The sequence below is a fragment of the Protomyctophum bolini genome (genome assembly GCF_963924005.1).
Source record: "Protomyctophum bolini genome assembly, chromosome: 2".
Taxonomy (NCBI): domain Eukaryota; kingdom Metazoa; phylum Chordata; class Actinopteri; order Myctophiformes; family Myctophidae; genus Protomyctophum; species Protomyctophum bolini.
Window position 1 is genome coordinate 16,692,614 of NC_137863.1, and position 121,896 is coordinate 16,814,509.

Genomic DNA, 121,896 nt, shown 5'->3' on the forward strand with positions numbered 1-121,896 from the left:
GTTGCTATGCAAATCAACCACCTTGAGGCTATAAAGTAGGCTGAGACAGAGAGGGAGAGAGACAGCAACATAAACAGACACTTGATGCACAACATGCACATACAGAGAAACAGATAGTTGAGTGTCATCCTCACAGACAGACAGACAGGGTGGGGGGTGAGTCATCCTCTATTCCAGGCCCAACGGTGACCCGACTAGACCATGTGTAAACAGACCAAGACGCAATAAGGCCATTTCACGCTTAAGCCTGATTTACACCTTGTTGTTTTTGTATGCTTGTAGATCGACTATGTTGGGGTGTGATGAAGTAATATGATGCAGTCTAATATAGAAGCTTCTAGCGTGGCCTGAATTATAGCATACACAGAAATAGGGAAAGCTCTGAATCCTTAAGGACAGACGGCATAATAATGTTGTCTGTCTGCCTGTCTGTCTGTCTGTCCGTACTCTCTTGAAAAACATCATAATTACGTGCCATACAGCAGTGTGTGTGTGTGTGTGTGTGTTTGTGTGTGTGGGGTATGTGGACGGGTTGGTCGGTTGGGTGGGCAAACGTTCCTGAAGCATAGCCCCACCCCTCACAACGATCTGCATCTGTTCTGCCTGTGTCGACATGTGTTCACTGTTCAGCTGTGCCTTTGTGTATGTGTGTGCATGTGTGTGTGTGCGTGTGTGTGTGTGTGCATGCGTATGCGTATGCGAGCTCAGCTGTGAATGTGTCATTGTGTGTAGGAGTAAGAAGAAATAGTGGGTTGCAGTGTTTTTGTCCATGTGGGAGCATGTGTTGTTTGACTGTGTGTGTGTGTATATGTGTGTGTGTGTGTGTGTGTGTGTGTGTGTGTGTGTGTGTGCATGCGTGCGTGTTTGTGACTGTGTGTGCGTGTGCATGCGCGCGCAGGGTACTGGTTCAGACTCCAGTCAGTCAGCTGTCCACTGGACCACATCCAGAATACATACATAGCTCTGATGGGCCTGGCATGGACCTGTGTCTGTGTACTCTGTGACCCAAAGGCTGTGTGTATCTGTGTGTGTGCATTCAACTCCTCTGTGTTCATTTAAAGGTCAGCTGTGTATAACCTTTAGTAAAATCTTATATATAAATATTTGAGCCGTAATAATTTCCCTCTATCAGCCACCCTGCAGAAACTTTGTTTTGACTGAGAGATGACTTGATTGGTTGGGCTATGAAAGTGTCAAACTCCGTCTCTAATCAATTAATGGATCACAGCCAGCCACCTGTTTGATGTCTCTCAGAGACGGAAGGGGGGTAGGGAGTGGGGGGAGGGAGTGTGCTTAACAACACGCCTCACAGACCATAAAGCACAGCTCAAGACCTACTTCTACACTCTTGCTTTCAGTTGATCTTTTAAATTCCTTGTTATTCATATCCTCACTGTATTGCATTACTGCTATTATTGTAATGTTTTATGCCTTGCTTTTCTTTCTTTTTTTTTCTCCATTTCTCTGAGCTGCATTTCACGTCATGAAATTATTATTATTATAAATCTTGCATAGTCGAGCATTAACCTGTGTGTGTGCCCTTGTTGTCACAATCCCACATCAATAGTGCCCAATTAATGTGTGACAATGTTGTAGTAGCCTAAGACATAACATATAACATCTCTGTCAGGTGGAAATGTCCAACACTCGTTACTTTTCAGGATTCAAATTCAAAACAGCAAAAGTAGCTTATCTACAAGCGCAAAACACAGTGCTCGCGTTTCGAGGTTGCATATTTGCTACTTGATGATGCTTTTATGTGTGATGCTGTAATATGATCAAGTAGGTCGTTAACGGAAAGAAAAGAAAAAACACACGACAAGAGGTTTCTGCCAACAATGAACCATGCCAGTCTGGCGGAACTGTAGGAGTGAGTGTGTGAGAGCAGCGTGGAGAAGGACCTGCGTCAGAGGACTGAGTCATTGTTCAGGCTTGGAGCTCCACCAGAAGACGCATTCTGCTTTGTGTATCACGATCACGACTGCACACACACACACACACAGCCGTCCGTCCGTGAGGGGGTGCGTCAGCGTTCACTTTTTAGCCCATCAGGTACAAGGTGTAACCTCTGTCCTCTGCCAGTGTTGTTGTGCCCTGAAAATGCCAAGCTTGTTAAAGCGTAGGAAGATGAAGAAGTGAACAGAACTTGGCTCACCTTGCTGTGAGACATCAGTCAAGCCGATTGCACTGCTCTGAGAGCGTAATGGTTTTAAGATGTCCTTGGTCTACCGAACACACACACAGCTCAGGTCATTGCACATAGCAGGGCAATTTGTTCACAAACATATTTTTTTTACTGCTAAAGTTTGAGCTCCAACTGTAATGGAGTGGACCACCTCACCCATGAATGGGGAGAGATGGGGCGTTCTGACAAAAAGGTCTCCTTGAGCCTTGGTGAAGACTGGCGAAGACCAACGTCTGACAGTACCGATTTACCGATTCCGCACACTGTACGAGACCTAGCCTGTCGAGTGTCAAAACGGATGTACAGGAATTGTACCACCCAAACTGGGACGGAAGTTAAGTTACCAGGATTTTTTCCACAGAGATGAGAAAAACCTATTGGGAACGAGGCTACGGATTCCGGTGTGTCAAACCAGACACACCCATTCATCGTGATCTCAACTACACACCTGTAAAATGTAGTCACTTATACCACGGTTGTGACGCTTTCGCATTGACTAGATCTGCCCGCAGACATATCATAAAACACCACACAGACTCACAAGGTGAAAGCAATACCAGGACAAATGAGGGCAAACTCATTGTCAAGAGACGTGTGTGTGTGTGTGTGTGTGTGTGTGTGTGTGTGTGTGTGTGCATGTGTGTGAGAGAGTCAGACAGACAGACAAATAGAGACATGAGAGATAGATCCTCTATGAGCCAAGGTCTACCCACATGGTTGGCGAGTGCCGACGAGAAATCTCTCACCTCCCCCCGCCACCACACACTTGAAATCCCTGAAGCTCCATATGGCCGACAGGCTTAAACTCTAAACCTTTCTCACAGAGGACAGGAGAGGAGAGGAGAGCCGTTAGTCCATGTGTTTGATATAGGGAATATATGTCAGTGTGCCAAGGTTAGCCCATGGGGTACATAAGTTGATTGGTATGTACAGTAAGTGACTTTAAAATGGGACTGACTGATAATCTAATCTTGGAGGCGGGCGACAGGGACAGTAAAAAGATAGATTAAAAGCACATGTAAAGACAATATTTATAACAAAGTGCAGTGGTTTAAACCTAGGATAAGTGGATGTGGGTGTAGCTTCCACTTAATGACAATAGCTTAATTTTCTCCTTTACATACCAGCTTAAGTCTATTGCTTTCTTGTTCGGTCTTTTCATGTGGAAGCTCAACAGGACCATTACATAAGACAAACCTTTCAAAGAACAAAATGTGCCTCAGGTTTAGCTGACATGTTCTCATTGCACAATCACATCTTTATCATCCTCTGTATACCAGGTGGATTGAGAATACCTGAAGTAGGGTAAGTGAAACTCGCTTCTGCCAAATGACGCCACCTAACCGGTTTAGAAGTGTGTCTGTAAATTCCTCCCCTCAGGGCATGGGCCTTCTGTGTGTTCCATGAGTCACCACATGTTCGTCAGTCTACTGTCATCAGAACTGTCCATGCCATCTCCTTCCACCCACTCTCATCTCCAGTCAGAGGTCTGTTTGCGAACAGACAGCCATCAGACCAGGAAGGCAGCTTGGAGAAGACAGCGTAACAGAGGCGACTTATGAGAAGACAGGAGAGGTGGGAAAGCATGCATAATTTGTTAGTGGAAAACAAGATAAAACTGCCTAACCAAACGCACATGCACTACATTAGGCATTAAATCTCAGGGACACACTTGATTGCATTTTAAACACAAGAAGTATAACAATTATGCACTAGAAAACAAACATTGCCCAGTGTATGGGAGACCGGGCGCAGGTCATTAAATGTTTATGATGGCGTATTGGGCAAATGTGATGGAAAGCGGATCCCTTAGTAATCATGACGACGCCAAGGGACTAGACCAGTCACGAGTGGTAGAGCACCCATCTGATCATCAAAATCAGCTGGGAGTCTGAGGAAGTTCTCTTCCGCCTCCAGTCGTGACTCATTTCTGAATAGTGTTTTCAAGAGCGGCTATCCCTTTATACTTCTGCTCTGAATGTGGTTGGGCCCGACTCAGTTTCAACGGCAGGCATTTGAGTCTCCGGCCACAGGGCAAGGCCAGAAAATAAAAGATCAAACAAAGAACAATAGAAGCTCTTTAGCCCTGTGCTTTGCCAGAAACAGGAAAATACCCGAGTGGGTAGAGATGGTGTCTGGAAATGAGTCTTCAGTTGGACCCTCAATTCACCCAGTTTGTCTAGTCATAGAAGACAAAAAAATGATTTTAGTTTTTGTCGCATTCGCAAGCCAATAATTAAATGACCTGGCAGTGCTCAGTAAGACACTAGGACTCCTTCTGGATAGAGTCCAACGGTCAACAAATGTTGGTCGTAGTAATGCAACAAAACAAAACAATCTCCAAGAATTCATGGCTTCATGGGGTGTGTAATCGATGGAAAATAAAGTCATCTTTTGGCTAAACTACTCAAAAAACAGCTCCACCCCATGTGCTCATCGGAGCAATTCAACCAGCTGTAAAAGCCATTTCATCCCACGGACCAAAAAATACAGCCTTTTGCTAAAGAATCACCCACTACCCCCATGCCACAAGACAGTCATCAGCATGGTGTACCAGAAATGACTCGGGAAACCGAAAATGTCAAGTTAAAATTTGTCTTTTTATTTTTCTTTAGAAAAAAGAAACTATCACAAGTTCGTTTGGTTAATGTACAGTTTCTCTTCTCATAGTCACTTTAGTCTGTAGAACAGTTTGTAATTCTCATGCTGGAACATCAAACAACCCTCCCTCCTAACTTCACACACACCACTAATACAACATGACGGTATACAACTGGATTATCTTCTTTTTTTTCTTTTCTTTTTTTCTGTTTCGCATCTGAGTATACATCATCATCTCAACTTCCAGAGCAAAAACAGTGAAATCACTTCTATTAAAATAAAATAAAATAAAAAAGGGGTCAAGAAGAGTAGAAATCCCTGACAGCTTCACTGAGAGAACAGGAGAAATAGACGGAGAGAGAGAGAGAGAGAGGGGGGTTGCATGAGGTTTTACCCTGAACTCTTTGAGTGGTCTGGTCCGTACGACATGCACCTCCTATAGTGAGTGTTTCGTGTGTGTGTGTACATTTGTGGGGTTTTTTGGACAGCACCATAATTCACAATGTATATATAAGTTAAAGACATTCCCTGCCCTTCGAAGCCCGATTCATACTTTAGCCATACCACGATGTCGCCGTGATTAAACATAATGTACCAAGCTCACAACTGTGAGATTGTACATCGGCTGTTTCCGGCATTCGACACGGTCGTGTGACAACGGCGCATGAATTAGGCGAGGAAAACGTGAGAGAGAAAGCACAAAGTGGGATGGCGGTGAGGAGGAGAGAATCTGGGTCAGGATGCAGTCAGCAGACCCTCCACACGCATACTGTATAGCATTGTCGGGCAGAAACCTATCGTCTACTAATTTAAACTGTTTGTTTACGACTTTACGTAAAATGAATGCCCTACGTGATCAGACTAGAGTGTCACACAGAAGCATCAGGAAGTTTGCCCACTCCATCCTGCAGTGTCTGGTTCGAAACGACACGTTTCGAACTGGTCGCTACTTTTGAATTTGAAATCCTAAAAAAAAACGTAACAAATTTGGACATACAAGGTTTCCACCCGACAGCGGTGATGATATGTATATGCTTTCTCTCTCTCTCTGTTCCTCTCAAAGGGCAGAACTGCATGCATGCTCCTTCGCAGTCCAAGAGAGCAGATTATAAGGGATGTGTCAAGTAAGTCTCCCTGAGAAAGACCTCTTTCTTCTCCTCTGTACCATCAATTTAAAAAAAAAGCAACCAACGTTCTGTGACACCAGCGGCCGGCTCCTGCCTGCTCCCATAACTCCTTCCCCCAATCCTCCTCCTGGCTTAATATATACTGCCAAATGCCCTTCAGAAATATCACACGCCACAAACCTTCCAGCACTACTTCTTGCACTTATCCTCCCAATGGCTTTTAGTTTAGAACTGTTGCTGGGGGGGAGGGGGCGCGCATAAATTATATATATTTTTTTCCACTTCTCACTTTCCAACAACTTTCCTGGTTAAATCAGCCTACAAGTGTGTGTGTGTGTGTGTGTGTGTGCGCGCATAATATACCGTGTGAATCTATACGTGTGTGTGAGTGTGCGTGTCTATCCCAGCCAGTCCTACACAAGCTTCATGCAAAGTAACTACCTTGAAAAGTACAGCGAGTAATCACAGTCACACACCTGCGTGAAAAGGTTAAGAGTGGAGTGAGTCCTCCCACCCCCTCCCTTCACACTCCCTTCAGACTGAAATAGAGTCCCACACCTTCTCTATGACTCGCACACTAGTGTCACATACTAGAAACACACACACACACACACACACACACACACACATCCAATGCCATATTCTGGAGCAGGCATGCACCAGGCACCAGGGATCAATTTTCTTTTTTTAAGGCGAGGGGTAGGATTCACGATTACTTCCTAATCATCCAACCGTGCCAACTCAACGCATTGCTTTAAGGATGGCGTGGTGATTGCCATTTGTGTCTGTGTGTGTTCAGGGCCTAAAACTACAGCATGATTGACTATGAAATCAAGGGATGATCAATATTAATTTTGCTACCCGATCAGCTTTTTTTGTAGCCCTTTTTTCAAGTTTCTGACAAAATGAATTAAATTGCCACTGTAAGCAGGGCAGTGGGATAACATTAGTGTAACATGATGGGTGAGGCAAGTGTCAGTGCAGATGTGCTCCGAGTGTGTGCAACCCATAGACGCTCACATGAGAACACGCGCACACACGCTCTCACACACACACAGATAGAACATTCACATAAAACATCCACTCATGTACAGAGCTGTCCACTCATTTTCTTTCTTTTCTTATAAAGTCTAAAATCAAACCTTATCAAAGGCTGTCAGAGAGAAAAATCACACAGCCACTCGAGGAAACTGCTGTAAAAAAACAAACAAAAAAAACGTTTGTATCATCATTGTTCCGTCTCCTCTCTGACGTCGGCTAATATTAAAAATCACAACTGGAGGTGTCGACACCGCCTCGTATAAAACAAATAAAAGAACAACCAAAAGGAGATTAAAACCTAAACTCTGCCCCGGTCGGCCGTTCTCCTACCCCTCCTGAGGAGTGGAGAGGGGGATGAAGTGGCAGGGAGAGAGGAGGTATAAAATCTCTCTCTCTCTTTCTCAGTTTCTAGGAGACCAGTTTTGGCAGGACCGTGCGGAGAGGTATAGTCTCCCCTGAGTCTCCCATCATGTTGCTCCTCAGTTTGTTTGTGGCTGTAGTGGCGCCCAGGGAGGGCCCTCCTTTAGCCAAGATGGATGGGAAGGAGGTGCTGTGGTGCTCGGGCAGCCGCTTCACCGTCGGGGCCCCCGGGCTCTTGTCTGCCCCGGGCAGGGGTTTGGGCAGGCGGCGGTACAACCAGGGGTGCCTGAGCGCTTGGCTGGGCGTGAGGCGCGTCGAGGGATCCCAGTCCAGACACTTCTTTATGAAGTCAGTAAATGTGGGGTCCTCACAGCCCTTGAGCGCAGCGCTCCACTCCTTGCTCCCCGGGGGACCCCTCATCTTGCCTCGGCGGGAGCGGGACCCCGTGAGCACGGTGGCCCCCGTGGGCAGCGTGTTGGCGCCACAGTAGCGCGGGTGGCCCTTCGAGTTGATGAAGTTCTTTGCCCGCTTGGCCTGCTCCAGGACCTTCTGTGGAGGCATGCCCAGCAGCTCCATGACACAGGCCAGCTGGTCGCCCTCATCCTCGCCGGGGAACATGGGATAGCCCGTCAGCAGCTCGGCCAGGATGCAGCCAAAGCTCCACATGTCGATGGGCAGGCCGTAGCGCGAGCCCAGGATCACCTCGGGGGCACGGTAGAAACGAGACTGGATGTAGGTGTAGACCCGCTGGTGTTCAAAACAGCTGGAGCCGAAATCGATCACCTGGTAAGAGAAAATGGCCAGAATGGAAAACAGCGGTTATCATGGGTATATGCTATATGGTGTAGTTAAGGCTTGTACATAATAGCACAAAAAAAAAAGACAACGATAATGACGCAAGCATCCACTGATGAACAATAACGGTCTGTAAACATTGTCGAATGCGAGTGATCAACTGTGTTCAACTCGACATTCTGTAAATTCGGCTGAATTTAGATTGTCAGTGTTTCTATCGTTCATTAAAATTATTTTTTAAAGTGACCAGAACGACATCATTCAACCACTGTTGTTTGCGTCTTAGTTGTGGTGTGGACTCTGCCATTCACTTGGACCTTTAATGCACCTTCATTTCATCCGTCGGGTGGAAACATAATATGTTGAAAAACTGTTACATTTCAGGATTCAAATTCAAACGTAGCAGATCGACAAGCTCAAAACGCGTCGCTTCGCACCCCATTTCATGCTTGTGGATTTGCTGCTTTTGATACTTTTGTGTGACGCTGTAGCGTGATAAAACACAGAAAGTTAGCATATGGAGAATATAAGATGTTTCTGCCCGACAGCGACGATGTGTAAATCTCCCGATCACATCATCGTCTTACCTTGATGCCGCTGCGTCCCTGCTGCTTGAGCAGGATGTTCTCGGGCTTGAGGTCACAGTGGATGATCCGGTGTCTGCTCAGCGCCTCCAGACACTGCAGGATGGAGTGGGCAAACTTCCTCACCAGCGGCAGGCTGAAGCCCTGGAACTTGTTGCGCTTGATGAGCTCGTACAGGTTCATGCTCAGCAGCTCGAATGTCATGCATATGTGGTTGCGGAACGTGAAGTTCTCCAGCATGTGCACCACGTTCATGGTGCCGTTGCGGTCCTGCTTGCGCAGGTGCTCTAAGATGCGGATCTCCTCCTGTGCCTGCCGGTGGAAGCGCTTCTCGTTGCGCACCATCTTCAGGGCCAGGTGCTGCTGCAGCTTGTGGTCGTACACCTTGGCCACCTGACCGAAGCTGCCCTTACCGATCACCTGGAAAGGCACGGAGAGAGAGAGAGAGAGAGAGAAAGGTGTTATTGGCATTCGAATACGAGAACAACAAGCCGAAACTCGTTTCCATTGTGGTCCACCCCCCAAAAAACACTCAATACAGAGAAAACCTGTATGGTAGGTTTATTCCTCAGAAAAAGAAATTCACTGAAGGAGATTTTCCTTCTCCCTCATTTAGTATTCCATATCCTATGAATTATGCATGTTTAATACTCCAGAATGTGCGTAATCCAAGAATATACGCACACCAAACCCACTACGTGACAAGACCAAACCATGGGGAGGGGAAAATGAGAAAACATTTGGAGGTGAGTGGGTCTTAATGTTAGGAACCAGATGGACCCTTTACAGGTCTGTAACTCTGATGGTTGGTCCATTTGCACACTCTCAAGATGGGGTTCCATGGCCCAATGCCTTACCAAATTGGGAATCTATGAAATACAAAGCTAGGTCAGAACCACTGACTCCAGCTGTACTGGAAACTGAAAAATGCGTTATGTCCGTACCTTGAGGAATTCATAGCAGTAAGCCAGGGGATCGTGTGTGTTATGTCCGTACCTTGAGGAATTCATAGTGGTAAGCCAGGTGATCGTGTGTGTTTTATGTCCATACCTTGAGGAACTCATAGCGGTAAGCCAGGTGATCGTGTGGGACGTGGATGTAGCCTCCCTGCTCGTCATCGTAGCCACAGTTGTTGTTTCCGCCGGCCACGGCGGGCCTCTTCTTGGCGTTGGGTCCCAGGAAGTAGATCTCTGCGAAGCTGTGGACCTCCGTCTGCTCCAGGGTGGTCATCTGGGAGCGGTACTGCCTCAGAGCCTGCTCAGGGGTCAGGGGGCCGCACAGCTTGGCGCTCGCCGACGTACCGGAGCTGCTGTTGCCTCCGCTCCCAGTCCCCGGGGTGCCAGACGAGTCGCTGGAGCCCTTACTGGAGCCCGTGCTGCAGCAGGCAACAAAACAAAAAGTAGGGTTATACGGTTATAAAGGGATATTCTTGCGTTTGCATTGATTATACATATATTATGCAATGTTGAACTTTGGTAGAGCCTTGTGTTGTATACTGTAGCTAGCTACCTGTGGATGGTAAAATCGATGTGAGCGAGAGATAGCTTTGCGTTTGTTCATGTGCTAAAAGTGTGATTTTTGAACGGAATCTCTACTTTCTCGCTCACCTAGCACAGAAGCAACCAATAAAGATAAGACAATATTTGGCCTTCTATCACGGTTAAGTACCTAGACCCATGATTGCCGTATTGCCAAACATGTAGCTGGAAAACGGCTAGTGGTATGGTTTCTCTCCTCACCTGTCTACACTGCGCTCCTTGGACAGGCTAGTGGACACAGGGGTGGGTTTTCCCGGCGCCTGGCCGGTGGTCCCGTTCTGGGCAGTTGCCGTGGTAACAGCATTGACCTTGCGGTTGTAAGTGGAGTCTTCATATAGGTACTTGACCTTCAGCTGACCACCGCGCACCGCCACCTGATCCCGCATGACGCCCTTGTTACTCACCACCTGCGTGACAGAAGGAGAGGAGAGAGAGATAGACATGTTACAGTTCATATACACTCTGGCCTCAAACTTGTGCAGGAGCTATGATTGGGTGTAATTATTGACTGTAGTTCATTTGCAGAGAGAAAACATGTTAATTCATTGTGTTGGTGTGAATGTGTTCGATAGAGCGTGGAGAGGACCACTGTGTCAATGGAACGGAGAGAGGGGACCACCGTGTGTGTGTGTGTGTTGTGTGTGTCTGTCTCTGGCAGTTCCAGGTCAGGCTACATGCCACACTGAAACACTGTGCAGAACACCACACACTTAAAAAGCCTGGGAAAAAACACTTTCCTGTGGGTCTGAGTTACATGAAATAAAATCCATGGTGCCATAAAACTACAGAGTCAACATGCCATAATCATGCCATTTTGCAGAAACGGAGATGATGAGTAATGACAGCCATGTAAATGTTTGACACAGAAAACAGACAAGTTGCATTAGCTGGCTTTCACCCTCGACAACCAGGGCCCGGGACGAAACTATTGGAGTGTCCCAGCAACGGTGATCGATAGCAGTTGAGTGGTTAGAGCAGATTGATCACTTAAGCTGAAAGAAGAACCAGGGCAGGATTTGGAGAACTCTAAAGCCGTTTGTACGGCAGGCTAGCTACTGCAGCTGATGCCGTCCGTCATGTAAACACGGGGAGGGCAGGAAACCAACTTTCTGGCTCACAAGCTAGGGTGGCAACTATATCCCCCAAAAGATCCAACCAACCAGCCCTCACTGTTTTTCCAACACAGGCTAGGATGCTTGGAATACCACACAACACAGATAAAAGCAGTTTACTGGTAGACATAATTAACCAGGTTCTGGCAGCCTGTGGCTGGCATTCATTTCACACCCTGTACAGTCATGTACACCTTAGTTAACAGCTGTTGCTCTCAAGAGTCAGGACGACTATTGACTAATGAGCCACCAGCAGTGCTGAAGCCTGGTGTGGCTGAACCAGACGAACAGGATCTTGTTCCTGCTGACGAGAGAGAGGCCTGAGGGTTGACAGTAAAGGGCTTGATATTCTTCTCGCACTGCAACGTGCTGTGAGCCTATAGATCTGCTATTTCGGTGCACTGTGCACCAAGCATAAATCAGGCGTAATGCACTCATATGCACACACACACACACACACACACACCAGTGTCTCCCCCAACCACCAGTGTATGTATCCCACTACAACCATGCTTGTCTGCTTGCTGTCTATCTGATCTGCTAGCCAGTTGTTTTGTCCAAATTCCAGCCAACTCCAGGTCTGGACTGAAAGAGCTGCAGTTCTGTTTAAACTGGGCCATCCCCAGCTTGGACATAAGAGAGAGCAGGCCAACAAATCTCTCACACACACACACACCGCGACTACAGCCTTGCTCCAGGGCCTGCCAATAAACAGCTCCGTTTCTGCCCGACCCAGGAATTCATTCTTTGTCTCTCACCAGAGGCAAGATCCCTCCGCATGATTATGGAGCAGAAGGGAAATGACAGTAATTAAAGTTGAGATGATACTCTTCTTGCGCTCCAGAAGCAGCGTCGCTTGCTAATGCGACACGACGCCATAACACTCCGGCTTCTGTTACACACGAACCAGAAGCATGAAACCATCCTTTGCATCAACACATTGTTCAAGTGGTGAGGTGGTTTTGGTTGAAAATAGTAAATACATGGATTTAAGCTAAATAAAATCTCACGCCTCACAAATCCTAATCGTCGAGCCCCCCACACACTAGCGTTGTGTTTCATAAAAGACTATCAAATAATTATGATGTTTTGGTAGCCATACAGCCAACCAGTTGAAGAAAGTAAGTAAGAGTCTTTAACCTTTACAAAATATCAGCGTTTCTGGAAGACTGAACATGTATTCTATTGCTAGTTTGACCACCTAAAATGCTCTTGAATCTTCAAATAACACAAAAACCTAAAATAGCTGACATACAAGCTCACAGTGAGTCAATACTCGTGCCAAATGACTGAAATCAGTCGTGGCAGCTGAAGTAGTAAAATGTAGCCGTAGACAATATACATAAGCAGTTGCTATTGTTTTTTGCCTCTACTGCTAGGAGTGGATATAGCAGCTCCTCTGACTCCGGTTTTGACGTAGAAAACATTGCCAAGCAGGTCAGGGGCAGAATCCAGGTCAGTTGATAAAAGAAAACTCAACAAGGAAACATTCTCCTGAAGCAGGTGTTGATCTGATCCAATGACAGACACACACACACACAAACACACACGTTCCTAAAATAGATGAGGCATTTGGGACGAAATTTCCATTCATGCAAGCATTTAGTCTCTTAGCACACATGACAGAAGACCCATTACAGACCCTAGGTCCCACGCAAACGTTGAGCCTGTCGTACTGTGTAGAATGGTATGGCATTGATGTAACCTGTTTACCCTTCATAAATAACTGAGGTTTAAAAACAGTGAAAAATCTCAGAGATTCCAAGAAGAGGAGGTATAATGATGCCGTATATTGACTGGCTAAGCAGGGGTGTAATTAGAACAGCACACAAGAGGGAGGGGGGTGTAAATCTGGATTTCCAATACCGAGTACTGAGTCCTGCTGAATGACACTGACAGGGGTTGAGTTGACATAGTAACCAATAACATATATTCCATAGATTCTATGGCATAGAACAGTATACATTCTCTTTTCAGCTCTCAACCTTGTGTGCCTTGCATTTTTATTTGGATTTTAAACTCTGAGTCACTATCAAATGAAGGGGTCTTAAAAGATACTACAGGGGCTTCCCGAATGTGATTTAGTTTTTTACATTAACCATTTGAACCTTAGCAGCCTTATCCTGAGGGGAACATTAGGTGAAAATAGCAGATCTACAAGTTCACAATGCCCGTTGTGAGCTTGTAGATGGGCCATTTTCAGCAAAGAGAAAAAAAGCAAACCAAGAACAGCGTAAAAGGTGAAGATTGCTAAGTTTTGATTATGGTTAAATCTAACTTAAATGTCTGAAAATAGACATCATCATGAATCCAACATACTGATGACAGTGCTGTCAAACAAGTCTATGACGCATCTATGAAAAAGTTTAATTAGTCCGAAAAAGTTATTTCTACAAAATGTAGTGGGCGGCCCCTGCTTTGCCTCTTTCTTACCCCTACCACAGAACACATATAGAACATATATTCTGTGACCGAGTGAGCAAGCTCAGAGAGCAGCGTTGGATTTCCACCAGGTGGAAAATGTACAGCGTTGAACATATGGTGGGGGAAACACCGCTAATCTCTCCATGGTCACGAGACTCACCTAAGCACGCGTTTCTCCCTCGACCAAAACACACACACATACACCTCGCATGTGTGGGCCTCGGCTCAAAGTATATACATTACACAAAAAACACACCGTTTCAGAACAGTATGATGGTGCATTTGTGGCCCCCTCTCTCAAAAACAAACCACGGGTGTGATGACAGAGTTCACATAAATGCCAAAGAGCAAAAGGCAATTCTGTGTGTACTATGTACACAAAGAAACACAGGACTGGCCAGTGGGCTACCGGCAGTCACGTTCAGCACAGGGCATGTGAGTGAGTGGGTGAGTGAGAGAGTGAGAGAGAGTGAGTGAGTGAGCGAGCTAGAGAGAGAGAGAGCGAGAGAGAGCGAGAGAGAGAGAAACAAAGCGATACAGAGAGGGAGAGTAAACATGAAGGCAGAAGAATGGGACTAGAATAGAAAAGTAGGCCTAAGCTCTATGCATGGCCCACACTGCTGGAGGATTACATTAGCCAGGTCGAGATGAGGAGGACGAGGATTGTGGGTAATGATGAGTGGCAATTTGTTTGTGGGTCAGATTTTCAAACCCAATAAATCTTTACAATGCACGAGACCGGCCCTCATTTTCCATGCTGGCACCAGCGGCATGTGAGGTTGTGTGTGTGTGACGTGTGTGTACGTGTTGCTGTCCCGAGTTCAGCGCACATGCATTTCTATTATGAAAAGGGCCAAAGCTGATCTATTAAAAACAATAAAATAAAACATTTGCATGTGAAAATGAACATGCAAATGCTCTGTTGGTCACTTGGTCTATTATTTTCTTTAAACTGAACTCACTGCATAATTTGCATATATGCTTTAATTTGATAGTGACTCAGTGAGTTTAAGATCCAAATAAAAATGCAAGGCACGCAAGGTGAAAAGCTGAAAAGAGAATATATACTCAGTCAGCATTCTGGCAAGAGTTTGGAACCCAGTCCCAGATTGTGGATAGCAATTATAACTCTTTGAGCAGTCTTAAAAAAAAGAAAGAAAAAAAGAGCAACATGAGGGGAGGCACATCTCGAAAACATGCACCAAAATTAGTTTGAACAGATGTCCAAACGAGTAACTCCATCCAAACTGCTAGGTCTCAAATCCTACTTTACACCAGCTTGCTATCTGCAGCACAACAAGAGGCTTGCATGAAGAAGCCGACTACAGCCTGAAAGTTGGTTGATTTCTGACAAACATTTAATTTTAAATATATATTTGAGCATAGCAGAACGTGTGTGCACGCACGCACACGCTTTTTTTTCCCAATGTTGCACTACTGTGTGAGACTGTGAGTGCAACGGTATAATATTGAAAATCCAGTGGCATCTACAGCGCTAGGTACCTAGCAATCGGTCAACATGCCTGTATATCATTTCATTAAAGACTACAAAATCCATATTTCCAGTGACTCCTTCCTGGTCTATTGATTTTATCATCAATTACCATGAATGGGGGCGGAGCCAACAGGTCATGAAGGGCTGTGTGATGATGAGGTCTTCAGTCAGATAATTTGTTAGAGCAAGACATTATTCATTCACAAGCTTCACAGCTTCCGTGATGTATGAAGTTGTGCACTTCTGAACTATAATAAACTAAATATAAAATCTCCAAGGGTTTGCCATTTTTGTTGAATACTTTGTGTGTGTTCTCTCCGGTGGACACAGAGGTCACTCAAGACTCGACAGTGGCTCCACTGGTTCTGACGCAACACAAATATTCTAGCGTACCCTCTGGCCGGCACATTTCACACCTTAATGAATGACGTGACAAATGATTTAGTCAAGGAGAAGATGAAACACGTGGTGTCTTGGGGATTGAGGAAGTTAAGGACAGGGGGGGGGGGGGGGGGGGGCTAAAGAATGGACTGGGGGCCTTGAGCAGAGAATACCCCACTTAGGAACAGGATGTCTGGAGATTCGACATGTTTCAGTACAGGATATAAGGACTGTATGTGTGTGTGTAACTGTGTATTGTGTGTGTGTGTCCGTGCATGTACACACCGTGTGTTTAGGCATGGGAGGTAGGCCAGACGGACTGTTTGTATCCGCGTCTTCTTTGAGGATGTGGTCTGTTCTCATGTACGAGTCATACAGACCATCCCCGTGGCGAGGAGCTGTGGGAAGCAAACAGATGTGCATGTTAGAATCTGAGAAAATGGACAGTCAAACCTATAGAAGAAAAGTACTGAATGCAACTGCAAGTGGCGGCTTTAGACAACTGATTTCTCAAGGACACACAATCCTTGCAGAGAGAAGCACTCTGAGTCAGAGGCCAATTGATTATTTCTCCAATCAATCAACATCGATTACAATTTTAGCTCCCTGAAGACCAAACGACGTAGCTCGGTGTGATCCCATCTCTCTCCAGGGGTAACATAAGCAAGCTAGCCCAAATCTATATACGCCTATATACCCATAATCCAATGACGTAAAGACTACCACAGTGTGGGCCAAATCAGCTGGTTGCAAAAACCCAATGAGAGGATATGTAGTACCAGCCAAAGGTCCAGGTCGCAGACATGACTGGACCAGCTTAGACAGGGGCTTAGGGTCCTACAGAGCTAGCGCTGCAAGTGGTATTATTGGCCTAATGGGGGTAACAGATGCCCCAGTGACGACGGCATCTTTCCGTCTGCCCATCTGTCCATTCAGGCCTCGTTGTGCCCTGGACACACACCAGGTGTGTTCAGACAGAAATAGAGCCCATTATATGGAACGATGATGGTGCATGCCACTGAATAATGCCACATGCAAGCACCTCAGCGACAGTCAGCGAAAACCCTATAATGCAGGATGACAAAGTAATCAGGTGGTGAAATGAGCATTTGATGACAGTGGGCGGAACCCAGAGTTAGTCAAATGCCAAAGCCAGTCCACCACCTGCTCATCTCAACCATCAGTTAGCACATCTGCTACATGTTGGTTCTGGTCGGTAGGAAATTAGCAATAAACGACAGACAGTTTCTAATGAGCAACTTAGCCCATGCATTGAGCCGTTAGGATTGGGTTTGCTCGTTCCAAAAGCCCAAATAGGGAAGAGCCATACTTATGGGGTTAGCCATACATAGTAGGCTGGCCCTAGAGAGTGCTGTAACTAGGTTCAGGTGCGTCAGAGCCTGGGTCCCAAGTGCTATTGCGCTTGTCAACAGACAGGAGCGACTAATCCTGCTGCCTGGATACAGAGGCATTAGACCTGCACAAAGCAAACAAGCACATTAATGCTCGGCACACATTCAATGCTCAGCGAGCAGAGCACACAACTCCATTAACCCTCTGCAAACTCACTCGGTGCTCAGCAGTTTCCCCTCACAGCACATCATCTAACTCCACGTTCTGAACAAGCATGCCAAGAATGTTGGCAAGAACAGACCCCAAACCTGTACCGTGTACACACACAGCCAAAACATCTACTCATCTAGTCCCCCAAACATTGTTTGGCTGCCTGTCACTCACACTCTTACACACACAAGCCAACAGAATCCTCCTGATAGGGAGACAGCAGAGCAGAGGGTAAAAGGAACAAGGTTCATGCAAACATACAGCAGATCATGTCATTAAACAGGACGGGGGAGGGGGGGGCATCGAGCAGCACCGAGAGTTGAGAGCTTCCTGTCGTCCTGTTCCCAGTATTCTTGAACAGAATGTCCCCTCAGACAGAACCAGTCCTGCAGCAGTTTCATAAGGCAAATTATTTGACATTGTGGGAAGTTCTACTTATAACCAAACTGGTGACGATACACCCCAACACAAAAGACAACTGTAATTTTAAGTTAGCCTAAAGTTAGTTATCAATTAATTACATTGTAGATTGTATCCTTAGTAGTGAACCCTAGCTGATTAAGCGTGTGAGGGCTATTCTAAAGTCAGGGCAACGGATTAGCATATACTACAGTACAGACAGAACAGTGTTTGGTCTGTGTTCCAAATGTTTTCCAACGTTGTGTATCCCACAAATCTGTTCCACAGAACGACATGGAAGAAACTGACATTCAACTCGGACAGCACAGCAACCAAAAAAACACAAGTCATCGCAGTTTAATAAGAATCCACTACATTGCACAAGATATTTCTGTAAATGTCAGAGTTGCCTGGGGCGAAATAAAACGCCTTGGGGCTTGGTTGCCATTGCAGCTAATGCTTATGTCATCAGCACACAGTAGTTAATAAAGAACTGTAATCAACAATTCGAGGCCCAGGCAGCAACAGCTTGGTCAACAACAAAAAGCCAACAAAGTAACAACAATGGCCATAATAACACTTCAAAGTTTACCTGTTGCAATTGGGCCCTCCGGTTTTCTGCTTATTATCATCATGATTGCCGTTTAAATGTGATGCCAGCATCCGAAGTGTGAAAACAGAACAAAATCCCCACAGCAAAACAATGTAGTAGAAAAGAAGGGGGGAAAAACTAAACTAGCTTAGCCAAGTTGGCTAGCAGCATTCACACCTCTGCTGCTGCAAAGCGACACCACCACGACACTTCTCAAATCGACTTTTATCTCCCGTTTCGTGTTTGTTTTCTTGCCACGTCGTTCGGTGCATATTACTATGCTTCTAACCCCCACTCTCCAGAAAACAAAAACACGTTCGCCCCACCTGGCTGGCTAGCTCACATTAGCCACCATAGCAACAGCTGCTGCTGCAGTAGTCTGTAAAAAAAGAAAAAGAAAAGAAAAACTAAAAAAACAAAAGTTTTTGGGGGGTCGTTTCCATCAGCTGGCCTAACTCGGTCAACAGTAAACACAATGTTTATAAAAGAAAAGTCAAAACGGGGCTCGAGGAGTCCAAATATGAGTGTTCCGCCGCGTGCGGCCGCCCCTAGCCTCCGGTCTCCGTCGTCTCGGTCTGGGAGCAGTGGCTCTCCACACAACCATCCCCGGGTGCTGCTTCTAGTCCTGGTTAATTGGGGACAGCTAGCTTGTCGCTCGTTGTTGATGTGGCTCCTGGTCCTTCGGGGAGGGCGAGTGGCTGGCTGCGCCTCCGTCTGATAACGGCTTAATGTCCCCGACCACCAAGGGAGGTGTCCGCCGTCTAGTCTGTGGGACAGTGAGGAGGAGGACAGGAACAGCTTGTTGGACCTCCCAAAAAAAAGCGCAAGGCGCTCCGCTCGCTAGCTGCACGACGACGAGGTCTCCGCGGGGCGATACGCCATAATCACACGCACGAGCATCGGCCGAGAACCGTCCGGAGGAAAACAACCTGACGTATTGTTAGTGCCGTCGTGCCCGTGTAATAAACAGTGTGCTGTCAGTGAATTAATCCGTCTTCTGTTGCGTTCTGTTCCGTTCTGACTGTACTGTTCTCAATCTCAACGGCTCCTCTAATGTATTGTTGCTAAGGAAGGAAGGGCGTCTTCTTCGCTGAGCTGCTGCTGCTGCTCCGTGTACAACAGAGGGTGGAGATTCGAACAACGTCGTCATCAGGGCGGGGCGAAAATATCCGATCTACAAGCCGCCAACGGCGTGGCGAAGCGACGCGCCGAGAGCTTGTAGGTTGGCTGTTTTCGCGCAGCGCGCGCAACTCAAAAACAAAAAATAAAAGCTACCATCTTGGCTCAAGTGAAAGGGTGTCCCCCAGTAGGCTAAACAGTGTTCTGCTGCTCAACCACTGGTGGCTCGCTGGGCAATAGGCTTACATACATGATGCAACTGTGCACACACAGCACAGGCAGTCAGTCACTGTAGCTTTATTTGCTAGTTTACATTTTAAAATGTATTAAGATAATGTAAGCCACACACCCACACATTCCCTAAGGCCTGTAATATATGACTTAATACAGAATGTCACATAATCAAGTCCCATCAAGTGCATATGTCCATACATACATACTCTGAGTGGTTGGTCATTATTTTAGTTAAGTTTATTGCAAATATAGCTTCACCCTTTGGTGGTAAACTCAAGCTAGGATTGAAACAGGAGAAGGCATGGCGAGATATACAGCAGGGCTAGATATAGTAAGGACCGGAGCAGGGCAGGCAGGGAAGAGGGCAGGCAGGCAGTGAGACAGGGCCAGGCTGCTGAGATGGAGTGACACAGGGCTAAATTCAGACGGTGATATGTGGCTTGGAGAGGATGATGCTAAAGTTAGCTCTTTCTCAGAGGCGAGAAGAGGGGTCTGTCTATATTTGCTGCCATAAATAAATACACTGACACACTTTGAATCTGACCTCTGGGCACAAGCCAGGCAGGCCCTAAGGCCAGCTTGCTTGGCCAGGGCTGATTATTCTTGGATGGTGGCGTAAAGAGAGAGTAGGGTGACAATACTTTACAAATTGATCTCTGCTTATTGCGGCCTTCCTTCCATAGCAGTTCCAAGGCTTATAAGCCAAGAGAAAGTATTCACCGCCCCATGAATTTACAGACACACCCGGGAGATCATGGGACCTGCAGGTGCAAAAAAGTGGTCCTCCTTGTGGGGATTGGGCTCAGTCTCAGGGCAAAGCTGTATTTGGTCTCAGACCCTGTGTGACAGACATTGCTATCCGTTTGTTCTTTAGGCTAGAGCTTGAGTTTGGAGGAGGCACTTTAAAATCTCAATTTTTATCACTGTGAGTGAGGTTCATGTTGCAGCTCTCCACACACACACACACACACACACACACACACACACACACACACACACACACACACACACACACACACACACACACAATGTCTAACTCTAACCTCATGTCATGTATACTGTTCTGTTGGATTATTAGAAAACAGTAAATGCTATAAATTACAAATGCTTATGCGCTGCATCTAGTATGTATGTTGTAATACCTCCCAATTGCCCCATTGACAGCTCATTCATGAAAAAGAGTGAGTCCTGGGACGAAGAATGCCTGCCACCTGCTGGTTACTTGACAACAGCACACATATGGGCAGCTGGTGAATAATACTTGAAGTGAAGACACTTGACTTGGTTTATACGTATTACTATTATATGCCCTATTAGAGCCATTATCAGACATCGTCACAATGATTGATAAGAACCAGTATTCTCGCGCACTGCAGGCCAGCACCAAAATAACCGGACCGGAAAATTAAGTGCACTCACGTGTAATTGTAAAAGTGATGCATCCGCATCCCATCAAACTTTCATTCAGTTGAGGTTTTCGTCCCAGTGTGGAGGAACAACTTGGACTAATTAAGCTTTAGGAATTGGTGTTTGCAGTTATCTCTTGCTCTTGATACAGTATAATCCTTGCTTTCTGTTGTGTGAGAACAATAATTGGGAAATTTGGGATTATCAAAGCACTTCTCCAAGTTATCCCCCAAACAAACCCCTCCTGTCACATACTGCAGCCAATCAAATCTAATTTATGCTCTCCGTTGCGCGAAGGCGTTAACTGAAACCAGCCTACCAGCGCTCCCAAAAACAGGTTAGTCAGTGTTAGGGTGACCAGAACCAGATCCAAACTGCTCATTTGAGGGACAGAAGTATTGCTTATGTTATGTGGGCCCACACAAGCGATACTGGAGTACCGGGTTAGCAACTTACTATACTTGAGTTGCTATTAAATGCCTTGATGTCATATTCGACCATAGGCCTATATGGTTATAGTGGTACATAACGATTCATAATCAACAGGTCCTCAGGATCAGCCTTCAGCCTATTAAGACTTTACAGGTACTAATGCATTGCTTGTTTTTTGTGTGATCTGGATGTTGTTGGGTATGTTCTGCTTTATATTTAGCTACTGTGCAGCAGGGATACTCAAATAGATTTACCTGTGGGCCACATTACAAAAATGGCAAGGGGCCAGGGGGCAGTAGATAAAATTACGACATTAATGATACTTGATAACTTCTCTCTTTCAATTGCTTTATTTTCGCAAAATGTATCAAAGTACAATGTGCATGCACACAATATGTAAATAAATAAATGTGTTACATTTTCTTGCATAAACACAAAGAGCTGTTTCCATAACTGCACAAATTATTGCACATAACATGAGTAGCTGTTATAATAACATAACATGAGTAGCTCTTTGCCTGCCTGCCTGCCTGTCTGTCTGTCTGTCCATGAGTAGTTATTTGTCTGTCTGTCAATGAGTAGCTGTCTGCCTGCCTGTCTATGAGTAGCTGTCTCTCTGCCTGCCTGCCTGTCCAATTGTCCATGAGTAGCTGTCTGTCTGCCTGTCTGAGTAGCTGTCTGCCTGCCTGCCTAATTGTCCATGAGTAGCTGTCTGTCTGCCTGTCTATGAGTAGCTGTCTGCCTGCCTGCCTAATTGTCCATGAGTAGCTGTCTGTCTGCCTGTCTATGAGTAGCTGTCTGCCTTCCTGCCTGTCCAATTGTCCATGAGTAGCTGTCTGTCTGTCCCCCTGTGAGTAGCTGTCTGCCTTCCTGCCTGCCCAATTGTCCATGAGTAGCTGTCTGCCTGCCTGTCTATGAGTAGCTGTCTGACTGCCTGCCTGTCCAATTCTCCATGAGTAGCTGTCTGTCTGTCTGCCTGTCTATGAGTAGCTGTCTGCCTGCCTGCCAGCCAGCAAGTTGGTTAACAGAAAATAAATTGTTATGGCTGAGTAAAATAAAATACAATAAACACAATTTGCCTGAAAATAGATTACCCAGCTATGACCTTTTTCATGAAAAAAATGAGTAGTGATATGGCTGACTGAGTAAAATAAAACAATCTACCTGAAAATAGATAGCTATAACTGAAGAGCAATTACCATTTCCGCAATTTCCGCAATTTCCATTTCCAACTATTAATGGCAGCTGGGTTTCATCATTCAAATAAAATAGAATTCTGTCCGTTTAGCTATAAAATTATGTCAGGGAATAGGGATACACAGTATATGTCTTTCATTTGCATTGCATCTCCCCCCCCCCCCCCAAGCTTTTATTTTCGTTCGAGTAATAGTACAACTCTAATAGTATTACTTATAATAATGTAATTAAAGATAACTTCATTCAGGTTTATTTATTTTTATTTCATTTTCCAGATTTGTTTTTCTTCTTTTTTTTAGATTTTCATTGGTGGGCCAGTCATAATGGTCCCGCGGGCCTGATGTGGCCCGCGGGCCTGAGGTTGAGTATCACTGCTGTGCAGGATATGCTGTTTAAGGTCATGCATGACCTCTGAGAGGAACACTGCATTCATTAATTTAGGTTAATACGCATTTTAAAATGCCATTTACAAAAACTCTACAAGAAATGGAAGCAACAAAGAAAAAACACCAGATTACGTTATTAAGGGGATGACCTTTTTATTTCATTCAGATTCTCTGTACAGTTCCATTGTTCATTTTTTTACACACAGAACTACAAAGAAAACAAAATAAGTTGTGAAAAAGCAATAAACATTCACCTCCTTGATATCTTCCCATACTGTGTGGGGTTGAACCACAAAATAAATAGCACACACACACACACACACACACACACACACACACACACACACACACACACACACACACAAGCCATGCCTGCATACATAAACAGGCATACAAAGAGGTACATGGAACAAAAAGGCACTGGCAACAGGAACAGCATGGACACAGAATGTTGTGTAACAGTATAGGGACACAGAATGTCGTGTAACAGTATAATGGACACAGAATGTTGCAGGGATACAGATCTTAAGGGCTGAGTTCAGGAAGATGCTGATGGTCATGTGCTTATGAACAATAAAGGGCCTCATTCACCAGCAGCATTTCCTCGTGTAGATTGATTATTAAAGTACACTGCAAAATCTGGGGTGTCAATTAAACTATTAAGAGAGTAGAATTGGATCCTTGCGTGTCAATTTGTCAGAGTTGAATTAACACAGATGTGTGAAATGTCCTGGTAAAGTGAATTGAATGCATGAAACATGCATTTCAAACGCTTTCCAAGACTTGTGACCATGTTTTTGATTACATAACTACGGGTTTCTTGTGCATCTTTCTTTCATGATAAGTGAGGCCCAATGATAAAACAGATATGCATTATCCAACATTATTTACATAGCCTCACCACAGTCACCTGTCAGGATGAGCACACACAAACCCATGTGTAATAATGGTACAAAAACAATAAGGATATCTATTTTAATCGTAATACCAAAGTTAATCTTTCACACTATTTTTCCATATCTCTACATATATATATAGTATTATATACATATGCATCACAAACACAGATTTTCATTGGTACATCATAGTCATTTTCCATGGTTTGAATTCCCTTATATGAAAAACACAGCAATGCATGCCCTACTTTCTTTATTTTCTACAGAGTCATGGGCCATTCTGTATAATGTGCAAAAAAACCTAGGGTTAACCTATAAATATGTCATTTCTAAACACAAATACCTCTTAAAATGTCTCTCTACCCTTTAAAGCCCACTCCACTGATCTGCCCCCATAAGCTTTGGTGTAAAAATCCGTTCACATTCAAATACAACCCATGATGTGATAACAAGGTAAAGTCACTAAAGTGTACTACTGATAGAGGCCGAACGCTGTCAGGGGGTCATGGAACGCAAAGAGAAGAGAAAGTCACAGTTATGCTGTCTGCAGGTATTTAAAAAAGGGAGGGCGTACGTATTATACTGGGCCGTTATCTGGGCAGAACTGGACAACCTCCCTGCAGCTTCAGTGATACAACACAAATGTCTGACTGTTCCAATGACTGATTTTCACTTAGTTGCACGCCAGTGTCACTTGAAAACCACTGATCTACAAGCTCAAATGCATTGCGACACGCAATGAGCGTGTACCGGCGTGCAGACTGCAGATCAGTTATTTTCGCCATGCGACACTGACGTACAACTATAAGTATAAATCAGACTTAAGTCAAAGCACTAGTGTCTATGCCAGTGAAGTCTTCTAGCATGGCTCACGGGTATAGGACACACCCTCTGGTCACAATAGGCATGTCAAGCAGAGATAATGTTGGGTGGGCCACCAATGCCCAGGTTTTTTTGGGAGGGTCCACAGCGAAACCCCTCCACCCAAAGTGTAGGGCTTGTCATTAGTTAAACATAGGGTCCCTGAGAACAATCGGCAAACAAAGCACTCAGTTCGTTCCACTCGCCCCAATCATGGTTTTATCACCCACAGTAAAGCCTCCCACGCATCCTAAAGTATCGTGTGTATGCCATTGTTCAAAACCTCGCACCCAATCACTGCGGAGGGAGCACTCGTATTGGTTCAGAGGATAATCTATTCCGTTCCGTCCACCACGGCTTGCCAACTCAGACTGTGCGCTTGTTGGCGCGCCTGCCGTGTTCTTCAATCTCAAGCGATTTAAAATGTAATTTGTAGTAAAACCCTCGCAGGACGACAAAAAGGAAGTGCGGCCGCCAAATGATTGGCTTAGGAATGGCATACACACTACAATACGTCACTGGCAACCTTGTTCGCTGTAAACTCTTCCTTCTTGAACAGAGCCATGCTTGGACAAGACGTGATGAAAGAATAAAATCTGCAGTCTCTCATATCAGAGTTATTATCACACATTCCAAAAGTTACACCGAGTTATGATTGTCCTTCCTGCCCAAGAAAGATACTACTGTATAAAAAGATACGCGTAGAGATCTTCCTCTGTTGCAAGTCTAAGTATTCTGTGCAGGCGCGTTGGGGACAGGAGCAGAGGGGAGAGTCATGCATAAGTAACACTTGCAGTAGCAGCAGCAGTAGCAGAAAAAATAAGGATAAGAATACAAAGATTTCCAAAAAGAAAAAAAGACCACATCGTGTCAGTCCCAACCGAACTGACGTCCAGTGATCTGAAGCCAAGGTCTTCCTCCATGTGCCTCATTGGAGCTGCAAAGGCAATATCTGTCCGGTCATCTGCCAGAGCACACGCACGTGCAGACGCACACACGCAAGCGCGCACACACACACACACGCACGCACACACACACACACGCTCGCGCAACTTCCACACGCATCTCTCGCATCCATCCCCCGATTTTTCACTTCAGCAGGTGGATGGAACGATGAAATGATCTGAATGTGTCCTGAGAAAATGTGTATGTGTGGGTGTGTGTGTGTGTGTGTGCGCGTGTGTGTGCGTGTGTGTGTGTGTGTGTGTGTGCATGTGTGTGTGCGTGTGTGTGTGTGTGTGTGTGTGTGTGTGTGTGTGTGCGTGCGTGTGTGTGTGTGCATGGGGGAGGGTGCACGTGTACACGTGTACGTGTACGTGTACGTGTACGTGTACGTGTACGTGTACGTGTACGTGTACGTGTACACATTCAGCTCTGCCTCTAGTGGTCTCCAGTCTCCACATAGACGGAGGAGTCAGTCATTTTAAAGGTTAGTCTCTCTTGGACTGGGGTGGACTGAGGTGGTATAAGGTCAGAAGGCGAGGGTCAGGGATTGTGTTGTAGCGCCCTCTGTAGTTTCTGCCGGTACACAGCGTACTTGTGCTCCACCACATGCACGCGCTCCGCCTCCTCCTTCGCCAGGATGACCAGGAAGTTCTGCAGCTCGGGCAACGAAAAGGCATGCCACTATAAGACAAAGAGAGAGAGAGAGAAAGAGAGACAGGGAGACAGAGAGAGAGAGAGAGAGGGAGACAGAGAGAGAGAGAGAGAGAGAGAGAGGGGGAGATGGAAACAAAGACTTAGAAACAGATGATTACAGTACAAGCAAGTGTGGTTTGATTGATTGATATCATCATTGATCATGAAACATGAAGTAACATAATCTGACCTGCCATATGCCATAAGGACACAAAAGGATAACGCAAAAAAGCCTAATATTTGGAATTCATCAGTTTAACAAACCTCTCTCTAATATACTTCGTAAAAAGGGACGGGTCACATTGTGATGTGTTCTGGACTTGTATATCAGCTATATTATTGGTGAATGTTGGGGTTCAAGTGGTTAAAAGTATAAAGTAATTTTCAATCTGTCCTAATGGAAACGGATATTCTCTCAAGTTTTCCTTGTGACTTTAATGTATCTTACTAGGGAGAAAGACTTACATATTTACCTACGGCGACATCAATGTAAGGTACTACATAGTGTGGTAACAGGTGCCGTGGATGACAAAGCTAAACATTTACAGGGGTTCTTTGAGGCAAAAGAGTTTGAGAACTACTGGTCTAACAAACCATCTGATCCAGTGGCTTTTAACATTTTTCATATCAAGGCCCAGCATGCTCAGCATTTGAGCCACGAACCACCATTTGATGAAAACGAAACACTATTTTGTTATCGGTGGATAAGATTTTGGACACAAAATCAAATGTGTCGTAGCCTCAGCTGGATCCCATTGCGGCCGTTAGTATGAGGTGTGTATGATGTCATGTGGTGTGGTGCTGTACTGGTAGATCTCTTCACGGATTGTCACAGATCCACTCGTGCTCGGTGCCAGAGTGGAGTTTTTGGACCTGTGAAGAGCTGTCCCTGAGTGGATGCACGTGTGTGTGTGTGTGTGTGTGTGTGTGTGTGTGTGTGTGTGTGTGTGGGCACGTGCGCATGTGTGTGTTCTCACCTCAACCTCTGTAGTCTCGTTCTCCTTCAGGACAAAGGTGAGCAAGTCCGAGTCCGTCCCCGCGACCAGCCTCAGGGCGAGGGGACACTCCCCCAGAGGAAGCTTCTGGAACAGATCTGCACACAGGCACGCACACACACACTGATGAGAAACACAGTGTTGCCGTATACCACACCATCTGGGCTGGGCAATATATCGATTGCTGTCAGGCAGAAACCGCTTATCTCCATATATTTATATTTTACGCCCTACTTGATCAGACTACAGTGTCAGACAAAAGTTTGAAAAGTATCAGATCTGTTAAGCTCGAAACACAGTGCTGTTTTGAGCTTGTAGATCTGTTAATGACTACCGTAAGTACTATTGTTTTGATTTAAATCCTGAAAAGTAACAGTTTTGGACTGTTTCCACCCGACACAGATGATATCAATATTATGGTATGATGAGGCTACAAATCGTCTGGGATTTGGGATATTGTAATTTCTAAATAAAGCCTTTTTCTGGTTTGAATCACATCAAATCTGTCTTTTCCTTGTGTGTGTGTGTGTGTGTGTGTGTTTGGGGGGGGGGGTGTATGTAACAGAATATGAAATTATCATCATGACATAAAATCATATGCCACATTACATTACACTTACATGTCACAATATCGATATACAAGGCTTTTATACTTTATAATTGCCAACATATGCGGTTCATTGGTCTCAGACTCACCCTGCCCGTCGCGGTGCGTCTGCCTGTAGAGGGCGAACTTGCGGGGATTGTCCAGCACCATGAACTTCTTCAGCAGGCCCTGGATGACCTCCTTGACCGTGGTGAAGGAGGCGATGTGGAGCTGCTTCACGCAGTCCGACGGCAGGTAGAAGGAGGTCCTCCTGTCGCCCGCCGCGCTCTGCGCCGCCGCGGCCACCGGCGTCCCCCCCTCGGGGCCCCCCTCCTCCGGCCGGCCGGTGCACGGCGGGTCCCTCTCAGGCACCGTGACTGGCCGACTGAGCCTCAGGTGGACTTTAATGAAACCTGTATACGAGCCGTCCGAGGCCTGGACACAGTGGACAGAGACTCTGATCAGTTGGTTACTTAGACCAGGGGCGGGCCACTTGGACGATGGAGAGGGCCACGATATGTCCACAATCACTCCAGATTGCATATTACTGTCGTAGAAAATAATTGCCGATCTACAAGCTCAAGATGCGGCGCATTGTGGCGCGTTTTGAGCTTGTGGATCTGCTATTTTGCCGGTCCGTGGGACATGTGCCACTGGTACGAGAGAAGGGAATCCCAAGTATTCCCGTCGTATAAACTATAAAGATCCATTTGAAAACACGACTGAGAAAAGGATTGGCCCTTTGCGCGTAGAGCGCGATCAATCACCCATTGGAATGCAAATGCAGCCTTTCAGGCTACCTTTGTTTCTACTCGGCTCTTTGAAAATCTTTAGTGCTTACTGTGCTTCTGATTGTGTGGGGAGGAGGGGGGACACGTATATTCCCTACCCAAAATATAATTCCAGCTTTCAATTAACACTCATTTATATCTAGGAAAGGCCAACTCACCAACTTCATGCCGTTCTCGGAGACTTGAGCATTGTACTCCTCTATCCTGGATCGCACTTCCTCCTCCGAGAGCGCCTTCGTCCCCGGCTCCGACACCTCGTTCTGTTTCGCCTCATTCTGCTGTAAGAGAGAGAGACAGAGAGAGAGAGAGAGGGAGAGAGTCAGTAACCTTTCTTGGCTGTCAACACTAGTATCAATCCCATTATTAACCACCAGCAGATGGTGCTCTGCTTCAAACACACTTTAGGGTTAGGCACCTGTAGCAGAAGGACCAGCAGCACAGTCATCATGTCATCCTCACTGCTCACTCATTCACTAATTCATCATGTCATCCTCACTGCTCACTCATTCACTCATTCACTCATTCATTATGTCATCCTCACTGCTCACTCATTCACTAATTAATTAATTCATCATGTCATCCTCACTGCTCACTCATTCACTAATTCATTCATTTATTATGTCATCCTCACTGCTCACTCATTCACTAATTACAGAACTTTTTGACAACGAAGGCTAACCAGTAACCACCAACATTTACAGAACCCGTTATATTGTCAAGCTTTTTTGTTTTGTTTATGTTTCCAACTTTCCATTATAACTGCACGAGCGCACACACACTCTATAAAAGCAAACAAATGCTGTTTTGTTGTGCGTCATTTTTTAAGGAGTTAAGTTCTGAGTTGCGTGTTCCCAGAAATGTATGTAGACTAATCCAGAACCAGCTATTTCCAATATCTTTGAAAATGATTGAAAATGTATGAAAGACATTTTCAACATGGAAATTATTATGCAAAAATAAATAATTGCGATTATGAAGTAATTGCGACAGGCCTAGAGAGGATGGACTAAGATGAAGGGACGGTGAATGATTGAGGATAAGAGGGGTATCGTATAGTATAGGGAAGCACTTTAAGGAGACAGGAAAGATGGGGAGGCAGAATGAGGTGGTGGTGGTGGTGGATGGGGGAGGTCGTTGAAAAGGGGTGAGGGATGATGATGATGAAAGCGAGGCTTGCTGAGCCAGCCTTAGCAACACAAGGTTTGACTGGGTTATTTATAGACGTGGTGGGATGCATCCTTCGTCGCTAACGGTGATTTCTCCCTCCTCTCTCTCTCTCCCTCTGTTCGTTTGCTTTTTCTGGGGCATGAGAGTGGTGAGGCGCGGAGAGAGCAAGAGAGAGAGAGAGAGAGAGAGAGAGAGAGAGAGAGAGAGAGAGAGAGAGAGAGAGAGAGAGAGAGAGAGAGAGAGAGAGAGAGAGAGAGAGAGAGAGAGAGAGAGAGAGAGAGAGTGTGTGTGTGTGTGTGTGTGTGTGTTGAAAGAAAGAGAGAGAGAGAGAGAGAGAGAGAGAGAGAGAGAGAGAGAGAGAGAAGAGAGAGAGAGAGTGTGTGTGTGTGTTGAAAGAAAGAGAGAGAGAGAGAATGCAGGCCAAGAATGCTTGTATGTAAGGGAGTCCTCAGGGTGTGATGATGCTGATGAGAGTGAATCACAGCATCCTTCAGCACAGTTGCAGTGGTAACCACTTCCACTTGTCCTCTATATACTTGTACAAAACAAAACCAGCCTATGTACAAGCATCCCAATTAGGGATGTCCGGTATTGGCTCTTATATCAGAATTTTTCCGATTGTCAAATTATTCATTTCCAATTCCGATATAAACCGATACTGATATATATATGCAGGCTTTGTTTCACCAAAACTAATGTTAGGTAACAACATCATCACATATCTCCTGTCGTGGAACGCATTATTGTCTCATTTTAGAATACAATTATTAGGCATAGTGTATTGTCTAATTTTAGAATCAAATTATTAGGCATAGTGTATTGTCTAATTTTAGAATAAAAGTATTAGGCATAGTTGTGTTAATTCCACAACAGAAAACCGATATTTAGAAAATATTCGCCTTTGACTTGCCCATAATAGGGACGTAGGTTGAAAGAGGTCAGTGTGGTCAAATGTGTTTGCATCTGTGGGAGTGTGCATGTGTGTGTGTGTGTGTGTGTGTGTGTGTGTGTACACCCAATAGAATCCGAGTGCACACAAACCGGATTTTGCTGTGTGTGAGTGTGTGTGTGTGTGTGTGTGTGTGTGTGTGTGTGTGTGTGTGTGCCTCTAATTGCTAATAAAGAAGACAAGCTTATCGCAACTAATTCTGTCCTAAATTCAGCAGACGGAGGACGGTGATAACATTCTAAGCCACAGACAAAAGATAGAGGAGCCAGGACACAACGGTGTGTGTGTGTGTGTGTGTGTGTGTGTGTGTGTGTGTGTCATTATGTGTGCGCACTGAGGCAATGAGGACAGGAAGTTCTAGTCCTGGAACAGATTCTAGCCTCCTTATTAGATTATTCTTTTCTCCGTTTTTCTCTGTGAAGTTAATGAGGCCTGCTGTATCATGGCGGACGGCCCTCGCCGGGCGTTGCAGTGGAACAACACTAAATGAAGAAAAAAAAACCTGGGACTGAATGTCATCAACACCAAATTCCCTTTAATTAGGAAGCGCATGAGTTTGCTTCCCTCGTGACGCATGTGACTGATGAAAGGCATTAGTGTGTGTTGTTTGTACCTTGTTGTTGTAAACAAGACTTTGTCTGATCTTTGGATGGACATTGTCGTCAGAGATATTATCTTGAGCCATGTTAAAGTATGACACACATACTCCTCGCCATTTCACCACAATTTCACTACTCTTTATGCGATGACATACCAGAATCTCCCCTTGTTGTCATTTCACACTTGGAACAACTGGCAGAAGATACTGTGAACTGCAACCTTTCTAGCACAACTAGCAACAGCTGCAGTTTGGAAGTGTGTTTGATATGGGCGACGGAACCGCCTGTTGCATTAGAAGCACAGCCGGTGAAACGGAAAGAAGCAAGGTTTGGCTGACAAAGTGCCACTGTGAGTTTCATTGACACACAGCAATTATACCCAGAGTTCCGTCAAAACAGAGGTAGGTACATGGGGGCTTTTCTTCATTCATGCCATACATAGCAAGAATAGAAGAAAATAGCGGGGATCAAACGGATCCGCAATTCCGCACCAGCAAAATAAAAATAAAAAGGTATAACCATACCCCCTCCCCCCCTGTAATGTGACATCATGTTCGAGTATGTGTATATGATACAAGGCGGGGCCGGACCCTCCTCGAATACATGCCCAGTTCCCCCTTCATGCTCGCAGCTCGCCACCGGTCCGGCAGCAAAGTGAAAAGGACCTGCAGTAACAGGAATTCCTGCGTTTGTATCCCAGACGCTAAAAATACGAGGCCCTCTCTCGCCCTTGCTCGCTACATTCCATAATAAAGAGTGCGGCCAGAGGACAATGGAGCATGTCTGTCCATGCAGTGGGACGGGACGACGCCCTCATTGGACCAGAGAGCTGGAGCTAGTCCTGCTAGGATGAAAAGGAATGCAGCGAGAGAAGTGAGAAGAAGCAGGACAGGTGTCACTGTCTGCTGTAAACAGCATGAAAGACTGCTGGTGACTGTGAGTGTGAGAGATATGTAGGACTGTTACATAAGAATCTAACACACTCTAACACACACACACACACACACACACACACACACCTTGGGGTGACATGATGAAGCTCTGCGTCTGACGAGTTCAGACAGAGGAGGTCATGTGGTTCTTTTCTTGTTGTCCCTGACAGCACAGAGACAATCACACACACTGTGTGTGTTGTGTGTCACATGCGTGTGTGTGTGTGTCGTGCGTGCGTGTCTCCGCAACCTGAAATGACAGATGACTCCTTACGGCCCAATTTGTCCAAAAAAGATCCTAGTACTGTGTGTTGGTTTATGTTTCTGTGAGAGATAGAGAGAGGGAGGGAGGGGTATGTAGAGACACAGGAAAAGATTGATAGAGTAGGAGAGAGAGAGAGAGAGAGAGAGAGAGAGACTACACATCATTGTGTGTATCCCCTGCACTGTGTTTACACCAGATGTCCTCGGTACCGAGAAATACTGTACACATGAACAGAGAATGGCTGCCATTTGTCGCGAAGGTTTTATACCAAATAAAGTGAAGGCAAAACATTGAAATACTGCCGTCAACGGTTTTCTTTATTTATTATTAGGAGAACCTTTCCTATATGGATGTAGAAAATTATTTTATAGTTCTGTAAGATAGTCTTCCCTCTAAGTTGCAATGCAACACAGCTGCTCTCTTTTTCCACATTTCTGTATTCACCTTTAATTGTACATACATGATACATTGTTTTGTTTAGATTGTTTTTGCTCCACTTTTGCTTTGGCAATGTACACTATACTGTACGTATGCTTTCTCATGCCAATGAAGCTCTTTTGAACTGAATTGAGTGAGAGACACACATAGAGAGAGCGAGAGAGAGACAGACAGAGCTAATACAGTGTGTTCACTAGGTCAGTGCTGTTAGTGGGTCAAGAGTTAAGTGATAGAAGCGCGCACGTGCGCGTGTGTGTGTGTGAGTGTGCGCGCGCCACATTGTAAGGAAACCCTATGTTGTATGGCATTTCATTCATTCATTTGCAATGCACCAGAGAAAAAGAGTGTGCAAGCCCATGGCTCCACAAAATTACACGCTTGCACGCACACACACACACACACACACACACACACACACACACACACACACACACACACACACACACACACACACGCACGCACACACACGCGCGCGCACACATGCACGAACGCGACATTTAAGCTGGCTGGCTTATCTGGAGCAAAAGCTTAGCTCTGGAAATAATTCATAAAGAAAAGAGGAGCTGTTCCCCTGCTGCTGTGCTGAGGTGCATATACAGTAGGTGCATGCTTGTGTGCACAACTAGAGGTGGTGCGTACTGTATAGTGTTTTATTTTATTATTTTACTTCGTACAGCACCTTGTAACGGTTGTTTTGAAAGGCGCTCTATAGATTAAAATTCCCTTACCTTACCTAGTGTATAGGTGCATGCATCGTGTGTATAAATAGAGTGTATGTATTGCATATACCAGTATGTGCATGCATGTGTACACAACTATGCATGTGTCATGTGCAAACAGAAGTGTTTATATGCATGCATGCATGGATAAATAGAGGTGGCGATTGTGACATTGTTCTTATAAATGTGTCCACTGATATTATAAATAAGTCCTGAGTGTTCGCGCCCTCACTGGAACAGACGACTTCATTCATTCAACCTTATCTTCAGATAATTTATCCTCACGGCGGCGGTGGCTCTCTCCTATAGTCTACACTCGGCTCAGGGGTGGAGTGGCCGGGTTGCCAGTTCAATGTCTCTATGTAAAGCGCCTTGGATAAAGAGGCTATATAAATGCACCATTTACCACTAATGCCTGTCTTTTCATTGGTGGACAGTTCAGAAACCCACCTAGCAACGTCATCAGTGGCAATTCCAAGCTAATGGAAACTATATATCCCGTCTCTTCCAGGAAATGTAGAATGCTGAAATAGAAGCTATTGTTCAAAATGATAAAAAAAAAAAAATAATGAAAATCACACCCCGTGTGAACTTCTGTGAAGTGAGCGATGCCTTTGACAAGTTAATTTCATTAAGGTCTGTAGTCGTTAAATTCATTAAGGTTTGAAGTCGGTCTGTCCCAAATGCACTGTTGGAGCGGTTAGCAGCTAGCACTGCTCAAAAAACATGTTTGAAATTACCAAAACTGCCTATGGATGATGTCACCGGTAGGCACTATAGGGAGGTTTATGAACTGTGCCCAGCTCTCCTCTGAGACATGGAGTGAGTCGACACTCTTCGAGTGTACAAATGTACCAAATGGGTCCATTTGGTTGCATGTTTATCCTCTCAGATGGTTACATATACAGTACACTCTCAAGAGATACGACTGGTTAAAGTACGTTACTCAGACATGCAGAGGGCAGCTCAGAGTTCTGTTTGCATATCTGCTTTTCATATTCAAACCCAACAAACCCAGCATGGGAGAAAGAAATTCCCTTTTAGCACACTCACCAAATCCATTAGGCACACTATAGTGAAAACCCAGGATATAAATGTAGAGTGTAGAAATGGACCCAAGTAAGGATAAGAATACCACTCCACTGAACTCCCCCCCCCCCATCAGCCAGCCAGTTCCTTCCACTTTGCAAACCAGACATAGCTCATCACCCCAATGCACCTTTCTGTGACGTCAACAACAACCCTGGCAAGACAAACTCCTCACTGTGGCTGACAACAACAGAGCAGCCAGCCTGTCGGTCAATTATTTAGTGACGTCGCTCACTCAAAAACAGGACACCGATGGCACTGTCAGGAGGAGACGACGCGTACTTTGAAATGGGCTGAGGTTACGCATCATTGTCACTGTCGGGCAGAAACCTTGTTGTATATCCATATATTTCATATTCTTTAGCTATAGTGTCGATTTTTGTCCTAACATAAACATTAAATGCCATTGACAATGAATGCAGAATTTATGTCATATGTAGACAAGCAAATCGTCTATTTTTATCCTACACAAATTCCCATTGACAATGCATGGATGATGTACCGTACAATGAATGACAATGAATGGATGATGATAAGCCCCTCACTTCACACGGGTGTGATTTTTCTTTTTTAATGTATTTTCTTCAGAAATGCAATGTGTTATACTTTGTCTAATGACAACGCTGCACAATGTAGCAAAAAAAAAAGCCAGCTGATCCACACAAGCTCTGCTGTATTAGTTACTTTAGAAGGTTTCTGCCTACAATAACACCATGGGCAGAATAAGGACAGCAGCTTGAGAGTGGTTAAGTGTGTCAGTGGGTTTTATGAATATTTAACCAATGAAAAGAGTTGAGAAGGAGAGATTTGTTTTAGAACAAATGGGACAATAAGTTAACAATTAAAACAGGAGTAACCAGGAGCTCACAGCGTGTGAAAAGATGACTATACAAAATGCAAAAGGTGCTCACACGGATCAAACAAGATCAAGACATAGAAAAAAAAACAACAGACGATGCGGGCACTCTGGCCTTTATTTAATTAAAAGGCAACTGCCGTCATGTTTCGACCATGAAAGGTCTTTCTTCGCCCTGATGAAGACCTTTCATGGTCGAACCATGTCAGCAGCTGCCTTTTAATAAAAATAAAGGCTATTCCTCTTTTTACTCCTGAGTTCCCGTATTGTCTGTTTATTCTAGATAACTGGTCTGGTCATGATGCTGTACCCGTGGCATGCATATTCATGTATGTATTCATCAATATATTTTAATGGAGAAGGTATCATAATAAGTGGGATGAAAAAAGTGAAACAGGATGTACGAAAGAGAAAAGAGAAACGAGATCAAAATTCTTTGCAAAGAATGTCTTTTTTTGTTATATAAGATGATGTCTGGCAACATGAAAAATGAATACAATGAATACAAAGAAAAATAAAGAAACGCGTGAATAATAACTACACTGGATCGTTGGAACACACAAGGTTGAAGGTTTTTGCTTTTTAGTGTAAAAATTCCCTCGTTGTTATTAGCTGTATATAAACCTTAATGCTTGTCACTCTAGTCTAGAGAAATGGTTCTCAACCAAAGATGTTGTGCCAGGGACTCTCGTAGATGATTTATGGTGTTAAAATATTTAGAAAATGTCAAAATATGTACCAAGAGTATTTGGAAATAGACATTCTATAAGCTCACAATGTGATGCACACACACGTGCTCCATCTACCGTAGTTCACAAAGTTAGGCGTGTGTGTGTGTGTGTGTGTGTGTGTGTGTGTGTGTGTGTGTGTGTGTGAGAGAGTGGCTGTACTGACACTACATCAAATTCATATTTCAGAATAGAATAACTGGGATTTATCAGTTGCTACGGTAACTGGAAATAAGGGCTTGCTACATTTGCTAGCCCACACAAACACACACACACACACACACACACACACACACACACACACACACACACACACACACACACACACACACACACACACACACACACACACACACACACGTCACACACACACACACACACACACACGTAAACTACCAGCCTTGTTACTACGGAAACCTCTCCCACGCAATGTAGTGAACAAGGCTCCTACGCAGCTACAAGGGCACAACAATAGTCATGTTAACAGCTTCCCAATAATACCTGTGCTGTCCATTGTATGGAATGATTATACCCTCTTAGTACCTGTGCTGTTACATTGCATGGAATGATTATACCCTCTTAGCACCTCTGCTGTTACATTGCATGGAATGATTACACCTCCTCTATGATGACTGTTGACCACTCCATGACTACAGCCAGAATACGGGTTCTTCTGGGGGTGCAAAGCAGTTCATCAAACTAATGGATTCAATAGATTATACAAAACTAAATGTTATGACATAATCGATTCATTGATTCCTATTTTGGGAATGTCATTATAGGCCAAAAGTTTTAAAAGATATATCCATTTGCTACTTTCCTATGTTTTCACAAGAGAGAAAAGCGTCAGGTCAACATCACACTAGTGTGCTTCAGTCGCCACGAATTTCAGAATATAGTTACTGTATGATCAGACAGCCAATAAAAAAGGTTGTCTGACGGACCTCTGGTTAATGAGTGAGGCTGGACAGGACAGGACAGGACAGCTGATCGCAACAGGAGACAGACGGTCCTCTGTCACAAACGTGAAACCAAACAAACATCACAGGCCCATTCACACACCACTTCCTCAGTGCCGCTTCCTGTCTCGACACTTCTGCTTTCACGGCACAACGTTCAATCTTGAAACAACTTGTTCCACCGACCCTCCACCCCCCCCCCCCCCCCCCAACACACACCAACTGTCAAGTTAAACACTGGAATCACCTGAGTTGTCCCACGCATCCTAACCCATCACAGCGACCTATACAAGCGCGGTGCCGTACCTTTATAGCACTAGCAGCAGTGTGTTGTTTGGCCTTGCGGAAGAAGGAGGTCTTGGCCGTGAAGAAGGTGAAGTCGTCGCTCTCCTCGTCCAGGCTGCAGTATCCGCTGCTCATGCTGTTGCTGCTGGTCATGGAGGGCGTCTCCGCCGTGTTCACGGTCATGGGGGAGAGCTTCAGGGGGCCGGCCTCTGGCACCAGCACGGCACCAGAGAGCAGCACGTCCACAGCTTTAAGCAGCGTGATACTATCACGCTTATGTTCCCCTCGGAGAGAGGCCAGACGACGAGAGAGCCAGACAGCCACGGTCACGACGGCACATAAGAAGTTACAGCTCACTGTCCCCCAAGTGTCCGGAGAGTTTCAGGGTCCCTCGGCCGATGCATCCAGGGAGTGCGAGGCCCCGCCGACGAGGGGTGAGACAGGTGAAGGCTGGCTCAGATTCAGGTCTCGGCGATGCCACCGGAGAGGGACCAGGAAATTTGAGAGCGAGCGTGTATGGCGTCACTTCCTCCTGCCGTCTGTCTGTGTGTGCGTGGTGGTTAATACACACACATGCGCCTCATATTATGTGCATGTGAACACATACGATGACACGAATACACACGGCTAAAAAGAAAAAGGCTTTTCAACCTGCCTGCTCACAGCACAAAAGCATCCGACTGTCCAGTTCAAACAAGCACAAATGGGACACACGCCAGCTGTCACAGGGTCAGATTACAGCTGGGTTTCAAGTTAAGCCCTGGTCACCTGAGAGCACCTGCCATTAACCCACAAACACACATACAAGCTTAAGCGCACACGTGTTCACCGCCACATGTACAGTACACAATAAGATCCTTCTTCTTGTCCTTCTTCACAGTAGAGGGATCAGCTGGTGAGACGTCTATCTGTCGTACACCTTCCTCATCCTCATCCTCACAGCCTCCGCTTGACTCTCCTTCACTGACTGCTGTAGACGTTGTGTGGAAGAGAAGACTTTTTGCATCTCACTTCTTGTCTTCCTCCTCTGTGTTTGAAATCCTATTGGCTTTGGCAGCACTGCTAGAGACAGATTGCCTCCCACACAGCCCCTCTCTCTCTCTCTCTCTCTCTCTCTCTCTCTCTCTCTCTCTCCCCCTCTCTCTCTGTATTTGCAGGCGTTTTGTGCACTCTCCTCACTCTCTCAACCATCTGTGGTTGAGTGTGTTATCAGCCTGCGAGCTCTTTGCTGAGGCGCACAAACCACAAACACTCTCCCCTTCCCCTCCCCTCTCTTTCTCTCTCTCTCTCTCTCTTCCTGTGAGCTAGTACTGCACCCTGCAGAGCGCAGCCACTTCCTCTTACAGAGAGAAGCTGAGCGAGCGAGAGGGGGGGCAAGTGTGTTGCACCAGTGATGAGTGAGAGAGCTCCAGTTTTGATGAGTGAGAGAGCTCCAGTTTTGCATAAGAGCATCTGATTGGCAACGGCGTGTTGGCTGTATAATAACGGTCAATGTTTAACACTCCACCAGTTAAATGAGGACTGCAGAAAAGCAGAGTGACGTGGCTGGTGCTCTGCTGCTACTGTTGGTCTCCTGCAGGGTTCTGGTCACTGGTGACTTGACTTCACCATCAGAGTCATGTACAGTATATGGAATTATGGATGCGTGTGTCCACCATAGGGACTAACATGCTGCTATACTGAGGCTATGCAAATACAGTATAACGAATGCATTAAGGCAGGGGTCTTCTGCGGGGGGTGCAGGATCTACAGGGGGTCCCCAGAGATAAGGTCACGTGAACGCGTCTGCGTTCACGTTTGTGAGCTTGTATTTTCGGCGAAGAGGTTTGGTGGTGCAGTATAGGAGAAAAAAGAGCAGACCAACTTTACAAAGTATTGTGGGTTTACGTGGTTGAAATGTCTGAAAACACACATTTATGAATCCAATATGAAGTGGCGGTCTCTCTCAGCTAAGGGGTCCTATTGGCCTGAAAAACATTGAAGACACCTTCACTGAGACCACTGTGTGTGTGTGTGTGTGTGTGTGTGTGTGTGTGTGTGTGTGTGTGTGTGTGTGTGTGTGTGTGTGTGTGTGTGTGTGTGTGTGTGTGCGCGCGCACATGCGCGTGTGTGCGTGCGTGTGTGTTACACACTGTTTGAAACGAGATTAACAGCATTTGTGCGATTGTCCTCTCGGGTTAGAGATGGCCGAGACCCCTAACCTTTTACTAACCCCACCTTGTGCCCTCTGACCCCTGCGACTGCCCCCCCCACCCATCATCTGAAAGCTGCTAATGTCACGGCTAAGATTGGCTGCAACATAATCTATTTCCATCTATGTGTGTGTGAAAGAGACAGTGTATATACTACATGTGTGTCAAAGAGACAGTGTATATGTGTGTGAAAGAGAGTGCTCTCGCCCCAGGCGTCTTACTGGTACTGTATATGGTATGTTGTAACAGTTTTGTCATCTCGTTAACACTTATTCCAACACAAATTATGTAATAATCAAGCTCACAGCGCGCCACATTGAGACGTAGTTCAAAAGATCCTATATGCACAACACTTGCTCGGCGATTATTACAACATTATAATACATTTTTATCCCACGATTTTGTAACCCATTTTTTCCACCCAGTGCCAATTATCTAATGTAATCCTGGGCTCTACACTCCCTCTGCCAACCTGAGCAGAGCAACAGACTGACCTCCTGCTCCATGCAGGATGCTTTGCGGTTATGAGTCTGAGATAGTCACATATTGTGTGTCTGCGTGCCGTTTGCGTCCATCAGTCAGGGCATGTCAGGTTGAGGTCATCTGAAGAAGACAGATGACCTGCAGCTTTCTTCTTTCTGCCCTCAGATCCATCACTGCGTCCATCATCATGAGAGATGGAAGAGAGCTGGGGGAGGTGACAGCGCTAGCACACTGACCTACACTACACGCCTCCTTTAGTCGATGAAACCCCAGTCCACCTTATTGGGATTGCTGTGTGTGTGTGACTGTGTGTGTGTGTCTGGGTCTGTGCTTATGGATTGTACAGTATGTGCGCATGCACATGTGTGTGCGTGCGTGCGTGCGTGCGTGCGTGCGTGCGTGTGTGTGTGTGTGTGTGTGTGTGTGTGTGTGTGTGTGTGTGTGTGTGTGTGTGTGTGTGTGCGCATGAGGTTGTATTATTAGCAAAAGGGGGATCAATTCCTGCTGCGGTGTGCACAAAAAGGCTATTAGAGAAGGAGAGAGAGAGTGCACATGAGAGAGAGAGAGAGAGAGAGAGAGAGAGAGAGAGAGAGAGAGAGAGAGACACAGAGAGAGACAGAGAGAGGGGGGGGGAGGGGGGAGAGGAAAGGGAAGACAAGACAGAGGAAGTCCTTAAGGATATACCGGTTCTCATCTCATCAATAGGATCATGGACAGCCATTAGTCAGCCAACAAGGCAGCAGTCACAGGTGATAATCAGAAAGGCATTATCAACTCTCTCTTTTTTATATGGACATACAGACTTCAGCTAATTCCTTTCAACTGGACAATAAGTAGAACAGAGCTACTATTGCAGTGATAAAGAAGAATCTAGATACTGTGGACATAAGTCGAATATATACGGAGGAAAATAATGAGACGAGTAGGCAGCAGTGTTGTAAAAGAGGCTGTCCAAAAGAAGTGATTTAAACAACAGTTGTATCACAGTGGAATATGATTTCCCCACCCCGTCTCTACTACAGACATCTACAGCAGTGGACCCCCAGGGGGTTTTTGCTTTTGGCTTTTCTGCCTTTATTGATAGTATCAAGTGAAGATAGACAGGAGAGAGGGAGAGGGAGAAGGGGAGAGACATGAAGCAAAGGTTGTCATGAACGGGACTCGAACACAAGACACGCTGTCAGGCCAAAGCCTATATGTGGCATGCGCCTGGACCACTAGGGCCCAGCGGGCTCCCCCCAGGGTTCCTTGAGGGAGTCCCAGGGGGTCCCCAGCTAAATGATAGTTTGGAACCAAATGGATCCTTATTGGACTGTAACTCAGAGAGTGTACAAATTGAACCAACTGCAACTCATCACTGTGATGTCACTATGGTGACAAGACAAGCAACGCCAACACAGGTCCGTGTCAGCCTTGCCCAAATAAGGATCCAAGTACACTGATCAGTGATATTACTGTAGGTAACCGTTGTTTTGGCAGTTTTGTGCCAATCAATTTGATTGATTGACATAAAAAAGTACCTGTCAGCTGAAACATTCAATGCAATACTTTGTTTACAATTTTAATCAACTATTTTCAGGTGAGTAGATCTAACTATTTTTGATGGGTAGATCTTGTTGAGTTGGCCATTTTAAATGCAGCCCTCAAGTTGCAGCGCTCAAGTAAATCAAAGTGTGGGCACCCCTGTTCTAGAGGCTACAGGAATACCAGCAATGAGTATAGTAGGCTGTGTACTACGGCTATTAGGCCGCTAGGAGATGAGAGAGCTGAACATTACAGTTAAAATTCATAATCAAATCAAATCCAGAGTGTATGGGTCTATTTTTATACTCTCAGTTACATACAGAGTAACACTATTATGAATGTTACTGTGTGGAGACTGGAGACTACTACTATACACAGCAGAGCGAAGCTCAGAGCTGTCCATTGTTTCCTGGAGTGAAAAACCCTACTTCTAAGTGGATGGGAGCTAATTAGTCCAGTGCTCAGCTGCTATGATTGAAGCCTAGGAAACTAGGACAGCAGCTTGTCTCTTTCTCTCTCTATTGCTAATGAAATGAAAGGAAAAAAAAGAAAACAAGCCTAATATGTTAACGGGGGAAAAGCAGAGTGAACCATACAGAGAGGGTGAGGGGAGAGTAGTATAGGCAGAGCAGAGAGCACTGAAGAGTGAAGGATATTAATGGGGAAGCATTGGAGGGGGCCCAAGCTAATTTGAGTCAGTCATCGAATCTGCCGGAGGGACATTCTGTTAACCAAAAAGAAAACGAGTGAATAAATGCATGCACAAGTAGGCAGGAGAGGAAGTGGAAAGATAACCGGCAGAGAACCCAAAAAGAGCTGTTATGTAACAGACGGGTGCGAGACATACCGACACTGTATCCCCACATACCGGTAGGCCAGTAAGACTTGCAATAGGGTATAGGGCGCAGCCTATCTCCTGTTTCTGTAGCGTGAGGCAGATTGATGTACAGTACACCCCCTGGAGATGACAGGTATGTCACAGGGACGTCTGGGTGCCATTTAGTCTTTGGCATGACGTGGCCAGCGATTGAACCCCAACCTCTCAGTCTCAGGGCACACACGTTAACCACAAAGCCACTGAGCTGGACCCGCCAATGCCAATGTCAAATTGGGGCGGCGGTGGCTCAGGGGTAGAGTGGCTGGATGGTAACGGCAAGGTTGCCAGTTCGAACCCGGGCTCCCCCAGAGTTAGTGTCGAAGTGTCCTTGAGCAAGACTCTGAACCCTAATTGCTCCTGATGTGCTGGTTGGTGCTTTGCATGTTTTCCGCCGCCATCGGTGTATGAATGTGTGCGTGAATGTAATGCACAAGTAATGCACAATCTATGTAAAGCACCTTCGATAAAGGCGCTATATAAATGCACCATTTACCATCCCACATTCACCCGGCGGCCATTTTGCTATTACGTTGCAAATCGTGAGGTAAAAAGTGTGTTGTGTCTTGTCAAGCCACATTTTGAGAGGAGCGCTTATTTTGGTTCACTCAATGTCCTTATAAATCATGCATATATGCAAGGCTTGCACATAATATGCATGACTTTTTAAATCTTGATAACAAAGTAGGTGTGCTTGCCTGCACTGAGCAGCCGATGGGCTCGCAATCGCATGTCGATGAGCACGACATCCAAATTGGCAAGCAGTGGTTGACGGAACAGGTTTAAGCAAAACAAGTGGTTCCCTCTGCACATCTCAGCTGGGTAAGCGGTTTCCTGTTCCTCAAATATTTAGAAAAAGTGACGGAAGGGGAAACCTTTGAGAGCAATTTATGAGCAAAGATAATCGACTTCAAAATCTCAAAATCGTTCAAGCTGACCTCTTAGACACGCAAGTGCTAATGGCACTGAAAGTATAAGGTGTGGCTGAAGCATCTCGGCAAGTACTGCTTTAGGATTGATACTCTTTACCTGGTTCAACAGACTTATCATTATAGTGTTCACTGTTCAGAATCCTCACCTTGTGTTGAGGGCCCGTGGAGCGGTGGCTTCTGGGAGATGGAGTTCCCCTGGGCTCACTGTCCCTCTGGTTGCAGTCCAGCTGAACCCGGCTCTCACACTCCAGGTGGCAGGTGTAACTGCAGTCTGACGGACAGAGAAATGCAACCAATCAGATTTGTGCACAAATGAGGAACAACCAATCGGTGAAAAGCAACTCAATTGCACACCACATCGTTCAAGTTTCTACCGTCCTGTTACACTCCTTTGGGTGCAGAGATGTTATCTATGTCAGTGGTTCCCAAAGTGGAGTCCGGGGATCCCCAGGGGTCCTTGAGGGAGTTCCAGGGGGTCCCCAGCTAAATGATAGTTTGGAACCAAATGGACCCTTATGGCTCTGTAACTCTGAGAGTGTACAAAATCAGGGTTAAATTAACATTGATTTTAAAATATAAATTGGGGGTCCCAGAGATAGAAATTCCATTAAATGGGGGTCCGTAGACTAATGCATGTCAAACTGGGGGTCCTTGAAATTAAACGGGTTGAGAATCACTGCTAGAGCCGTAAAAACTTCTCTTATGGGGGTCCTTGGCATATCTTTTCAAATGGGGGTCCGCGGGCTAATTGGTGTCAATTTGGGGGTCCTTGATCTATGTATCACACACTAGAGCCACAGCCACTTTACAGCCACATCAAGCCAGCTCCACCTAGTGGTTGCTGAGAGACTCACAGCTCACAGGCTACACAGTCCAAACACGCCCATGAAGTGTATGTGTGTGTTGACTGTGTTCTTGCATTACTATACTTAAGAGTATGGTAGATTGGTGGCACTTGAAAAATATACATTGTGAAGATCATTTTCCTGGTCCTCACAAGAAAAATCGTTGTTTTATAACATATATTTGACATAAGGCTTTATAATTAGGAAAAGATATCAGGCTGGGGTTACGATTAGAGATTTCGAGGTTCCGTTTAGGGGTTCAGGTTTAGGTTTAGGTTCATTTATTTAGCACATAGTATAAAAAATAGACAATAACATATCAAAGAACAAAAATACAATGCAAGGAAGGGAAGAAGCCAGCTGGCTTATTTGGAATCCTTTCCTGTATGGAAGAGGTCATTGGTTTAAACAGATTAAAAGTTCATTTAGAACAATACAACAGTCTACAAGTTGGCAAAGGGGGGGCAGCTGTGCAATAAAGAAATAAAATCACAGACTGCACAAAAAAGGGAAATAAACAATACAACAACAAACACCCAAAAGATTAACTTAATAGCATGGCTGCGGTGTGAATATGGTGAATAGTGCACACTCCTTGGGGTGTTATTTTGTCACTGTATATTTGTGTAATTTTTACATAAGTGAAATGTGCATTTACCCCTCCTATAACTACTAGGAGCAGTTTATGTCAAGATGCAACAACCATCTAAACACATCTTTGGGATTATCAATCAATTACATGACACTAAATCCACTAGGTGGCACTGCTGTACTTTGTACCTTGCACTTGCATTATAGTAGATATTTCCTATAGTACCATATATTATTCAGGTAGCTGTCATATTCGGTTCATTCTTCAACCTTTAACCCATTTTGACCTGAGATCAGATTCTAAAAATGTCCTGACAGTTTTCTGAAAAAGCCATGTTTCGTTCTTCGATTTTTCAAAAATAGCAGAACTACAAGCTCGTAGCGCGCCACATTTAGTGTGCTGGCTGTTCTCTCACTTAATTGTTTTTATTTTCACAGAGCACACATCTGTATACTGTAAATTCTGTATATCCAACCTATTGTTGTGTTTTTACTTTTTTATTTATTTTACCCGTTTACTTTTGTACCCTTTATTTGAGCTTAATACTAGTAATAGTATTATATTGTTATCACAGTCTGCAGAGCATGTCACACCAACAGTTCACTGCTCCACGTAGCCTGCTTAAGGGACAAACAGAAACGGAGCCTTTGAACCTAAAAAGGTCTGAGTGATCTCCAATGCAATCCTCTCTACAGCAGGGAAAGAACGGTCCAGTTTAGAATAGTTCATGGGTATTTTCCCTAAAACGTCCCAAAGTAAGCATCTTTGTTCTTTTAGCAGGAACCACATATGACATTTCTTGGTCTGTTTATGCTCTGTGTAGTTTATTGTGGCCTCACTCTGGAACCATATTCCCCCCTGAAATACAACACAATCCTCCAACTGCTCTAGTAGTCTCTCAAGTCTTCTTTTCCCGGAAAGATAGCCATCTACAAGCTCACACAACGAGTCACCATTGCAACGCGGTGACGGTGAGCTTATATAGGTTGGCTATTGTGGACGGCCGTGTACTGTAACACTGGAGAATAAAAACTGGGCTAAAGTGGTTAAAAAACATGAGAAAGAAAGGGCTTGGATCCAGACAGACAGACAGACAGATGGGGAAACTATGAGTCACGCCTCTGTTTGTGGCTTTATAAAGAGGAAAGCACACTGTGATCTATGTCAGTTCATTTAAATTCAACACTATAAAAAAAATACGTGGACGGCCCCTTATTCTTAAAATAAGAAATATGTCAAGCTCTGAGGAAGACCTACATCGGTCGAAACTGGTAGGTGGTCTTGTGTCTTTTTTTTCTTTTCCTTCCTCTTTACAGATATTTTGTTGGCTTTTCTGCCTTTATTTGGATAGTAGTACAGTGGAAAGCGACAATAAATAGGGAGAGAGAAACTAGGAGTGACACGCTCAAAGGTCACCGCCGGGCTCGGGAATCAAACCTGCAACACGATGTCATGCTGCATTAGAGCCTATTACACTACACTGTACAGTACTATGTGGTGTGCGCCCGTATCCACAAAGCCATCGGCGCCCCCGGACTGGTGTCTTTTTATATGCCCTGAACAATAACAGCTTTTGAATTATAATTCCTTTTCTTATAAGATTGAAGTTAGCCTAGGGGCTTCTGTTCAGCTATATCCTTAAAAAAAGGTCCAGTGATCTTTTTCAGTAAGGCTTATACAGTATTGAAAAGAAATATAGGTTACATAGCTGTAGCCACCATAACCCTAATCCTGACGTCTGTGCACACGCGTGTGCGTGCGTGTGTGCGTGCATGTGTGTGTGTCCATAACACCGATTGCCCTTGTACTCCCTCAGCAACCAGCATGGTAACCAAGGCAACAAGCCCATGCAGTCCCGATGCCGAGCTCAAACTGTACGTGCTTCAATATGCAGCCATTTAATGACAATCGCAGCCTAATAAACTTTATTTTTCGCACTGCGCTTTTCCAAACAAGGTTACGAAAGTGCTTTACAGTACAAGATGAAAAAAAAACAACAGGAAAGCAATTAGCCTAAACATAAGCTAAAAAGACGATAGTCTGAGCTAAAGGGAGACTAAAAAAATGTATTGAATAAATAAGTACTACGACATGGGCTTTTCATGAAAGTAGGTAGTCCCATGAGTGATTTAAAAGTTGATACTGACTTATTGTGAGTGTTTCAAAGCTATACATGGGGCCCTGGCTGCAAGGGCCCGATCACCCATACAGAAAAGGCCTGATCACCCAGGGGCCCAGGCCACAAGGGCCAGATCACCCAGAATAATGAGGTGTGTTTTGGGAACAACAACCACCACCATGAGGGCCCCAGGCTGATTAACAACAACCACCACCATGAGGGCCCCTGGCTGATTAACAACAACCACCACCATGAGGGCCCCTGGCTGATTAACAACCACCACCACCATGAGGGCCCCTGGCTGATTAACAACAACCACCACCATGAGGGCCCCTGGCTGATTAACAACAACCACCACCATGAGGGCCCCTGGCTGATTAACAACCACCACCACCATGAGGGCCCCTGGCTGATTAACAACAACCACCACCATGAGGGCCCCTGGCTGATTAACAACCACCACCACCATGAGGGCCCCTGGCTGATTAACAACAACCACCACCATGAGGGCCCCTGGCTGATTAACAACCACCACCACCATGAGGGCCCCTGGCTGATTAACAACAACCACCACCATGAGGGCCCCTGGCTGATTAACAACAACCACCACCATGAGGGCCCCTGGCTGATTAACAACAACCACCACCATGAGGGCCCCTGGCTGATTAACATTGGTAAAAGAATGACATTGCAGTGCTTGTGTTCACACAAACATGGCAGAACTGTATTCAGTTAATACTTACGTATCAACTCAGTGAATCCAGGCTAAAGTCCCTGATATGAATATTAATGCAGTTTATTTAAACTCTAGAAAGGATTCAGATGATCACAGAAGACTTCTGTGTTGTGACAAAACAATTTAATTTTTTTTACTGGTATATATATATTAAGCCGTAAAAGTTGTTCAGATGACCGATGGGCCCAATTTGCCTTTCATTGATTGCATACTTTGCATTGCAAATATTGGACATGCATACATTGCCATGCTGAGACGATGATATTGCTCAGCCCAACTGGAAGGCTTTAAATGGCATCAGCAGATTCTTCAAATGAATTACAATTCACACAGGCATCCAGTGCAGAGAAGCAAGGATGCTGCAGGATAGCTGCATGTACTGTATGTCAACACGGAATTATAGCCTACATAGTGTATCCTATATCTGCATGGAATGTAGCCTATACATAACTGTATGTATTCTATATCTGCATGGAATATAGCCTACATAACAATACATAACTATGTATTTTTATATTGTATCATGCTTGTTCAAGTGGAGCTACTAAGCGTTCCTGATACGGACAAAGAACCGGAGAGGACTGCAGCAGAGAGAGATAGAGAAGGACAGGGAGAGAGAGAGAGAACTGCAGAGATAGATAGAGAAGGATATGGGGATGTGAGGCGTGTAATGGCAGAGTGTGAGGTATAGAGAGAGAGAGATAGTGTGTGTCCAGGGGGAAGGGTTATGGAAGCGTGCTGACAGGAGCGACGTGTCTAGGAAAGAGGAAAGTTCAGATAAGAGCCACTCTACTCATTCTGATTAGAGGTCACTGCAGAGAGAGAGAGACAGACAGAGAGAGACGCAGAGACTCTCTCTGACAGAGAGAAAGAGAGAAAAAGAAAGAGAGAGAGAAGAGAGGCCAACCCAAACAGTGATGTAAAAAGGAAACCCGCGAGGAGAGGAGGATGCACACTCCCATCCTGTCCTGTCCTCCTTCATTATTCACTTGTCCTACTTCTTCAGACCCAATGGTATCTGCAGCACCTCAGATCAAACTATAGGGAGTCAGTCGGTCTATCGGTGGAAATAGGTGAGGAGCAAGTTGGGTGGGTGGGTGTAGGTGGGGGCTTAAGCCCCCGGGTGAAAGCCGCCGTGAATTATGACGGCCTTCACCCGCAAAGTGTTTTGTTCAAGTTCATGGTGAGAGCGGATGGGTGGGGCAGGTGGGACTCCATGCATGGGAGAGGCTGTGCGGAACATGGGAGGGCCTGTGGAAGATGGAAACTCACTCCTCAGTCCATGGCAGTCAACAGGAGAGGGCAAGGCCTTCCATCCCACATCATTCTCACACTGATAACATGTGTGTATGCAGGTACCACAAAGACAGACACGCACGGGCGCACACACACACACACACACACACACACACACACACACACACACACACACACACACACACACACACACACACACACACAGTATCGTCGCCACTAGGCAGTAACCACACATTTTATGTTGTTTCATATACTAGAGCGCTACCTGGATGATGATCATACTACAGGGACCAATAAAAGTATCAAAAGTAGCGTGTAGATCTGCTACTCTGATCTGCATTCGAATACTGAAAAGTAACAGTTTTGGAGATATGAGGTTTCCACCCGACGTAGACACAATTTTCATTGTTTTAAAACCTGGACGGGAACCCCTTTTGGTGTTTTAACTAAGCATTGTGTTATACTTTAGCTATTGAAAAATAGCAGATCTACAAGCTCACAGCGCGCCACCGAGTGACACGCTACGAACTTGTAGGTCTGCTATTTTTTTTTTAAATCGTGAAAATGTGGCACACATCTTTGAATATAATATTCTTTCAGAAGACTTTGTATTTATTTCGACGTCAGGCCTATAAATGGGTTAAGTTGTGCGTTATGCTGCGTGTATAAGTACAGGCCTATTACGATCAGTGGATTATGTGTTTGTGTGTGTAAGGCATCACAAAGCGGTCGAGGGGGATGCTGGTCAGACTGTCGTCCAAAGCCTCTCAAAGATGCCTACTTAATCCCCTGTGCAACTCCCTCTGTAAATGCCTCTCAGACAGAGAGCTCTTATGGTTCATTAGAGACTTATGTGTGTTAATATCCTCGCCCCCAATGGCCCCGCTAATCTGCCCCCCCACACACACACACACACACACACACACACACACACACACACACACACACACACACACACACACACACACACACACAAGTCCAGTAGACAGACACATGTCTCTCCCTCCATATCTCCCCAGGAAACATACTGTATGCCTGTCTGTCTGCCTGCCGCCATACAGACAAGCCCCAGTCTGACCAGGTCAGACTGGGGCTGTTCCAAATCTGTTAACGGTCTGTCTCTTTTGTCTGTCCTCCACGCATCACTGACACGCTCTTCTTCTTCTGCCAGACAGTGACAGAAAAACAACCACCCACTCACGTCCCCCAGTCTAGCCATGGAGACTTCACTTAACTCCACTCTGTGTCTGTCTGTCTGTCTGTTGTCCCTCTCCCTGTCTGTTTGTCTCTGCTTCTCTCATGCACTCTCACAGGGCGTTTTTGATCACACACACACACACGCACGCACGCACGCACACACACACACACACACACACACACACACACACACACACACACACACACACACACACACACACACACACACACACACACACACACACACACACACACACACACACACACACACACACACACACACACACACACACACACACACACACACACACACACACACACACACACACACACGTCTTAGGTTACAAACAGGTTACAACGCAGAAAACGAGACGATTTTATGGCTCCACGAGCTGCCAGGGGGATGAGAGCGGAGAAAGAAAGGGGACGAGGGGTAGAGTGCATGGAGGGAAAGACGAGAAGGAGAGAGCAGCAGAGGAAGAGAGAGAGACACAAGAGAAACAATTAAGCAGAGAGAGAGAGAGAAAGTAGGTGACATACATTACCGTATATTGCTACTAGCAATTCCCTTCATCTACACAGTAAAATCTTTAGTGTTTAACTTAGCGGACCTGAAAAGACCCATGCTGGTCCATTGGGTTCCATCTGTAACTTATGGTATACATTTCACCCCTTTTAGCTCTCCCCACCACAGCACAAGCATGGAGTTCTACTGCTATGCCACCAAAATATAGAATGCCGTACCAAACAACAGCCATAAAGCCAAAAAGTGTGACTCCTTACTCTCCTTCAAAACTGCCAAAAAAAAGAGTACAAGTCCAGTCTGCAATCTGCAACTGGTCCAGTTACTCTTGTAATCCTGACACCCCGCTCTTCGGTTCGGCTCTTTAGTTGTGAGCCGTTGAATATAGCTTGGTTAAACACGATCTGGGAAAAAAATCTTATAGATGCATTTATTTTTAGGGGGAGAGGGGAGTTGCACCACTCAGTTCACACGGGTGTGATTTTTATATTCATTAAATATCATAGATATTCTACCCAGAAATACCCGTTTGTTTACAAACATTTTGATCTGGTCTACTCTATAGGACATAGGCTACATCATCCAAAGCGTTCTACCAAAAGATTGACATTGCTCCACTTAACTTAATTGAGGTGCTGGGGTAGAAAAGATCACAAAGAAAAACAAACCTCATCTGCTCCAATGTAATTTAATGACAACGTTTGGAGCCAACACTCTTCATCGGGTCAAACCAGTTTTACCCGATCAAGAGTGCAGGTTTCTTCTTCTTCTTCATCTTAGTCTGTTTCTTCATGACCTGAATATACCTACATGGACTGTCACTATAGTATAGAGCCTTAGAGTGCATGCATAAAGTGAGTGGCAAAGTGAGTTTAATGTCGTTTAACGCAGTTCACTGCAATCAGATAGGACTTTTGTCAAGGCCAGAAAGTTGCAAAGAGTGGCAAAAACTAATTTCTGTTGTTTCTTTCAGTTATGCGGAAACGCATAGCTGCCGGCAGTGGCGGTATGATGATGTCACGCTCATACCCTCCATTCTTATCTTGATATCATATGCCATGTCTCTCTCTCTCTCTCTCTCTCTCTCTCTATCTCTATCTCTATCTGACGTTAGAACGCAGTCGAACTGGAACAACAGGAGAGACTGCTCTCCTCTTGTTTCCTTCCTACTGAGGACGTGGATTGTCTCTCTCCTGTGTTGTGGAGAGGAGTGACCAGTCAGTCAGTCAGTCTCCCGTGAAGGCCCTGGTCTCTCTCCTGTGTTGTGGAGAGGAGTGACCAGTCAGTCAGTCAGTCAGTCTACCATGAAGTCCCCTGGTCTCTCTCCTGTGTTGTGGAGAGGAGTGACCAGTCAGTCAGTCAGTCAGTCTACCGTGAAGTCCCCTGGTCTCTCTCCTGTGTTGTGGAGAGGAGTGACCAGTCAGTCAGTCAGTCAGTCTACCGTGAAGTCCCCTGGTCTCTCTCCTGTGTTGTGGAGAGGAGTGACCAGTCAGTCAGTCAGTCAGTCTACCGTGACGTCCCCTGGTCTCTCTCCTGTGTTGTGGAGAGGAGTGACCAGTCAGTCAGTCAGTCTACCGTGACGTCCCCTGGTCTCTCTCCTGTGTTGTGGAGAGGAGTGACCAGTCAGTCAGTCAGTCTACCGTGAAGTGCCCTGGTCTCTCTCCTGTGTTGTGGAGAGGAGTGACCAGTCAGTCAGTCAGTCAGTCTACCGTGAAGTCCCCTGGTCTCTCTCCTGTGTTGTGGAGAGGAGTGACCAGTCAGTCAGTCAGTCTACCGTGAAGTGCCCTGGTCTCTCTCCTGTGTTGTGGAGAGGAGTGACCAGTCAGTCAGTCAGTCAGTCTACCGTGAAGTCCCCTGGTCTCTCTCCTGTGTTGTGGAGAGGAGTGACCAGTCAGTCAGTCAGTCAGTCTACCGTGAAGTCCCCTGGTCTCTATCCTGTGTTGTGGAGAGGAGTGACCAACTCAGCCTACCGTGACGTCCCTAGTCTCTCACCTGTGATCACTGCTGTTGGGACAACAGAGAAGCAGAGTCTCCTGGCTCCAGACATAATGGCCTCTCTGTCTGGCGATCACACACTGATGACTGTTTACTGTATGCCTCCAGCTTCATGAAGGCCTGGTTATACTTTAGTTCAATTGTGTGCACCCGCCAGTGTTGCACGCTAAAAATAGCCGATCTGCAAGGTAAGGTAACAATGTTGTACTGTATGTGTACACGTGTTTCACGGCCATTATGTACTCGAAACTCTTCTCATTCTTGGAACTCTACCTCATACCTGTCCAACTACTTCTCCCACGTGAATGACACCCACAGCCATAACACTAGAGAGAGGTCGACCGTGATTTAGAACAAACAAAACATGGCCAAATTATCATTCTACTACTCCGCCACCAAAATGTGGAATGCCCCGACGCCCTCCACTAAATGAAAAGATGTGACTCCCTAGTTTCTTTACAAAATTGGCCTAAAAGAAAAGAAAACCTTTCAGGAGAATACAGAATCCTATAGAAAGGTTCATTCACTGCTACCGTTTTTATATACCGTATGTGTGACATGTATTATTGTGTTAATAATTCTTAATGCTACGTTGATGAATTGAATACATTGGTCCACAATGGAAACAAGTCCCCAGGACTTTGTTGTGTTATCCTTTTAGAATAAATGTCTGTAGCACGTGCCGTTTACATTTCTGACGAATAAAGTATTCAATCAATTAGTCAATTCAAATACAGTGGTTCTCAACCTGGACAAGTGCATCAAACAATGACCATCCCACCTCCCCTAAACTATACATACAGTACTGTACATAGTATACATACAGTCATTCCTTTTTATACTGCTGTGTTTTTCTACAATGAAAAACGTATTGCAGCATGATGCATAGTGATATTTTAGATCTGTCATTGCAAAACCACACACAAACAAGTAGTATCAAGCCCTTAACAGTCATAATTTAATTTTTAAGCTTTTTCCCCCTCACTACGCCTAATGTTTCTTTTTGCATTTGTTTCTTTTTTCTTAAATTCAACAGGCTTATGTACTGTATACTTAAATCAATAAGCAACCATATATTTTCTTAAACATTTCCCCATGCGGACCACCTTTATTTATGTCATGGATCACTGGTTAGTGTTCTAATTAAACCTGTCTGTCAGGGACCTGCAGGGTCAATAGTAATCTGAAGACTGACCTCTTCAGACTCCACCTTAGCCTGTAGAACCTGCCGTAGTACTTGCCTTCACAACCCATGCAACAAGGTTAACATGTAATTTAGAAAGCATGTTATAGAGACATCCTATTGTTAGTATGATTTCAATGTACATATTATATTATGTTTTGATGTTTACGCTAAATGTCTAAATTGTAAATGATCAATATGTTCCATTGAAGTCCGTGATCAAATGACCCAGCAACCACCACCACACCCAACAACAGCATAGAGAGAGAGAGAGAGAGAGAGAGAGAGAGAGAGAGAGAGAGAGAGAGGGAGGAAACTCCACACATCTTCTCCATTACAGACTCTCAATTCCACTGTACTTTCCTTGATGGGCACATTAGTGCCCGTCAAAGTGCCCTGGTCTGGTCTGGTCTGGTCTGGCCTGGCCTGCTGCTGCTGCCCAAACCTGAGGTTCTCGACAGGAAGGGAACCAGGGGAAATGCCCCAGCAGCACTCTGACCCATTCTTCCCTTTCTTTCTTTCGCTTTTATTTTCTCTCCAAGCGACGGCCAAGAAAACTAGCCTACCATCCATTTTGCTGACCCCCCCCCCCCCCCCTCTCTCTGTTCTCTGTGATTGTGCCTCTGTCAGCACAGCACCTCTCTCTCTCTCTACAGCACTGTGAGCGAGCAGCAGTGCAGCTTCCAGCAGTGTGGCCCTTAGAGCATCTAATCCCTGCATGCGTGTCAACTGTCAGCCTGTCATCACTGCTGCAGTGCCAACAACAACCTCCCAGTCCCTGCTACCGCCAGCCATGATGGAGCTGCACAGCACAATCTGCAAGTCTTGAGAGTGTGATAAACCAAGATTTTATTTTACACTCAAGAAAACAATAAAGCTGCAAACCAGAACCTATTAAATTCGGTTTTATCCAATCTGTTGAGTATATGTAACCACTTAAAGCCTCTATTCTTAGTGGAATGGACGTGAGTTAGGACTTTACTACCACGATTTTCCCGTCTAAACCAAATCTCTTGGACAAAAGTGTAAGATTCACGAGCTCACACCATGTGGCATTGGGACGCGTTGTGAGCTATTCCTTGACAATTGTTAGAACAGGCATGCTGAGATTGTAGATTCAAGTGGCTGCATTTCCTCATTTTAGTCTCAGTGGTAACATTCTTCTTTGACATTATCTCTGATGATCTCACAGATGACAAAGACATTCACAGACAACGGTGAAAACTGTATGCCCAGGCAAATATACTGATGCGGAAATTCCACAAGTGCTCTAAAGAAGTCACGGTCTCACTTTTTAAAGCTTTCTGTACACCTGTGGAGTAACTACAAGGCTAGTAGCATATAATGATGCATTACGGTTGCTGTTGAGGGTACCAAGATGGCACAGTGCCAGCCAGATGTTTGTTAACTTGGGGGTTCATACTTGTCAAGCCCTGCTAAGAAACGGAATGTATGAATTCATGTGTCGGTTAGAATAGTCTGACAACTCGGAGGTGGTCTTCCTACTCTCTTCCAGTGAGACATTTAGACACAGGTGTCAGCTACTGGACTGGTTGGCAAGTAGCACTGCCTGGAGCTCATAATGTAAGTACACTCTCTCTCTCCTGGCCAAGCAGGGCTCGCCTCTCGCTACACTGGTAGAAATTGGGTCTCATGTGCGAGAGACAAGGGAGAAAACTTACAGCTTGCAGCTTTAAACGAACACCCCGGATTTTGCTGTGCACAACACCTGATACTGGGCACACACACACAGTGAAAAGCCTGGGGTCACCTGATTGACCGTATGAGCTGAATCAGTCACATTCCTCATGTGACTGAGCGGCCTGCCACCTGCCAGCCCCTCTGAGCGTGCACGCAGGGGCACACACACGGGCACACAGTCACAGAGTCATACACGCGCACACGTGCACACACTCACAGCTCACAGAACTTAATTGGGGTGGTGGCATTTTGTCTCCCTGCTCTTCTATCGAGCCGTAGTGTCTCACCTAGACACAGGGTCTGACACACATTTAGACTCAATGGTAAAAACAGCAGCAAACAGCAGGAAAACGTTTCAAATCCAGGGCAGAAGAGGAACGTTAGATTAAAATCTTAGGTTAGTACAGATTTAAATCTTAGGTCGGCAATTTTACGAATGCCATTTTTACCCCTTTTTGTCATATTTAAACATAACCTTAAATGCCTGACTTATATTTAGTTGTGCGTTGGTTTCGTGCAACGATAATAATAGCCAGTCTAAAAGATCAGACTATATTCGGGACACGACTGCAGCATGTAACTAAGTATAAACCATTACTCCATCCCTTAACCCCTAAACCTAACCTAAAATCCTAGGCTAACCCCAACTAACACACGCACGCACGTGCACACACACACACACACACACACACACACACTTTATGTCCACATACAGGAGAGCATAGAAGGACACATATTCCAGGTGCAGTAAGTTCACATTCACAATAAGCTTCACTATGCGTATATCAGTAACAGTATCTCCGCCATATGTGGCGGCTGCCAATTATAGCAGGGAGTATAAGAACAGCACAGTACTTTGCCAGACCTTTTGCCACCCACCCACACACACACACACACACACACACACAGACACACACACCAAGGGCTTCGCCAGAATAAACTCTCCATGGCATTCACTGACCTGCCACACGTATAGCCAGAGCCAACATCAACAATATGCCAGCTAGTTGGCAAAGTAACATGATAAAGCCCCTCACAAACTTTTACAATGTTCCATCTTAACCCATTTCCCTTTGAGCCAACCAACCACAGAGGTTTGTATTCAGGTCACTGTGTCCTATAGGAGCAGGACAAGGGCATGTGAGGCCTGCTGGTTCTTTACAGACTTTCTGTGGTGGCTTTACTGGCTTATAATAACATGATTACCACACAAATACACACACACACACACACACACACACACACACACACACACACACACACACACACACACACACACACACACACACACACACACACACACACACACACACACACACACACACACACACACACACACACACACACACACACACACACACACACACTGACTGACTGAGACACAGAGTGAGTAGACAGAAATGGTGCCATCATCTTATAATGAACAGTGAGGACCAATCATACGTAGAGGTTGAAAATGAGTCATGGCTCTGTAGCTAAATCTCCTAGCCAAAAATAATTGTGAGCTTTTACAGATACTGTATTCTTGGCTGAATAATATTAGCGATGTGGGTGCAGTGATGATGGCATCATCAATGATCCAGGTGGTGTGATGCGATCTGATGATGATGGCATTGTCCTTGAGTCATGTTTAGTCAGGGTGTTATCAGAGGGAGGCAGGGCAGCGCACGCGCACACGCGTACACACACACACACACACACACACACACACACACACACACACACACACACACACACACACACACACACACACACACACACACACACACACACACACACACACACACACACACACACACACACACACAGTCACACACACACGCACACCCACACACGACGTCAACATTTCTGACAACATTCCTGAAATGTGTTCTAACAGGCCCAAACCACACCAATGATTCGCCATGTAATGCAACTTGAATGCCACCTTGCCATTAAAGGTGCGTTCAGACTTGGATGGTTATGCGGCACGATTACATACAAAGTCAATACAAAGACGAGAAGTTGCGCGAGCGCCGCGAACGGGCGCGGCACGACATGGCGCAGCACAAACGGTGCGAACAGAGGCGAATATTTGGATAATATATTAATGGACGCACCTTTACTGTACATGCAACCATTATCCCCAATGGCAGTTGCAAGGAGTTGCATTGGTGTGACAAAACTGTTTTGTTGCAAGGAGTTGCATTGTGTGTGGGTTGGGCCTAAAAAACAGATCTCTTTTTTCTTCATCAATTTCTCCTGTGAGGACCAGGAAATTTGTTTTCACCATGTCCATTTTGTCCTCATTAGCCACACACACACACAGGTTAACAAGTTGCAACACCTGCAAAGTCCCTCCAAGAAGACGCAGTGACCTTTCACGGTGACCTCTACAAAGCCTTGCTTGCTTGCTGTAAATTTAAATCGATGATTGTGCAGCAGCATGCAGACTTTGTGCCTCTTTTCCTCCCCACAATTTGTGCTAACATTACATTCTGTATTCATCACCCCAACCAAGCAGACTGCATTAGCAGCACGCTCCCTCTTTTGAAAGGAAAGGAAAGGAAAGGAAAAAAAACCCTTGAATAGAAAACCCACACGGAAAGATCGATGCTTTGCTGCAATAATCCAGCGTCCAGCAGCACATTCCCGTCTCGGATTCCTGCTCTAAATAATATGGAAATCAATATCTTAGAATCTACAAACGGAGGATATTCCCTTTGGACTAATGTACACAACTTTAGGCTCTGTGTGTTTGTTCATGTGTGTGTGTGTGTGTGTGTGTGTGTGTGTGTGTGTTGGTAGCCGGAAGAAAGAAGAAGGGGGGGGGGGGGCAACTCTTCTGCCAGAGCTTTTATCTGGCCTGGAGTGTTCTGTTCTGTCTGCTCACTGTTAATGCACAGACTACACACACACACACACACACACACACACACACACACACACACACAACTGTAGGAAGACAACACGTACTCACACACGTACACTCACACTTTTTAATGATTTGGCCTACGTCAACACATGAGTAAAAGGCCATAAATGCTGAGGGCACAAAATAACAATGCATTATAGGTATACACAGGGCAACACAAACACACACAAAAGGATAGATCAGCCCTACTGGCTATACGGGGGGGGCAGACAGAGAGAGGGGGTACACAGACAATGAGTTGCAGGGGTTGAGGCCATTGATTGAAGACAGACAGACAGACAGACGCACACAATGCTCAAATAATTTGGTCCACAACCGGCCTCATATAGCCAGCCCAGCTGTATTCATCACTTCTCCCTATCAACTATTTCCATCACAATTGCTCTTCTTGAGACCATTTCATATCCGTCTGTTTATTACCAATTCATTAATGACCCTTCTCTTAAAAATGCCACCTCTTTTCTTTGTTTATTCCTCCTCTCCTCTCTCCCCTCCTCCTCGTCCTCCTCACCTGAGGCGGTGATCAGTGATCCACTGGAGGATGTCCTCCGGAGGATGCGGAGGCCTTCGCTCCAGGAGCGAGACTTGGGCAGCCTCTTCAGCAGGCGGCCCAGTCGCCGGGACACCTGCCCGAAGCAGGCGCCGCTCACCGCCGCCTCCGCCCCGTCCTCGCCGTCCTCCGAGTCTCCCTCCTCCAGACGCAGACACACCTGGCTGAAGAACACGCGTGGTTCAGCCGCCCCGCCTGCCTCCTCCTCCTCTGACCCCCGACCTCTGGGGGGCGCTATCTGCGGCATGGTCGGAGAGTGGTGGTGGCACCATCCGGCCGGCGCCGTCCGGAGCGCGTAGCTCTCGCTGCTGGCGCTGCTGGCTCTCCTGCCCCTGTCCCGCTGGGGGCTGCCCCAGCGCCAGCCCCCCCAGTGTCCCCCCGCCGCACGGCCATCCCAGCGGAGCCACTCTGCCACCGGTGCCACGCTCCGAGCAAACAGCCCCCTCTCCGCGCGCTCTGCCACCCCTCCACCTGTAGCCCTTCACTCAACACGACTCCCCTGTTGTCACCTGTCCCCCTCTCTCTCCCCCTCTCAACTAACCTGTGCACATAAGCCCCCCCGACACTCTCTCTCTAGCTGTCCCTCCTCTTGTTGAGCCGTTCACTCACTCCTCTGACTGCCGCTGTCAAATGATTCCCCATCCTCTCCTCTCCCTCTCATTCATTCGTTCTCTCTCTCTCTCCGCTCTCTCTCTCTCTGTGTTTCTATATACTGCAGCACCCACACACTCTGCAGCAACAAACAGCGCGGCTTAAAGAGACAGAGACCCCGTCGACACCAAACCAACGCACTGCCGCTCCACCTCACTGTCCGTCCTCTGTCCCCCGCTGTGTCGCCATCCGTCCGGCTCCTACAACCTCCCGTCCCTCCGTCCTTCCTGCATGATGGGGGGGACGCCTTTCATCGCTCACAGACATGCAGTGAGTGAGAGAGAGAGGGAGATCGGTCCGTATAGGAGAGGGGCAGCAACGTCACAGAGAACTGCAGTGCCGCGTCTTAACTTCCCGTATAGAGCCTTGCACTCTCCTCTCTGTCCTTGGTAGCCCTAGGAATCAATCCTGCTCCTCCTCACAGCCCAGGTTGGTGATGGGAAGTGAATCATTCGTCGCTCCGAGGTGCCGAGAAATCCTATTGGCCTAAATGACTTGCATCACACCAGCTGTGTGTGTGTGTGTGTGTGTGTGTGTGTGTGTGTGTGTGTGTGTGTGTGTGCGTGCGCGTGCGTGTGTGTGCGTGTGTGTCTGCGGGCGGACACCCATGTGTTGGTGATACACTGTCATTTGGTTATTAATATGCACTGTGTCAAAAAGAGAGAGGGGCTGCTGGGATTTCTGCTGCCCTACTTCTCTAAGTGAACTGTTCTTATAGGCACACTACAGGCATCAATTACACACCCGTTCGTGACATAATCATGTGAAAAACCATGATAGGGAGGCTGATGACAGTTATTTAAAAAAAGAAGGGGAAAAAATGGGCGTGTATGTGTGTGTGTGTGTGTGTGTGTGTGTGTGTGTGTGTGTGTGTGTGTGTACGTGCACACCGGTACGCAATATAGGCTATTTGTATGTGTGTATGAATGAAAAACCACCGTTAGAGATTTCTGTGCAAAGATTGTACTGTACAGTATATCGTCTCTGTCGTGTGGAAACCTCATATCTAGAGGTGCCACCAATCGTGTTTTCGCTCAAAATGACTCGATCGGTGATCTGCAATTCACCCAATCTGGAGAAACAAAAACAATTGGTGATGATCGGGGTCGGTCCCAAAAAACCTGACCGGAGCACCTCTATCCAAAACTGTTACTTTTCGGGATTTAAAGCTCAAAACACATCCTGATCTGCTACTTTTGATGCTTCTGTGTGACGCTCGGCTGTAGTACAATCAAGTGCGGCAGTCATTTACCCCCCCAAAAAAAAACACACAAAAAGTTAGAATATGGAGATTAGAGGTTTCTACCCAACAACAACCATATATACAGTCTCTCTCTCTCTCTCTCTCTCTCTGTTCCTCTCAGGGTCTCTCTCTCCATCTCTGCAGTTGTATCACTATCCACCCAGGCAAGGGCCGTTCTAAATATAACTAGAGATTCCCCACCGTTCTAGCAGACATTCATCAACCGCAGGTGTGCACACACACACACACACACACACACACATACGCCCTCCTGAAAAGATAATCACCTTGTTCTGCACAATCTGCTGCTTACTGGCACTGCTACTGTAAACAGTTGAATCCGGAGTATGAATTCAAATCTTTACAAAAGTGTGATGAAAAAAACAGCAAGGGTCCATTTTTACACTTTCAGAGCTAAGTTAACACTCCGGGATTTGCACTGCATTATATTAGCCATCAAGGTCAAACAATGTCATGTGACAATTAAAAAGCCTTTCATGATTATTATTACATGATCCCCGGATTGAAATTATTTGAGATAAATAATTGCAATTAATTTGTCATAATTGCAAATTTTTCAGAAAAAGTTTTTCTGCTCTTGCATGATTGGATTTGTATACTGTGAGGCATTGGAGTTGTCTGCAAACCTAGCTCTTACAGATCCACACCTTACACGCTTTTATGAATGATTTCTGGTGTTATCGAACACTTTGGGCTTAGTTGGTAGTAGGCCTGTCACAATTATTACATAATCGCCTAATCGCAATTATTTGAGATAATCAAAACTGTTTTTGCATAATCGTCAATCGTTTCCACGTTGGAAAAAGTCCATACATTTTCAAACATTAAAAAAAAAAATAGCAGAAATAGTTGATCTATAGTTGTCACGACTATGTATTGCATAGGCCAGGGCCTAAATGGAAACAAGCCTATGTATTGATTGTGTATTGATGTGCGCGCACACAGTGGAATGGGGTGTGGCGTATAATGTGATGTCATTTGCATCACTGTGAAATGTTGCGCAATAACATGGTTTTTCATGCAAATGCAAACTGTGCAGTAATTATGACAGTTGCATGGATGCAAAGTAGTGCGTTACATCTGGACAGGCATGCCAGTGGTGTTGTGCATGGTGACCGTGAGATGTGGGCAAACGGTGTGGTTTGGTAGGAGAAGGCGGACAAAGGCAGCCGGATAAACGGGGTGCGTGGGTTTTAATATGTCTAATAAACGATTCAATCAATAAATCAAAACTATTTCCACTATTTTGTACATTTTTTGGAAAGATTTTTGGAATGTGTCAGTGATTTGTTTGTATATTTATGTGTCATATCTGCCCTGTCCAATTTGGCAAACAGAAATACAAATTGTAACGTTCCAATGTTCAATACAAAAACCTCAATTAGATCGTTAATCACAATTATTTGTGTGACAATTAATCGTCAACTTAAATTTGTAATCGTATAACAGCCCTAGTTTGGTAGTCTGGAAATCAGACGGTCACGTTTTGGCCTCCTGGCTTGCCCCAGTCTATGTGTGTCAAAGTGTCCCTGAGCAATTAAGACTCTCCCCCGAAGACCATCTGAGCAGCCATCAGCTGGATGGATGGGTGTGTGTGTGTGTGTGTGTGTGGGCGTGGGCGCCCCAGGATTATATAAGGTACTGTCTAAATGTGGGCTGTATGTTTCAGCCCATTCCCAGCCCCCAATAGACATGATTAAAGTTAAATAAATCACACTTGTGTGAAGTGAGGGGCACCCACTGTATTTATATCGGCCACAATGTGACGACTCACGTTGTCAATGTTTGTTTAACTGCTGCCCTAAACAAACATTAAAATAGACTTGCCTGCCATTCCATTGCTCTAAAAACCAACAAACATTACTGCCATATTACCAAAAGCCATGCATTGGAGGGGCTATAGTGCCCCTCACAAATAAAACCATAGGCGACAACCATCCATGCCATGCAAGCACTTCTTTGGCCTCCTGACACGACAGTGTGCACGAGACATTCTGCAGCGATCTCGCTCCAGCGGTTGGTGTGAGTCAGTCTAATAGTTAAAACTGTACTATACTCATTCATACTCAAAATTATGAATGAGAATTCAGGAGAGGTTTTGAATCATTTAACACGGTTGTACTCCCTCCACGGCAGACCATGTGAATGGAGCTTTGAGAAGGTCTGTGGAACTGCTGCTGACTGAGGAGATTCCTACTGCAGGACAAGGACAAGGCCTGTACTGTATATGGACAGAGGAGGAGGTGTGTGTGTGTGTGTGTGTGTGTGTGTGTGTGTGTGTGTGTGTGTGTGTGTGTGTGTGTGTGTGGGGAGTAGAATAAATTGGTGTACATATGAAGGACACCATGGGTTCAAAGAGTAATAACATTCTAGAGGAATGCCTTTAGGGCATGGCTGAGTTTAACTGTGTGTGTGTGTGTGTGTGTGTGTGTGTGTGTGTGTGTGTGTGTGTGTGTGCGTGTGTACTTGTGTGCATGCGTGCAGTGAGTTTCTCTCTGTTTTCTCCAGTGACTGCAGTGACCAGCACACGACCCCACATCTGTGTGTACCCATGAGAGACAGAGGGGGACAGAGAGAGAGAGAGAGACTGTCAGACAGAAAGTGACAGCGAAAGAGACACAGAGAGAGACATACAGACAGAGGGGGGAGAGACAGAGAGAGACAGAGAAAAAGAGGGGGGGAGACAGAGAGAGAAGCTGTCAGACAGCGAGTGACAGCGAGAGAGACACAGACAGAGACAGAAAGGAGGGGGGACAGAGGGAGACAGAAAAGACAGAGACAGAGAGAGACAGACAGAAAAAGACAGAGAGAGAAAGACAGAGAGCTCCTACACGACGCAGTAATAACAGATGTCTCTCAACAACTCATTGTTTGTCTTTGTTTAATCTTGCTGAGTCAATACAGAGGTCATCAGCACTGCTGCTGTGCTGAATGTTTGCAAAATGTACGCCATTCTCCTGACCTCCGGAGTGTTCATCTCAGTTTTTTTTTGGGTAAATTAACGCCCTACTTGATCATACTACAGCGTCACACGAAAGTATCTAAAGTAGCAGATCCACAAGATGCTGTTTTTTTATTTGAATCCTGAAGGTTGGACATATGAGGTGAGGTTTCCACCTGATAGAGACAGAGATATTGTCACTGTTGGGACTGAAACCCAAAACGGTTAACTTTACAGGAAATAGGAAAAAGAGAAGACGTATTCCAATGGCTCCAGTGTAGTTAATATTTAGTCACAAGCTCTTGTTAATACTTTTCATTGGTTACAGATGCACTCAACCACTTTAAACGTGGCGTGTCCCTGTTTTGGGCATGTCTTTATAGGCAAACAAACTCTTTTAAGAAGTTTTAGTGGCTATTTCTGCCACAATGATATATAAAATTATCAATATAATTTTATGAAATAAATGTATGGAAAAACTAAAAAGGCAGAGATGCAAGGTTTCTTCCCAACAGCGCCCAACAATATACAAGACGAGTATATAACATCAAAGTACACAGACAGACAGAACTCTTTAATATAGATAATAAATATTCCTCAGAGCTGCTGTGACCTTTGTTAATCATGTTTTTCTGTTCGGCTGCATAGTCTCTTCTCATCCATAATCACATTTTCTCTGCTATAATAATGTCCCATACAGTACATTACATACAGCAAACAGCATGTGATAAGCTTTGATTTGATCACTCAATAAAACGGAGAGGCTTTGCTGCGACTCACAAGTGTCTCTGCATAGTGGTTCCTAGACAGCGTGATTCTCTGACAGATTTAATTAAATATTAATCTGACGTCTGACTCTATATGCTTTCCAGTCTGTAATCCCACCCACCACCACGCCAACCCTATAGAACGTAATCCTGTGGCAGGAGGAGACGCGCGCGCGGCTGGGATTAGGAGGCTCCCTCCCTCCCTCCCTCCCTCCCTCCCTCCCTCCCTCTCGCCCTCTCTCCCTCCCTCCCTCCCTCCCTCTCTCTCTCCCTTCCAGTTATTAACTGGTGAATGGGAAGTGCAAAAGTTAATCAAAGTAATCGATATTAATACATCTATTTTAATAAAACAATCAATTTGGGTAAGAAAGACATTTCTAATTAAACTAATTATTTAAAATAATTATAATAATACAGACAATGGCAGATCTATTCTTTCTGTTTTGCACAACGCCATTGTAATACAAAGTAAAATAGGAGTTTGGCGTGCCGAACGGGAAGGGGCAGCCCCGAATGGAAAATAAAATGAGGTGAACGGGAGACGGGCCACCGACAGCCGCCAATTACCACCCCAGCCCCTGATGACCCGTTTAGCCGCGGTGGCCAGGGGACGAGGGGGAATTTTGTCTCCCTTGGGGGGGTCCGGCCCCGGCCCGGCCACGGCCTCTGGTACCGGAAAAATGGGCGCGGAGAAACAGTAAAAGTGAGAACAATGGATCGGGGGGTTCCATTGTTCTCCCTTTTACTGGTTTCTCACTTGTATACTGTAACATATACAAGAAATCGATAGAAAATAATGGATAATTGTGGCTCTAACAGACCATTAATAACAGAGAGAGAGAGCTGCACGGTAGAGGTAGATCTGGTCTGTCACACTTACAGTAGACAGTATGCCCTCAGGCTTCACGTACAGTACACGTACAGTATGTACGGACATACAGTGCATATATTGTATCTGAATGGTTCAGAGTACAGCACGTCTCTGTCATACAACCTCGTCTTCCCCCGTGGGAAGAGAACATGTGCTCAAAGGCATGGCACTGACATGCCTTCAAGACACGATCCAACCTTTACAACCCTTCTCGCGGTCTTATATCTGCTAATACAGGCCAGGGGTCTTCCACAAAACAGCCTGGACACCCTGGATAATGCTACAGACCTCTTCTGGCTCGCACACTGTCGAATACATTCCCCCATTGCATAGCAATGAATTCAAAACTGCAGACTCAATGCCAATTTTCTGCCTCACCCCCTATAGCCTAAGACATCACTCTAGATGACTCACTCTTTTTTTATAGACCAGAAATATTACATTTACTTAGATAGCATGTTGTTTAGACAGATGCTACTGTATAGGTTAATTGTTTGTACACTCTCAGAGTTAAATTAACATTGATTTTACAAAATAAATTGGGGTCCCAGAGATAGAAATGCCTTTAAATGGGTCCGTAGCCCAATGCAATTCAAACTGGGGGTGCTTGAAATGAAAATGGTTGAGAATCCCTGTTAGAACCGTAATAAAATGATTCTCTTATGGGGGTCCCTGGCATATCTTTTCATATATCTTTGCAGGCTAATACATGTCGATTTAGGGGTCCTTGACATGAAAACATTTGAGAACCACTGGTTTAGAGTTCATTCTTACTCTGCTTATTCTGATCTTGCACGTGTTGTCTCTCTGGATAAGAGCGTCTGCTAAATGCCTAAATTGTAATTGCACATAAATAGCACGCCATCGTTGCACTGGCACTTGACACTTACTGTATGTATACTTACTGTACTGTGTACTATACACTTAAATGTTTGATATCTGATGCTGAGTGATGTCTCTTGGCGCAAGATTTGTATTTATTTTGAGCATGCACGATGCACCACCTCCTATTTAACTTTTTCCTTTGTTTCTTCTCCATTCTAATGACTAGATTAATCGCTGGGAGCTTGTACAGAAAATAATTTCACCCGCTCCGTCTCACCTGTAAACTTGAGAAGTGACAAGGGTATGCACGTGATCATCATCAAACCAGGAAGTTATGCAGGTACGCCTACTGAGTGGCAAAAAAAGAATGCTTTCATTCTGGCCTTGACAGCCCATACATCCAAACAGAAAAGTCCTATCTGATTGCATTAAACGTTAAACAATGTTAAACTCACTTTGCCACTCGATCTGCCATTCACTTTATGCATGTGCATACCCTCTATATACTTGAAGTTGAAGCAAAACGAACGATCCAACGAAATACCAACATCTCCAACTGAAAAGCGTTTCTTTCAGTGGGGAATCAAGTAAATCACAGACTGACTGACACGGTCGTTCAATGATGCCTTAAATGAGACTTGTTTAGGAGAGTTACGGCAAGCGTCTTGGCTGGAGCGAGAGATTCCACTGTGGAGGCTCGGCGCCACATCACAACGCTACCCTGCAACCACGGTCCCTCCCGGGGGACGAGGTTCTTTCTATAGCACAGGCTATCCTATATCCAACAATGCTGGCAGCGTGGATGCAAAGACACCGCCGATGGTGATGAATTACAGACGGGAGGAGAGAGGGAGGGATAGAACAAGAGAAAGACAGAGAACTGCAGGGTGGTGTGTGTGTGTACGTGTGTGTGTGTGGGGGGGGGGGGGGGGGGGGGTTGCAAAGCCTACGTCTCACACTCCCTGTCATTTGCAGGGTGTAGTTGAACTGCAGGAAGTTTAAGAAGCGTGCGTGTGTGTGTGTGTGTGTGTGTGTGTGTGTGTGTGTGTGTGTGTGTGTGTGTGTGTGTGTGTGTGTGTCCTGAATGATGTGTTATTTCAGCTATGATCCGTGAACCCCGGCTCCGTTTCTATTTGAGCAGCTTTGGTTGTTGTGCCCCAAACCCAAAATACCCTGAGACTCAGAGAACGCTCCTTATTACCTCCTTCTCTTGTGGTGGCCCAACTGTACGCCACACACTACTAATGCTTTCCAACATAAAAGGACTGGATTGTAGTATAGTGGTTTCTCAAACTTTTCAGGCCACACAACCCCCCCCAAAAAAATCATATTGTTTATCTCACAGAGAATTCAAGAATTCAGAATTCACCTTGTCCGACGGTACTTTATTTTGATTTTTATAGAGGGACAGACAGTATAGGCTGACAGGAAATTGGGGAGAGCGATGGGTGGGTGACATGCAGTAAAGGCCGTCGGGATCGGGAGTCGAACCCACCAGACTCGGACTACCGGCCAAGGTGCCTGCACCGCTGAGCCGGATAAGTACATTTTTAATATACTTGCATGTCCTTGAAGATGACAAGTGGGACAAGCCTTAATTTCGACCCCTGACCCCTGGGACTCGAATCTACTATGTAATCCTAATGCGTACACACTAAAGACCTGTAAGGGTCCATTTGGTTACTAACTAACTATCAATCATGTAGCTGGGGAGTGGGACCCCCCCCCTCCAAGGACCCCTGGAGGCCGAGAGAACGACCACTGCTCTCGAGTACGGTATTCCTCCTTCCACACAGAGCAAGGCCAACTCGACCTCCATAACCTTCTGTAGAGGCGAGGGTCCTGAGGGAAAACGTGACTGGTTAAAAAAAAGTGCTTTGTATGCGTATATTTGTGTGTTGGCGTGTGAACATGGCATGCATGTGTGCAGTACACTCCATTAATCACTTTTCTCACACAGCTGAGTTTCTGCTGATAGCACATTAAATTAGATGTCCCTGCGATGCAGTCTCTCTCTCTCTCCCTCCCTCGTTTCTATCATGCTTACGCTCTATAGGGCCCGATTCACTAAGCTGTTAACACCAACATTAGTAGAATAAGGAATTCTAATGGCATACCGCAAGCTTTGGTCCCATGTAAATCTGCGCCCCTTCGCAAAATTCACAGACAGAAATAGATTACTGAATCAGACTACTAAACGTGGGAAGTTTGGAAAATTCCTTTACAGCCAAAATATAGGCGTAAACAGCTTCGTGAAATGTAAAATGTATTTCCTGGTGCTGTGTCATATAGCCACTTATAATAATTCTTCCTCTCTCTTTCCATTTCCTCCACCACCAGTCTCTCTCTCTCTTCCTGGTCTTCTTTGTCTGCTATAATGTTACTGATCTTCTTTGTATGCTGATGTTCTTCACATCTCGTCCTTTCTTTTCTTTCCATGCCTCCCTTCCTTCGTTTTTTTTTATCATCATGCAGTGTTCTGCAGTGGCAGAGCCTCCCCATGACAGAGCTCTGCTGACACGCTGCCAGCTCAGCATTCACTCTCTTTCTTCCTCTCGCTCTCTCTCTCACACACAGGATTGTGCATATGCACAGCACGCATGGAGACACATAAGAACAGAAGCACAGGCGCAAACAAAGACACACACACACACACACACACACACACACACACACACACACACACACACACACACACACACACACACACACACACACACACACACACACACACACACACACACACACACACACACACACACACACACACACAGCAGGGCTGAGCTCAATGTTTCCAGCAGCACTAAGGGAAGTGTCTGTGCATCTTAGCCAGAACAAACACACATTGACACAGTCAACCGGGTCGGTCCAACATATTCTCCACACAACCCACAACATAACAATGCAGATGATCATGGGAGTATCTTATCACCATGTCGGCAGCTCTCTCAATGGTTGTGTGTGTGTGAGATGCGTGAACACGTGGACAGAACACAACACAAAGACATACAGTCGATACTGCATCAGCTACTGTATACATTACAATATTGCATAGAATTACTTTATGCAGTGCCCCATTTTTGCCTTGTTGTTACTGTATACACAAAGTATTTTAGAAACAAACCAATCCCCAGAGTAATTGGTGCACCATGTCTTACACCTTGCACAGTTTGGAACACTTTGGAATCAGCTGTTCTCAAACACTTCCATGTGAAGGACCAGAACGGTCTGTACCTATTTGAAGAGTCAAAGACAGTGTTTTTAAACGGTCCCTCATTCTGCTGGGGACCGCTTAGAACCCTCTCAGGGATCTCTGAGGGTAACACGGACCCCACTTTGAGAAGCAGTACTTTAAACACATGACAGCAGATGTTTCTCTTTCAGATATGGGCTGAGGCCAAGCTGTTACTTAGGGTTTAAGTTCTATCGTCTCTGTCGGGTGGAAACCTCATAAGGTCCAAAACTGTTACTTTTCAGGATTCAAATTCAAATATAGCAAAAGCAGCAGATCTACAAGCTCAAAATACATCACTTCGGGCCACATTTCGATCTTGCCTTGCGGTCGCGGATGTGCTACTGTTGAGTGTTGATGCTTTTGCGTGACACTGTATGATACAAGTAGGGGCAGGGCGTTAATTTACGAAGAAACACAAAACGTTAATAAAAGATGGATATAGGAGGTTTTTGTATTATAAATCTGTCCTTTACACAGTATACACAGAGCACCACTAAACTATCTGTGTGTTTCACAGGACTGTATGGCTGCAAATCACTGTGACAGTCTAGCGAGGCTCTCTGGGAGGTGATGATGCTGGCAGGGACAGATAATGTGGTTTCCATGGGAAGCGTTTGGCTCCATCACCACTGGAGCCCAGTGAATGTCACGCTTTAAACCCAGTGGTTCTAAAACATTTTCATGTCAAGGACCCCCGGTCCAAATTCATATGTTTTTCTTTGCAGCAGCCAGACCCCCAACCATCTGAAAAGGGTTTTGTGCCAGGGAAATAAATGGTGCATTTAAAAGGGAAATAAAGTGAACATTTTTGATATCTTGCAGCGTGCTGCTTCGTGCCACGCTTTGAGCTTTCTGTACATCTGTTATTTTTGAATAATTTCATAGCCACGGTATAAATGGATAAAGTAATTAAATTTTTGCGATGCTGTATTAACACATTTTATTAATACATTTTATTAACTGTTCTAACCAACTGCTCCACTTTAAGCATGCACACACACGCGCACACACACACACACACACACACACACACACACACACACACACACACACACACACACACACACACACACACACACACACACACACACACACACACACACACACACACACACACTCTTGGGCCATTATGTTGAAAAACATGTACAGTATGTACAGTACACCCCTGGGACATTTCGAACAAAGGAGAAAACAAACAAAGAAGGAATGAAACTGAACTGAACTACACACAGCATAACAAACAGGCAGAAAGATTTTGCACCAAGAACAAGGACTAGTTCTAGGAGAACAACAAGTAACTGTCATCATCATCATCACTGTGTAAGATGATGACTCCTCTCTGTCTGTCATCATCAGCAGAGCTGTAATTACCCTGATCACCCCTTTAGAGAAGGGGAAAGGAGTCTCAGCATCTTTAACCACTTCAACCCCATGGCATCCTTATTGTGGGGAAAGCTTTCGCAGAGAATATACGACGCATGCGCTGTGAGCTTGCGGATCTGCTGTTTTCTGCAAAAGCTTTAATCACAATAACAGAAAAAACACTATAGTAGCCTATAATAGAGCCCTGAGGAACTCCGCTCAACTATATGGATGAGCACTGAGCAGAGTAACTCATTGGTTAAAAGGACCCTCATTTTTGATCATGCATTAGACCACACATCACAGAGTCCTGTTTGATACCAATTTCTAATGTGACCTTCAGACCTACACACTGTAAAATGCTTAGCGTTCATTTAACTCTTGAGAGTGGACAAATGGAACCAAATTCCCTTTAATAACAGGGGCCAATTTGGACCACTGGCTTGGTCCCTCCCCGGTCCGGAACCTCACGTTGAGAGAACCAGGAACCAGTGCAGCAATAGGCTATACTATACAACACTACTATGATATCCAAGAAAGTACACTTACTTCGACACTTGAGCGCCCGTGCGGGGATCTGGCGGCTGCACACGTCGCACCAGTCCTCCTGCGCCACGGGCAGCTTGGGCTCGAACCGGTGTCCCTCGCCGCTCTCGGCGCGCACGCGCGGGTCGGGCTCGCCGTTCTGCAGCAGGGGGAATATGGACCAGGCCTCCAGGCGGGGCCGCTCGGTCCGCGCGTACCGGACCACCCCCGTCCTGCCTTGCGTGAGCCTGGCACCGCTGCCACCCCGCTGGCCGTTAGGCTGAGGAGTTGACGCGGCGTGCTGCTGCCTCCCGCTCGGTGCGACGGCGGTGGCTTCCCGCTGCGCTCTATTATCGTGTCCATTGTTGGCACCCGACGCACTTGGCATGACATTGGCCACTAATGTCCCCTTGGGTGAAGAAGAAGAAGTCTTCCTCGTCTCTCGACCTCCTCCTCCTCCCGCTGCGTTCAGGTTGGAGTCACAGCAGTCGACGCAGTTGCTGTTGCAGTCCGAGACTCCCGCGGTGGTCCCGCAGCGGTCCTCCGCGCCCTGGCTAGCCGGGCTACGTGGCGCATGAGCGGGCAGATACAGAGCCCCGCGCCCGTCCGTCCCGGTGGTGGTGGTGGAGCTGCCACCGGGCATCCCTCCTCCTGTCACCGCGGCGTCTCTCGCTCCTCTCCCGGGAGGAGACGTACCACCACCAGCAGCAGCAAGCCGCGGGTTATTCTGGTTGTTCCTCTGTGGAGCAGGAGCTCCTCCTGGTAGCTGCTCCGTGGTGGTGGTGGTGGTGGTGGTTGTTCTCGGCTCACACTCGTTCTTCCTGAACATCATCTTCTCCCGGGTGGAAGGTTTCTTCCTAACGCCGCCGCTCGCCGTCACTTTGAAGAACAGCAGCGGTGGCGGTTCGGACCCAGCCCGGTGTTCATGTGGACCTGGACCCGCAGGACCCACCACACTCACAGACGCCATTGTGTGCCCTTCCCCTTAGAATATGTGTGTGTTAGTAATAGTAGCCTATGTGTGTTGTGTGTTACTGTTAATGTGTGTGTGCGTGTGTTATGTCTGACTCTGTACTAGTCCGTGCTTTGACTGTAAACTCCACTCCAGTCCAGCATGTGTAGTAGGAGTGCTCCTAGTCCTAGACTAGTGACGCAGAGGATCAATGAGACAGCGTTTAAATGCCAAGGGCGCGTTCTCTTAAAGCGACAGCGCACACTTGGAGGAGTTGTACTTCGCCATTAAGACAGTGTCGCGCGGCGCCCAAAATGCAGATTTGAACTCATATGAACTCAATGTTACATACATACAGGATTAACAAGGGAACTCTCCTGATTGGATGAAATTGGCAACACACCTGAAGATGTACTTTATATGTATTATTAAACTAAGAGCTAGATTCTAGCTAGCTAAATTCTGCAGTCAGTGTAGAAATAGTAATGTATGTTTTGTATTAATTGTTAACTATGGAATCGTGCATTTCCCGTCAGTGTCTTGGTCATCATGTGACATCATCAGGGATGGAGCACGTGACATCACGTGACATGATCATCTGGGATGGAGCACGTGACATCATGTGACATCATCAGGGATGGAGATCCCTGATGTCATCAATATTAAGCCCATATAGGACTAAACCTCAAACCCATTGATCTCCATATGGAGCTGACCTGTAATGACGTACATTCCATATGTTGATCCTTCTCCTGCATCCATCCTCTTCGATGTCTCCCTTTTGACTGATACCTGTCCATTTAAACTCTAAAGTTATTAGTGCAGCCGCGCCCAGCAGCCGGCGAGTTCTCAACAGGCCTGAAAATTAAGATCTTACCCCCCCATGCCAAAGCACCAGCGCTCACCCAGCAGTCTGCTGTCACCCAGGCGGTGGTGTCTCTTGCCCTCAGACGTCTTACTGGTAATCTAAATCTACAACTATAGAAACTAAAGCTGTCAAATAACTATAGTATAATGGATACAAAAAAAATAGCCTACTCAATTGGAACTTGGAAGTAGCTGTAGTCTACCTCAAAATAGGTGCACTGTGCATTCAGTGTGAGTAAACTTACAGCGTAGTTACTTCTGACCATCAGAACACTTGACGACATAAACCAGAGGCGACAATAAACAAACGATCCTGAGAATTAGGGGGCTAGGAAGAGTTAGACTCAATGTACTACTCAATACTACTTCTACTCTATTACACACAGTGTAATAGAGTAATCTTTAAACAATGTGGTGAAACATTGGCTTCAGCATTAAATATTCATCACTCACATGTGATTTCACTGACTGATGGTCACAGTGTTTAATCAGCTTCAAATTAACTGCTACTAATATGTCATTAAAATATTAAAGCAGCACTCTGTAACTTCCCTCTTCTACCCTGGATTTGAACCCAGTTTCCTGCATAAGTGCTGACATTTTTACCATTGAGCTAATGCATAGAGCCTGCCTGCTTGCTAAGGGGATAAATTGAATCTTGACCATCAAGTCAGATCCTGTATGTGTGAGACACACATGACCCATATAACACAATCTAAAGGTCGATACAATAGAAGAACAGGGAGACAAAATACAACCCCAATTGTATAATATGTTATTGTATTAATTATACAGATTGGACAAAACTAAATTTTATTAATTACATTTTTGAGTGGTGCAACAAAAAAAAAGAAAAATGAACATGACCGGCTATGAGTGTTCCCGTTTTACACGTGAAAACATCATCATGGTTGTTTGTCTATTTAACTTGTAACAGTGGGAAAGTTATTACATTTTCCCATTAAAAAAGAACACTGAACCACAGAAAATCCCCCCGGAGGTCAACTCAACAGAACTTTCAGTTTCTTTCTTGTTTCCAGTTTTCTTTTTTAGAGTCCTTTCACAAGCCCACTCTTGTCAGAGTGAAATGCTACTGTTTCTGGACTATAGCCTACACATTGAATGACAGTGCACACTGCACACAGAGACCATGTACAACTGTTGCCATTTGATTGTATGGTATTGTATCAGATTTCGCTTCAGCTCATTACGATCTGTATTCCTGAACAACTGTAAATAATGTTGACCGGAGTCCCACAGGGGTCTATAGTCTAGTAGTGACTAGTCTAGAGCCCCTGCCTTTTCACCTGTACACCAAATATCTCTCTTGCTGAAAATAGCAGATCTACAAGTTGCCGTTGTGAGTTTGTATATCTGCTGTTTTTGCCAATTGTTTGCCCTAGAATAGAATTGCTATTGGTTTCATGTTGTTTGTAGGCCTACATATGCATAAACCAAAAACCCACACTAACAATACACTTCATGACACATAATAGACATTGGGGGATATTAAAAGTGTAGAAACTAGAAACATGTCAATGGACTGAACTGACTTTCCAGTGTTGTGATTGTGAGAATTAAGGGGCTGTGGTGAGAGTGGTGTGTTTCCCTGGTGGGTTTTTCCACTGATAAGATGAACCCAAACACACACACACACACACACACACACACACACACACACACACACACACACACACACACACACACACACACACACACACACACACACACACACACACACACACACACACACACACACACACACACACACACACACACACACACAGGTATATTACAGAGCATGTCAGAAAGAAAAGGCGTTGGTATGGTGTTCTGAGAATGTAAAAAAATGGAAGGTTCACAATTTGGCTAAAACATTTAACCTGGAGAATCAGACGTGGCTGAAAACGTGGTTGGAGAAATAATATGTTTAGCAAAAAAGTGAGTTGTGAGCCTCCCTTATTTCTATACTGTTTCCTGCTGTGGAAATTAGAAGTCAATTTAAAAGCAATATAATACACATAAGTATAAGTGGTAGAAAGTAATTAAATACATTAACTCAAATACAAATTTGAAGTGGTTCTACTTATTTTTCTACTACAAGTTCTACTTGTGTGCAATGCCCTACCAACAACAGACATCAAAAAGTGTGAGTCCATCTCTAGTCCTGGCTCTTTCAATACAAAACCGCCATAAAGGAGAGCATGTGTGACCTGTCTGCAATTTTCAACTGGACCGTCCAGTTGCAAATTGCAGACAGGTCACAGGTGCAGGACCTGTTTTCTAGAAAACTGTCAATAAAGTATTCAATCAATCAATCAATTAAATATAGTACATTTTATTCCACTACAATATTTGACAGCTTTGGTAGCATATACCAAAAGCTTCCCATTTTTATGCATTCTACATTGTTGTATTTGCTATTTTTATTGAGCTAAAAGAATTGGTGTACTCCAGCACTGAATGCACTACGAGCAGCCTCAGTAATTTAATCAAGAAAGCACTGAGATGCAAACATCACAGATACAGCACACACACACGGGCTCAGATACAGCATACACACAAAGTAACCTATTCAGCAAGACAGAGTCAATATCAATCTTGTGGATTTATGATTAAAAGTTCTTCTGAAGGAACAGGCAGAGTTGAAGCAACGAAAAAGCGTTGCTGCTGAGGATTCATTCTAGGTTACCATAATAGTCCATCACCGTGGCATTCCATTAGAAATACAATAACACTAAAGGCATTAATGAGGTTTGTATTGAGCTGCTGCAGGGCCTTAACTCTCTCTCTCTCTCTGTCTCTTTGTCTCTCTGTCTCTCTCTCTCCTGGGGCTCTCACAGCACTTCCTCCGGTCCACTTCCTTATCGTATCTCTACATTTGTGATTCAATTTTAATTTCCTATCTTCAGCTGTTTATAACAACATTGTACGGAGATACGAGACCCTGTGGTCTTGCAACGACACCGGTCCATGAGCTGTTCCAAGGGAGTGGCAGTGGTACACAGTGGTACACAGTACTCAGTGGTACACAGTACTCAGTGGTACACAGTAAAATCCTCAGTGTTTACAATTACAATTTAGGCATTTGGCAGATGCTCTGAATCCAGAGCGATTTACAGTAAGCAAGGTAAACACAATGTAACACGTCAAATGTATTACATGTACAGTATTTAACTCCAAAGAGAGTACAAATGGCCTGGGTCCATTTGGTTCCATTTCTACACACTTCAGAGCTTAACTCTATGCTTCAGAGTTTAATTGATACTGAGGATTTTACTGTGCGGCCAATATGAGGTGGTGCTTTCAAAACAAAAAGATACAGCCTTTTTGAACATCAATAAATCAATGCTCTCATTGTTATTATTACATGCTGTACTGTGCATAGAGGTCTGCAACCCGAGCAGAGTCCGACAGGGTACGTTCCCATTGTGTTGGATTAGATATATCTCTCTTGGTGGTAGAAAGAACATCAGGTCAGGCCTTGACTTTGTGAGTCATGAACTTGTGTTGACATACATACATAGTTGTGCTGAGAATGTCTGATCAAATCTAAACCACTGTTTTGTTGTCAGCTGTATTCATATTGAGTGTACAACAAGGGTTCCCAAACCGTTTAGTCCAAGACCCAAAAGAGAAATTAGAAGTTTGTCCGGGACCAAAACTAGTGAAAATAGCAGATCTACAAGTTCACAACGGGTCACTTCACGCCATGTTGAGAGCTTGTAGATTTGCCATTTTGAATAATCTTTCACACAAATCTTCTCTTCTGGGAGTCCCTTGCACAAAACATTTTCAGATGTGGTCTGCGGCCAAATATATATTTCAATTTGAGGGCCCTTGGCACGAAAAAGATTGAGAACTAGGCTACTGGTCTCAATGTGTGAAAGAGAAAGTTCTTGGCAGTTACTTGTTCAACGCCTGGAAACGAGGTGAAGAATGGCGTGAGAGTGAGAGAGCCGTAATGAGAACTTTTTATGTTCGCTAATCCTCTGTTTTAGACTACATGTGGTTTATACCAACATGGACCTCATCACAGGGGCATCTTAATCATTTAAATGCAAACAACATTCTTAGAATTGCATGTAATGATGCACCTCACAGAATAGCGTTTAGCAGACCTATGATGTTTGAAGTCAAAAACGCTTCATGGGTGTTGTGTATCGGCCACGTTTGCTGCATGGATAATTGCCTTTGCCTTCTTTCAGAGGTGCCAAGAGGGTGTGTGAGACCTGAGGCCAATTCTACAAATGCCTTCTACATTACATAACATCGGTATAGTTCTCAAACCTTTTCATGCCAAGGACAGGAAAATAGTCGATCTATACAAGCTCACAGCGCTTCGCTCTAGATATGAGCTTGTAGATCGGCTATTTTCACAATAGCCTACTAGATTTTCAGGCCACTACGGCCTTCAATGTTGCGCTGATAAGAGCCCATTAGAAGTGATGCACTTGCAGCACCCAGGTCCAATGTCATAGGCCTGTGCGACCTTGCGTTCGGGAGGTAGGGGCACCATTGAACTCTGCACCCCTATAGCTCAGAGAGTGTCAAACAGATAACAGATTCCATGTGTGGGTGTTTCAGTCAGGAAAGACATCATGGACAGGCTTTGCCAGCCAGCCTGTACTCATGTATGTGTGTGTTGTTGCCCTCTGGTGGTCACGGTGTGTGGAAGGACTGGATCCCAAATAACAGGACATAGAAATAGAAATATTTCAGTTAGACAGATATTCAGCTCGGCCACAGAGGGGAGCTGTTTGTACCTTACTGAAACTATACCTGTATATGATGAATACAGGCATATAGTTTAGTATTATATAAATACTAAACTAGCCTAGGAGACCACAGAGACACTTCGACACGTTGCTAATAGCTGGAATCATACCTGGGACTTCCAGGACCGGAATAGTCCTGGTTCACTAAAATTCAGCTATGGCTGCTAGGACTACAGTACATTCTGAAGTGTCTGTTTGGTCTTGTGTTGCAACAGCAACATAAACAACAGTCTGGAATAACATCAATACAATAACAGTCACAAAACAAATAAACCTAGGTTCAATTCCTGGTAGGTTAGGCCTACATTTTATACTAAAATGTTTGAGTTATAATTATGCTTGGGTATTACATTACCGATGGTTACATTTACAAACAGTAGTGTTTATGCATAATGTTAGAGATGGTGAAAGTTTTGTATTGCAGTTTGTTGCAATACCTTAACTTTTGTGTTCTCACCAGCATCCGAACCCTGTAATCCCACGGGGAACAAACATACCACTGAGCCATGACAGAATCCCTGCTTAAGTACAGTACTTGAGTAAATGTACAAACTTATAGTTACTTCACACCATGCACTGGCACTGGCAGTACACTATGTCTCTATATAGAACTTCACATTTTATTTAAAAAAAGGCCACAAGCTAAAATGATTTAGTTTAGCACGTGTTGAGGGGGTACAGGTGGTAAATTGTGGGTTAATTGTCTGGTACAAGCCTGGGAAAACACTTATTTTACTGTGGCCTCTAGACATTCTCCAACTCTCAAGGATTTAACCTTTAATGTTCTGATGAGCTTGCACTAGCTGTGTTTGTTTCTTCAAGAGCAGATATACATGATATATCTTTTCCTTTTTCACTTCAATATCTAAATAATAAATTATGTTTTCTAAAGCACTTTATCTGTAGGGGATGTATTTCAGTGGTAGAGCGCGTATGCTTTGCATGTATGAGGTCCTGGGTTCAATCCCCAGCATCTCCAGTCTTCATAGATGATTAAATAGCAATAGCATACTGTGTACCCTGTGGATGCTTCCTGCTGTGTGGAGGTCAACAGGCCCACCGGCTTAATGTGCTTGCTTGTGCATCTATTTATAACAGTAAATCTGTATGTTGCCCTTGATGAGACAATGAAACTTCTACAAAGGTACAGCATGTATTCTGCATTCTAAACCGCTCTTGTGCAATGAGCACAGGGAGGTTTCTGACTGAGGGATATTTAAGGAAACAAATTCCAAGTGTGGTACCGGTAATGACACACACAATTAAATGCTTACAATTTTTTTGTTTTGTTCCAGTTGTAGTATGGCGCCCTCTGCTGAAAGACCTTTGGCATCTCTGCTAAAAGTTCCTTGGGATCTGAACCATAACATCTGCAATCAATTGCTTAACGACACTTTGTTCTGACCTTTTAATGCCAAAGTTGCCGAAGATGAAAACCGGTGTAGGATAGCAATACAATTTACAGTAAGACTGTTTTGCTTTACAGTCACACTATTGCTCAGACAACAGAGCCCTTGTTCTAAATATACCTATATTTACAATAAATGCACCACGTCTCTGTGTGAGTGTGTGTCTGTACACCTGCCATTTGATTACTTATCTTAACCAGCCCAGTCAGTTTGCACTCTTCAGACACAGGCAGACATACAGATACCGAGATCTCCACATGGGACACAGGAGCTATGACAACAGGTATTGCATAGGTTCCCAACTTGCATCGTTCCAAAGTAGGCACAGGTCTAGTTATTTCTAAAGACTGGAAATGCTGGGGGTTGAACCCAGGACCTCGTACATGCGAAGCACACGCTCTCTCTTGATACTTTGCATGTTGCATATTACATGTTGGCAGTAACATGTGCTATCGCTATGTAGCCTGTACACACCGCAGGGATCCAGGAGCTTCAGAATCAGAAGCGACTGGAACATAGATCTATTCATAGAGCAGGACAAACTCTCTGAGTCTGGCCGATGACAAAACCTATGATGGGGCTGGGAGTAACAGACCATGACCTCATCATGTCTGTGACCTCATAGAACTCAGAGAAAATTGACAGGTTGTTTTCAAATCATGATCTGTTACAAGTCCGTTTCAGGCAAATGCTCAAAATCATTTTGTGAAGGGACCTTCATAAAAAAAACCATACACATCGTTGTGCGACAAATAACAAAACTAGCCAACCTACAAGCTCATAAAGACTGTGGATTATGAATGTCTGGAGACTTGTAACAGAATAGGGAAGCCATGATTAATGTGGTTAAATGGGTTTCAAGAGTTGACCTCTCTGACATGGCTGTTCCCCGTCTTTGCTGTGGCCAGAAGATCCCTGTATCTCCATTCTCTGGACACAATCCTCTCTGAACAAACACTTCATACGATTATTCTTCACATGGGACGACAGGTCGATCCTGGGAGGGGAGAGACAGCATGAAAGATAAACTCCGAAACACGTCTAATCAAAGAGAGGTTTCAGAATGAATGAAACGCTGGATGAGCAAGTGTTCAGCCCAACACCACAAATACTCACTTCAAGTGTTAAAAAAAAACAAAAAACAATGCTTGTCACCTGATCTCGTCCCACAGTGGCCATTATATTATGCTTTGTCCACCATTGAATGCAGAAGGCTAATTGTTAATTGAATGCAGCTCAATGACAGCGACTCACATCCTAGTTGTTCTCACACGGACAACAATTTACAGATCAAATGTATTTAATTATTTATGATCACATGTAAAACATGAGTTAAAAAAAAAAGTACATCCATTACTCGCAGTTCAGGGCAATAATATACATTAATTTCCATAATATACAGCATTATTATTTTCATGTTAAAATACCTACATTCAAGTAACAAATACTTCATTATCCCTACAGTATTCTGCATCTATCTTTACATTTAAGTACCACTCCCTACACTGTGAAATCCTGAAGGGTTCGTCTAACTCTGAAATTGTACATAAATGGACCCTGGCCTTAAGGGTTCTGTAACTCAAGAGTTTGGAACCACATTTTTTGGTGCCATTCATTTTTACACTTTTGAGTTAAACGAACGCAGGAGGATTTGACTGTGCGTTCCACTTAAAATTAAATAATATACATACAGTATATAGGTGTAGTACCACATGCCACCACCACAGCTCCGATAAGGCTGATGTATTTCAGAATAACTGTATTGAAAATAAACAGTGCATTGGTTGTATTGGCACCAGTGACCTCCCCTGCACCCCCTCCCAAAAACAAGACTACTTGCTCTGCTAATATATCGTTGCTGTCAGGACAAATATTTCCATATTTTGGACATTTATAGAAATCTATACTAAATATGATCCTTCTTTTTAAAAGGATATTTTTTGACTCAGCAGGCTCCATTTACAGCAGGTGTTGGTATTGGGACCCTTGAGGGGGTTCCAGGGGATCCCTAGCAAAATAAAGTTAATATAGCGTCAAAATCTGTTTTAACGCCTTGCGTTGTGAGCTTGTCGATCTGCTATTTTCTGCGAAAGCTTCCCTCGCAATGCGAATACTGGGGTTTAAGTAGTTAAAGGAATAGTTCATCCAACATTTTCTATCAATTACACAGCCCATGAAGCCTTGATGACCAAAGGAATGTGACAAAAACAAAAAGAAAGGCTTCGTGGAGTGTGTAATTGATAGAAATTAAGTCATATCTTTCCACCTTACGATTGAACCCAAACCAGAGGGCAGAGAGGAGGAGGAGGAGGAGGCCATTTTTGGGGTAATGCCGCGGTACATAGTACAACCATGGTCCCATGGGCGGGGCGGGGGCGGGATGTCTATTTTTGGCTCTTCATTTTTCCAGCGAGCGTTCCAGTGTGGCGTTGATAAAGGAGAAGCCGGCGAACGCTGTCTGGTCCATGGAGTCGATGAGGTTCTTGTCGGCGTGAGAGAGACGCGGCTTTTCACTCAGGAACTCACGGTCGAAGTTGCTGCAGTCGTTTGGTGCTTTCTGCAATTCAGTGATACAATTAAATTCAGTCATTCAAGTAAATCATTCAATTCAGTCATTAAATTCAATCATTCAATTAAATTATTCAATTATTCATTGATTCAATTCAGTGATTCAAGTGACAAAATGAGTTTGGAAAATTTGACATCAAGGCTCAAGATCTGGTGTCTGGTGTCCCCAAACGGACCGATATTTTAAAACATATTTAAAAAATATGTTAAAAATATATAAGCAGATGTACACTGTACAGTACAAGCTTGCAGTGTGTGAGGCTGTAGATCTGCTATTTTTCAATAGCCAACGTGTGATGCTATATTAACTCATAGTCATTTTGCTCACTTTGAAAAACACTACTCAAGGAAAAAACACATACCACTTTGGGCTTGAAGGGGGGGTCCACTTCCCTCTTCTCCAGGGCGATCCAGTTGATTGTCTTGAAAAAGGAGTGTGCACGGATGTTCCCCACCACGCCTAGCCTGCGACTAGGGTCTCGCTCAAACAGCTGATGCCAGGACAGAGGGAAGAAAGACATATAAATAAATGTGTATGTTCAAAGAGGTTTACAGTACAAGAGAGTATTCTCACGAGTCAGACTATTACCTCCCACCATTTTGAAACGCTTCAGTCATACAGTCGGGAGCAACGGAAGCTCTGAAAACGATCAGAGTATAAAGCAGACTCGTCCCCGCTTCCGTTTTATTATCTTTAAAGTCGCAGACATTTGTCTTAATATAAATAATATTCAAAGCACATTAGAATTTAGAATTCTAAAATTAAATGTAAATATATTTTAAAATACACTTCCGTGAACGGAAATTATGAACAGATATGACAGCTTCCGTTCTCGGCTTCCTGGAGGTGTAGTTCCAGAGAGTAAAACAAGAAAGGACAAACATTAAATTATCATGACGTCACAAAATAGAGCTTTATTATGGTGATGTTTGAATTTGTCCATATCGCTGCTTGGTAAGCCATTAAGACCGAATGCCTTCTAAATGCTCTCGAGTGTCTTCTAAAGAGTTTTCTGAAAAACAGCCTGCCGACTCCCCATCTCAAAATATTTTGTTACAATTACCCCCAGAAGGAAAGATTTGAGTTAAATATATTTGCTTAAAAAATATATATTCAAAGATTTGCATACATTTTCTTAGCAGATCTACCTGCAGATAGCGCAGCACGAAGTGTTGCGCTATGAGCTTGTATATCTGCAATTTTGTTTGCAATCTAAAATGACACAGATGCTTTGTGTGAGAGAAAACACGTGTTGTTGTCCGGTACGGTACCTTCTCCAGCAGGTCCTTGCACTCCTTGGCGATCCAGCGGGGGTAGTGAGGGACGTCCATCCTGATGGACTCAAACAGCTCGTCCTCGTCGTCGCCCTGGAACGGCGACTGGCCAATCAGCATCTCGTACACCAGCACGCCGAAAGACCACCAGTCCACCGAGAAGGTGTACTTCTGTCCCAGCAGGATCTGACGAGGGTTCATTTTCATTTAGTCTTTTGGATACAATTCCATTTCATGAAGTGCCTGAAATGTTTTTGTTTTACTCTAGTTTTAGTAACAAGTTTGCAAACTGCCAAAGTATAAAATATGGATAAAACTAATTATTGAAAAAACATGGCACCCTCGTGCTATTAGATAATATCAGTCACCAGAACCAAAAATGAGTTATGGTTAAAATTAAGTTTGAAGTTAAAACAGGTTTGTATAGAATGGGAGTGCGCCTGATAAAATTAATATCAACTAGAACTGCACTCTGCCGAGTGCATACTTGCTTGTTGCACACTAGTAGGCCATAAATGGCCTACTAGTGCGCAAGCAGAGCGCGCAAGTACTTTCGACCGCTGGAAAGTATCACATCTCAGTATCTCTGTGAAGGAACGTTTGAAATGTATAATCATTACGTGTAACTATTTGCTACCTAACTACTTTTTTACAGAAAAATGAATCATTGATAAAAAAAGGTATATAAACTGAATTAAAATATATTATACAGTATAATTATTTTATTACTTATTGTTAATTGTCAATTGTTTTAAATGTATTTCATTTTTGTAATTTATTTTTGTACTATAGTGATATTAATACTAAATCATGATCAGAGTAATATGTGTCTCTAACTTCAATTTCTGTAATAATACTTTCAAATTTGTTGAAATATACATGATCTAAAATACTTCCGAAATCTGTAGTTGGATTTGTATTTAATAGTTTAAAGCCTAATCTTGACATGAAGGTCTTTATATTTATATCTTTTTCAGTATAATGGTCTTCATTGAAATCTCCTATTATCATAATTGTGGAAGTCGGAGATGATAGATACTTTACCATTTTCTTGAGAAATGTGTTTAATTCCGTAAGGTTTGTTTTAGGTGATCTGTAGTTTCTGTACATAAGAATGATATATAGATCTTTATTTTTTACATGTATACATACGTGTTCTACTTTTTCTAATATCTCGATTTCTTTTTGAATTATTTCAATGGCAATATCTTCTTTTATAGCAAACATAACTGAGAGCTGGGACCAGAGTACACGGTGTGTATATGTATGACTAGCTCTCAGTGATGACGTAAGAGATATGGTCATCTGTGTAGTCTGGTCCCAGCAGACCAGGCACAGATTTACAAATTACAAATCACATTACAACTACATACAGAGTATGTAGTTGTAATTTGATTAGCAGTATACTGTGGTTACTTGGTTCCAAAAAGTGAAGCCAAGTTTTTTTCAATCGTAGGTTTGTGCCTGGTTTGCTGGGACCAGTTACAACATTACGTCATCGTTGTGAACTGGGACCAGAGTACATGGTGTGTATATGACGTAATGTTGTAACTTGTAACTTGTAACTAGTCCCAGCAAACCAGGCACAGACTGTATGTAGTTGTTCTAGTTACAACTACATACAGAGTATGTAGTTGTAATTTGATTAGCAGTATACTGTGGTTACTTGGTTCCAAAAAGTGAAGACAAGTTTTCTTCAACGGTAAATCTGTGCCTGGTTTGCTGGGACTAGTTACAACATTACGTCATCCTTGAGAGAGTACATGGTGTGTATATGACGTAATGTTGTAACTTGTAACTTGTAACTAGTCCCAGCAAACCAGGCACAGACTGTATGTAGTTGTTCTAGTTACAACTACATACAGAGTATGTAGTTGTAATTTGATTAGCAGTATACTGTGGTTACTTGGTTCCAAAAAGTGAAGACAAGTTTTCTTCAACGGTAAATCTGTGCCTGGTTTGCTGGGACTAGTTACAACATTACGTCATCCTTGAGAGAGTACATGGTGTGTATATGACGTAATGTTGTAACTTGTAACCTGTAACTAGTCCCAGCAAACCAGGCACAGACTGTATGTAGTTGTTCTAGTTACAACTACATACAGAGTATGTAGTTGTAATTTGATTAGCAGTATACTGTGGTTACTTGGTTCCAAAAAGTGAAGACAAGTTTTCTTCAACGGTAAATCTGTGCCTGGTTTGCTGGGACTAGTTACAACATTACGTCATCCTTGAGAGAGTACATGGTGTGTATATGACGTAATGTTGTAACTTGTAACTTGTAACTAGTCCCAGCAAACCAGGCACAGACTGTATGTAGTTGTTCTAGTTACAACTACATACAGAGTATGTAGTTGTAATTTGATTAGCAGTATACTGTGGTTACTTGGTTCCAAAAAGTGAAGACAAGTTTTCTTCAACGGTAAATCTGTGCCTGGTTTGCTGGGACTAGTTACAACATTACGTCATCCTTGAGAGAGTACATGGTGTGTATATGACGTAATGTTGTAACTTGTAACTTGTAACTAGTCCCAGCAAACCAGGCACAGACTGTATGTAGTTGTTCTAGTTACAACTACATACAGAGTATGTAGTTACAAGTTACAAGTTACAAGTTACAACATTACGTCATATACACACCATGTACTCTCTCAAGGATGACGTAATGTTGTAACTAGTCCCAGCAAACCAGGCACAGATTTACCGTTGAAGAAAACTTGTCTTCACTTCGAAGAGACCAAGCGAAACGATTACTTGCGCGCTCTGCTTGCGCAAGTAACTACATACAGAGTATGTAGTTACAAGTTACAAGTTACAACATTACGTCATATACACACCATGTACTCTCTCAAGGATGACGTAATGTTGTAACTAGTCCCAGCAAACCAGGCACAGATTTACCGTTGAAGAAAACTTGTCTTCACTTCGAAGAGACCAAGCGAAACGATTACTTGCGCGCTCTGCTTGCGCAAGTAAATACCGGTATCTAAATACTGAATCAAGCAACTTAAAAACTGCCTGGGCTGCTCACAAAAGTTAAAATGACTCCAAACACGTTTGAAAGTGAAAAGATCCTTTTAATTCTGACCTCTGGTGCGATGTAATCTGGAGTGCCACAGAAGGTGGTGGCTTTGTTCTCTCCAAACATGTTCTCCTTGCACATGCCAAAGTCTGCTATCTTGATGTGTCCGTCCTTGTCCAGCATCACGTTGTCCAGCTTCAGATCCCTGAGGGAAGACAACAGAACAGGTCAACCACTGTCCACTAGTCTCGTCAGACAACTATTCCACAATCTCTGAATGCTGTATACATATATGGAACTATACACCTCCCGAATTCTGAGACCAAGGTGGCATCGGTTTATCTTGTCTTTATTTTAAAATATCTTTCAATTTCTGCTAAGCAGCAAGCTATATAATAGATTATTTTGATTTATACCCGGTCAGGTTGACCTGACTGTAAAGACGAAGGGAAGAGGCACCAGGCCTCTTTATCCTCTACTACTACACCAACTGTAGATTTAGTTGACCAAAATCAATATTCAGTCAACTAAAACTATACTAAAATCATTTTAATACCAATAAAATAAATTATTGCAATTACAGTTAACTGTTGCATCGCCAGAGGACTATTGACCAGTGATTCTCAAAGTGAACCCCAGAGGGCGGGTTGGGGGTCCACAGCTAAATGTCACTTTGTGCCACGCTGCGAGTTTCTACTCTGCTATTTTTGAAAAATTAAATTAAAAACTTGAAACTGCGGTCATTGACATGAAAAGAGCCAGTGGACCATACATAGACAGTCAGTACCCGGTGTGTGTAAAGAGCCAGTGGACCATACATAGACAGTCAGTACCCGGTGTGTGTAAAGAGCCAGTGGACCATACATAGACAGTCAGTACCCGGTGTGTGTAAAGAGCCAGTGGACCATACATAGACAGTCAGTACCCGGTGTGGGTAAAGAGCCAGTGGACCATACATAGACAGTCAGTACCCGGTGTGTGTAAAGAGCCAGTGGACCATACATAGACAGTCAGTACCCGGTGTGTGTAAAGAGCCAGTGGACCATACATAGACAGTCAGTACCCGGTGTGTGTAAAGAGCCAGTGGACCATACATAGACAGTCAGTACCCGGTGTGTGTAAAGAGCCAGTGGACCATACATAGACAGTCAGTACCCGGTGTGTGTATCTTACCTGTAGATGATGCCTTTAGAGTGGAGGAACTGCAGTCCCACTATGATCTCAGAAGCATAGAACCTGAGAGAGGAGAATTGTTCAATGTCACCATGGTCCACATACTGTACAGTGTACAGTGTACACTGTAAAAAATAAAAGGGCACATTTTTCCAGAGGGAAAAGGGCAGGGGGTGCTCTAGCACCCCCTAGTGTCTATCTGTACACGCCACTGTATGTTATACGTTGGCTATTCAAAACTAGCATGTACAAGGTTGCAGGCATCGCTTCTTCTCTTCAGGGGGGTCCCTGGCACATAACATTTTCAGATGAGGGGTCTGCAGCCAAATACATATTCATTTGGGGGTCTTTGAGAAAGTTTGAGAACCACTGCAGTAGAGAAGGTCCAAGTCAAAGTACCCCAGATGATTTGCTTTTGCAACATTGTTTTTTCACATTTCTAAAGTGACAATTTAACCCAATTTAACCTCAGAATAAATAAATAAAAGTCTTCAAAATCCTCCAGTTTTCTGAAATAAATTATAACATAATGTTTAAGGACTTTCACACCTTTTTAATGCCACTAACTCTACTGCATCAAAAGTAATCAACAAACTATACTATGACAAATGATCGAACATTGACCAATTTGTCAAATAAGTAAGAGGCAGGATTTTTTTAATATAGCTGCGTACGTATATCCAGTATTTTCACAAAAGTTACTGTATCTGTGGAGTCAAACAAAATGTAATGCCTCAACTCCCAGTCTCCCACTATGTTCAAATGTGATTATTTTGAGGGCTGAGGCCAGAAAAGCTTGAGAACCACTGCTACGGTATATAGTACTAGATTGATTGAATATTTTATTAGGCAACATAAATGCAAACAGCACAATGTACAGTCAGGCATTTTTGTCCAAAAAAGGATTTCACTGAAGAAAGACTTGTTTCCATTCGGGTCCTATCCACTCACACATGACATGAATAATAAGTTAACACAGTAACAGTAAGTGATATAACAATAATAATTTAAAGCACCATATACATTTCCTCTAAACATGAAATATACAGTATGCATATAAGGGGATTATTCGCACAAAGAGGCTGGGGCGATCACCTCCTCTCCCTTCGACCTGCTGACAGGTGGCCTGTCTCCCATGCTCAGGACTATTCTCTCAGGGTACCTCTTGTCCTATGTATATACTGTAGCTCCCAGCCTTATATATAAGGATTATTTATTATATGTTCCATGGTTGTTTTGTCTGTACAGTATGTATGTGTATAGTTTCATGTTACAAAGTGGACCACAATGGAAACAAGCGAAGGCTTTTTTGTGTCTAAGTCCATTTGGCGTTTTAAAAAAATGATGACATTTTCTGTAATTTTCTTAAACTGCCAATAAAGTATTCTATCTATCTATCTATCTATCTATCTAAGTAAGCCAGTGATTTGTTTGTTTTGAGCGATGGGGGTAGGGCATTCCACACCTGGTAGTGGGTAGCAGTGCTTTGGAAGGTGAATTTGCCCATATTTGTTTTATAAATGGGTGACACCAGATCTTTGTTCACGCTCCCTCATGGCTGTGAAACCTCAACCACTCTAGAGGAACCACCACTCGTGTGTGTGTGTGTGTGTGTGTGTGTGTGTGTGTGTGTGTGTGCTTTTTAGCCCAGCATATACTCACGTGGCTCTGTTGAGGTCAAAGCGGCCTTTGTCCTGGATGTGAAACATCAGGTCGCCCCCGTTCAAGTACTCCATCACAAAGAACAGGTGCTCCTAAACGCACAGAGGAACATGATTATACTGTGAGACATCACACAGAACAGCTCCTGAACGCTGAGAGGAACATGATTTAAACTGAGACACAAACAATGTGTCTCTGAGAGAGCAGTGAGAGGTGGTGGAGAGAGAGAAGGAGGGGGGGGGGGGGGGAGGGTGTTTTAAAAGCCTGACATTTGGCCATGTGGTGATCATCTTACAACCATCTGTCACCACTCCCTGGTGGTCTAGTGGTTAGGATTCGGCGCTCTCACCGCCGCGGCCCGGGTTCGATTCCCGGTCAGGGAACACACTTTTATCACATCAGACATGTTTTGATATATTTATATTATATTCTCTTCATAGTGCCAAGTCAGTAGTTTCATAGTTTCTATGAGGTTTTTTTTTTTAAGAAAGCGACACAAAAAGGCTGGAAGTTCTAAGGTTCCCAGGCAAGGTAGAAAGAATTCAAGGGAACATTTTATATAGTTTTAATTAATGCCTTCAAACCGCTATTTTTCAACTTTTTATTAAGGCAAAATAACAAACTTGGCTTAAAAACATAGAGACTGCTGCCTGAGAAAGAGTTATCATACTCGTTGCTGGGTATGTTTTGAGCCAAGTATGGTCTTTTGCCTAAACAAAAAGAAGGACATACTTACTTTAGTCTGGAAGGTGGAGTAGAGGTGTGTGAGGAAGGGGTTGTCCCAGGCCAGTGCCAGGACTCTCTTCTCCACCATGGTGCATTCTACGTCGTCATCCATCAGAACAACGTCCTTCTTCAGAGCCTTCACAGCGTAGTACTCCCCACGGCCTTTCAGCTCCGCCAGCAGCACCTACAGTATTGGGAACCACATAGATGGAGATGGACGTTCGTCAACTCAACAGTCAGAGTCTAGTGACTAGTAAAACCCATGGGTTCCATTTAGTTGTTGTCGGACAGGCAGAAATCTCCTACTGTAACTTAACCCATTTTGACCTGAGATCAGAGTCTAAAAATGTCTGTTTGAAAATGACAGTTTTCTGAAAAAGCTATGTGTCGATTTTTCAAAAATAGCAGACCTACAAGCACGTAGTGCGCCACTCGGTGGGGCGCTATGAGCTTGTAGATCTGCTATTTTTCAATAGTACAGCACTTGAGTAAAGCGGACATGGCAACAGTGATGAGGACTGTGGTGGTGGTGTGTGCTGATAATAAGCAGCCATGTCAACACTGATGAGGTGGTGGTGTGTGTGTGTGTGTGTGTGTGTGTGTGTGGTGCTTGCCTTGCCAAAGCTGCCTTTTCCCAGCACCTTATGGAACACCAGGTGGTTGATGGTGAGGCGTGTCTTCTGGCCTGCAGGAGACAGGGTGGGGCCTGTACTGCCAGGCGCCTTGTCATTCCCGGCTTCTAGAACACATTTTATCCACATAAAGGACAAACATTTTATTCCAGGTACAGTTAAGATTACATTCACAAAATCATGGCATAATGTCTTCATGACACAATAAGCATGTCACAGCATGCGTACACTATATCAGTAACAGCGCCTCCGCCATATGTGGCGGCTGTCAATTATAGCAGAGACAGTACAGCACTTTGCCTGCCTTTTTGGGAATCTCAAGTTTTGGAAGCCTCCAACAACCAGTCGCACACGCACACGCCATGGAAAAACGCATGCAAATTATTCATGCTATGATTTGTCTGCAGTGAGGGATACTATATAGTTGTGCAATGACAGACTCTCACCACTAGAGTCCGCTCCTTTCTTGAAATCCTGGTAGATCCCTATGTCTTCTGATGCATTGGAGTTGTCAGGTTTCTTCATGGATTTCTGCGTAGGTATAGGTTGACAGATTTATTACATTTCAGTGCTATTATTCATATACCTACACTCAATGTTTTGAACGGACACATATATCACATAATAATCTCCTCTTAACAAATGTCGAGCAAAGGTTCTCAAAGCTTTCAAGAAGTCACCTGCCAAAATAAGCATATTTGAACTGGGACACCAGTTGGGCTTGCCTCTTTCTTTTACAATATAGCCAATGTTCGGCCATATATATAATTTGTTAGTTACTTTTGTCATGGTAATGGTCTTGGTATTAGTCGTTTTCATTTTTTCATTTCAGTGAATTAAAAAGGTCTTAATAGTCCTTAAATTGTCACTTAATTCATTGTTCACTTACCGGTATGTATACTCATACTGTATTAAATTAATGTTGGTTTGTTTACTGTTGGGTGAGAAAACATGTTGCATGTTAACCCATTTAGACCTGTCTATTCTCGACAGTCTTGGTGAATTGTACAAAATGTCTTCTAAATCATTACAGTTTTCTGAAAAACCTATGTTTCTATATCAGTGGGTCTCAAACTATTTAATGTCAAGGAGCCCCAGAATTATATGTATTTGGCCGCCGACTCAATCTCAAATATGTAGTTACAGGGACTCCGCAGAAGCAAAGATTTGAGTTAGAAACGTTCGCTCTGAAAGAATATATATATATATATATATTCAAAGATTTGCGCCACATCTTTACGGTCTACAAGCTCGTAGCGCGGCACTTGTTAGATCTGCTATTTTTCCAATAGCTAAAGTATAACATAATGCTTAGAACAGTGACACCAACAGGGGTTCCCGATCCCGTCCAGAATGGGTTCAAATCACCCACCCCGGCGATGCACCCCGCTGTGTTCCCTGAACCTACCAGGCTGATTTGGGAGAGAGCCTCTGCCAGTAGCTTCTGGTTGATGCCGCACAGGTTGGCCACTTTCTTTTGACAGTCCTTGTGGGCGTTCATGCCACACTCTGACGACAGGAAGTGAAAGACAAGGTCAGACAAAAAGAAACAACAGTAATGAAGATGTAAAAATAATAGGGGGAATGGAGTAATATATAGATACCCCCCGGGCCCTTTCTTTCCTACTGCCTTCTGTATTAAAATATATTAAAAAATATATATTATTGTTATTTTATTATCTTGTTTATTTTAGTTTGTTTCAATTAAATGATATACTGCATCTCAAGGGGATATCCCACGATGATTTTGCGTGCGTCACACACAAAAGCATCCAACGTAGCAGATCTGCTACTTTGTGATGCTTTTAAATCACGAAAAGTAAACAGTTTTTGGACATTTTGTGACGTTTCCAGCCGACAGAGACGAGATGATGAAAAAAGCAGCGGGCTCACCTTCACATTTCAGGCCCTGCTTGATCAGGCCCCACAGCAGACTGCCACAGTGGTCACAGAAGGTGGGACTCTTGTAGTTGTGGCATTTGAAGCGATGTGGCATGTCAATCTTAAAGCGCTCCTTCTGGAACTGTAAAACACACAGTCAAGCCTCACTTGGGCTCGTCACGATGGCAACATTTAAGTTGACGATTAATACACTACAAATACAAATAGTTGCGGTTAACGATTTCATTGTGTTTGACGTTGGAACATTCACATTTATTTTCTTTTTGGCTTCGTAAAAACCAAAGTTGCACATGGCAGAAATTATGACAAATAACATACATATTTCATTACTTTTATACTTTTTTTTTGCAACATGTTTTGGGCTTGTAGAACTGCCATTTCCACTATTTTATAAAAGGTTTGAAAACAAAGGAACATTTTTAACATGGAAATGATTATTATGACGATAATCATGCAAAAAAGAATTACGGATATCTCAAATAATTGTGTTTCGTCCATTATATAATAATAAGGTCTAGCATCACTCATGAGAATTGTGTGGGAATGGGAATTTATCCGCCGTTGTGCAACAGAACATAAAATTAAGCATAACAGTGAATAAGATCAGTGCTGTGTGCCTAAGTTAGAAAAAAGTTGTCCATTATCAATGTCACATTATGGGATCTAGTTGTTGAACTGCAGTTGAGCACTGCGGTGTTGAGCACTGCGGTGTTGAGCACTGTGGTGTGGTGTGCGAATGCTTACCAGGGTCTCTCGACTGTTGGCCGCAGTCCCTGTGCACCTGCCGATGACTTTGTCGATGCATTTCTTATGAATGGCCGCATTGCATTCTGGGTGAAAGGAACAGATCGTCAAATGGTTATAGTTAGTGTGTTGATGTCATGTACAGAAATGCTGAAAAGGAAAAGAAAGAAAGAAAGAAAGAAAGAAAGAAAGAAAGAAAGACTCACGTCTGCACTTGTAGCCTTGCTTGTTGAGCCCCCTGTGAGACAGAAAGGGAACAGAATGAATTGGCTGCAGTTATATACAGACAGTGTATGTGTGTATATACAGTACACACACACACACACACACACACACACACACACACACACACACACACACACACACACACACACTAGAGGGGAGGGTGATGCTGAGATAACGGCGGTGGATCCTCTTGGTTCACCAATATGACCCTGCTCCCCTCCCCTCCCCTCCCCGGTAGAAAGCAGTGGAGAACACTGACGTCACAACATTTGGAGCGACGCCCCTCTGCACTGTAGTTCACTCCCACTCCTCCTAGACCAGGAAATGTGGCTCATTTGCCAGGCAGGCTTTTATTTTTCTTGTGAAAACGAAACGCCTGCGGTCTCAGAGGCTACTTTACTTAACATTTTAGGACAACAATTTTATAGAGGAAAGGCCTTGTGCACAGTGAACACCTACAAGGACAGGTGCGTAGGAGCCGGCAACCAAATGCGAATCATGAGAAGAAAAGGGTCCCTCACACCGTCTTCACTTATAGAGCAGCAGTTTTATTCAGATGACAACGTTTGGGTCTAAACGACCTGATGATGAGTGATACCTGATGAAGGTGGTTTAGACCGAAACGTTGTCATCTGAATAAAACTGCTGCTCCATAAGTGAAGACCCTTTTCTTCTCAGGACAACAATTTGAAACAGTAAAGTGACATGACATGTGAACGTTTCCAGGCTGGGTTTGGTTTGGGGCAGTGACAGAGGAGAGGAGTGGTCTCTGAGCCTAGAGGTAGTTGTGTTGTTGACACTATTGGAACATGCCACGGGGGCTTCAACTCCAGCAGTACCAGACAGTCCCGCTGCTCTTATTGTTGCTGACCCCATTGGACAGCTCCATTTAAGGAAACTGGAGCTGCTGCTAATCGCTCCATTCTGTGTGGGACCGACCATCTGGGAGCGAGACTCTCTTACTGTGTGTCTCATTCAGTACAGTCCATTGTGACAATGCAAAACTCTTATCTCCATATAACTTTTTGTGTTTTCTTATTTGTAAATGAACGGCCCTATTTGATCATACTACAGCGTCACACAAAAGCATGAAAAGTAGCTGATCTGCAAGCTCTAAACCGTGGTGTGAAGCTTGTACATCTCCTACTTTTGCGGTTTTAATTGAATCCTGAAAAGCAACTGTTTTGGACATGAGGTTTCCACGGGACACAGACGAAAATAATATATATCATTGATTGATCATACTATATATAGCGTCACAGTGCCCTCTATAATATAGAGGGCACTCGTCACTGTTTTGCTTTCGTCTTGCGGTTATGCACAGAGCCTACTATATATGATATAGAGTCTATATCATATACAGTAGGCTCTGTGCATAACCGCAGTTCCCTTTTTCCCCAGAAGGTGGCCTTCCTGTTTCATCTTGGGTCAGTTTCTCATCATAGCTTCATTTGACTGGCTCAGCAGCAGATTTGAAATGGAAAACACAAGACTCCTGTACCTTCCTAATCCTATACTATGTGTTTTCTGGTTCACATGGACTTGGAATAAATGCTCTGCTTGGTCTTGGTTCAAAAAAGTGAAAGAATGTGTGGTTTGTGAAATAGTTTGTTTGTGAAAGGAGCCGAACACACACTAGTGCTATGTTTCATATTATACAATTAGTACAATCAATGAGCAGAATTATGATGTCTTGGTAGCCATACAGTACACGGCATGCCATGTTGCTTTTATAAATATCTGAGATCATTAGGATTTTCTGGAAGATTGAACATTGGTTTGACCACTTCAAATACCATTAATCTTAAAATAACATAAGATTTCTACAAGCTCACAACACGTTCTATCTAGATCTTGTATGCTCCTATTTTCGGTGCAATAGTCATGACTTCCGTAGAAGAAGATGTCCCACTTTTATAGTGCATGGCAGTGGCCATGTTGTGGGGCCACAGATAGAAAACCCATTACATTTCTCTATTGAGATTTCCAAACATATTAATTAAATTAATACAGTAAATACAGTCAAAAATATAATAAAAATGACACTGCTTTCCCGTTTTGAATGGTCTCTCACCAGAGGAACTCTCTGCAGACGGAGCAGAAGGTGGGCTGGCTGAAGAAGGTGGCGCAGAACTCGTGGTTCTTGATGTGGTGGACCTTGGGCTGCTTGAACGCTCCTCTCCTCCTGTTGAGGGTCATGACCCCGTCCTCCTGGGGCATCTTCACGGACTGCTTGCACGTCGCTGAGAGGGAGACGGCAGAAACACACAGTTATACGGTGATCCAGTCACTGAGAGGGAGACCACAGAACACACAGTTATACGGTGATCCAGTCACTGAGAGGGAGACCACAGAACACACAGTTATACGGTGATCCAGTCACTGAGAGGGAGACAGAAACACACAGTTATACGGTGATCCAGTCACTGAGAGGGAGACCACAGAACACACAGTTATACGGTGATCCAGTCACTGAGAGGGAGACCACAGAACACACAGTTATACGGTGATCCAGTCACTGAGAGGGAGACCACAGAACACACAGTTATACGGTGATCCAGTCACTGAGAGGGAGACAGAAACACACAGTTATACAGTGATCCAGTCACTGAGAGGGAGACAGAAACACACAGTTATACGGTGATCCAGTCACTGAGAGGGAGACAGAACACACAGTTATACGGTGATCCAGTCACTGAGAGGGAGACAGAAACACACAGTTATACGGTGATCCAGTCACTGAGAGGGAGACCACAGAACACACAGTTATACGGTGATCCAGTCACTGAGAGGGAGACCACAGAACACACAGTTATACGGTGATCCAGTCACTGAGAGGGAGACAGAAACACACAGTTATACGGTGATCCAGTCACTGAGAGGGAGACCACAGAACACACAGTTATACGGTGATCCAGTCACTGAGAGGGAGACAGAAACACACAGTTATACGGTGATCCAGTCACTGAGAGGGAGACCACAGAACACACAGTTATACGGTGATCCAGTCACTGAGAGGGAGACAGAACACACAGTTATACGGTGATCCAGTCACTGAGAGGGAGACCACAGAACACACAGTTATACAGTGATCCAGTCACTGAGAGGGAGTCGACAGAACACACAGTTATACGGTGATCCAGTCGCTGAGAGGGAGACAGAAACACACAGTTATACGGTGATCCAGTCACTGAGAGGGAGACAGAAACACACAGTTATACGGTGATCCAGTCACTGAGAGGGAGACAGAAACACACAGTTATACGGTGATCCAGTCACTGAGAGGGAGACAGAAACACACAGTTATACGGTGATCCAGTCACTGAGAGGGAGACAGAAACACACAGTTATACGGTGATCCAGTCACTGAGAGGGAGTCGACAGAACACACAGTTATACGGTGATCCAGTCACTGAGAGGGAGACAGAACACACAGTTATACGGTGATCCAGTCACTGAGAGGGAGACCACAGAACACACAGTTATACGGTGATCCAGTCACTGAGAGGGAGACCACAGAACACACAGTTATACGGTGATCCAGTCACTGAGAGGGAGACAGAACACACAGTTATACGGTGGTCCAGTCACTGAGAGGGAGACAGAACACACAGTTATACGGTGATCCAGTCACTGAGAGGGAGACAGAACACACAGTTATACGGTGATCCAGTCACTGAGAGGGAGACAGAACACACAGTTATACGGTGATCCAGTCACTGAGAGGGAGACCACAGAACACACAGTTATACGGTGATCCAGTCACTGAGAGGGAGACAGAACACACAGTTATACGGTGATCCAGTCACTGAGAGGGAGACCACAGAACACACAGTTATACGGTGATCCAGTCACTGAGAGGGAGACAGAAACACACAGTTATACGGTGATCCAGTCACTGAGAGGGAGACCACAGAACACACAGTTATACGGTGATCCAGTCACTGAGAGGGAGACCACAGAACACACAGTTATACAGTGATCCAGTCACGCCCCAATTTGAGAGAACGTGACGTGGCATGCTATACTTTATATTTTCGTTGTGTATTTTCTATTAACACTTCTGGTTTTGGTCTAGGCCTGACCTCAAAATAAATAAATCAAATCTTCTAAATCCTTTTCACGATTAAAAAAAAATAGCAGACCTACAAGCTCTTAGCGCGCCACTCGGTGCCACGCTATGAGCTTGTAGATCTGCTATTTTTCAATACTAAAAGGGGTTCCTGCCCAAAATGGATTAAGGTCCACTGAATGAGAGGCCTGCTCCCATTCTGACACGACGCAATGACGTCTCTGTCGGGTGGAAACTCTCATTATGTCCAAAAATGTTACTTTTCAGGATTCAAATAAAAAAAATGGCAGAAGCAGCAGAACTAGAAGCTCCAAAAGCTTGTATATCTGCTACTTTCGATAATGCTTTTCTGTGACGCTATATATAGTATGATCAATTGGGTATTCATTTACGGGGGAAAGAAAAACACAAAAAGTTAGAATATGGAGATAGGAGGTTTTTGCCCGACAGCAACGAGGATTGGTGTTTTCAGGGATGACAGGGATATGGATTAAAGCCAAATAAAGTCTTCACGGTTTGTGAAACAGCGTGAAAGGAGCCCCTCCCCCCCCACTAGTGTTGTTTCTTAAACAATTAGCAAGTAGAGTAGGGTGTTAAAATATGGAGATGAGAGGTTTTATGAGAACTTATAATCCACGAGGGATCGGCAACAACAGTCATTTGGGGTGAGGGGGAGCATTCAATAAAAAATGTAATGAAAAAATGCTGTGTCTAGGGACCATATATTAAGAGAAGTAGGTCAGACTTTGCGCTGTTCTAAAATGAAGCATGAAAAAAGGCCTTCTGGGACATGTGGCTCTGGCTGACGCAAGTCAAGAGGACGGGGGTCGCAAGGTCGGCCATAAATTATGGGAGAGGTAGAGGCGTGAGAGATGTAAGCAGAGAATGGACACAAAACACGGTCAAAGAGATGGAGAGAAACTGAAAACGTGTGGAAGTGGAAGTTTGACAGAAAGAAAGCTATCTCCATATTTTAACTTTTCATTAACGCCCCTACTTGATCATACTACAGTGTCACACAAAAGCATCAAGAGTATAGAGACAGTGGATCTGGTGCTTTTGCTATCGTTGAATTTGAATGCTGAGAAGTCACATATGAGGTTTCCACCCGACAGAGATGATATATATCTGGCTTGTGCTGCTTTTCAGGAAAACCTGCGGAGGAGGAGTGATCTAAAATGGAGACTGTGAAGTCCACAGCCTGGCCTCCTTTGACCCGACACAGGATGGGGTTCACCCACGCATGCACGCACGCACACACACATGTCACACACACACACACACACACACACACCCAGAAAAGACAGCAGACCGTGACATTGCCGAGGATGGTTGATTTTTAGGAAGATACCCCATACCAATTGGAGCCAGATGGAGGTCCATATCAGTTTGGGGGTCCTTGACATGAAAAGGCTTGAGAACTACTGCCTTAAGAGGAAGACTCACCACCACTAGAGGGCACTGCTCACCAACAGTGGTAGTTGATACATTAAGAGAGTGAAGTGAGTACATTTACAGGAAGGAATCTGAGACTAGGGGAAGAGATTCTTTCCCTGTGAACTTTGGCCAACAGCTCACATATGCTTCACATACACCTCCCTGGTGGTCTAGTGGTTAGGATTCGGCGCTCTCACCGCCGCGGCCCGGGTTCGATTCCCGGTCAGGGAACGTCACTTTTTGTTTCTTTCTCCAAAATCTGTTGACTGCACTGCATATATAAATTGTACAAGTAGCCTAATTTAACACTACACATACCGTACAAGCACTACAACTTTGCATTTGTAGAAGGCGTGTTGGAATTAAGTATCCTAACTGTTAGCTGTTTTCAGGCCGCATCACATCCTACTGTATATTGATTGATTGAAATGCTATTAACAGTTTGTACAGTTCAGCGAAAGTACAGGTCAATAGAAAATCTGCTAAGCGGAGAAAACCAGAAAAAGCACTTAGACTTAAGGGTCCTCCACTTTCAATTAATCAGCATATTGAGCTAATCAGAGCAATGGTCACTGAGTTATGGCCATTTGAAGTGAGGTGCAGATTGGAGCAACTTTGTGCCTGTGGCCCCCCGGGGGCCAATGACGGGGTCCCTGAGGCCCATGTGTGGCCCCTGGTGTGAGTATTGTCATGGCAGACCCCTGGCCCTGACCAGTGTTTGTAAGAGTAACAGTGTGTCTGTGGCACCCCCCTGGTGTGGCTATTCAGATGGCAGGCAGACCAAGTGTTTGTGTCAAGTTTGGTGCGTATTGGAGCAAAAGTGTGTCTATGGGGGGTGGGATCCCCGCCCCACACACACACACACACACACACACACACACACACACCCTACCGTGTTAAATCACACACGCTAGACGCAGAAGTCTTACCTGCGTCAGAATCTTCTACGAAGAACTGCACGACCATCTGGACCTTCCCGGACGGCTGCAGGTCCACCCAGAACTCGGTGCGGCCGTTGTTCTTGGACTTCTTGCAGCGCTCGGCCAGCACCGACACGCCCACCGTGGCCTCGGCCAGCGGCTCCTCGGCCGTCTGCATGAGGACCACCTGCAGCACGCGGCCCTCGTAGATGTGGGCGTCGAACGGCGACTTCCACGCCGGGTACATGGTGGGCTTCCTCTGCACCAGGGTCTTACCTCGCTCTGGTGGAAGAGAGGAACAGTGCTTTCATTGTTTCATTTTCGGTACAATGTGAAAGAGAATGCATAAAAGCTCTCCAGGGGCTTGGGAGAAGTGGCATTCTTCTACGGGATGTTTTACGTTAATTGTAGGATAAGATTACATCAATGTGGAATATACTCATCCTATTACAAAGAAAACATTAACAGACATTTCATAAACAGGTGGAAAAAAAAGAATATAGATCATTGTAGTCAGGCAGAAACCTGACAATTTTTCCCCCCTGTAAATTAATGCCCAACAAGTGTCACACAAAAGCCGGTCTACAAGCCCACAACATGTCACGACGCGGCGAGCTGTCATGATGTTGTGAGGTTTTAGATTTGGAAATTATTTTTAAAATTAAAGTGTTTATGTCTGTCTGTGGTATAAAAAAATATAAAACCATAACCAATGAAAAGTCCTGTATTTAACAAGAGTGTGTGACTACAATAATAACTACATTTATTCCTTTTCCAGAACACAAATGGACACAAATGTGTAAATTGTTGTTCTCTCTGTTGTTCGCAGACAGAAAAAGTGATCATTCATATAGGTGTGCGTGCAGTGTGCAGTCCCAGATAGTCCGGAGGCTTAGTGCACTTTTTTAGGAGGATAGTGCACTTGCGGATAAAAGCGCCAACATTTTTATGAGGCTTCCTTAGGACATACTAAAGGATTTTAGCCTAGGAGCCCAACGCAAATATTGGAAATAGTCATATAGAACATAGTTATAGTTTTTTTATTAGGAAATAAATACATTATTGAGTCATAAGAAGAGCATTGGTGATAGATTGGTTTTTTTTGTCCACTTAAGAAGGTGATTCTGATTTTAATTTGTCCACAGAGTATTAAACCTCCAAAATGATGTGTAAAATAGAGTACCAAGACACCTGGTACCTGTACACACACAATAAAGTACTGCACAATATAGGCGAAAAAAAAAAAAAAAATAGGTGTTATGTTTATGTAAAGAGCTCTCTCTCTCCATTTGTGTTTAAGATTTAAACAAATAGCTCTAGACTGCAGTTTACACTGTACACCTGATCCTAATGGCAATTAACACCACCTGCACCTGATGGCATAAGTATTTCATATGACAGGATTATGCAAATCGAAGACTGGCTGGCAACTTCTACATGTGAAGCCTTTGAAGAAGATGGTGTTGTGGCTCCTGCGTGTCTCAGGAAAGGGCTGTTCACAGTCGGTGCACTGGATAACCTTGACCACAACCCAAGTTTGACTACTTCTGTGACATATTTTCATGGGACTGGGATCAGCCTGTTTCAATTGCCAACAAAGAGTGAACCAGGTGTGTGTAGACCACCCATTAAAATCCCACCTACTGATCATGAGATATGAAACCCTCATTCTCATCTTCATCAGGGCACACAGACAGCGGAATTTTCTACTATATGTAGAAGTGCTTGAAGCGCTGGCCCCTTTATTCTTTGCCTTGGACCTGTGAACTATTCAAGATGGTTGCCTGTCCATATCAGGGACATGAAGTCTTTGCCCATCACTGTCAAGGATGAGTTTGAGAATAATTCACACTGGGTTCTTTCAAAGACCTACAACAAGTTCTCTGCAATCCCATTCGATCAAGCGCATGAACAGGAGGACAAGAATGTGAAAGGTTCGGGTGGTGCAGTTGGCCTCACAGAAAACCCAGATGCTTTCCGAAGTTGGATGCTCTCAGGCCCAGAGATGGCAAGATTGCTAAAATAATTTGAAAAAGAATACCTCCAAGATGACAAAGAGAGCTTCCAGCACCATGAGCAGGGTCTTGAAACACAGAAGAGACAGGTCCTCAGTCTATCTGAAACCATGCGAAGGATGGGAAATCCATTCTTGGATGATTTCAAATATCTAGTGACTCTTGACAGCTGCAACTGTGCAGATGAATCAGTCGTAAATACAGTGCTCATCTTGGAGGAGACAGGGAAGAGACAATATCAGGAATTTGTCAAGAAGGTGCTTGATGAACGCACCCACTCCATCCATGATCCAATCAAGAGGAATTCCATGGCACTCTTCATGCAACCTCGACGGAAGACAATGCCTAAACATGGAAAGAAGATCAGAGTACTTCAGAACAACTTGGCACTCTTTGGCCAGTTATTTATAGCTATGCAGAGCCGTGAGAGTAACTTGGAAGAATTCTTCGCACATAAGGTACAGTCCTTCCCTCTCCGACTTTGGGAAACTTCACCTGACAGACACCAAATCAGACTTGCTGCAATGTCTTGAGCAGCCAGGGCAATCAGAGCCACCTTCAACCTATGACTCCAAAGTCCTTGATGGGGCAGTCATTGTCCACTGCCTACTCACTGTGAGAGTGAGCCCACTTGGATATTGTATGGGACTCATACATCCCAGACAGTTTGAAGGAGTCCACCCGCGGGCACGGTGGCACAGTTGGTAGTGCTGTCGCCTCACAGCTAGAAGGTCCTGGGTTCGATTCCCGCTCGGTGCGCTGTGGGTGCTGGCGGCGTGTTTCCTCCTCCGCGTCATCAGTGCCCATACCCGAAGGCGGGGTTGGCGAAAGGGCCTTTCTGTGTGGAGTTTGCATGTTCTCCCCGTGTCCCCTAGGGTAGGTACCCTCACAAAAACATGCAGTAATCCTGGTCTCTAAACTGCCTCCCCCTGGCCAGCCGGGGCGCCTGATGGAGGGGAAAGGAACTGGTTGGAATAACGTGTTCCTTCCACGCGCTACGTCCAACCAGGGAAAACTCCCCCCTGTCAGGTGTAAAGGAGCAACTTGGACACTCAAGCATGAAGGAAGCATGAGTTAAGTCCGTTGAGTTGAGTCCACCCGCGAAAAGAGAGGACAAGGTGTTCGCAGGAAAGTGTCTGGACAGACAAAGCTGCCAGGGAATTGGATGGATTTTCTTCGTGACCCAATCAATAATAAGGAGCTGTTTGACTTTTTGACATCCAGAATTGAACAGTTCTGCTGGCCACCCACGAAAGCTTTGCATGTCACATCAGGGCAAGCTGTGTCATCTTTCGGTTCCAGTAGCATGGAATGTTGCAATCATGAGGAGGCAGACACTAGGATTGTGGTTCATGTTTGGAATGGGCAGAAAATACAGATTTGATCACATCAACAGTATGTGCAAAAGCCTAGGGGAACCCAAATCTCGAGCCCTGCCTATGTTTCACGCATATTCCGGATGCGACACAACATCCGCCTTTAATGGAAAGGGTAAGAAGTCAGCTTGGCGGGCCTGGCAAGCCTATGATGCTGTGACAGAAACATTCGTCAATCTGGCAAAGCATCCCTTCCAGCAACTAGATGTTGACTGCCAGCACTTCCGGGAGCTTGAAAGACTGACGGTCATCTTGTACGACAAATCCAGTCCTTTGAGCTCCATCAACGAAAAAAGAAAGAAACTCTTCTGTGAACAAAATCGAATGAAATTACCTCCCACCCAGGATGCACTCCTCCAGCATGTGAAACGGGCAGTCTACCAAGCGGGCATCTGGGCCACCAGCACACAAAGCCACCAAGTGATTCCTTCTCCACAGAACTATGGATGGGCCAAGAAAGAAGGGTCATGGGTGCCATTTTGGCTGACCATTCCAGAGGTTTCCAGAGATGGCACTGCAGAGAGCTGATCAGATGCACCTGTAAAGGTGACTGTAGTACCTGCAAATGCAGCAATGCAAATTTGGACTGTTCCCCACTTTGCAAATGCAATTGTGACAGCTAGACAGAATGAACAGCTCTATAACATGTTTCGCACTATGATGCATATTAATGTGTTCATTGCAATAAATGTGTTATTGATGATATCTTATGTTCTGTGACTTTAATAAAGTCAAAATAAGTCAACTTTATCACATTTGGAAGTAATCTGATAATTTTATGATGCATATAGTTTGAAAAATACTAGGCGGATTTTCACATATTTCACATATTTCATTGATATTGATAGTCTTGAAATTTCATATTAAAAATAAATATTTGACAAGGGCTCCTAGGCTAAAATTCAATAACTGACCCTAACGAATCATCATGCAAAAAATTACGCTTTTATCCGCAATTGCACCATCCTCTCACTAAGCCCCCGGACTAAGACTCCCATGTACCTGTGGTGACGGATTCCTTCATCTTGATGGCGCAGATGGGAGGGGTATCAGAAGGGGGCAGTGCCCCCATATCGTAGCCATTGAAGGCTATACGCAGAAAGGGCGCCATGGTGACCCTTCACCCAGGCTCCTGAAAAACACACACAGATAGATAGACTGTCAGAATGTCCCATTTTTAACTCAAATCATTGATTCTGGGGAGTGCTAGGCACAAAACATCTTTGAGATGGTGGTCCGCAGCCAAATGCATATAATTTTGCGGGGCCTTGACATGAAAAGGTTTGAGAACCACTGATCTAAAAAGCAGATGTTGCACAAAGAATATTCATGTGTTGTATTACGGTATTCAATGTCTAGGTTGGGCCATCTTAACATCGTCTCGCATGAGAATTGTGGTCCAAAAATAAACTAATTGTCCAGGGAGGTGGCTCTGAATCGTTTACGATAGTCACTCATCATTTTATAGTGTCTGTTTCTGGCGTAAATGGAATTAATTCGACGGACGGTGACGTTACGTTATCGTTTTCAGTTGAGGCTTCACATCCATATGAGTCAAACCGCCGTGCTCATTTGTTTATTTTTGGAACACAGTTCTTATTTGATGCGATATTAAACACGATGGGAATTCAATTCAGAATGCGTAGGAAAACAAGAATGTGACCCAGCCAGGTAAATTACGTCTGCTCTATTGTTAACCAGTGGCGCCATCCCTATTTTGAGCATCTAATTCAAACATATGCCACCTTGTGTGCACGCAGATCTGCAATTCTGAAGGGGGAAAAAGATAAATCAAGTACAACTGGTTTAACGTTTAAGTGGTTAATGTGTGGTGTTCAGGTTAATGTGTTCGTTCACGCTGTGTTAATGTTAATGTGTTCACAGTCACACTGTGTTAACATTAACCACTTAAGCACCACATGGTTGACAGGAGTCCCTCAGTACTTTTTACTGATCCCCTTATGACCCGAGGATGATTCTACAAATGTCTTATAAATCGTTGCTATACCAGTGGTTCTCAAAACCTTTGCATGCTTGTCGATCAGCTATATAGAGTGTATGCGCGTGACATCATCAACAAACCCGGAAGTTATGCAGGAACGCCTACTGAGTGGCAAAAAACTACTTTCTGGCCTTGACAGCTATGCATTCCAAACAGAAAAGTCCTATCTGAACAACATTAAACTATATTAAACTCACTTTGCCTGTTGCTTTGACACTCGATGTGCCATTCACTTTAAGCATGCGCATACCCTCTATTCTGCAAAGGATTTCCCCACAATGTGAATGTTTTAAGCCGGGTTAGGTTCAAATGCTAATATATGTTAATATGTGTTAGCATTTACGCTCACAGTTACAGTAGGGTTTTTTTCTCCCAGATGGTGCAGTGCGAGTGAAATGTTTGTGGCCGCAAGAGGCAATACTTTTCAAGCTGTTCTTCGGAAATGAAATGTTTGTGGCTGCAAGACAGAATACTTTTCAAGCAATACTTTTTCTATACCGTTGCATTAAACACATACTGTAGGTCTAATTTAAATTCTGCTCAATCCCCAAAATATCGCACATGCTTACAGCATACACAACATGCAGACATTCACATTAGAAAGCAGAGGTCCAAACTCAAAACAAACGTGTTCAGAAACTACCTACATTCCATTAAGAACTTACAGTAAGGACACACTGAGAGCATAATTTATAAGAGCCAGGTGTGAGACAGACAGACAGGCAGACAGACAGACAGACAGACAGACAGACAGACAGACAGACAGCACTTGAGGCCATTACATATGATTTGACTGTTCTGATAATCACTATGAACAACAAAGGCATTAAGCCTTTGTATGATTTGACCGTTCTGATAATCACTATGAACAACAAAGGCATTAAGCCTTTGTTGTTGCCCTAATTGCCAGGTAATTTATATGAACAGTGAAGTGTGAGAATAAATGGGAAATGGATTAATGAAACTATGTTTCACTGAACTTTAATGGCCAAAAAATATTTGAAATTAAGGTTGCAGGTTTTGTTTTTTTTAACAATATATTTATTGTTAAGGTTGCAGGTTGAGAAAAAAAAAAGAAAGGAAAAAAAATGGCATACTAGCTTGCATTTGAATATGCTTTTTTATATTTTTTTGTACTGCTTGTTAATTGTTATGACGTTTCTGTTCATATTGTTTTTAAATTTGCTTTATTCAAATAAACATTCCAATCAATCAATCGGCATAATTCAATAACTCGTTTATACTTTAAATAAAACATCAATAGTGCAAATAGCGGGTCTACAAGCTCAAAACTCAGCTATTTCCACTATTTTTGAAAATGTTTGAAAATGATTATGGCGATTTTCCAAAAAAGTATTGCGATTACCGTATCTCAAATAACTGCAATTAGGCGATTATGTAATAATTGTGACAGGCCTAGGTACAGCATTAAGATTATGATACAGTAAATAACAATGCTGTGATTCATTTAGGAGGCTATAGTGCCCTTAGTTTAGCCCTTTTCTTATGTTGCAAGCTAAGTCTTAACTTATAATCGAATGTCTCCAGAGGCTGCCTACTGTATCCTACTGTATCAAGCTTCAGGGAACCGTACAAACAGACGTTAATCCAGAAGCACGTTATGCCATTATGTGTTGCATCACACAGGCTGGCGTGCCCGAGAGGGAAAATTATTAGCCTACATTCTAAATCCCAAAGCAGCGGTGAAATCCCACAGAATTCCTTCAAGTGGCTTAACCCATTAAGACCTTCTGAGGCCAATTCTACAGATGCGTTCTACAACAGTAGTTCTTTCATGCCAACAAGGACCTCCAAATTGATCTGACTCCCGCCATCTGAAAATGTTCCAAACATTTTCAAGATTTTTCTGAAATGTTAAAAAAAAGCCCAAGCTCGCAAGAGACAAGCGCGCTTGTGAGCTTGTACATCTGCCATTTTTGAGAACCACTGTTCTAAATCCTGTGAGGGTCTTCTGAAATACTGAATACTGTGTATTATTACTACACTATACTCTTCTGTACAATTTATTGTCAATCATAAAAGAATATCAGCATGAATTTGAGTGGACTGAAAGCAGACCACAAACTCATGATGAGCGCTGACAAAGGCGACGCATTCAAATGATACAGCCTACCGTACCTATCACAGAGTAAAAAGAATAACTTGCAAGTTGTTTTTAGAACCATCCTCAAACACTGATACTCTGAATGGTTGGATAATTGATGTTTAGACCCACAGAAACACTGCTGCTCTAATAAACAGATGTTTAAAAAAAAAAAAATAGCACATCAACAAGCTCATTTGTGCCACACTGCTTTTACTGATCTGCTGTTTTTGAAAAATCATCACACACACTGCTGCTTGTGCGTGCGAGTGAGTGTTCAGTTCTGTTCAGATTGTACACGGTACCGTACAGTAGGTGGGGCAATATCTTCAGGGCCATTCCGGCTTGGATCGACCGACCGACGACCGTACAAAGTTAACTTGTTCTTGTGTGTCACTCATGGCGGGTTTCTAGGACAGTGGTTCTCAAACTGTGGGTCCTCAAACTACTTCATGTGCAACATTGTTTGCTCACAGTAAACAAACCAACATAGGCCTACAGTCTGTCTAAGCGCATACAGAGTATCTGCATCTGCACATTTCTAAAGTCCCTTTTTTAATACATATAGACCATAAACACACAGTAGGCCAAACTGTCAAAAGTCAAATATTACTAAAGAAAGAGGCCAAGATTGTGAAAACAGCCACTCTATATGCTCACAACGCCTCGCAAGATATATAATAAAGCCAAACTGAATTGATTGTCTCAACTCCTACAAGTCCAACTAAGTGCTTGTCAGGGTGGGCGCCGGCGGTTCACAGTTCAAATATTATTTTGGAGGGGGTCGCGGCCTGAAAAGTTTGGGAACCACTGTTGTAGGAAACAGGAGCATAAAGAAGAATGTGGGTCTCTGTTTGCTAGTTTTTAGAATGTCTCCAGTGGAGCTCCACTGTGGCCAAGAGTAGAAGACTGGTGGCACTGTGTGGCCATCCTGAACTACCAGGAGTGGATTTGAGTTTTAATTGTGTGAAGCAGCGTGTGGCAGAAAACAGTAAGTTTACCTCCTCTGCTCTGACTATACACAAGTTAGTACAGACTCTGCTGAGGTGAGAATAACACACATCTTGTTCTTTTCTGTGGTATTCCCTGACTAAACGTACTCACACAGTAAAAATCTGACAGGTCCAGTTTTTACATTCTCAAAGTTTCATTAAAACCCCAATCTTGTACTGTGTAGTCTGTGTATTATAATAGCCAGCCTCTGTTGGCTCCTACATAATAAAGCTTCCCAACCAAGAAGTCCTTGCTTTCTATTGAGGTCAAGAGGGCTGACAGGCTGTGTAACTTACTAGCCTGTCCCCAGACAGCCCAGGGCCAGCACACACACACACACACACACACACACACACACACACACGCACACACACACACACACACACACACACACACACACACACACACACACGATAGAAGTCACTTATGAACACAACTGTTGAACAGCTCAAATCGTTGCTGTAGGGGCAGAAACCTCTTCTCTCCATGTTCTAACTTTTTGTCCGTAAATCATCGCCCTTTTTGATCATACTACACTGCGGCGTCTGGAAAACACAGCGCGAGCTTATCTACTACTTTGGCCCATTCTGAAAAGTAACAGTTTCGGACATAGATTAGGTTCCCAACTTCCCACACGTCCAGATTGCGCACGCACACGCACACGCACACACACACACACACACACACACACACACACACACACACACACACACACACACAAGGTTCCCAACTTCCCACACGTCCAGATTGCACGCGCACACACACACACACACACACACACACACACACAGAAGCTGACAAATATATTAACTCATAGTAAGATTGTAGATCTGCTAGTTTTGGCATGCCTTGAGACTCCGTCGAACGGTCTACACACACACACACACACACACACACACACACACACACACACACACGCACACGCACACATGCACATGCATACACGCACGCACACAGGCCTACATCCGCAGAGAAAAAAAAGAGTGCCTTGTTCCCCAGAGAGAGTGGAAAGAATTAGCACATGCATCGGGGAAGGAGTGGGCAGACTGAGGAGAAACGCCAAGGGAGTAGCTGGAGGAAAGACAGAGGAGACGGACAACAGGCTGGCAAGCAGGCCACTGCTGCACTGCACATAGAGTAGAAACACTCAATGACAGAACAGAACCAAGCAGGCCACTGCACATAGAGTAGAAACACTCAATGACAGAACAGAACCAACTGGAAAAGGGTTGCCTATAAAGGGTCCCCAAACCTTTTCATGTCAAGGAAGGACCCCCAAATTGATATGCATTTGGCTGGGGTGGGATTTCCAGGGGGTCCCCAGCAAGTAATTAACCCATTTAGGCCTGACCTCAAAATAAATAAAAACCTCTTTATAATATTTTCACGATTTTTCAAAAATAGCAGACCTACAGGCTCGTAGCGCACGCTATGAGCTTGTAGATCTGCTATTTTTCAATAGCAAAAGGGGTTCCCACCCAAAATGGGGTCATAGCGTGTCATAGCGTCACAATCAATTTAACCACTTTATCCATTTACATGTTGGCTATTCAAACGTAGCAGATCTGCAAGCATGTTTACTGTATCTGTTATTTTTGAAAATAAATTATTTTAACACGAATCTTCTCTTCTGGGGTCCCTCCCTGGCACAAAACCTTTTCAGATGGGGGGGCTGCGACAAAATATATATCAATTTGGGACTCCTTGACATGAAAAGGTTTGAGAACCACTGATTTAGTTAACCTCTATTAACTTTTTACAGCCAGGGCATGAGGGCAAAACAAGTATTCATCGCCTGAAACCCGTCATCTCAATATTCAAAATGTTTTTTCTTAAATGAATGCCCTACTTGATCACACTACAGCTTCACCCAAAAGTAGCAGATCTCGAAAACACTTGAATTTGAATCCTGACCAGGAACAGTTTTGTGGTTTCCACCCGACAGAGACATGAGTCATGCATTGCACTGTACACAATAACTGGAAGTATGCAGAATGCGACATAACGAGTAACAGCCCAATGACACAGGTGCACGTGAAGGATGCGATGGTGATATGATGTCAATGACAATGAATTCCGGAAGCAAATTTTAAAAAGTATTTCAAAAATCAACTCTGCCTTGTGTGGAAAGATATAACAGAAATAATACGTTAAAACCGTGAAAGCATTTGTCATTTTAGATTTAGTTTTAGCTATAATATATATTGCAATGTACAAAGGGAGTCTACCAACGCGCCTCAAGCCTAAAACGGCTGATCCGGTGCTTCACAGGTGCAAGGACATCAAAGTTGCATAAGGAGAAGAGACTGGAGCAGCACGGACATTTAGAGCCTTTTATTAAGACTAAATGTCCGTGCTGCTCCAGTCTCTTCTCCTTATGCATATATTGCAATGTGTTTTTCAGAAAACTCTATAGGATTAAAACAGTGGTTTTAGAACAGTGGTTCTCAAGAATAGCAGATGTACAAGTTCACGGCACGAAGTGGCGTGCTGTGAACTTGTACATCTGCTATTCTTGAGAATCTAGGATCGTGCCGTGCTGCAAGCTTGTACATCTGCTATTTTTTGAATACATTTTTAAAATATTGACAATTTCAAATAATTTTACTATTATTTTGTTAACAAAACAAAATCTATGCTACAGTACTCTTCTGGGGGGTCCCTGGAACAAAATACGCGGCCAAATGCATATCATTTTGGGGGTCCTTGTTGGCATGAAAAAGTTTGAGAACTACTGATTTAGAAGGCATTTTTAGAATCAGCCACAGGTCTTATGTAATGGGTTAAATGAAATCACAGCTACCTGCTGTATCACATAGACACCACAGAACAACAATGATACCGACAGGTGCATTACTGCCTGCAGGTGATAAGCCGGCATTAACGTAGACACACGCTCTGTGGAACAGGCTGAATGCAGTGAGTCACAGGTATGGTATGCGCTATAAAAAGGAAAAAAAAGATCAAAACAGGAGCTGCCAAGCAAGTCAGGCAGGTTGAACAGCTTCTCTGTCGCATACTGTACATGTACGCCGGTCGTCAGCCAGGGCAGGGAGGGACACCGGCACAGATTACAGTCAACCGTGACGCCGTGACACAATCTTTCCGTCGTGTCATTAACAGGAGCTACGACTATTATAATGTACCGTCTTTGTAGTTTTTGAAGGTGACAGATGGAAAAGGTGAATTCCCTGAAATGAAACCAACCTTTCACCTGTACTGTAAATAATATGACAACTATCATGTCCCTTTCACCTAGAAATGATGCATCGAATAAAGCAAAATAAAATCTCACGACTGAACAAATGTCGTTAGGCCAGATATATGAGATCATTAGTGGTTTCTGGAACATGCCAAATATTTTTTAATAATCTTAAAATAACAAATAACCGGATATACGAGCTTACACTATTTATTGCACTATTTCCGTGTTGCATGCTTCCACTTTATGGAATCCAAATGATTGAAATCAGAGACTGAGAACTTTGCAGCAATGACAGAAGAGGTAAAACTGGCTTGACAACAATGCTAAATAAACATAGACTGCTACAATAACCTTGATAATAGAGAAAATGCATCATAAATACATTCTGAAACCAGATATAATCATTAAGGAAAGTTTATACTATGTACCGTCTATGATGATGTTGTTTTTTACTAGCTGCGAAGTAGGCTGGTCTACTTTCTATCAGGTTGGTAATGGCAACTAATCATTTAATTGGCTGCCGTAGTCACCTAGTGGCAACTAATCATTTCATTGGCTGCCGTAGTCACCTAGTGGCAACTTAACATTTCATTGGCTGCCGTAGTCACCTATCTTTCTGATTGGCTGCTTCGTCTCTAGGCAACCAGACACTCTTTGCCTCTAGGCAACCTCTCAGCCAATGGGATAGCATTGCATTGCAGCCAGCAAGGTGCAACAACAACCCACTAGTTATTTCACCCACAATTCTGCAGATATAACAACACAGCTGGTAATTATTATTTACAAGCTAAAAACTCAACGACGCCGACGCGTTTTGAGCTTGTAGATCTGTAATTTCTTTATTTGAATCCTGAAAAGTAACAGATTTGGACATGTGAGGTTTCCACCCGACAGAGACAAGGAGAGGTAGATGGATAATGATGGACCTGACCTCATAAGTCTCTGTTTACCAACTTTGTAAAACAGATGTTCCTCCATCTGTCAACTCACACATCTCAAGTCGTTCCTCAAACACTACTGGCTCTGCTGACCCTTTTCAATGTGCCGAAAACAGCATTTAGATTTTTAATATTGATTAATTTGAGTTCAGAGTGGTATGATCAAATAACCCAACAATAAATGTGCATTATTTCGCATGCCCTACGAGGGTTTGGGACTGAAATGCTTTTAAAAAACCAAACTGTCGACAGACACGTGATACTCTCAGAGCAAAGAGAATGCACCGCTCAGCAGCAAAGGGGGCCAATTCAAGATGTCATCTCTGTCGGGTGGAAACCTCACATGTCCAAAACCTACTTTTACTTTTCAGGATTCAAATTCCAAAATAGCAATCGTAGCACGAAATGCGGCGCTTGGCAGTGCATTTCGAGCTTGTAGATCTTCTACCTTTAGATACTTGTGTGTGACGCTGTACTGTAGTATGATCAAGTAGGGCGTTAATTTCCAAAAAACAACACAAGTTAAAATATGGAGATGAGAGGTTTCTTCCCGACAGCTAAGATTTGCTCAATAAGAGCCGTTTTTCACCCCCGTCAGACAGGTCAGACGGGGATCACTAGTGCCTTTCACAGTTCACACACACGCACGCACGCACGTCGCACGCACACACACACACACACGTTTTGAGGGACTGCAATATGAGACGCACACACATAGACAAAGAGACAGTGAGGGAAAGAGAGCTTGGGTCCGAAACAGGTCTCAGGACTGACACAATTATTACATAATCACAAGAATTTAAGATATTAACCACAGTATTCTTTTTTACATAATCGTTTCCATGTTAAAACATTTTCATTTGAAAAAGTGGATGTGCCCTGGGCATCTTCAAAAGCCTAAAAGCTAAACAGAAATGTAATTTCTATTCATAATAATGTTCAACGACAAAAACCACAATTTAAATGCGATTATCTGTGTGTCAATAAAATGGTCATGTAGCCCTATTACAGTAAGAAGGAACAGGCCTGTGACTGTGTGGATGCCAGTCGGAGGCCTATAGCAATTAGACCTGAACAAACAAGCACACTCCACACACCACTATAGAAGGAACCTGAACAAGCACAGTCTGTGTCAGGCTAGGCTAGGGGAGAGATTATTACGCCTAAAGCCAATAACCCGGGCGGTGTGTGTGTGTGTGTGTGTGTGTGTGTGTGTGTGTGTGTGTGTGTGTGTGCGTGCCACTGTGCATGTCGCATAATGAAAATGTGCTTTATGACAGTTCCTCAAGTCCTGCTGTGTAGTTTCTTATTGAATCAGAGGAGTCAGGCCATGGAAAATCACACTGTTCTTTTTATTTAGTGTCTTTAGTATTTTATTGTGTAGAGTCAGCTGTTCAATAGCATGATGTATACCAACTGTGCTCATACTAATACGTATGCTCTAACTCCAGACGTGGTGGAAAGTAACTAAGTACAACTTGTACAATGTATTACTTTTACTTCTACTCTACTACATCAAAGGCAAATATTGCACTTTTTACTCCACTACAATTATTTGAAAACTTCAGTTACTAGTTACTTTTAATAGATTTTGATTATTAAGGAGATGCGCAGACCCCTCATCTGAAAGAATGTTGTGTAAGGGACCCCCTCCCCCTGTAACAGTCAGATTAGTGTTGTTAAAATGTCCCAAAAAATATTCAAGATCTTTTTGGAAAATAGCAGATCTACAAGCTCACAACACATCGCAACGCGTTGTGAGCTTATAGAACTTATCCTATTATAATCAGGGACTAGACTATTTGAGATTCAATGTTCTTTTTCCACAAATGAGTCTTGAAAAATGGGGGTCGTCTTATATTTGGCACAATATGGTATATTGGTTTAAAAGTACTTTAAAAGGCTTATATTAGTCGCTTCTTTTCATACAGACCTGGTTGCTTATTTCTCTCGCAGAATCACTGACAACCACATGTGAAACCTCACTTCCCGCAACTGACTGACTCATGCATGACAGGCATTGACTGCTTCACTTTGCCACTGACCGTTTCAGTTTCAATCTCAACTTCACTGCAAGACACATTACATGCTAAAAACAAAACAAAACATGTGCTTTGCTTTGGTAATAACAAAGCAAAGCACATATATGTTCGATGGAAAAACGAATCCTTCCGTCCACAATCAGTGGGGGCATCTGTTGCAGCATAGTGGCATGTAACAAGACCACATTAAGAGTGGCATTTATGCACGCGCACACACACTTGTGCAGTCACACTCTCACACACACACACACACACACACACACACACACACACACACACACACACACACTAATAGCCTTGAACAAAGCTGCCTTTAATGGATTTCAGAGAGTGTACATGACTTTGAAGCATTCCTTACTTTCACTGACAGAGTTAATGCCTAACACCACAAACCCACACACACACACACACACACACACACACACACACACACACACACACACACACACTTGAAACAGGGCCATGGTAGTAAGCGACAAGTAGAGAAATGTGGTGCAGAGTAAAGTGAGGGAGTCGATCTGTCTGTATGACAGTGACAGCAGAGCAGCAGAGATAGGGAGAGAGAGAGAGAGAGAGGTGACACTGGTTCAAGGTCAGGGCCAGACAGACAGACTGATGTGAGACTCAGCTCATTTAGCTGACACCTCCATCCCTTCATTTCACTGAGTCTAGAACAGGGCCAGGCAACCTTTGGCACGGTGCCAACAGTGGCACAGGGGAGAGTGATCTCTGGCACACTGCTATGAGAGAGAGAGAGAGAGAGAGAGAGAGAGAGAGAGAGAGAGTGTGAGAGAGAGAGAGAGACTGAACTGAGAGAGGATTTTTCTTTGAAAATTAAGATGTAGTCAATAAAATATTAAATTAAGTCCCCTCACATTCTGTATGCAAATACTGTCTGCAGCTATCCTACATACGGTCTGCAGCTATCCTACATCCTGCACAGAATTCTACGTTCATTTAAACTTTGAACTCTGGGAGATACAGTAGGCCGGGAGTCCAATGATCATTACATTCTGATGTGAAAGAAAATATGTCAAAAGAAGAAGAAAACAAATAAAAGCTTGTTCTATAATGGACAATCACAATCTGCCGGAAATATTACATTTTTATATGGTGTCATAATTAAACAGAAATGTAATTTTGATTCACAAATGTTCTATTCCAATTGTCCAACGACAGAAACACAATTGGTCATGGCAAATTATTTGAGCGACAATTAATCGGCGAGTAACATTTCATAATGTGACTGACAGACGTTAATGCCACCTAAGCCGCTAAGTGCCACCGCCTATGAAAACACAATTGTCACCATTATTAGCACTGTAGCAGCACACACCTCAGTCACTCAGTGTGTGTTAATGCCACCAATAGAGCGTCGCAGTCCCGGCCCCTTTCATGACGACGCCACATTTCAAAACGTATTTATTAGACCTTATAAGCGTTGTACAAAGCCAACTCTTGTCGTGACAAATCATGACAACAAACACAATATTTTGGACCAAAGAAATAATTACAAAAAACAAAAACAAAAAAAGTGTTGTAACCTGTCGTTTTCTTCTTCTTCCTATTTATTTGTTCAGCCCGAAAAATGGTGTTTGTTGTCATGATTTGTCACGACAAGAGTTGGCTTTGTCCGCGGCGTGAACGTCTTTAAATAAATACTTTCTGAAAAGTCTATGAGAAAAATGAACGGGATTTCTTTTCCGGGTCTCTCGAGGGGGCGGGACTGCGACGCTATAGTGTTAGAATAATCTGACAGAAGTTTTCGCCAGCTCCCGCATTTAATACAAATGGGAGGGGTGAGGAGGAAACAGTGTGAACAGTTCCTGAAAGTCGAGTGATGTTCTTTGTTTGGATGTGGCAGATGGAATGGGCTCGGACAAGTTCTAAGAATCATATCTAGGTCTTGCCAATCGCTTCACATGACGGAATAATTCCAAAGCGTTAATTAGTTTAACTCTGGAAACTAAGTGTACACGTTGAGAACCAAACAAACAAACTCATAGATATTACAGTGTGCACTGTGCAGTGCTGCTTCAAAACTGCTGAACTTGAAAGCATCAAGCATAGCCATGGAATGAATCCCACCACTGTGTCTTTGTGTGTGTGTGTGTGTGTGTGTGTGTGTGTGTGTGTACGTGTATGCGTGACTGCGTGCGTGTGTACCTGTGTCCTCCTGTGTGTGTCCTTCCCTTTTGCATTAAGAGTCAGTGGTGTGCATTTCTGCCTCGCTCACAGTCCACAGACTCCACAAAGCCTCGGTTAACACAAGCCTCACAGAAAATAGCATCCGAAGAGGCGCAGCAGTGTATGGTGATATAAGGCCTATTAGGGGCTGACAAAGAGAGAGAGATAAGTGTCTAATCTAGTGGAAGGAAGGCACCGGAGCAGTCTCGAACAGTTAGGGCCTTTATTTGCAGGGTTGCAGTCAAAACGACGTTTCAATGTCATTGTGTCTTCGTCAGATATTAAGTGTCGAATCTATTTGTGTGTGTGTGTGTGTGTGTGTGTGTGTGTGTGTGTGTGTGTAGTACCGTGTACATGTGCGCGCTCGCACAATGCAATTCACAATTTAGGCATTTAGCACACACTCTAAATAGTCAATACAAACAAGAAGCTAAGTGCTGTCATCTACGCGCGCGCGTGTGTGTGTGTGAGATTTTGGGGGTGCAATGAATGAAGCAGTATATATCATTGGAGCGGCGGAGCCCTACTGCAGTGGGTCCTTGAGACTTGAGGGGTTCCATGCCGTCCCCAGCCAAATGATTGATAGTCCTGCTTTGATGTATCTCCTGCTTTGATGTACAGCAAATGTTGGTTCTCTTGCTTTTTAGTTTATTAGCAAATTTTGTTGCTTAGTTTTTACATATTAGCTTTTATAAGCGTTATTGGTTGCGTTATTACTAGACGTCCCTTTGAGCTTCTTCGGTAGTGGGTACTGTATATACAGTATGAACGTTGCATGTTGGTCCTGTTATCGTCTTGTATTTATTGTTACAGGCAGATCTGTGCCACTTATTTTGCCTCTTCTCTTGGCCGGTTCACAATTGTAAAAGAGACTTCAGTCTCAAGTGTAATTTCTTTTTACTGGTTAAATAAAGGTTAAAAAGGTTAAATAATTTGGGGGTCCTAGACATGAAAATGTTTGACAACCACTGGCCAGTGTGCAAGGGTTATAATGTGATATTAATATAGGACACCTTTGAGTGTCAGAGTGATGAGAGTGTAACACTGTATTATTGCATCTTGCATACCTCCTCATTATGTTCAAAGTGGAATGTTCTCCAGCCGGAATGGGGAACAACCCTCCCACATCATAGCAAAATGATGTGATTAGTAAAAAGCCTCCTGTATGATGATGATCATACAGACACACGACTAAAGCAAAACAGTATGTGCTTGTAGCGTACATTTAATTCCTCAGTTAATAAATAGACTTTACAGTACACCTTCAAGTTTGAGTCCTACTACAACAATCATGGCTCTCCTACTTTACATCCCAAGTAAACTAAACACACACAACCCAACCGTCCACACACTCCTGTGTGTGTGTGTGTGTGTGTGTGCGTGTGTGTAAACAAGGGATAGCTGCGTTACTTGGGTAGTCTTCAGTGAGCAGATGTCAAAACAAGGCCAGACCACACCATTGTTGACACTGTTGAGTATGTAGAATAGAGCCCTTTGTACAATACAACAAATCTGAAATACACGCAAACCTAGTAATCTACATGAATATACACATACATGTACATACTTGTTGTAACTAGATTAAAAAACAACAGGGCATCTAAAGAAGACAAGGGTGGCTTTTCTGCCTCAAGAATGCAGGCTATAACCTCCACATACAGTAGTCTACTCCAGTGGTTGTCAAAGATTAAATAGTTTGCAAAAGGTATGTTGCAGATCTATTATTTGTGTCACGTGACATAATGTGACATTTGTGAACAAAATCAATAGACAAAAAACTGCATATTCTGCACATTTTCCAACACATTTGAGGAATTCTAAACCTTTTCCAGGTCTGTATTTCATCACACCAGTGGGCGTGAATTCCGTTTGTGTCCGAGCATAGGCATGGCTGAGGCATGGTAACACCCCGCCTGCCTGTGATTGGTCTACTGACACTGCCCGTCTTGAATGTCCTCCGAGACGCAGGTTACTCTGTGGTGAGATTGAGAAATAAATAATAGGCTACAAGAGAATGACAGCTTGACACACGCGACACGAGCCTTGTAACTAACTTGTACGTTTTATTTTTGTAGAAGAGGCAAACGTATTGTTTATGCCGTTTGCTTTGATACTCATAATCATTGTAAACTAATACTATTACACTAAAAAGGATAAAGATGAAGGCAAAACAGACCTTTTTATAGTACAATAATGTTTCAAGTTTACACATACAAACAAATTACACAACACAAACACTTTATTTTAGAACACACCCAAATCAAATCATATTATGGCGTGCATGTTCAATCAATTATTCCATCAAAGCAAACGGCATAAACAATATTAGTTTGCCTCTTCCACAAAAATAAAAACGTACAAGTTAGCGTTCTCTTGTATCATACCATACTACTATCCCACCACGCACACTATCCAGGCATCCAGCATATCCACCTCGGAGGACAGTGTCGGTAGGCCAATCACAGGCAGGCGGGGCGTTACCATGCCTATGTTCGGACACAAACGGAATTCCCCGAGTTATTCAATAATGTTAAAAGGATAACACAAAAATCCCAGGGGGCTTGTTTCCATTGTGTTCCAATGTATTCAATAATCAATTCATCAAGCCATATAAACTTTAGACATGGAATACCATATAAAAAAATCAATACAAGGAACAGTAAAAGTATATTCACAGAATATCTTTTGTTTTTGTGTTTTTTTTGGGGGGGGGGGGGTCCTTTGAGAACCACTAGTCTACTCTACTGTACCAGTGATGCAAATAGCCTGCATCCTGCATTATTAGCCTTTAGACTCACTAAATGGAGAAAGGATGCAATCATGTCACCCTCCGGGGAGTCCTGGGATACAATACTGTACTCAGTACGGTACTCTAACATCATTGAAGTAGGACTCATAAAATGTCCCTGGGGCCCATCTAAAAGACCACCCCTTCAATTACATTGAAAACCTATTTACATCACTGCACTGTATTATATTGTCCTTTATAGAAAAACTAGTTTAAAAGCACTTGCCGATAAGTCAGTGCCCATGGACAGTATATTCATCTATATATGTATTGCATTGTATTCTTGTATGTTTCTTGTATGTCTTTTTGATTATGAATTGAATACAGATTTATAGGACCACAATGTAAACAACGAAGACATCAAGGCTTTTTTTGTGTTATCCTTTCAGCATTGCTGGCATAATTGTAATAAATCAATCACAATGTAGGCCTAAGACTAGAAAGAACACACTGACTGTTTGACAAGTGCAACACACACACCCACACACACACACACACACACACACACACACTACACACATGAGTCGTGATGATGACCACGGTCATGGCTGTATGCAGTGGTGGAAGAAGTACTCACATTTTGTACTTAAGAAAAGTACCAATGCCACAATAGAAATACTCTGCTACAAGTACACGTCCGGTATTAAAAAAAGTATTCACTTAATTAAGTACCAAAAGTAAAATTGGACAATTGGAAATACTCCAGCAAAGCAAAAAATAATAATCTGAAAAGTGTTCAGTACTTGAGTAAATCTACCACTGGCTGTATGTGACAGATTGTGGTTGAGAGGGAAGGAGCTATAATAGCACTCTTGTGGACTTTGGACGCGCGTGCACGCGCGCACACACACACACACACACACACACACACACACCAGACGTCTTGCACAAAACCACACACCTTACAACACTACTACTAGACAACAACTTGATTGTGTAGTGCTGCCTGTGGGTCGGTGTGTCGCTTGGCTTGCCCTGCCCGGAAAGAACACAATAATAGATCTCCAAGCCAACAAAGTCAAGATGAATGAAGAAAGGTTTTACGTGGCTTACATAACGACAACACTACACACACACACACACACACAGAGTGCATGGAAACATTCCACGACAGACAGACGGTCGTCTGAAACTCTGAATCTGATACAACAATCACGATCCAATCCCACATAGTTTTCACCACCGTCTGTTTCAAAAGACTGAAGCAGACTGAGTGATTCGTACCGTAAAAGATAACCATGTCGGTTTAACACCGACAACTGTTTTAATATCCTTCGTTTGTTTTTATTGAATTGTTTTTAATATTGTTATCATCTTCAGTATTCGTTCGGACACGTACGTTCCGTGACTTCAGTCAGTAACGCACGCTGCCTCGCTGGGCTGTCAGACTGGAGTCTGGACTGTCTGTCGGTCTGTCGCCGGGGGTTCAAGTTCCCAGTTGATGTGAAAGAAGTTAAACAAATCTTTCTCACAGTAGCCTATATCAAATACATGAAAGATAAAAACCAACCTTTTTTTAGTGCGTCTGTCCCTCCGTCGGTACACACAACAACACAAGTCCACTGGCTGTTAGTTTTGGTCACGGGGCTCTGCTCTCCTCTAGTTTACTTTACACTCTCTGCGAGTCGACTGTACAATCTGTATTGTTGTGTTTGAGGAAGTGTATGTTCAGTCTCTCTCTCTCTCTACCTCTCTACCTCTCTCTCTCTTTCTCTCTCTCTCTCTCTCTCTCTCTCTCTCTCTCTCTCTCTCTCTCTCTCTCTCTCTCTCTCTCTCTCTCTCTCTCTCTCTCTCTCTCTCCCCCCCTCTCTCTAGCTCTTTTTCTCTGTCTCACACACGTCTTGTCGTATAGGTATCTGCAGGGCACTGAGGGTACGCACGCACGCACGTCGCACGCACGCGCGATTACGTCGACAGGTGAATTCCAAATTTCAGATGGTATGGAGAAGTGTGGAGAAAAAAGGAGTGGTGTGGTGGGTTTGAAGGGGTGGAAAGGTCGACTCGATATGATACCATTCATATCTCTGATGATGGCACATTTTTATTGGGTTAAGTTATGATATCATGCAGGCAAGTGTGTTAACCTGATATCATTGTAT

The 121,896-nt window shown here is 44.1% G+C and overlaps 3 protein-coding genes across 4 annotated transcripts; all 3 read right to left on the reverse strand.

Annotated features, from left to right (window-relative positions):
* Window positions 1–4,764: 4,764 nt before the first annotated feature.
* On the reverse strand, window positions 4,765–19,274 carry dyrk3 (dual specificity tyrosine phosphorylation regulated kinase 3). The gene is made up of 6 exons (XM_080785252.1): window positions 18,198–19,274; window positions 15,929–16,041; window positions 10,433–10,638; window positions 9,744–10,068; window positions 8,697–9,113; window positions 4,765–8,097 (listed from the first exon to the last, which is right to left on the reverse strand). The coding sequence occupies exons 1-6, from the start codon at window positions 18,238–18,240 to the stop codon at window positions 7,363–7,365; spliced, it is 1,839 nt and encodes a 612-aa protein (XP_080641378.1). The 5' UTR covers window positions 18,241–19,274; the 3' UTR covers window positions 4,765–7,362.
* Window positions 19,275–26,044: 6,770 nt separating this feature from the next.
* On the reverse strand, window positions 26,045–73,029 carry rassf5 (Ras association domain family member 5). The gene is made up of 6 exons (XM_080784538.1): window positions 71,808–73,029; window positions 43,877–44,001; window positions 28,898–29,017; window positions 28,059–28,383; window positions 27,345–27,460; window positions 26,045–26,355 (listed from the first exon to the last, which is right to left on the reverse strand). The coding sequence occupies exons 1-6, from the start codon at window positions 72,751–72,753 to the stop codon at window positions 26,215–26,217; spliced, it is 1,773 nt and encodes a 590-aa protein (XP_080640664.1). The 5' UTR covers window positions 72,754–73,029; the 3' UTR covers window positions 26,045–26,214.
* A 7,912-nt stretch (window positions 73,030–80,941) lies between these two features.
* On the reverse strand, window positions 80,942–121,491 carry LOC308335192 (protein kinase C delta type-like). 2 transcript variants are annotated; one of them, XM_080792204.1, is made up of 18 exons: window positions 121,308–121,491; window positions 116,989–117,157; window positions 104,541–104,670; window positions 100,157–100,429; window positions 95,793–95,961; window positions 93,700–93,731; window positions 93,494–93,579; window positions 92,741–92,870; window positions 92,256–92,356; window positions 91,294–91,378; window positions 90,830–90,954; window positions 90,226–90,399; window positions 89,490–89,581; window positions 87,828–87,890; window positions 86,721–86,859; window positions 83,630–83,818; window positions 82,720–82,848; window positions 80,942–82,346 (listed from the first exon to the last, which is right to left on the reverse strand). In XM_080792204.1, the coding sequence occupies exons 3-18, from the start codon at window positions 104,647–104,649 to the stop codon at window positions 82,188–82,190; spliced, it is 2,055 nt and encodes a 684-aa protein (XP_080648330.1). In that variant the 5' UTR covers window positions 104,650–104,670; window positions 116,989–117,157; window positions 121,308–121,491; the 3' UTR covers window positions 80,942–82,187. The 2 variants fall into 2 exon arrangements, with proteins under 2 accessions (XP_080648330.1, XP_080648329.1); XM_080792203.1 differs by lacking the exon at window positions 116,989–117,157 and having other exon boundaries at window positions 80,944–82,346; window positions 121,308–121,490.
* Between the last annotated feature and the right edge of the window lie 405 nt (window positions 121,492–121,896).

What these genes read in the sequence shown, in the direction of transcription:
- rassf5 (XM_080784538.1), bottom strand. Translation starts at nt 72,753, where the DNA reads ATGGCGTCTGTGAGTGTGGTGGGTCCTGCGGGTCCAGGTCCACATGAA. An exon ending in ACGGGCGCTCAAGTGTCGAA is followed by an intron (nt 44,002 to 71,807) that starts GTAAGTGTACTT and finishes TCTGTCCGTCAG; the next exon opens with ACTGCAGTTACACCTGCCAC. An exon ending in ACGAGACTACAGAGGTTGAG is followed by an intron (nt 26,356 to 27,344) that starts GTGAGAACACAC and finishes TTTGTCTTATAG; the next exon opens with TGGCATGCCTTTTCGTTGCC.
- dyrk3 (XM_080785252.1), bottom strand. Translation starts at nt 18,240, where the DNA reads ATGATGATAATAAGCAGAAAACCGGAGGGCCCAATTGCAACAG. An exon ending in GGAGGGCCCAATTGCAACAG is followed by an intron (nt 16,042 to 18,197) that starts GTAAACTTTGAA and finishes TGCTTCCCACAG; the next exon opens with CTCCTCGCCACGGGGATGGT. An exon ending in AGGGACGCAGCGGCATCAAG is followed by an intron (nt 8,098 to 8,696) that starts GTAAGACGATGA and finishes TTCTCTTACCAG; the next exon opens with GTGATCGATTTCGGCTCCAG.
- LOC308335192 (XM_080792204.1), bottom strand. Translation starts at nt 104,649, where the DNA reads ATGGCGCCCTTTCTGCGTATAGCCTTCAATGGCTACGATATGGGGGCA. An exon ending in GCAGGGCCTGAAATGTGAAG is followed by an intron (nt 92,357 to 92,740) that starts GTGAGCCCGCTG and finishes TCCTGTCGTCAG; the next exon opens with AGTGTGGCATGAACGCCCAC. An exon ending in CAGATTACATCGCACCAGAG is followed by an intron (nt 83,819 to 86,720) that starts GTCAGAATTAAA and finishes AACCCTCGTCAG; the next exon opens with ATCCTGCTGGGACAGAAGTA.